A 144,179-nucleotide genomic window follows, 5' to 3' on the forward strand; every position below is an offset into this window, starting at 1 on the left:
AGTGGGATGTCACATTCAAAATGCTGAAAGAAAAAAAACTGCTAACCAAGAATCTTATATCTAGCAAAACTATCTTTCACAAATAATAGTGTAATAAAGACATTCCATATGATCAAAAACTAAGAGAATTTGTTGCTAGCAGACTTGCCTTACAAGAAACATTAAAGGTCTTCATCTTATCACCAAGCGACCCCAGACATTAATTTGAATCCACACCAAAAACAAAGAGCACTGGTAAATGTACTTATGTTATTATAAAAAGACAGGATAAATTCTTCTTTTAACTTATTTAAAAATCAATTGTATAAAACAATATTACATAATTGTACTGTTAGGCCTAGAACATAAGGAAATGTGACATATTTGACAACAGCAGCACAAAAGAGGTAGATGAGAATAAAGCAATACTAGAGTAAGAAAATGACACCAGATGGTAACTCAAATCCACAGGACCAAATGAAAATAACCAGAAATTATAAATAAGAAGGTGAATATAAAAAACTCTGTAAATAAATATTTATTCTCCTTTATTTACTCAGCTGCTTTAATATACATACAATTATATAAAATAACAATTATAACAATGTATTTTTGGGTTTATAGCATATATAGATGTAATATGTACAATAATAGCACAAAAAGGGAGAAGAGGGGACAGAGCTATTTAGAAGTAACTGAATAGCTCACTATAATCCAATTAGTATAAATCTGAAGTCAATTCTGGTAAGTTAACATGTAAGCCCTAAAGCAACCAGTAAGAAAATAAACTGAGTAAGTAAAAAAAAAAAAATACAAAATCCTTAAAACAACTGAAATATTATATTAGAAAATATTCACTAAATGCAAAAGAAAGCAATAGGGGAAGAAGAGAGAAAGAACAAAAAAACACAAGACATCTAGAAAATGAAAAATAAAATGGGCAGACATAAATCCAACTATGCCAACAATAATATTAAATGTGAATGACTTAAATAATCCAATCAATAGATTGACAGGCTCAATTTTTAAAAAAAAACAAGATATAACTACAAACTGTCTACAGCAGACACACTTTAGATTAAAAATTATAAATATGTTGAAAGTAAAAGGATGGAAAAAGATATATCCTGCAAACAGCAACCATAAGAAAGTGGGTGGCTATACTAATATCTGACAAAGTATATACTGAAGCCAAGATATTATTAAAGATAAAGAGGGATATCCCATAATGATAAAAGGATAATTCCATCAGAAAGATATAACAATTATAAACATATATACACCTAACTACAGAGCCCCAACACACATGAAGAAAAAAAAAAAGACAGAATTGAAGGGAGAAATAGATAATTCAAAAATAATAGTCAGAGACTTCAATGCCCTACTTTGGATAATAGAGAAAAAACAGAAGATCAACAAGGAAATAGAAGACTTGAGCAACACTATAAGCCAACTAAGCCTAACAGACATCTATCGAGCACATCACCCAACAGCAGCAGCACAATGTAAGTTCTTCTTAAGTGCTCATGGAACATTCTCCAGGAAAAACCATATTTTAGGCCATAAAATAGCCTCAATAAATTTAAAAGAATTCAAATCATATAAAGTATGTTCTCTGACCACAAACAAAGCAATAACAGAAATGTGGTAATTCATAAATATGTGGAAATTAAACAACACACTCCTAAATAACCATCAGGTCAAGAAGAAATCACAAGGCAAAGGAGAAAATACTTTGAGATGAATAAGAATGAAAAACAACATACCAAAATTTATGAGATGCAGCTACAACAGTGCTTAGAGGAAAATTTATAACCATAAATGCTTTTGTTAGAAAAGAAAATCTCAAATCAATAACCTAATCTTCCACCTTAAGATACTGGAAAAAGCAGGAGCTAAATGCAAAACAAGCAGAAGGAATGAAATAATAAAGATTAGAGCACAGATTAATGAAATAAGAGAATAGAAACACAGTAAAGAAAACCGATAAAAACAAACTTGGTTCTTTGAAATGGTCAGCAAAATTGACAAACCTTTAGCTAGACTGACCAACAAAAAAAAAAAAAGGAAGATTCAAATTTTCAAATTATCTTAATAGACAAAATTCTGAGAACAACATTACTTTACACATCATCAGGTGCATTAGCTACCACGAATTAGAGGCACTTATGTTTGTAAGCTATTATGAAAAACCCCCTTAATTTGTTGCCTTTTTTTTTTCATTTTTCATAAACAAAATCCTTCCTAAATTAAATTTCGAGATCTATTAAAGTTGTCAATTATCCTTAGATAACTCCCCCCACCTTTTGCTTTGGGAGGCTCCTTCCCCAATTTCAGGGTCCATCACACAGCTTTTATTTTTCTTTCTCATCCCATCATCAAAACAGGATAGATTTGAGATCAGTTATTTGTACTTTTGTTGACTGGCAAATTACCCTTTCAAATTCATTCCTACAAAAGCATCACAATAAACAGCATCCATATTCTGACTTTGGGATACCTAATTGTGGAGTGAAAGGGTTTTCCTGATTAAAGAATATTAAGCCTCCACACAGTCTCACCAACAGCCACCATGATCTGAACCAAGTATTTCATTTCAGTCTTTTGACTCAGAAAATATACAGCATTCAATATAAAAAAAAAATTCAATAAAAAAAATAGAAAACACAATTTTGATAGTGAAATATGGGAAACTAGATACAACCCTGAAAGCCACTTGAATTAGTGTTTGTTATGTTTGTTTATTTTGAATATTTCAGGGAGAGATGGTACCAGACTGCAAGAAGCATCAGAAGTTAAGTCCAGTACAACTGTGGCAGGGGTGGAGAGGCTGGGTACCTGTGCACTGTTTTGTTCCAGGGCCTGAACACAGGCACTACCAAAGGAGCACTGGGAATGCCATGTGACTGGTCTGTCACTCACGAAAGGCTTTAGATCTACTCTTTTGATGCTAACTACAAATGAAGCTATACCTGCAGCCAATGTTTGACGTGTATGTGTTAACAATACTAGTCCATAAGATGTACATGCTTGTCACAGTTTTTGTAACTGGGCTTTGCCATTTCCTTGTTGTTGAATACTAGAAACCACAAAAAGGAAGAATCCAGGGCCTCTCTCTGCCTTCAGAGGCTCTGCCTGATGCTGCCCTAACGTGGGCTGGGCCACTAGCTCTTTACAAGCCTCTGCTTTTCCTCACTCTGCTCCAGATCTAGTCCTTTCTCTCTCTACCCAAGACTCCATGATGAACCTTCTATGCTTCCATTTTCAGGAATATCTGGTGCGATTTTTATTTGTATTGAATACTTCCATTTTTACAGCCTCTGTTCAACCTATCTAAAACCTCTGAACACATATTTATTCTACCTGTATTATTCCTATTTCTTAATTTAGATATCTTCCACCACAAAATCCTTCCAAATTGGGACTATGTTATTGAAGCCATTAGTTTCACAACAATCATAACAACAACTAAAAACATTTATTAAGTACTTTGTGCCAGGCAGTCTACTGCTTTACATAAATTATCTCATTCTATCACATCTACCTGCAGCTAAGTATGTGCTTAAATTTGCTAGTAGCACTAAAACTTAGTTAAGGATATTGTTGGTCATCTTTGAAAGAAATATCTTAACACAATGAAGAAGTGAAATTCATACAATAAAATACTGTAAAGTCTTACAAAGTGTACAATGCTAAATTAATATAGGATTCTATTAAATGTACATTTCTATTTGTGGAAAATAATGCTATTCCTGGTTCATTGTACCCATCTTCTTTTTATCCTATTTATTTCTTAGACCTTTCTCAAATTCCTAAGAACCACAGCTTCAAATTTGTCAAATAAATACAATTAGATTCATATATTCAATTGAGTCCTTTAACTAAGAAAGTAATATATAATGTATTATGTGTTGAATTAACTCCCAAAATGTTTTCCATGACAAGCCAGCCTGACACTAACTGTAGTATGAGCATTGAAAAATAACATGAGACGTGATTTTTACTAATCTTTCACATTGCATTTTGAAGCTCTATGCTGTTGTTGATCAAAACTCTTGTTTTACTGTCAAGAATTACACTAGTCTCCGAACGAGCGAATTTTCGGTTGGAGACAGGAAATGAAGAACCACTAACACTGGGAATGTATTTTTCTTGTCTCAGTATTAATACATGATATATATTCATATTAATAAAAACTCTGAAAATTAGTTTCATTCCTTCTACACATAAGCAATAAACAGTATGTGCAAAAATATGAATACTAGCAGCAGTGATGTGGATATATAATTCGGGGTTTCTTTTGAATGCACAGCCATTTCTAATATTTCATTACAGCATGGGTACAGGGAACTGTCACAGATGTCCATCAGAGCTGGGTCAGATGAAGACAGACAACGCAGGCTTGAGGATAAACTGAAGCTACAGCTCAGAAGTCTCCATTTTTCATCCAAGGGCACTATAGGACCATTGTCTTCCTCCTTTAAGCAAAAAGAATAAATCAATCATGTTACTGACATTCCTACACAGAAGGCTGAAAAAGTCTTTTTACAGTCCAGCAAGACACAGTAAAAACAAAAAATTTTATGATAAGAAAATGTGGAAATTTCAAAAATATCTTCATGCTCAAGCTTTTTATCTCTGCAATTTCTCCACAAAGTCGACCATAATTTTATTTCTATGTCAGAATCTATTAATGTAAAATTTCACAGAAAGAAATGTGTTCAATCAAAATCAATAAATTAATGCTAGACAGTTCTATAAACAAAAAGTTTGTATATCATGTCTAATAAATAAAAATAAAGCTTTAAATTATTATTAATTTCAATAATCACAGAAGGATGGTACCTCAAGAACACAAAGACTACTTCTTCCTTGTCTCCAGACAACTTCACAATTCTATTAAGTAAATAAACACAGAAGAATACATGAGACAATACCACTTTCTGAGACAACGAATAACATGCTTCCCATTTAGGAAAATGACATCTGCTAAGATTTTAGTTGAACAACATCTACTTGCTTGCCAGCACTGGGAGTGGGGAAACTGACACATACAGCTGCCTAAGGTAAACTGGTCCAGTCTTTTAGTCAATAAATATCTATTAAAACTTAGAATGCATATATGTTTTGATCCAGAATTACACTTATGGGAACTTATGATACTTATATAATCATCCAATCATACAGATTTTATGTGTAAAGGCATTTGCTGCAACAAAAAATTGGAAACAAACTAAACGGCCCCCTTTCTTAATAAATTATATACAATGGAATACTTTAGAATTATCTGTATATGATGCACGTATAGGTATCTGTGGATGTATTTGTATACACATATATACATATGCATGTCCACTTATGTACACATACATATACACAAATATACATAACTTCTGAAACAATTTACTAGAAAATATTTATAATGCTAGGGTATTTCCAACTACATTTCAAATATGATAGTGAATCACAATCAATTCTTTTTACAATCTTATTTTTCTTAAGCTGACAGATAAAATTGTATATATTCATTGTGTGCGACATGATGTTTTGATATATTCATACATTGTGAAATGGCTAAATCAAGCTGATTAACATATGCATTACTCATGTAGTTGTCATTTTTGTGAGAACAGAATACTTAAAATCTACTCTCAGCAATTTTCAAGAACACAATATATAGTTTATTAACTATAGTCATGTCATACAACAGATTTCTTGAACTTATTCCTTCTAACTGAAATTTTTAGCTTTGGACCAATCTCTCCACAACTCCTCTCCCATCGGATCTTTAAGATTATGCCTCAAAGATATGATTTCAAATGTAAAATAGGACACTTTTTGACAATTATAAACTCTCAAATTACAGAGTGACATAAAACTGACAATCAAATTGCAAAAATCACATCATTTCATAAAATCAAATTGTAAAATCAGGTTACAATGTATGAATTTTCTACAAAAAGAAATAACCTGGAGTACAGTATTTCCCCAAATTGTTCCACATAACAGAAGTTGGCTGGAAAAAAATGAATCTATGTTCAACAGAATTGTGGAGACTCTGGTAAAATACAGTTCTTTAAATCAAAACCGTTTCAGAGTTTCTAATATGCTAATGAGCATTGTAAACCGTCAAAAGGAGGACATCACAGCCAGGAAATCTCCAAACGTATGTGGGCAGTTACCTCTTGATTTAACAAACCTCTTGGTGGATCAGTGCTCTGCAGAAATCATTTGGGAAAGGCTAGCCTAAAAGCACATATTCTAAGTTTATGAAATAAAATTTAATTTTTAGAATATTCCCAACCTTCTAAGAATTAAGCTACCATGGTGGAAAACATCAATTAAACAACAGATGGGTAGGTAAATATGCAGTCACTCTAATCACGTGAAGTCAGGTCTTAACCTAAGGCAGAATAATTCTAATCTTTAGCATGCCTCTACAGTGCAAGACACAAACATGCTCACTCGTGTCCCTTCACTTCTGATGCTCTAAGGGCGTGATTCAGGGGGTACTCAGTAAATGCCAGATGAATTCTAACTTAACTGGGTGTGGAATTCTCACTTAACTCAACTGCTAGTGAATTTGGGTACTCACTCTGCGAAGATCTCCCTCACACAGGAAATTAAAATAATAGCCTGTGCTTGTTGACTTCCCTCACCCCATCCCCCACTATATTTTTCAAAGAAAATGACACCTCCTGATAGAGTTTGGATGTGTTGTCCCCACCAAAACTCATGGAAATCTGATCTCCAATTTGGCAGTGTTGGAAGCTGAGTCATGGGGGTGGATCCCTCATGAATGGATTAATGAGCTCCTGGGGCGGGGGGGTCCTGAGTGAGATCTCGCAGTATTAGTTCCCATGAGCTGGTTGTTTAAAAGACCCTAGCACCTCCTCTCTCTCTCTCTCTCTCTCTCGCTCGCTCGCTCGCTTCTTTTCCACATGTGATCTGCTTGTACCCACCACTGGCTGCTATTTTCCGCCATGAGTAGAAGCAGCCTGAGGCCCACACCAGATGCAGCTGTCCCAGAATCGTAAGCCAAATAAACCTCTGTTCTTTATAAATTACCCAGGTATTCTGTTATTGCAACACAAAACGAACTAACATACCTCCCAATGCCAAGGCTCTCTGAGGATGATCATTATATTAGCTACCCCCTCCAAAAGTACACTTGATCTTGTTTACTGCAGATACCAGACCACCTGGAACAATGTTTCAATTGATCACAGTCTGGGATATGGATTTGAAATCGGGGAGACCAAAATTCAAGTCCCAGTTCTTTTACCAAATTGCTGTAAGACTTCAGGCAATTTATTTGCCCATTCTGAGCCTCGGATACCAACACCTACTTCATTTTTCAGAGTTTCAGAGAATGTTTTCATGGGACAGAATCACGCTTGGTGTCATCTGCACTGTTCCTAAGGTCCAAAGCAAACACTCAGAAAAATGTGTGTGTACATGCATAAAAAGTGTAACAAGATGACAGGAGCAGTTGCTCCTATTTTAGCTCTTATCAAAATCATACATGGACATAGAGAGTTAAATAGTTATAAAATATCTGTTATAAAAACTATCAGTCCCCTGTCCCAATTTCCTGCTCAACTCTTAGCTGATTATCTCACTAACACCATAGAGCTAAGTGGCATGACTGTATGCTACCTTTCAATTTTTGGTATTATATATCAACTTTCCCTACAGAGAACGATTTGATCTGCTTTCCTCCTGTCAGCATCACAAACACACACCCCACCCCACACACATAAACCCTTCCCATCACCCCACATCCTCAAATATAGTTACACAGTAATTTTGGTTGGATCAATACCGTTTCTATTATTGTAATAATGTAAATATCATTCAGAGCTGAACTACATATACTAATTTGATTTTCCTTTCCTGCCCAACATTTTGTTTTTTTCTGGAGTGAATAAGCATCTTTTGTTTTTTCCACATCAGTTTTCTATATACTCATAACTAATTCAATCCAAAACTACCTACCAACTGCCTAACTCTCCTGTCAAGAAGTCAGACATACCATGCGCTGTATCAATCTCATCTTCCGGGAGAAAGCTCTCCTGGAACCTTCTCACCGCTCACACCTGGACCGCCTGCCCACCCTGCCTGTGATCTCACCCCACAGCACTCCGAGCATTCCTTTGGCCTTTCTCCTTTGTTGGATCGCCTGTTTCCTGGGTCCCACATCTTTTTTCTTGGTTTACTTCTTCATTTTGGTAAGTCACATCTAGTGGCTTCCTGGGAAGTAAATTTTCCATGACATTAGTATCAGAAAATGACTATTCTACGCACACATTTGGCTGAAAGTTTGACTGGGTAAGAAATTCTAGGAGGGCTGTAACTTCCCCTCAGAAGTCTCAAGGAGATGCCCCTGACTTTTAGCATCCAGTGTTGCTCTTGAGAAGTCTAATATTCAAAGTCCACATTGTTTGATTTTGACCTGTTTGTCTTTTTGTTTGGTTGGTTTTTCCTCCCTCGGTGTCTAAAGTTTAACAATGATGATGCCTTGGTGTGGATGTATCTTGATTTATTATGCTGGGAACTAAGTGGGTCCTTTCAATCCATAAGCGTCGGCCCATGACCTCTGGGAAAATGTTTTGAATAATTTTGTTGCTGGGTTCCCCTCCTCCATTTTACCTGTTCTCTCCCCAGCTTTCCTGTTATTTGGATAATGGACCTCGTAGACCAGTCCTAATTTTCTGACCTCATTCTCTCCCATGTTTCAGCTTTTTGCTTTTTGCTCTATTTCTTAGACGTTTCTTCAATTCTGCCTTCTGGTTCTACTATAGAATTTTGCATTTTGCTATCATGTCCTCAATTTACAAAAACACTTTGTTTTCTGAATATTCCTTTTCTTACTAGCATCCTGTTCTTATTTCAGGGTTGCAACATCTTTCCTTCTCTCTCTGAAGATATGAATGATGACTTTCTTGAAGTTTTTCTCTTCACACTAAGTATTACTTTAAAATCACCTTCTTGTTTGTTTTGGGCTCTTTCATGATATGAGCTTTCTTCAAATATCCTTAACTGCTCATATCTAAAAGTGGGGAGCAACCACTACAGGGAAACCAGAGTGGAGGCCAAGGGCCTGGGGAGGCCTGTCTGTTGTGCCTTCACCACAGGATGGGCTGATTGCTCCATTTCCGTAGAGAAGTCCCTGGGCTGCTCACATCCTCCCTAGAAAATCTTCCCAGACCCATGTCTGAAGAGTGGGGGCTTTTCTGCCAATGTATTGCAGGCCAAGCAGGGAGAAGAGGGACATGAAGCATGAGGACATCATTTATTCACTCGGTGGCCCCTGTACTAGTCTGTTTCTGTTGCTTATAACAAAATACAGGGAACTGGGTGATTTAAAAAGAAAACAAAATTTATTGCTTACAGTTTAAGAGGCTGGGAAGTCCTCACACTTATGGTGAGGGCCTTCTTGGTGACCACAGTGACACAAGGTTCTCACATAGCCAAAAATGGTATAGCAAAGAGAGAGAACTTCTCACGTGCTCTTCTTTTAAAGCCCTCAGAACCACGCCCCTGACCACCATTATTAATCCATTCACTAGGCATGGTCCTACAATCTAATGTCTTCTTCAAGGCCTCCATTTTCAATGATCATAATAGGATTTCCCACACTCAACAGTTGCACTGGGGATTTAGCTTCAATGAGGCTGGGGGGAGGGTATCCAAGCTACAGAAGTCCCTTACCACAGAGACTCTCTCTTCTTTGGCTCCAGTGGTTAAGTACCTCTAAGCGTCCACCAGGGATTGGGAGGGGACTCAAAGACGTAATTCTTTCTCAAGCAACTTTCAATCAATACAAATGATTTCAACATCCTTTCACTCCAACTTCCAGAGACATCTGTTGCCACCAATTCCTGGGATTCTGTCACATAAACAGGCTTGTTCCTCACATCTACTAGATCTGTTACAACACAACCATCTGCTTTCCACTTCCACAATATTGTGGCTGTTGTCTCCTCTCTTGTTTTCTCTGTTATGTGGGTTTAAGCACTTAAAAGAAAATAACTTTCCTCTTATTTTAACGTAGTCTGTGGTAGAAACAAAATTCATCACCTGCATTCAATTGATGATCATTAATTGAAACAGAAGATTCTTTTTATGCATTTGTATATTTTCTAAAGTTTCTATATAACTGTATTACTTGGCATTCAGAATATAAATTTATTTAGTAAGACAATCTAAAGAAGTGACACTTTCAATACACAAAGGCAATCCGGCTGACTTTCTCCCCTTTGAAATTTCCTCCAAATTACCCATTTATCTATATCTGAAGCTTATTTTATAAAGGGAAATTCTCTATTACACAATGATCATTGTTCATAATGATGACCTTGAAGTATGGCCACATCCTTAGGAGTCTTCTATTTGCTATTTTAATATAACTATAACAGATGCTACTTTTCATGTGTCTATTTCTGGACCATAAATTACACGCTTTGAAGAGACCCTAGGGAATAAGTGCAAATCAAATCAGGATTGGCGAATTTCCTAGGAAGCTACCAAAAATGAGAAAGCATGTGTGCACACATCCTTTTCCTCAGAGGTCACTCAGGTCTTAGAGCAGACGTGAGTTCCAGTGAATTTGGCTCAGCCTATTGATAACCCACTAAAGCATCCCTCTGTAAGTACAATAATTTAGTGTAAAAGCTCCAAAATAAGAGCCCTTTAAGGAATATCAATATTTCTAAAAAGAAACATGGACGTTCCCTTTTTCTGCACAATGGTGAGGCACTTCCTCGGGCAGTCTGCACACACTGCTCTGACCTGGAGTTAGCTGTGCACCTGCTTTACCCCCAACACCGGGCTGTAAGCTCCTTCAGGGGAGAGTACTGTGTGGCTGTGTTTATATTTTCACACAGCCCCTAGAATACTGCCATACACAAAACAGAAGATTAAAAACAGGGCTGAACAATTAGCCCAGCTGGTTAGAATGCAGTGCTGGAGATGCCAAGGTTGAGGGTTCAATCCCTACACCAGCCAGCTGCCAGAAAACAAAATAAAATAAATGCCCTTCCATCACAAGCAAGGGCATATAGCCACCTCCTTTTTCAACATATCAAGTAATAATAACAGCAGCAGGTAACAAGGAAGGAAAAGAAAGAGAGAAAAGAGAAAGAGAAAGAGAAGAGGTCAAGAGCGTCAAATGCTTCTGAAGATTCAAAGGAAAGAGCATGGGAATCCTGCCACTGGATTTGTAAATAGAAATCCAAGCTTATCAGAAATAAGAAAAGGGCACCAGATATCACTGTTAATTATTTAACATTGTTCTAGAAGTACTGGATGGTGCAATGAAATAAGTATTAAAATTAAAAAGGAACTCATAAAATTGTCACTATTTACAAATGTTATCATGGTCTATCTAGAAAACTCAACATAATCAGATGAAATCTTATCAAAAACTATATGGAACATTAGTAAGAAAGCCAGAGACAAACCTAATCAATTATTCTTCTGTGAAAAAATATTAACTAACGTAAAACTATAGTGGAAAAAGACACTAGTCAAAATCAATGACGACAACAATAACAGTAATTGCTCACATTTAAAGAATGCTCACCATCTGCTAAGCACTGTGCTCTGCATTTTACCATTTAATCATCACAACACTCCCAGGAGGTTATGACTCTATCTCCACTTTATAGACAGGAAACTAAAACTGAAAGAATATCAATTTGCCAAGTTGTGGAGCAGCAAGTGGAGGTGTCCGTGTTACCTAGCAGGCCACGCCCCAGACTGACTCCAGAGCCCAAATGTGCACCTTGGAGTAAATTTAGTGAGAAGAGAGAATTATAAAATGTGTGAAGGTCATAAAAAAAACTTTTAAATAAACACTGATCTGTATTGTTCCTTGACAAAAACATTCAATATTATAAAGGTATCAATTCTCTTTTAATTACTCTATAAAGTCAATGCCTATAAAAAATTCTAGCAGGATTCTTCTTCCTTTTTGCTTTATTATTCTGTCATTGTCTCTTTCTCACCTGCTCTTTCTTCTGTTCTTTATTTCTACGCTTCTGATAAAATAATTCTATAGTTTATCTGTAATAATTGAATATGTGAGAACAGCCAGGAAAACTGTGCAGAAGAGGTTAGTAAAGGGTCTTGTCCTACCAAACACTAATGCCAATACATTAATGCCACACACATTGTGGTTAACACACATCAAAAGACGGATTAATGGAACGGAATAAGGAAATCAAGAATAGATCCAAGTATTCACAGGACTTAGTATAACATAAAGAAGCCATTCTTAAAAGACTGACAAGAATGAAAAAAAAGTCAAAATACTCAGTGTTGGTGAAGGTGGAAAGTGTAGTTTTGCACATGGTTAGTGGGAGCATAAACTGATACAACTCCTGGAGAGAGCAATTTATACATATATTACAATAAAACTCTGACCTGGTAATCTCATTACTAAGAATTTTTTAAGGAAATAGGTGGGTAAGTTAACCACAGATTTGATGATTATAGCAAAACACTGGAAATGACATATATGTACAATAATAGAGAAACAGCTCAATAAATTTTGGTACATACTTAAAAGAAACTTATGAACAATGATTTAAAAGTATGACATATATTGGTTCACTGATATGAAAAGATATATCATTAAGCTGATAAAAACAGCATGCACAGTATAATCTCATACGGAACATTATGTATCTATATATCCATATGAGATATAAATGTAAAGAGAGATCAAAAGGGCAAAAATAATGATAAAAGTAACATTTACTGAATACTCACACTGTAGAACAAAAACACGTTAAGCCCTGACAGGACGGTTTGAGAGATGTTTGCTGCTGCTTCATTTTGTTCCGTATTTGAATATTTTATCATGAACATGTATTATATTTGGAGACACAGGAACAAAATGCAAACATAGAAAGAAATCAAAGGTGACCTTTGCCACAACAATTTTAATAGGTAGATGGACATCAACATATTTCAATAAATTGGAAGTAAAAAAGAGATGACAAAGAGGTGGGAAGTATACTGAATGACTGACCCAAAAAAGGGCAAAAATACCTTCTATAAAATTTTCAATTAATGGTGCAAGCACAGATCAGCACGACCCTCCCAGAGGGTACTTAAGCAGTATGCTACCAAAAAATGAAAACACACATGTTCTTTTTTTCCCAGAAATCTCATTCCCAGGAACTTATCAAAAGAGATAAGAAGGCAAAGATACGCAAGGACGTAAATAATTTTCTGCCCTTTCTCATTGTAAAAAGAACTCAGTGTTTGGGGTTAGACCTACCTGGGCTGGAATCCATGCATTGCACTTTACTGGCTTTAACCTTGAGCGAGTTACTCAACCCCTCTCAGCCTCAATTTCCTATCTCTAAAATGAAAATAAAAGCACATGCCAACCAGGATTGTTGTGAAGATTAAATGAGATAAAAAACAGCATAGTGTCTGAAACATAAAAAGCCATTAGTTCTTTTCCTTCCCAGTTCTCACAAATGTGTATAACTTAGAAGGAATAAACTTTGATCAAAACTCTAGGATAAATCGTATATGTTGGTAATTTCTATATTATTCAGCATTAAAGTATTACGAAACACTAAACTTAGTTTTTAAAGCTATTCAACAGTAAACCTACGTTAGGATACTTTGACACTTTCTCAATCTCAATTAGCGCTGAACTAATTAACACAACTGCTTTATACACTACAGTGAGTCACATTTTTCTTCCTTCTTCCCTAATCCCTGGTGTGTTGTAAGGGTGATTGAGTATCTAATTACTTCTTAATTGAATGCACATATTATACATTTTTCACTAGTTCAAGCTTAATGCTTTTAGTACAGAAATCAAAGTCAATGGAATTAAGTTGAATTGGGATTTGGCGCAACTATTATAATGAGAGAAGGTTTGTATTGTGTCTAATTATAAGCAAATGTGAGTTTTAGCCTTATTTCCTCTGGAAATATTTCAGGTGCAGGAATGTACCATAGATGACTAATTTAGATGATTAATAACATTGTTATCCTTATTTACAATATTTTATTCCTCATTACAGTGATATTATTGCTGGGACCCACTAAAGATAATCATTCTCTAAAGAAAAGATACCGTTAGAGAACAGTTGATTATACGCATACTAAGATCAGAAGGAACATTCATATCTGCAAGAAATAACATGAGTTTCTATGCAGCATCAAGGTTGTAGGGATTTTCACACGCTGCTAACAGAAAAGAAACAAAAATCTTAGAAGACTTGGAATATAACCAATTATATTCACCAAAAATACTTATTTATAGAAAACCATAAAAATATCACCATCAAAAAAGGCATTCTTATTCAGTTAACACTCTGCAGATACAGTAGTCCATGAAAGGTTTTTGTTTTGTTTTGTTTCCTTTTTGCATTATGCAGGAGTAAAGAAATGCTGACGTAGGTATTCTCAGACAGGTTTATTTGCTGGAGATTTTTTAGGTATAGAGAGCAACAACTTGGAACAATTTATTTGAAGACCTCTTCAGGCAAAAGACTAGATTAAACAACTTCTCAAGATCCAATTCAACTCCAAGCTTCTAACATGTCTTTGAAAATATTTTCTGTAGACAAGCCCTAAAACCTTTATGAGTTTCTAATAAGACTCATAAAAGAATGAGCAATAAAAATTCAGATATTTTGAAGGGGTTTGTTTTAAAAAGCACTGTAACAGAAAACAGACCCATCCAAAACCAATGTGGTTTTATTGTTTTAACAATTAATTTATTTTGAGAAGGTGTTAACCCAGAGGCAAATTTCTTGAAAGGAGAAGCTTCCATATTATCTAACAAATATTTCAGATTCTGTCTAAAGTATTGGGTATTACTTAGATTATCTTAGCTTTTTACGTTATCAAAACACATTTTAACTGGAATGTTAAGGTAAAACTGAAGTAGCTAAAAGAATGAGGCAGACATGTACATACTAACATAAAAATATCTCAAAGATATAGTTAAATAAAAAAATGTTGTGTCTGGCATATTTTTGTTAAAATATTTTAAAATAGATTGCTTCTCACCTTTGTGAGGGTCATATCAGCATCTACCTTTCTCTTACCACGTTTCTTCTCTAACTTATTGCTATGGTCTGAATGTTTGTGTTCCCCCAAAATCATATGTTGAAATCATAGCCCCCAAGGTGACAGTGAGGCCTTTGGGATTAGTGCCCGTATAAAAAAAAAGAACCCAGAGAACTAGCTAGCCCCTTCTACCATGTGAGGACACAGCAAGAAAGTGCCATTCTACAAACCAAGAAGTGGGCCCTCACCAGACAAATCTGCTGGCACCTTGATCTTGGACTTCCCAGCCTCCAAAACTGTAAGAAATAAAATTTGGGTGTTTCGAAACTACCCACAAGGTATGGTATTTTGTTATAGTAGTCCAAATGGAAGACACTTAACCCTTCTTCAGGTGATAGTTTCCACCCCTAATAAAGGGGTCTAGGTAAATTCCTCCACACTGCCATGCCATAATCCTTTCCTCACTCTCATGCCATGTCATTTCCATTCTGAGATGTCAGACTCTCTAGGTTTTGCTATATGTAAGCAATTTCCTGTATATAAGCATCAGGACCATACCTATACATACATAAGATTAAAATATTAACAAGAAGGTAGATCAGGTGACTTCAGGCATTTTATCATGGTTCTGTATTTCCTTGATAATTGTTAACACCAAGCTATGTATCACTAGATCTAATGCAGATCAGTTTTCCAAAGCCCATTTTCAAAAGTCTACACACTTAATAACTAAGACATTTAAATCAGACATCAATAATCCTACCTACATGTGGACGGCAATAACAAGCCACAGTACCTCTCACCACCAATGGCAGATATTGCCCATCAGTCCTGTCACTCTTTCCCTTCCCACTGTGCTCAGCTGTGGATTCAGAATCCTTCTCAGTACTCTCCAGACACCTAGTCCCATCAGTCTGAGTTGGCATACAAGTTTGAGTGCAATATGTTATCCTTGTCTTCTATTTTTATAAATCTTTCTTTAACAGTACTATGTAGAAGAGCAGGGAGATGTTCTCGCAACAGCCTCGATGAGATGATGCTAATTTTATGGACTGTGATGATGGAGATGGAGATACAAACATGACTTTGGAAGCCATCAGAAGGAAAATCCACAGAAATGGATGATAAATTGGAAATGTGAGGTGAGGAAGAAAGGTGTCATGAATGATTTGGGTTTCTAAGAAAACTGGAAGAGAGCCAGGTCCGTGAAGAAAGATCATAAATTCAATCTTCTATATGTTGAATTTGAAATGCCTTTGACACTGTCAAAAGAAAAGTTATACAGACAGAGGACATTCAATTCTAGAACTTAATTGAGAGACCTAGTCTAGAATGTAAATGAATGAGTTACATGCATTTAGAGGCAACTGAGGCTATGAGTGTGGAGGAGTTCATCTGCAGAGACAGAAGGCCCCAAAGCCTGAGCCAGGAGGACTCCAATATTAAGTGGCCTCCTAAAGGGACATTCATGCATCTGCAGGGGATACAGAGGCAGTGCAGGCAGAAAGAAAGAAGGAAATTCTGTGTTACAGATATCAAAAAAAGAGTGCGGCAAGAAGGAAGTTGGTATCAGAAGCTGCTGAGAGATCCGGTAAGATGAGGTCTGAAAATGCCCCTTGAAATTTACTGCTCTTAAGAAACTTACCATCTATTGATGAGTAAAAAACACGGACACTCATTTTCCATGTCATTAAATAATAATAAAAATATCTAAAACATGTAAAAGGCAATATACAGTCACACATAAACTCTCAATTTCCAAATAATTCAAAGTTAAATATAAAGTTTACTGAAGAAAGTAAATACTTTTATTTAACTGACAAATATTTACTATTTGCAAGGTAACAGATTAGGTTCTAGACTGGTCAGCTAAATTTACTTCATTGTTTCCTGACCTAGAAATTTTTTAAATTTTATATTGCACTTTAATGAAACTATAATCACTTCTTTGAAAGGTGTTCAGACAGAATCAGAATTAATATAACAAAATAAATATGTGCATATATTTTTAAGGGCATTAGTTTTAAATGACTGTTTCCGTCATTTTCATTGGTTGTATAGTTTAATAGCTTTATCTATTTGGGGAACACAATTAAAGTTTCTGGTCCTCAGTTTATTGGTAAAATTTTAAAAAGCAATGCCCATCTTAAAAAGTTCTTTTCAGGTAAAATGAGACGTATGTGAACCACTTAGCATAGTGCCTGGCACATAACATCTATGATTTATTGAAAACAAACTATGGTTACTATTGGAAAGTTTTCATCAAAGGTTTGTTAGCTTTTACCTTGAGTGTAAAATAATCAAAAATCTTTCATTTGACTCTTACTTTGCACTGTGTCCAAGGTGGCTTAGCCAGGTCTTGGTACATATCCAGGCTCTGCAACTTCCACCCCTGAGAAGCACGTGGAGAAGATGCAGAGGTGTCTGTCCCTACACCTGCTGGACTCTGCCCTTACCTCTCCACATCACGTCCTCCAAGACAGTGCACACTCCGCCACACATCTGCCAGAACATTCTATGTACCTATGTTGCTCTCTGGTTAAATAAATTTGTGAAATGCTCTTTACTCTACAAATGTGTTTGAATTCATCAGGGGAGAAAAAACTAAATCATTCCAGAATTTTTATCAACAATAAATTATTAACATTTCTAAAATGTAAAAAGGAAAAGAGACACATTTCAAAGCAAGACTTATTTTCCTTGTTCAGTAATCTTGAAAAAAGCCTATACAGCTTGAATATTTTTCATTACTGGGTTAATAATAATTGTAAATCACATAATCAAAACATAATAGATAGTTTGAGTATCCTTGGTGCTTTGGCATCTTCCTGAAATCATTTTGAGACCCATTAGGAAATCCATTCCATTTTGAGGAAATTCTATGTGATACAGTAAATAGAAAACAGCTGTATCTATAAAGCTTTCAATTCTCCCCTAATGCCGTGCACCAGGTTAAATTATGACTGAGAAGCATCCAAATTCTACCAACTGGAAACTGGCTTTGAGCTGCCCCCATCCTGGAAGGAGAGCAGCTTCCGCCTACTCGGTCATTCCGAGTTGACTTTCTCACCTTCCTCACACAGCCCCTCCTTTTCTCCAATGCCTTATCCTTTTCTGACCTATACCTCTTTGAGGTTACTAGAAGAACAGATAGGAAGTTGATGCTAGCTATAGCTTTATTAAAGCTAAGAAGACAATATGATTAATTGCAAAAGTACAGGTAGGGAACAGTTCAGCACAGTCAAGGACAACTCTGAAGACCCGGAAAGAAAAATGAGGGCAAGTCTGACCAAGGGACTACCCAGAGATGCTTGCTCCATAACCCTCTTTTTCCTTCTTCCTTTTTTCTGTTCCTCTCCCCAATATATTTGGGGCATACATATTTTTCCTCCTATAAGGGGTCAAAAAAGGAAACTATTTAGAGCTTTGTGGGCATTGGTTTTTACCAAAAATAAACAATTATAATTCATTATAGTTATTGTAAACGTGTGCAGTTTAACAATATATGAGTCACGGGTGAGGTAGTCTTGAAACAGTCAGAATAGACTGTTAAAAATGGACCAATACTTAATGAAATAAACAGGCAAATTATCATTTTGTCAGAATATTAGTACCCATATTATGATACCAAGAGCAATAAGTAAACTGGACCTTAAGCTTAGTCTTATTCTTTTTTAAACTACAATTTGTTTCTCCTGCATCTCATAGAAAATTCAACGGGTAAAGAACCATTTTATATCAACTGGCTCCCAGAAATCTGAACTAGCACTGCTGAACTAAAGAACTTCCAGCACCTGGGTGAGTTACATGCTAATTCTTTAAACAAGTACAAAATCATAGTTCTTAAATGGTAATATGAAAAGTCGCAGATTATTCATGAGAATAATAAGTCTTGGTTATCAAAGCCCTCCAGCTGACAAGACATGTCATGCAAAAAAATGTCATTTTAAGTCCCAAAACTAAAGTTATTTCAGTAAAATGTAACTAAAATAAATCTGAATTATTTGGAACACTTTTTAGAGAACGACTACCTACAAGGGAAATTTTTTTTTTCCTTTTTAGTTCCAAGAGCTTAAATGAAACATTCATGCATTAAATTCAAAGTCTGACTGTCAAATCATTTCACTTTAATAAAAGTTTGAAATATCTGCCTTAGGGCATTATTAAATATCAAATAAAAAGCAGACATCCATAAGTCTGATTTTCCAATATAATTTTTATGTAGAACTATGACTAGATTTGTATTACACATTTCAAGATAAAAGGATCTAAAATGTACTCATAAAAGGATGAAATCAGAATTAGAGTCACCTTAGAGAGAATTCCTGCACCATTCTTAGGAATTTGGGGAAAGAATTATCCCCTTTAAGTAATATCAGCCACCAAGATAAGAACACAAATTCCATCCTCCTTTATAAAATACCTAAATGGTAATTAATTTAAAACTTTGAAAAATTGCACATTATTCTTCCCTCATATAATGAACATGAGGCATCTGAAATAGACACGGTCCATGACCAACGTTTCAGTCTGTGTGTCTGTGTGTGCGTGCACATGAAAGGAAGCAGCAAAACAGCGATGGTTATTCAGATATTTAGAGAAAAGGCAACTCTGATCTACGACCAGATACAGATCAAACATTCAAGGCAATCATCTTATTTCATTAAAAGTGTCATTTATAGTTACTGATATTCACAGAGAGTATACTAAAACCAGACTAGAGAAAGTCATAAATTCGCATCCACCAACCCTCGTTGCACCTCATGCCGCCCCTCTTCTCCGGCTCTCCTGCGAGCCCACCCTTCCCTCCCTCTCCCCTCCTCCTGCTGCTCTCACCCCTCCTAGCTCCCACCCCATCCTGCATTAAATAATAACAGCAAATCATGGAGACACCACATCTATAAACCACCACCTCCTTCTTCCTTCCTATTTAGCACAGAATGTGTCTGTACCCTTAACAAGAGTCAGACGCCACGTGTGCTCTGGATTTCATCCCTTTCTACTTTCCAGAGACTTCCCTGCTAGGATTAGCCCCTCCAAGAAGCAGCAGCTTCACCTTCAACCTCCCCATCCACATGCTATTCCCCAGCATACAGACAAGTTCTAGTATTCCTTTTGTTAAAAAATATTTTTTTTAAAAAAAAAAGGTCTCCCTCAATGGCCTTCCCTCTCTACTGCTGCAGCCTTCTGCCCCCCGCCACCCCCCCCCCAAGCTTATCAAGAGTGGCCGTGACCCAGCACCTCCAGCTCCTTCCCTTGTAGCCACCCCTGGTCTGCTGCAAGGTGCATCACTACTGTGCCACCATGACTGCCAGTGTGGGACCCTCTTTGACCTCTGCCCATATATGGTTAAGAAAAAGGGCTCTGCCAGTCAAGCTGCCTGGATCTGATTTCCAGCTCCACTGTTCAGTAACTGCATTACTTTGGGGAATGTCCCAACTTCTCTGTCTTGGTTAACTCATCTGTAAAGCTTCACATAAGATTTTACGGACACTTAATGAGGTAAATCCCATTAGATCCATTAGAACATTATATACACATATACATATATAATCTCTATGCCAAATACTCACATATTTCAGCCCAGACCTCTTTTCTGATCTGCACCATTGAAATTCCAATGACTTTCACGAGTCTACTATTGTGATTGACGGGCATCTCTCACTCAATGAGCTCCAGCTCAACTCTGTATCTTTCCATCCCAAACAAGGCCTTCCCCCAGCTTTCCCACTGGCACTGAATGGCAGTCTATCCACAGTTTCTAAAGCCCCAAACTAGGATCTTTTACATTTCCATCCCCCTCTACCCTCACCCAATTCGTCACTAGATATCACCTGTATCTAATGAGTCTGTTTCATACACACTAACTTCTCTCCATCTCCACTGCTCCTATTCTAGTGTCTGAGCCTCAGTGCCTATCACCCGGGCTACCCAGCAGACTCTTAAATATCTTTCGACTACAGCCCTGACCCACTATAATCCAATGCATTCATTCTCCAGCCAGAGCCAGCTATTAAAGACACATGTGGGATCAGGTCCCTCCCAAGTAAAAGTCCATATAGGTTCACAATGCATCGACTACAAAATAAAGATGCCTCTAAGACCTGGGCCTTTCCGTTGCTCTTCTCCAGATGCACAGGCCTGCATTCAGGTGCCTCACAGCATCAAACTCTCACCTCCTCCACAGGCAGCACCTCCTCAGGGCCTTTGCCAAAGATAATCCCTCTATCTGAAACCTCCTCCCCAACAGATCTCTGTTCTTCTCATTCATAGAATGCATTATAATTTGTAATTGTATATTTTTGAGTGTTTATTTTTCCATTGTCAGACTCCCCACCTTAGACCCTAAGCTCTATGAGGGCAGAAACCACGCCTGTTCTTCTCACCTCTGTATATCCAGAACCAATCACATGGTAGATGCTCAATAATGATTTCTGATTAAGTATCATTTCAGTTCTTTAATTCTTTAGTTTAATTCTTTAATTCACCCATTATAAGGTTTAGCTTAAAGCACTCTTGGATTTTCTTCCTTGTTACCACATGAATTACTGAAAGTTTCTCCTCGTTCCTACAAAAGGTGAGTTGGCCTGACCCTCATCTCCAAAATTAGAAGGGAGCTGGGAGATGAACTGTGCTGGCTAACTTAGAAACTGAGAATGGATGACTGCCTGGAATGAAGCTGGCTGACATATGAGGCTACTTCAAAAAGTTTGTGGAAAAATAGAATTGAAAGATGGTACAAATCTTTCCATTAATTTTTTGAAGTACCTTCAAACAACAGGTACAGTTATAAGGAACCTCTCATTTGCCTGAAGTCATTCAAGACACAAAGTGTTATGTGTTATGATAGATTCAAAGTAAAATAAACACACTTCAACCTTTAAGAAGCTTGAAATATGATAGAAAAGTAAGAACTACAAAAATAGCTAGATGGAAGAAAGGATATGAAACAAGAGGTACAATTTAAGGGAGAAGCGGTACTTGAGCGGGGCCCTTAGAGTTGCTGCGATTTGCACAAGCAGAAAGGACAGGAAGTACTGGGTGAGCAGAGCACATTAGCAAAGAAAACAGCAGCCTGGCTGGAATACTCGGCCCATAACGTACAGTAACAGTACAGACTCATTTTCTAGCCTCAGTACAGAGGCTAGAAAAATGGATTCAGAAACATGTGGACAAAATAACCACCCTTTAAAATTCTTCTATGTCGATTGTGTAGCTCATGAGACTATGACCTCCTGAAGGCCAGAGATTTCTATTCATCTGGGATTCCCAATCTACAGTGCCACTCACAGGATATGTGTGTACATACTCACAGCAATCCATCAAACAAACAGCCAAAGCCTTGTCCTGCTTGCCTAGCAAACATTCCAACAGAAGCTTCCCCCTCATGGGAAGCAGTGGTTTGCCAACGATGGACACCGACCTATGCACTTTGAGGCAATTTACAAGGTAAAGAAATAATCCAGTATATAGTCATTTTTATATATTTTATCTTCTCCTTGTTTGTGATGTCTTATTTTGTTAGCTACTTAAGGGTAAGGAATACATATAGATTGAACTCAATATATTAAAATATAGAGACTGTGTTTCAATTAATAAAGTAATGTGCTATATTCAGGTAATTTAATAAGTGCTTCTTGATGTATCAAATAAAAAGCACTTCCATAGGACAAGTATTTCAATTCATGTCAAGTGTGCCCTCACCTGCTCTGATGAGCAAGATCAACTCTGCTAGACAAGCAGCATCCACAAGGAGGCTCACACGCTCCTCAGCCCCTTCCTCTGTGCTCCTAGGTTACTAACGAGACCCACTGCTTCTCAGCCACAGGGTATCTTTCTTATGAAAGCCAGTATTAAAGCATAACTTGGAATTAAGTGTTGCTCTAGTGGGAAAATATCAGAATCATAGATTCTTGTCAACATTGCATGAAATTTAAATAGCCACCTGACCTGTAATTAATGGAGCTTGAAAAACGTGACATAAATTTTATCAAAATGAAGTGTATTTGCTTTATTTCTAACGTATCGGGATAAGAGTAACTTTGGTACACCAGGTTCACGTAGCTGCGTGCCTGCTCTTCCTAACTCGATCTGCACGTACCCTGATGAAGACGGACTTGTTCCTGTTCTCTTTGGCTACTGAAATGCAGCTCTAATGACTCTGTCACTAAGTGGCTGAGTGGGTCGAAAATTGTCTCCCAAAATCCCATCACAGCCTTCCACAAGTTCTGCCCCCTTAACATGTGTCCTCAGTCTTCGAAATTCTTCTATCTAAAAATAAAAACAGAACACAATAGATTAATAATTTATCACACATTAAGAAGACTGGAGTTTCATACATGACTGAAAATATGTGTAGATTACAACAATTAGAAAAGAGAAAACTAGAATTAAACTTGAAAAAGAGAAAAACAGACAATAGACATATTCTTCCGTACCTAAGACTTTAGACAAGAGCCTTTCCAAAGATGAAAGTAGAAGTAAAGAGATCAAAGTCTCCAGACAATGCAAATAGCCATAGAAACCTTCTGGATTAGTTAATGATACACACCTCTTGCAGCAAGCTCTTATGCCTGTCTATAACATAATGAGAAAGACTGAACAAATGAGGAAGTGTTCTTAAATGCTTCCCAGGTTTATTTTTAATTAATGGACACGGATGTTACCATATGTTAACACTGACTAGGTATTAGATTTATTAGATGGATTAGAGGTTTCCTTCATCAAGACTTTCTTTGCTGCTTGTCTAGCGCTTTGGAGAGGACAGGTCCAAAAAATATCTCTGATTTCCCAAGTTTAAGCCCAACTTTCTCTCTTAGCAATATTGATTTCCAAGTTCATCTCCCTTTCTCAGGTGGCCTCTCCAGATCCCGTGGCGTCCCCATCACAGGTGAGAGGTTCAAAGTCCTGAGTGATCCTTCCCTTCTGCTACACTGCAGCTCCTCTGACTTGCCAGGTCTGAGCCTCCTTGGAACTTGCAGCCTGTTGGACATGACTCTGAGGAGTATTTAAGCAACAAACTAACCTGTGATGCACATTCCTCAGGTTCATTACCATCTATTAGTTGATTTACCTACAGCACTCATCATCCATTATTTCATTAAAGTGCCATATTCACATGACACATACATTCTTCACTCCCTACACAGAAGGGGAAACTGAGGCTAGAGAGGTTAAGAAAGTTTCCAAATTAGCTAGTAGCAGACGTCTGACAGTTCCAAGTCCACCTGCTCTTTTCCCAGCTCCAGAGCCACCTCTTTAAAAATTCTAGTCAATTCAGTATAATCTATATCCTGCACATATACCAGGCTATTCAGTACATGTGGTTTAGACAGACAGCACCAATCCACCGAAAAGTTCATCATCTGTGTATCAAAATATCACATCTACAAAGGTCCTTAATACGAGACAGTCATAGAATTCTGTCATTCATAAAGAGAAATTAAATGCAAAAGACCAACTAATTCAGGGATTCTAATAAAAGTCTAGAAACACCTAGAGACTTTAGGGGGTCCGTGAAGCCCCTGAACGATATGCAAAATTTTGCATGTGCATTTTCCTAAGAAGAGGTTTCCTGACTCCAAAAGAGTTAAATCCACAAGATTCTAATTGAATCCCCTCATACACAAAGTTGGAGAAAAATTAAATGGCTTGTTAGATTAGAACCCAGGGTAAAAAGCTGACTTCTAAGGCTTTATTTTCCACGTCTCCAAATACCAAGTGACTTCCTTACATGGCATGTCTGACCCAACTGGGATTGTCCTGTTTTGTTTTGTTTTTTATAATATGTACATACTATATTTATACAGAGGCACCAATCAGATAAGCAAGGAGCTGTTGCATCTACATAATGGTTTTTTGCTAGAACTTCTTAGGGTCTTCGAGTGGGAATGTAAGTAGCACCTACTGCTTGCTGCATCTGGAAAATGTATAAAGTTGTGGTTACATGAGAATCTTCTACAATTATTTGCTTTCACCTTTAAGTTCTACCTAAGTATTGAATAAAAAGGAACCCGGTGAGTCAGAATCCTGCACTTTTTCAAAAGAAGACCATGATGGTCAAGGCAGTGGGCCGTGTGTCAAAAGGCTGGTTCTTGTCCTGGCTCTGTGACATAAGACCCAAACCACCAAACAGCTTCACCTCTTTAATCCTCCCTTTCCACATGTGCACAACAAAGGCAATAACAGCAGCATCCACAAGGATGGTGTAAGAACGTGATGATCACTGAGCACAGTTCCAAGCACACAGGAAGTGACTGACAGACACTAGCACTCCTATTGCACAACTTATTTTGAAGTCAAACCTTTAGCATTTTAGGTAAATATTTAGCTACAATTTTACATGCAGAAAGTAGATAATACACCAATTCACTGAAAAAATTTAAAGTCATCTCTCATAGCATTTACTTTACATATAACCATATGCAATACCTGCCACCAGAATACAGGAACCATGGACAGGGTCACTGATGAGTAATGTGGAATAGAAACTTTGCTGTCTAAACATATTTTCAAAAATACTCCCTTTTTATTGACTTTGAAGCTTATTTTAAAACTAGGTTAATTTTACATTTACGTACTCTGAACTGAAGAAAAATCTTCCAAGCCCCAGGTCTCAGCCTGACGCACATTCTGTGAAAACTTCTAGAAGAGATGATCTGATTCAGCAGCCTGCCGGTCTCAAATCACTGTGCTCTTGGAGAAAACTATTTCACAAGAAATTTTTTTCTCTGATCACAGCAACACATTGAAAACTTCAAACATCAACAGAGATTGAGGAAAAAATGCATCTTTCTGAAATGCCAATTTTTCTGAAGTAACCACCCCACAAACCACTTCAGTCACTTCAAATGGTGGCAAGTGCATACTGAATCAGCCCACACTGAAATGAGAGACTGTGATAAACACAATAATATTTCAGGATAAAAGTCTCCAACAAAATTCAAATTTCATGGCATTATGGAGACCATCATTAGCATATATACCTGAATGTATGATCCATTGATTTTTAATTCTACTTTACTAAAACATGGCATTTGTTTTCAATCAATTTAAGAGATTTGGGGGGTGGGGGTGTACAGAGATCCAACACTTCAGGGAGATGATCTCATCTTCTGAAGGTATTAGATTGAACAGCCACCCTTCTCTGAACCAGAGATGCACTCCAGTTGGTCTAAGACATTTATTTCAACATTCACTGACTCACAAACTAGATTCACTAAAAGTTCAATGAAGTTCATAAGTTGAAAACTGCTTTCTTTATGAGTTCATTCAAAGGGCTAATTTACAGGGCTTGCAGTTTAGTGCTAATCGACTTTTAGGAGTTCGCAAGTTCCCATGCCATTCTCTGTTAGACTTATTTTGACTTACATTTGTGTCATGTTAAAAGAGAAGTATAATACACACAAGTCAGTGTTCTCTATCCATTCATCCTCTGATGGACATTTAGGTGGTTTCCATGTCTTGGCTGCAATGAACATGGGAGTGCAGATATCTCTTCAAGATACTGACTTCAACTCCTTTGGATATATACCCAGAAGTGGGAACAAGCTAGATACAGATAAATACTTTATGATCTCACTTATATGTGGAATCTAAAATAGTCAAACTCACAGAAGCAGACAGTAGAATAGTGGTTGCTAGGAGGGTGGAGGCAGGGCAGAAATGGGGAGGTGACGGTTAAAGAGTACAGAGTTTCAGCTATGCAACATAAGAAAGTTCTGGACAACTGCTGCACAGCACAGTGCCTGTAGCTGACAATACTGTACTGGATGCTTAAAATTGCTAAGGGGGTAGATCTTATGTTAAGTGTTCTCACCAAAGTATTAATAATATTAATAAATGGTGTGGGAACTGACAGATATGTTTACGGCCTTCATGATGGTGATGGTTTCATGGGCGTATGCTTATCACCAAACTCACCAAAAGGTACACGTTAAATATGCACAATTTTTTAAATGTCAATCATACCTCAATAAAATGACAGTGGTGTCTTTTTAAAGTCAGTGGTCTCATCTTATTTTCTTTTATTACCAATAACAACACATGAGTTAGAGTAATATAATACCTTTGGTACTAATGAAATAGAAGCATCAAAGGCTTAAACCATCTACATATGCATGTACATGGTGAGATGACAGACAGATAGAATGCCCCACCTTTCATGGGCTACAGGCATTTGTTCATTTCGTTTTCTTCTACCCCACTGTCCAACTTTGTGTCTAAAATCATTGCTCCCTCTTTCTTACTGACATCTCATCCATAAATCAACACTCACTCAGTCACAGACTTCTTAGTCTGATCTTTTTAATTTTTTTCAGGAAAAGGCTAGAGGAGAGAACATCAAGTCTCCAGTAACACTGATGCCAACTTTCCTGATTCCAGTCCCTAGCCTCAAGCAGCCCTGGCCACTGCTTCTGTCTCCCCTCATCACTCCAGGGAGCTACTGATGAGCCGCACAGATCGAAACTCACACAAGCCTTACAGATTCCAGAGCTCATGACCACAGGAGAAGTGCTCCATATCATGGAAGACACTGAGAAAACACATGCATATTTTCCCACAAGCACCTAAAAATAATACATTTTAAGAAAGTGAAGAAGTCTCCCAGGAGAGAAAATCCTCGAGTTTCACTGTCTATTATGGTAGTCGTCAGCCCCATGTGGCCACTGAGCATTTGAAACGTGGCTAGTCCCACGTTTCTGTGTGTGTGTGTGCTGGAATACACACTGAAAGCCAAGGACTTGGTATGGAAACAAGAATGTAAGAAATCTCGTCAATGGTTTTTTATATTGATTACATGTCAAAATGTTAGTACTTTGGATATATTGGGTTAAACATACTATTTGGATTAATTTCACCTGTTTCTTTTGAATGTTTTACTATGGCTGCTAGAAAGTTTAATCTTATGTGCGTGGCTCACATTGTGTTTCCATTGGACAGGGCTGGTCAAGAGTTGCTCTTCACACTCACCTCCAGAACCTCAGCATTATGGTGTTAGGGCGCTGGACTAAATTATACGTGGAGATGAATGCAGGTAGATATGTGTGGGGATGCTGGCGAGACTAACTCCATCTTTGAGGCCTTCAAAGCTCTGGTTTGTCCTCGCAACAATCTTTTCCTGCACAGGTTACTTAGCAACCACAGGCAGACAAGGAACGGAATGCTATGTTTGTGCAAGATAAGAAACCAATAACTTCAAGTGACACAAGCCACCCCTCGGATCAACAACAGGTGGTTTCAAGGCATCTGGAAATCATCTGCTTCAACAGATTTCTCTTTGGCACAGCTCCACTTTTATCTCTAAGCCCCTTATAAGCCTCAATTCCCCTTCCTCCAGGCATTTCAGGGAGCAGCTGCACCATCGTCAGCCCGATCCTTCCCATATGTAAGTTACCAGTCAATAAACTCTCAGTAATACTTTATGGAGTTGCTTGCTTTGTTTTTTGGACTCAAAGTTCCTTTGCAGTTCAGAGCTATTTTACCTTAGCTCTATCCTTGCACAGTATGAAACAGTGGTTCTCAAAATGTGCTCCTTGTAATAAAAATGCAAGTTGTCAGCCCCTACCCCAGGCCTACTGCGTCAGCAGCTCTGGGGTGGGGCCCAGCAATGTGTTTTAACAAGCCCTCCAGGGGACTCTGAGACTCAACTTTGAGAACTATGGATGTCATAGTCTGTTTTGTGCTGCTATATCAGAATACCCGAGACTGGATAATTTACAAAGAACAGAAATGTATTTTCCCACATTCTGGAGGCTGGGAAGTCCAAGATCACTGCACTAATATTTGGTGTCTGGTGAGGGCCTTCTTTCTGCTTCCTCACACAACAGAAGGCAGAAGGCTAAGCAAGCTGAACACAGTGTGAAGCCTCTTTCATAAGGGCTTTACTCCCATTAAAAAGGAAGGAGCCCTCGTGGCCTAATCATCTCTTAAAGGCCCCACCTCTTAATACTATCACATTGGCAACACCTGGATTTTGGAGGGGACACATCCAAACCATAGCAGTGAACAAAGAAGAAAATTTACAAGAGCAAATGTTCCAAATCACTTGAAATCACTTTCAAACATGACCATACTGTGGCCTTGCAGCAATCTGGTCTTTAGGGTAACAGCCCCTCCAATCCCATATGGAGCAAAAAGACCCTTGTCAAGGCCTGGTGCAGTCCTGGACATGATCGGCCTTCCTCAGCTGTCCAGGGTCAGACATTCTTCTAGATCCCCCAGGCATGGTACACACCACAGCCTTACTCAGGCTGTTGGGACTATGAAGAGATCCACTTTTCAACCCACAGAAAATATGGAATGGGGAAGGGAAACAGAGGAGGCAAGACTAAGAAGAGGAAAAAAAATTAATGGTTTTCAAAGTTCAAGGAGACATATATCCACAGAGTGAAAAACAATAAACACATTCATATTCCTTCATTTCACTGGTGTTGCTCTAAGTTAAAAGAGAAAGGAAAAAACAAAGACAGGTATTTAATATATGAGAATGTAGATAAGTGAAGAAATAGAAATATGTAATTAGGGAGAAATGCAGAGAAAGAAGGGAGAAAAGGGTGGGTAAAGGAGAGTAAAATTTAATGATCAACCCATTTCTCTGTGTGTGTGTGTGTGTGTACACAATTTTGCGCAGATGTCTTTATACCATAATACCGTGTTTTATCAATCCTAAGATGAATATTTGTTCACATTTTAATGTCTCTGGAAATTCAGGATGTTTCTTACAATTTCTGTTGTCAGATTTGATGAAGTTTGGTATTTTTTATTCTGTTCTTGGAATCTCATTTCCAAACACAACAATCCAGCTGGAAAAAAATATCTTTCACTTTGGCTTCCTTATAATAAGACCACTGTTTATCTTAAAGTTATTTAATGGTTATAGATCATTAAAAAAGAAAATTACACTCATACAAATCCATCCAATCATGGCTTTTTTCCCTGTAGCATATGGTATGATAACTGGGAATAATATGAAAAATTCAACTAAGCAGGGGCTTCCAGTCCCATATTCTAGAATTCTTAATACTAAGGACAATGTAAATGTTCCATGATGGGCTTAATTGTCAACACTGCTCTGCAACAGAAGTGTACTCCTCCTTGAATCAAAGCTGCTGAGAATTTAATTGTGAAGCATTATGATTTAGAACTTTTTCTTCAATGTTGCTAATGCGGGCACTATTATCCTGTGGCAGATAATGCATTTCAAGATACCACTTGTTTCCATAATAATATTCAGCAGCTTGATTACTTATATTACCCTATGAAATAGGAGGAAACCATTTTTCTTTACTTCACTGAAAAGTTTTACATGTATCAGTATAATCAGCTATGTAGAGACTCCACCTGCCATTCACTATTCCTTTTGTTATTTTATATATCAATCATTTCTCTCTCTCTCTCTCTCTCTGCTCCTCTTTAAGTTCAATAATACCATGCTTCTCAATTTCTCTTGGTCTAGATCCTAGAATCACATCCTTCCCTTTGGTTCCACTGCCCTCTCTGGACATTTTCTTTTTATGCTCTGCTTTCTCTGAAATTATATGAGCAGCACTAAGTCAAGGACAGCCTGATTTATATTCTCCAAAGATTATAATTCTTTGCTAAATCATTCTAAATAGCATTTTAATATCTAAAAATGTGTGTGTGTATGTGTGTGTGTGTGTGCATGTGTCTACATTATGACACTGCTGCCCTCTTAACAGATGCTGCAATGGAGCCATGTACTAATAGCACCTACATCTTTTTTCTTGAAAAATAAGAGCTAATTGGAAAGTCTTCTATTTTCAAGGGCAGTTGAGATTATTCCTTCTAGTACACATTATCTTGGCTTTGGCTCCTTGTATTAGTCCGTTTCTGTTGCTTATAATGGAAATACCTGAAACTGGATATTCTCTGAAGAAACAATATTCATTGCTTACACTTTTGGAGTCCAAAGCCCAGGGAACACATCTGGTGAGGGCCTTGTTCTGCCTACAGTGAGGCAGGGATCACATGGTGAAATGGCAGGAACAGAGAGAGAGAGACTAACCTCCTCATGTGCTCTCCTTTTAAAGCCATCAGAACCACACCCATGACCACCATTAAACCATCTATGGATTAATCCATTCACTAGGGTATGGTCCTCACAATCTAATCACTTCAAGGCTCCCTCTTTCAATTATCACAACAGGATTTCCCATCCTTCTAACACTGTCACAGTGGGGGTTAAGTTTCTAATACATGGAACTTTGGAGGACAAAATTCAATCCATAGCACTCCCCTTTAGGAAGGTATGGTCTATCTTCCATAAATCAAGGAGCATGACTTAGTGAGTTAGGATTGAGCTTTGTCACTGGCCTTACTTACAAAGCTAGGTTCCCTTTGAAGCCAGAGAGACCCAAAGGCACAAAGGTTTATCTCTGGATGTAATAAACATGGTAATAAATTATCTCATGTCTACAAGACATCAATGTACATTATCAATATAGTTCCACATTAACATTCCCAATGCCGTGCTGGCAAAGGAATCCTTAATGAAACTCTATGTGGAACTGAGAATTTTTGTGGCTCAACAAGGTTTAAAGTGACTGACTTTCAATAAATCAAAATTTGTTGTGGTTATAAAGAAAAATTTTACTTTTCACTAAAAGATTTGATCTATTTTCAGGAAAATGTCTTTCAACAAAGTAGTGCTGAACAATTGTGCCTGCAGACTCTCAGTTCTTCTACCCCATTTTCAAATCTAAGACCTTTCCTTGTGGCTAAATCCAATTAATATTTTTCTGTCCTTCACTCAATGTGTGTGCAGAATCTGACACTCACGATTTCTCTGCTCTCCACTTCTGGAAACTCGCCTCTCCTTTGGCTTCTAGACATCACACTAGCCTCCTGACTGCTTCCACTTCCCAAGCCATTCCCAGGGGACATCTCTTGCAGCCACTGCCCAGTCCTCTGGGTCACTTCTGTCCTCCCCCGAAGGATCTCCTCTTCTACACTTATGGCCTCACCCACGGCCTATATAAACACTCCTTTCTTGGAATCCTTAGAGGCATCTCAAACTCTCAGTACTCACAACTATAAACTGGTAATCTTCTCCATGAAGTCTGCTTTTCCTCCTTGATCCCCCATGATGGTGAGGAGCAACACCTTACATTCACCAGTCACCCAAGCCAAATCCAGCAAGTAATGTGGGGGTTTTTCCTGCCCCAAATCCCTCCTATGTCATCAGCCATCAAGTTCTGATTCTACTTCCTTATTAAAAGTCATTCCCTTCCCTTCATCAGACTGCCACAGCTTAACTCAGACCCACACCTTCACGATGCAGCTACGGAGATGTTTCTTGAAGTCAAACTTGGTCAGTCTCTCTCCTTGCAACACTCCAATGATTCTTTGCCACCTGCAGGAGAAATCCCACCTTCGGTAGCACAGCACCAAGGCTCACTGATGAAGGTCAAGCCTTTGCTCCCCTCTCCACCCTTGTCTCATGCCACAGTCCTTGACACCGACCGTGTGCACTCCCCAAACACACTCCACCTTCTCTTGCCTCTGTGCCTTTGCAGACACTTTCTGCCTGCTGGCAATGACCACTGATACCCTTGCGACACCCTTTACCTAGTCGGGAAGGTCTTCCAGATAACTAAATCTCCTCCAGGTGACTTTCCTATGTGCTGCCACAAGACCATGTTCATTCCACACCTTGGCACTGGACACATAAAATTAATGTTTTTATTACTTGTCAGCCTTTCCCCTAAATGGTAAATTCCTTGAGAATAAGACCATGTCTTATTGGTCTTCTATTGTCAGGGCCTATTACAGTGCCTGGCACATAGCAAATGTCAGATAATTGTCAAATGAATGAATGAATGCATGAATTAATGAATAGATTATCCACACTGCACATGCTAACATCCACTTCACAAGGATAAAGAGAAGGAAGATAGGACCATGACCTATATTACCTTATCATAGCAGTAAACTGCCTGTATTTATAGGATCAATGCATCTAAAGGCAAATAAATGCATCCAGTATGGCAAAACATTCTGTATGTGATGGAGTTTGGATGTGTTGTCCCCTCCAAAACTCATGTGGAAATTTGACCCCCAATGTGGCAGTGTTGGAAACTGATTGAGTCATGGGGACGGATCCCTCATGAATGGATTAATGCTCTCCCTAGGGGAGGGGGGATTAATGAGTGAGTTCTCGCTCTATCAGTTCCCGTGAGAGCTTGTTGTTTATAGCACCCTGGCACCTCCTCTCTGTCTCTCTTGCTTCCTCTTGCCATGTGATCTGCTCATACCCACTGGCTGCCTGCCACTTTCCACCATGAGTAGAAGCAGCCTGAGGCCCGTGCCAGATGCTGCTGTCCCAGAATTGTAAGCCAAATAAACCTCTCTTCTTTATAAATTACCAAGTCTCAGGATTCTTTTATAGCAGCACAAAATGGACTAAAACAGTATGTTAAACCTCAGGGCTTTGAAACTTAAGCAACTAAGATTTCGTGCTGTCTGCAACAACACCAAGGAAATGTGCATCATTGTCCTAGAGTCAAATTGTTGGAAAAGTAAAAGCACAGGGCTGACATACGTCATCCAAAGGACAATAGGAATAGCAACCGTATCGCCCACATCGCAGCCCACGACAGCTCCGGCTGCAGTCTCTCGCACTCTGACCTGGGTGGGGCAGCTGGCAGCAAGCACAGCCTTCACGTGCCCACCTGCTAATCCCAGAACTCCCTCCCTGCTTCCCAAATGCAGCGTCAGCTGAAGAAGTGAACTGGAGTAACTAGATGGCAAATGGAGAGGAGTGAGTTTCACGGGGCCCTACCAGTTTAGACGAGTCATCTTCTAAAAGGAAGGTCACCCTCAGGAAAGTGTCCCAGGAGACTGACTCATCCCATCCTCTTTACTCTACTGTTCCCTGTCCTTACTCTTTTCTTGGGCATCTCATTTGTTTTGTCATTCTGCTCTTTCTTTGATGATAATGATCCCTAAATCTGTACATCAGGCCTTTGCCTCTGAAGCTCTTGTTATAAGTTTCCAGTGGTCAGAAAGACACAAAACTCCTCCAGCTAGGCACACAAAACATACACATGAAAATGCAGAAACCTGCTACAATACTGCTGAGGTCTTCCTGACAAGGTCTCATATTGAAAGAGGGTCTCAAAGGATTTGCAGTGTTGTGAAGGGAAAGAGTTGAAAGGGAGTAGGAGTTAAGCACCCAGCACTGAGCTAGATCCCAAATCTACCCTTACTACCTGTTGACCCAGGTAAAGGTTGCTTACTCTCCCTAAGCCTCAGTCTCCTCATGTAAGAACTGGAAATGCTAACAGCCATTGCTACACCATGGGATTAAGTGTTCTATTCACTGACTCCTTCCAATATGCATATAAAGCTTCCAGTGTCTCCTAAATCTTAATTTTAAAAAAAAAACACTTTACTATTCTCTATCTATTGTCCCTAAATCCTCCCTGCTGTTCTCACACAGACTAGAAAGACAGTCTATGGTCTGTACATGCTTGGTCCCCTTTTCCTTTCAGCTCAACATTATATGGAAATTTATTCCTTAGGTTAACAATGCCCTAACTACAATTATAGCTGTCCTTCATGCATCTTGTTTGCAATGGTGAGGTAAATCTGAAAAGAAATGAAGGGTGTCTCTATGGTAGGAGCCTCAAGCGAAACTGGCTGGATGGACTGGGGTTCCTCTTCCTACAGGAACCAGAAATAGCAATGGAAGAAATGGAGGAGGAATGGTGTTGGAGAAGGGAAGCCAAAGGTCAGCAGCAGAAGACAAGTACTAACACCAGGATCAAGCAGTGAAGGCACCTGGCCAAGGAAAATCTCAGGTACCAAAGGATGGAGAACAAGCAAAGGTCCAGAATTTAAGCCCGGGGAAAGCCAGTAGCTCAGAGTGAAGGAACTCTGGCCACTGGGGCCCATTTTTATGAGGTATAGTTATTTGATGCTTGGGTGGGCAGCACTCGTCCTACTTAAATTCTCTGTAGCATTTGTCGCTATCAACCCCCTCCTCCTCCACATCTTGAAAACACTCTCTCATGTCCTATATCCCAGGACGTCACTCCCTCCAGTCCTCCTCAAGCCCCGCTGGTCCATCTTAGTTCCCCGAGTGGGTGCTGTCTCCCTCCCCTGCCCTGCGGTGCTGCACTCAGCTGGGACTGTCTTGCCTTCCACTCCATGTGAGCTACGGTGGCAGAGACTGTAGCTGATCTGATCACAGAATCCATATTTTCTTCTCTTGGGCATGAAGGCATAATGCACTTCCCAGCCTCCCTTGCGATTAGGTATGGTCTTGTGACCAATTCCAGCCAACAGGAAGTAAGTGAGTGGACTTCACTATTTCTAGGACTGGCCCTTGAAAAAAACCCTTGAGATTCTTCACCCTTCTTCCCTTCCTTCTGGCTCCATGCCCCCACCTAGGGTAACCTTGGAAGGAAGGCACTGACAACGGAAGAATTTCTCTCAACCTGGTTCCCTGGATGACTGCACAGAGAAAAGACTTCACTTTAAATCAGAAACACATACACTGGATTCCACGGGTGTACGAAATAAATTTCTACCATGTTAAGTCATTGAAATCCTGGGGTGTATCTGTTACAGCAGCTTCCATTTTTGCTGTTAAACCCCAATTCTGTATATCATTAGTCCTGACCTCTACTTTTAACATTAGATTCAAATTTCTAACTTCTTCTCTCTCCTTCACCAGACTAACTTCTAATATTTTTCAGGAATTATTCCCTAAACCTCTTGGTCTGGGTTGGGTTTCTTCGTATGTGTTTCTGGAGCACCTTACTTATCATAATTATAACTGCTCGTATAATCATCTGCTTCCCCAACTCTATGGCACACTTTGAGGATAAAGACTGTGTTTTAATCTCTGTAGCCTCCATGTCCAGTTGGCACTCAGGAATAACTTTCTTGTAAGAATAAATTGATGAATGAGTAAATAAAGGAATTAGGATTTGTTGTATGAAAAATATGAAGGCCCACAGGGGTTGTGATCAACATTTATAAAATAACGAAAGGTATCAAGAAGAGAGGCTGAATGGGAAACTTTTCAAATTAATCCCTAGATAAACAGAAACAAAGAGAAACTTAAATGTTGAAAGAAGAATTTTTAAAGATTTAAGGATAAGTAAAAAGAAGGCTTTACTGAGAAATCAGTAAGCTAGAGTTTCTTCAAAAAATGATGGGGGATATTTTTTAAAAAATTGTAAAATGTTACTAGGGAAAACTTGATTTGTTGAGAGTATTACCCAAGTTTTTTGAGGTCGATCATGAGGGACAATACAGCTTTCTAGAACATGTCCCTAAGACAGATTCCTGAAGGACAGGAGACATTTAAAGCACTTCTTTTGTAACAATATCAAAATCACTGTTTAAATACATTATAGTGATGTTGCCTCAGGTTCCAGCTAACATCCCAGTGACCATTCACCTGGGTGCTAACAACCCACTGTGCATTAGCATTTATAGCACCTATGCAGAACCCTAGGCAGGAGGTGGGTGACCAAAGTCGAGCTAGAGAACAATCCAGAACTTTCCAGGGCATTCTTTCTAGGTCCCCTGCCCCTCTGCATACAGTTTTCCTGCGCACTCCAAAAAAGAACTATTACAAAGCCTATGAGTGACTTACAGAAATAATCAGCATTATCCCTTTTCTTCCAGACCCGTCTTCTCTCCACATCTGGGAAATCCCCACATAAAGGAATAACTAGACTAATCAAAAGTTTGTCTCTTTCAGTGCTTCTATTTACTCTCTAAAACTTTTAAAAAAGATCACAAATGAATGTTGGTTTTCATCGTTGACCTTTCATTTGCTTTCTCTGGTTCGAGACATTTAACTTTCATCTGAAAAGGTATCGCTGATTTAAAGGGAGCTAAAACACAAAACAGACATTTTCCTTTTACAGAAAGAAACAATATTTAACCTTTAACTCAGAAGTTCACTCTGAAAGATTCAAAGTAGCACACTCACCTGTAGCTGGGATATAGTTAAAGGGTATCTGAATAATATCCAGGTAACACCTTCACTGCAAGGTGGGATAGTAAGAGAGCCTTCATACACCCAGTAATCCCGCAACAGTGGATCTGTGCAGCCACATGGACATGTCATGAAAAGGCAAGTTATTTAATAATCACCCTGAAGATTCCAGCAACAATTTTCAAAATTACAAACCGTCCATGACACTTCTCAGATGGATATCATTTTTAAACTACACTCTTATCACATCTGTGTTCTTAAACTAATTAATCATGGAGAAAATAATCAATGAAAACCATGATGAATCCTCTTTCTACCATTTATAGATTTCTATCAATAGATTGCTATATATATCTGTCAAGTGTAATCCTTTAGAAGTGTGTCCATACTTTTGGATTTCTTTAACTTTATTAGAGGATTTACTTGACTGATTCACATACCTAGTGTTTATTAAACGCTTACTAGATGCCAGGCACTGTTCTAAGCATTTTACATTAATTCATTTAATCTTCAAAACAAACCAGTGGGATAGGCACTATTATTAGCCCTGTTTTTCAGATGGGGAAACTGAATCACAGAAGGTCAGTAATCTGCCCAAGGCCACTCAGCTAATAACTAGCAGAGCCAGGATTCAAACCCATGCAGTCTGGCTTCAAAGCCTGTATTTTTAAGCATTCTGGTCTGGCTACCTCTACGTGTAATATTTTCCTTCTCTAACAGCAAAATATTAAAATTATATTCTGATAGGATAAAATAAATCACTCATTAAATCATTTAGTTCTGCATTAAAGGAATTTATGGTTAATATGATAGGTAAATATTTAACATATGACAGAATTTGGTTTTTTATAGAGCAACTAAATGTAGAATGTAGAAGATACAATGCATCAACTTATTTGGTTTTGTTTGAAACACAAGAAATAGCATATAATTTAGGCAGAAAAATGTGAAAACCAAAATTTTATATAAAACAGCTTGTAATTTCAAATTATATTCTAAGCATTTATGCATAATTATTACCTGTGCACAAACACAATTATAATAATATCTAAATAACAGTATTACTGCAAAGAAGTAACCTTATAAAATTAAATATGAAGTTTACTTCACTTTAGAGATTAATAAAAATGTCACTGATCAATCTTAGAAGTATGTCAAGGTTATTTTATTGTGTGGTGCTTTATATAGAAGTAGAAATTTTTACAAATGACAATCCTAAGAAAGTTCTTCATGGATTAATGCGACTAGTGGCAAAGTGTCTCTATTATTTCCAAAGGTTTACTTCCAGTATTTAGAGTAATTCGGAACTGGTAACCGCTACAAAGAATATAAATTGCAAAGAAACTTTATTAACTGATAATATATAGTTATGTATATTCTGAAAAAACAATGTGTTTATATCCACAGCTAAAACTCATCTTATGCAATCAGATAAATGCTTACCTGGTAATAAAGTGTTAGGATTAAAGCATGGTATTGTTTTGGACTTCCCCTAAGAAAGAAAAAATATTTACCCTCGTTAATGTAAAATTTCTAAATTTTAGAATAAATAATTTATTAGGACTAAAAACCTAGAATGAAGTCTTTTAAAATGGCATCATCTGGTCTCCTAGACTTGTAGCATCTCTTTCTGTCTTTTCATTGGAGGAACATTGGCTGGCTGCAATAAGATACTCCTGCTCTGATTGGATGGCTATTTTCTTTGCTACCACAGTTCAATTTTCCCTGTAAGTCCTGGTGTGGAACTTACAACTAGTGTAAACCTGTCCCACATCAGCTACTTTTTCCGCTTCTAACACTTTCATTCCAGAGACGTGAGCAAAATGTCTTAGTGTAAAATACCTGCACCCTGGCTGGGGAATACTTTCAAAATGACTTTCCTCCTGTTTGCTTTGATCTCAGCTGCTAACTTTCTTGGCATTACAACCTGACCCCCAACTTCTCGTTTTGTCCCATTTGGATTTGGTAATTCAGCTCTAGGATCTATTCTAGATGCTCTCCTCTCCAGAAAGGGAGATCTGAAAGTCAGATCAAAATAATCAATTCCAATCAACTTTTATCAAAGCTAGGTTTAAATTTCAAGGGAAATATTTGTGCCCTTATTGAATAATTTGCATTTAATATCATTATTTTAAATTGGGTCATTCAAACTGCTTAGGCCTTAGAGGCAGACATACCTGTCATGTGAATTGAATTTCCCTAAGACAAGATTCTGTCCACACAGATGTAACAGGGAAAGTTACTGTATAACCTCTACATCTCTTCCTCACTTCCTGGGTCTACTTTATGCATTTAAGAATCCAGTTTACTTGCCTCCCCCTATCCTCTTATATTCCATAACGATTGATGTCCTCTTAGCTGAAGAAATAAAGCCTATTTTCTTGGCCCATTTATATTGGACAAATGTTAGTCAAAATGTGCCCTCACCCCTTTTACCAGCTTCTTTTGACCAGTCTGGGCTTCTCTTGGTAGCTGGGTTTATTCAGAGCCTGCTCAGGAGATCTTGTGTGGAGATTCTGCCTGGTTCAAGATGCCCTAGGCTTGTGCTAGTGTAGAGCTAATCAATCAGACCTAATTCCCAGACTGATCTTAGAATTGGCTTTGGATCCCCTTCAGTCGAGCAAGTTCAACTTCTGCTCTGTATCTCCAGCAGCCATACAGGACTAAACTACTCCCCTCCCCAAGGCCACTAGGATTCAACTGACTCAGTGTGAGCACAGAAGGTACTGTTTATAACAGAACCTGGCTTCCTAGCAATGCTGGGCCATATCATTGAAGGGTCATATTGATTTAAATCAACTTCTCTAGGATATTATCTTCTGGCATATGTGTACTTTTTAAAAAGATTTATTTAATGTAAGCCCTTTGAAGTGTGGTTCCCCAAATTTTTATTTGTTTTATCTACATAACTTTCCTGTAACAGGAAAGGGTTGACTCAGTAGGCCTGTGTTGTTCAAACCCTGCACATCCCAAATAAATGCCTGTCTTCAAAATTAATCCTTGGCTGGCTCCTGAGCTATAATCTCTGAGCCTCTGGAATAATTTACCCAATAAGAGTGCTGTGTTTTTGTATGCCTAAGGCCTTGGGCCACGCTGTATTTATGTGAACTCCTAGTGTTGTATACCTGAGGCCTTGGGGCATACCGTACCAGTTTGACCAGATAAGTTTATCCTGACAATGTGATTTATGGTGAAGGCCTGATTTTGCTGGAGGGAAGAGGAATTACTTCTAGAGTTTGAGCAGCTGGTGTTAGTTACAAAGCAGGTACCTTGTGCTTGCATGACTCTCCTAATAAAATCCCTGGACACCACGGCTCGGTGAGCTTCCCTGGTTGGCAACACTTCACACATGTGATATGTCATTGCTGGGAGATTTAGGGGGATTCCCATGTGACTCCACTGGGAAGGGACAACTGGAACCTTGTGCCTGGTTTCTCCTGGACTTTGCTCCACGCACATTTTCCCTCTGCTGATTTTTGACCTGTTTCTTTCCACTGTAATAAACCATTATCATTAAGTATAGCAGCTTTTCTGAGTTCTGTGAGCCCTTCTAGCAAATCATCAAACCCACAGGTGGTCATGGGGACCTCTTACACAACCAGCAGTTTTATTTGTTTTAAGTAATGACTTACCTTATATTGAATATCCTGGAGGATTTCAGTCACAGCCTTCAGGCCAACATGTTCTTTTCCTATCTGAAATATATAAAGCGTAAACCACAATCACAACATTTAAAAATGCTTAGTTTTACTCAAAATAACTAACAGAACCAAGGTTCCAGTCTACCTGAATGTCCTTTTTGGGGAATAATTAAATGACATTTTTATTAATAACCAGGTCTACTAAAGGTAATTAAAGTTGTAACAGAAGTACAATAAAATATTAGGTATATAATATCCAAAAATCCACTCTAATGTCTTCTTGCTATGTATAGATATCATTCCCTGTGCTATATAGAATATACAATATATCAAATCATAAAATATTGCTACACAAAAATGTTAAGGATATTTTTGAATCAAAACTACTCAGTACATCTTCAAATCCTTCAGTTTTTACCTTTAACATTTATAGATCATTACAAAGGTTTTATCAATGTTGAAAAATTTTATTAACTCAGAAAAGTGGGCATGTGATTTTTTACATTAAAGTCACCAAAATCAGGACATTTTCTGATTACCATTGGACATAATTCTATAACCCTCTTTTTATTCTTAAATAAATAAGAATATGCTTTCAGGAGCCCTCTATTTTAAAACGTTGCCTATCATTATATATATTTTTACTATATAAAATGCTCCAAGGAAATTTGAGACTTAAAACAATTCAAATATTTAGTATTCTTGACTTTAACTTTAAAAATTATAAGTGCAATCTGATCGACTGTCAATGGTCCGTGGTAGTGGAGCAGAGATAATTTATAACCTCAGATAAGCAATCATTGTTATAGTCAGCTTTTCCCCTTCCATATAACTATTTGGAGATGACCTATAAGAAGCTAGAGTAGCTGTCAGCATGTTTCCATTCTCTTTCTCTCAGTGTTAACCACCTGTAAAACATGCTGGATGAAAGGGCACCAAAAAGAAAAGGAGACAAGAAACACTCAGCCTAAGGCCAATCAGCTCAGAATAATCAAGACTTTAACTGTTTTCCAAGTGTAATTCCTGAGACGGCTCTAAAAACAGAAAATGAATTCTTTAGAGTTAAAAAAAAAAAAAAAGAAAGAAAGAAACCTAATGCAAATGTGCCTGTGAGTGCAGGAGCCTGGATTGCCAGGGAAATGGACCTCACTTTGTTTTGTTAGTTTAACTATGAATAACATCTGGATGTCTACGCCTACAGCTGTGTTGTTTTCATTCCATGCACCTCCTGTCAGATTACCAACTCTTCAAGAGTCCACGTCTGAAACCATAAGGCCACACAGTGTAGTGGCGCAGGAAGGAGCAAGCTCACTCTCGTTGCACTGCCTGGGCTCTGATTATGACTCTGCCACGTGTCAGCTGTGTGACCGTGAGCAAGTTTATCCAACCTCTGTGTCCTTCAGCTCCTTCATCTATTCAGCGGGGAGGATAAAAATGATAGGGTTGAAGATGAGGCTAAATCAAACAAAGAATTTAGAACAGGGCTTGGGTCATTGTAAGTCAATTAATATTATACATTATTATTCTTAAACTGAATACCGTACAGCATCAGACACAGTTTTTACACATAGTAGTGCTTAATAACCATAACTGCTCCTTCTATCTATAAAGATTCTTTACTTTATGGGCAAAATATTATAACCTGTGACAAACTCCAGCAATTCCTCCACCTCTTACCTTTCCTTCCTTGACAAATTTCTGTATGAAGATGTTATAACTACCAAAAAGTAAATACAGGTGACAATCTACACACCCCAATTGCTAAAATCCTGCAACAGTTTCAGGTAACACAACCTGGTGCCGAGTCCACCAGGAACTGTGAGGTCAATTAATTTCTTACTTTTGCCACCTTTTCCCACCGTGGAAAACTTAAAAAACCCCGGCTGGTTCTCCTCTCCTGGAATCTCAGCCCTGTCCCACCTGTGTTTTCCACTTCCAACTCCATCTCCTCTGTTTTCCACTGAGCTCTGTGGAACATGGTGGCCCCGTCTCTGACAAGCTCTCTCACCACCTCCTGGTCTAGTGAAGCCCCTCAGGTGTGCCCAGGGCCACAGCTTTCTCTCAGGCCTTTTGAGGGGACACTGTGCAGCCTCCCAGGGAGACGGGACTGCAGGCTGTGGCCAGGGCTCTACTGTCACCTTTGGTTCAGCGCTCTGTGACCCACACGCACAAGGCTGTCCTCTTCTGATGCTATCATGCCCTCCTCGTCACTTACCGACCGACTGGTCACTCCCTCCCAGGCATCACTTCCTGCTGTCACCCAAGGTCTTCAGCATCCACGCGGGTGACCCATCCCCTCACTGGCCTGAGTCTCCTCCCGCTCAGTGCACGGCCTTCAGCCCCATTCCTCCTCAGCAAACCAACGCTGAGAACACGCCTTGCATTTGCTTTCATTCTGCAAACTTCAATCCAAAGACCATTCTCTCCGGCCAGAACTCCTCACCATTCAGCCCTCTCCGGCTTTTTTCTCTCTTCCCTTTCCCTGATCTTCAGGAGCCACGGCTTTCAGGCCCCTCTTCGCTTCAGCTCCTTGCCCTCCCAGCTAGACTGAATGACATCTCTTCAACCACTCTCCAGTCTTTAATCCCTTTGTCCTCCTAAGTCATCTGCTCTACGATGGACCAATGCGACAACCTGCTAGAAAGCTCCCCTCCCCTGCCTGGAGAGAGCACATTCACCATACCTTGTCCTGTATAATCTGTGATGTCCAGCCTCACACACGTCTCCCTCGCTGACTGTCAAGTCCGTTATCATCCCCTCCTGGACTGTTTCAAGTCCCAGCCCCACACCCATGTTTCCCTTGTTGTGCAAGTAACTTTGCTTGAATGTCTCGGTGATAACAAAGGTCATCAGGCATGAACTCCCTAATGACTGCCTTTCCCCACCTACAAATTGGCCCCATTTGTGCCCACCTCCCCTCACCCCCATCCTCCTGGCCCTCTATTTGGAGAAAGGGTGGGTCACCTCCTATCTGAGGCTAGTGCATCCACAGAAGCTCTCTATCCCGTGCCCTCCTGTCTCCTCCAGGACTCTCTTATATCATCTGCTTTTATACTCTCTCTTCCCAGTATGTTTTAGCTCTGTGTCTGCACTAGCTCTTTTTGCTCAGAATAAAACCACAGGCAGATCTCAGGTCTCCAAATGATTCACTGTACATCCCCACCAGTTACTGCCCCTCTGTCCTCCTCCCTTCTGTCAAGCTTCCCGAAAGGGACATCTGCCTCTGACTTCCTCCCCGCTCTGTCCACCGCTCTGGCCTGAGTGCCAGCCCTGGACGGAGTTCAGCCCTTCTCCTCCCTGCCTCATCTGACCCTCATGACCAGTCCTTCTTTTCTTGGTGAAATTTTGCTCTCATAGTGTCTGTAGTTTTACTCTCTCCAGAGAATGGCATTTTCACATAGATAACCTAAGGAACCTACGGGAAGTTAGAACAAGTGCACATGCTCTCAAGGCTCTCTCTTGCCTACAGGGACGCCACTTTTTTCTGAAAGTACTGACGCTGGTTCCAAGGCCAGAGCTCCACTAGCCCGTGTCACCTCTTAATATTCTAGGAATCAGTGAATGAAAATATTAAGTTATCATAACTCACTCCATCCACAAATTTACTGAGTGCCAACTCCAAAGATGAAACGAACATGTTCTCTTCCCTTCTATCTATGAATATTCGGTTATTTATACTGTTAATTTTATTTTTTATTTTTATTTTTCATAATGAGATTTTTGCCTTCTATTGCCTCAACTTCTCAGATTTGGATGCTTTATTGACTTTTTTCCAAGTATAAGAGTAGTCTTTAATAATTATTACTTCAATATACTAAAGATTATCAAAATGTGTACCTGTATAATTAAAACATTTTTCATCAATATTGTGTGATTCCATTTTATTTATATAATGCAGTTTTAAAATAGGAATATAGTACCCTGCCTGTGAAAAAACCATACAATACAGAAAAGAGGATTCATCTGAAAATATAAGTATTTGCTTTTAAATTCTATGGCATGTGTCATACTTTCAAGACACTGATTTTAAAATACTAAGAAGCTAAAACCAAATGGGTACTTTCAAACATCAATAAAGAAATATCTTAGATATACATATAATAGAAAATTGTTGCAATTAATGACATTCTTGATATATATGCCACAAAAAGCAAATTTAAAATGGCTATTACCCAACTCTCTTTGGAAAATTAAGTTATTAAAGACCACTGTGCTATCATTACTGCTCCAATCCCAGGTTATCAAAGAGTAGCCTGGAACCACACAAGAGCTGAAACTGGTTTTTGGTCCTGATTGGTCGCACTAAATTTGCTGTGTGACTGTAAACATTTCTTGACCTCTCTGGGCCTTGATTTCTCTTCTATTACATGGCAGGAGAGGGGGACAGTAAAATTTTCAGGGTCTCTTTCACCTCTAAATCTTTTACCATGTTAAGGCCATGATACAACAAAGTTAAAAAGATTCACCTTAGGAACTGGATTAACTTTTTACCTTTGAAAGCATGTGACCCACTTTTGTACGTTTGACTAAATTTATGTAACATCCTTTGTCCAACACAGAGCTCAAATCACTTTGTATTATCTTGGAGTGAAAATTATTAATAACAAAGACTGAAAGTAATTTACTAAGATTATATTATTGGTTTTTCTTAGGTTTTGCAGTAAATCAGGGTCTAAAAACATCTTCTGAAATTCTTTTTCATAAATAAAATGAACTTTGCCTTCATAGACATTTCTAAATCATTTCATCAAAGACTCTGAATGTCACCCTACGGAAAATTTCTAATAAATAAATGAACTATTTTCTTCCAGTGAATATGGCTGAACTCTCATGAATTACAAAGAATGAGTTTTCTGTTTTTAAATTATCAGTGTTCTCTGTAGACGTATTTAATTTCAGCTCTAAGTAATAAAATTAAGAGAGAATAAAAAATATTTTACAACATGTATTAGAAATAAGCATCTCTAAACAAGATAACAATCACAGCAGACCACTTACCTGAACAAACAAAGCAATGATGGCGATTCCCAGCGGTTTCCCCACAGCCTCGTCAATGCTGCCAAACAGGGTGGAGTTCCAGTGGATCAAATGGAGCTGATGGTGACAACAGACAGATCACACCATTTAATGCACTTGTATTCAGGAAAACAAAGCAACTTCTCCCCTATATCTATATGGTATCGTGTGCAACAAGGGCACCACACATAGGCACTGCTGTAGACTGGATGCCCCCAAGCTCACTGAGGCTTAATCCTCACTATACTGTTGAGAACAGGTGGGAAATCCTATTATAGTAATTGAAAGGTGGGGCCTCGAAGAGATGACCAGACTGTAGGACCACATCTTAGTGAATGGATTAATAATAGCGGTCGGGGGTGTGTTTCTGAAGGCTTTAAAAGGAGAGCCTGTGAGAGTCTCTCTCTCTCTGCTCCTGCCGTATTCGCAATGTGATACCCTGCGTTGCTGAAGTCACCACCAAAGAAGACTCACCAGATGTGTTCCCTGGACTTTGGACTTCCTAGCCTCTGAAACTGTAAGCAATAAGTTTCATTTTCTTTATAAATCACACAGTTCCAGTATTTTGTTATAAGCACCAGAAGCAGACTAATACAGACACAAATATAATACTGCTTCAATACCAGTTCTCTGTAGGAATTCCTTCCTTCTCATTTCTGAACAGAAGAAATGCTTAGTGGATCGTTGCCTCTCAAATTCAATTTTAGTACTGATCAGCAGAAACACAACTAGGGGGACTCTCAGATTTCATATTGATTTAGTTGTCTTTCCTTAAACATCATCCCCTCTGGATCTCAATGAAACAAAACTCCAGGTCTTGGCACAAATGCTAAAGCTCATTCAAAGGATTAGTGTCTGCATAACCAAATACTGCATCACCCAGTATTTCCATCAGGAAATTTACAAAGCCAGTCTCAAGTTCTGGTATATTGTTTCACCTCCCTAAGAATATCCAGAGATAGCATCCTATTAAAAATGCCACATTTTTAAAAGCCATGGAAAAATAATAAATGCTGATGTAAATCTCTAAAAGAAAGCTATTTCCTGCACTGGAGATAAAACTTTATCTGTGAAGAAATGATAAACAATGCTCAGAGAACTCCCTCACTCTTAGCCTCATAAAGCTTTGTAGCTTTCAAGTTTATCTAGAATAAGCACTTGCTCCTACAGCACTGATAAAGCACTTGAAGAAGCCAAATTCAATTCCCTGGTTAAAAATCAAATGGCCATTGAGGTTCTTAACAAAATAGCAGCTAGGTAAATAAATCTTCTGTCTATAATACTACCTCCATCATGATAGCTTTTAATCAAGGTATAATTACCACCTTAAAACATTGCCCCATTTAAAAATTAGTTCTAATTCAACAAGACATAATTAAAATTCAATCGCTATTTATTTTAGCATCTATACTAAAATATTAAGGAAAATTATCACAAGGATTGCCACAAATTTGATTTTTCCACTGCTCAATTTGTCCAAGTAGAATTTGAGATTATTAAACTGACCACTAGAGGGAGGTAACAAATTCATCTGCCAATAATAGAAACGGTATCTAGGAAAAGACCGTAAACAAGGCCGGGCTAGGTCAGGCTGTGAAAAACTCAAGTGGACTGTAACTGCCCAGTAACTGTAACTGGAAAGGCACTGTCTTTAAGAAAACAATGTTCTATAACCTCCCAATTAATAATAGAAGACAGACTAATTCTAATCTTTCCTTGTCTGACTGCAACAATAGCATAGGAGTCCTAGTGGTACAGATAAGAACTAACGGCCTTAATTAAATCAACACAGGAAGTCTAGGACCAAGGTTGAAATATACTTTTATTCGACCAATTACAAAGTTCAAACTGACATTTTTTCTTATTTCTCATGGCAACATTATGAGGCCTTTTTTCTTTTCTTTTCTTTTCTTTTTTTTTTTTTTTTTCCAGAAACAAAGTATTAATAAGCCAAAAAAAAGCATGGTGGTGTTTTTTTTGCCACTCCTCATAATTCAGCAGCATCACTCATACCTGCTATTCAAAAACTGCTTCACATTACTTTGTGTTTAAAAAAACTGAGAGTCCCCACTCCTTAAGTGTGCACTGTCCATGGTGACTTTTTTAAAAAGAGTACAGTATGGGAAGGGAGTAAAACTAGTGACTTTACAGTGCAGAAACCCAGCAAGCACTACCTGACCAGGGTCTACATCAACGGTGATCAGTCACGCTGAGAGTACGCATCCCTGCTGTGTGATGACAATGCCACCTCACCTCTGTGCTCTTCTCCCAACAGCCCATAACCACAATGTAATCCTGAGACACACATCAGACAAATTTCAGTGAGGGATATTCTACAAAATACCTGACCAGGACTCCTCAAAACTGTCAAGGTCATCAAAAACAAGGAAAGCCTGAGAAAATGTCACAGCCAAGAGGTGCCTAAGGAGACATGAGTCTAACTAAGATTTCAGTATAGGAAGAGAAGATGAACATTAGGTAAAAACTAAGAAATCTGAATAAAATACGGACTTAAGAGTGTATCAGCATTGATCCATTAATTGTAACAAATGTACCATGCTAATGTAAGATGTTAATAATAAGGGAAATTGAGCATGGGGTATGTGGGATTTTCTGTACTGTCTTCACAATTTTTCTGTATATCTAAAACTACTCTAAAAAAAAATAGTGTATTTTTTAAAAAAAGAAAAAAATTAGGAAAATACTGGTACCTCAGTCAACCCAAGCTAAAAAGGTTAACAGAAGATCACTGTGACCCCTGTGTGTCTAGTACAACAATGCAGAATGAAAGCAGCAAGAGAACCTCTACCACCTGTCCTTCCTTCTACCGTCTGCATCTTCAACAGTCACCTGAGACCTTGCAGTTCAGGGGCAGGAGAGACTCTTCCGTCACAGTCAACAAGCAACTCAAGGTTTAAAAAACAAAGTTCTGTCCTGGTACTGAGAAACCCTTTTCTCTTGAAGGTGCTTTCTCTCATTTTAAGGCCAAAGAAAACATCACCCCTTTCCACATCCCAGAGGATGGTACATTCAAGTACCAGGCAAATTTCCAGCACACTCGGGCCACGGCCCAGCCTGTGAGCTGCAACCTAGTAGCAAAACGTAGCTACAGGGCCCACAGGAACAACACACTGCAGTTTGTGCTTCTCAGTTCAGCTCACTCTGCTCCCGAGCACTGTCCACTCTGCCTGTATTAGCCTGCTCGGGGCTCCACTCTGCCTGTGTTAGCCTGCTCGGGGCTCCACTCTGCCTGTGTTAGCCTGCTCGGGGCTCCACTCTGCCTGTGTTAGCCTGCTCGGGGCTCCACTCTGCCTGTGTTAGCCTGCTCGGGGCTCCACTCTGCCTGTGTTAGCCTGCTCGGGGCTCCACTCTGCCTGTGTTAGCCTGCTCGGGGCTCCACTCTGCCTGTGTTAGCCTGCTCGGGGCTCCACTCTGCCTGTGTTAGCCTGCTCGGGGCTCCACTCTGCCTGTGTTAGCCTGCTCGGGGCTCCACTCTGCCTGTGTTAGCCTGCTCGGGGCTCCACTCTGCCTGTGTTAGCCTGCTCGGGGCTCCACTCTGCCTGTGTTAGCCTGCTCGGGGCTCCACTCTGCCTGTGTTAGCCTGCTGGGGCTCCACTCTGCCTGTGTTAGCCTGCTGGGGCTCCACTCTGCCTGTGTTAGCCTGCTGGGGCTCCACTCTGCCTGTGTTAGCCTGCTGGGGCTCCACTCTGCCTGTATTAGCCTGCTGGGGCTCCACTCTGCCTGTATTAGCCTGCTGGTGCTGCCATAACAAAGTGCTGCAGACTAAGTGGCTTAAACTACCAAAGTTTATTTCTCACAGTTCTGGAGGCTGGAAGTCAGATCAAAGTGTCGGCAGGGCTGGTTCCTTCTGAGGCCACTCTCCTTGGCCTCTAGATGGCCGTCTTCCCCCGTGCTTTGCATTGTCATCCTTCTGTGCCCATCTGTGTTCAAACTTCCTCTTCTTATAAGGACACCAGTCATATTGGAATAGGGCCTACCCTAATGACTTCATTTTAACCTAATTAGCTCTATAAAGATCCTGTTTCCAAATACAGTCACATCCTGGGTACGGGGGTTAGAACTTCAACATACAAATTGGAGAGTAGGGGGCAGACACAGTTCAGCCCTTAACACAGCCTATCTCACCCTTTCCTTTCTCCCCACCATGACCAAGTTCTTTTGGATCTCAAAAGCTTGAATTATTCACACTGACATCTGTTCTTCCACAGCTCTTTCTTTATTCCTATAATCTTACCATATTTTGCCTCATATTAGTGTTGGTTCTGTTCCATAAAGCAAAGTCACTGATGTATGAAAATTATCAGTGCACTTAAAGAACTAAGAGTACCTTTGTGGACAGCCAAAGGCTATGTAAGTCTGGCGATGACAAGAAATGAGTCTGGAAAGGCAGAGGGGTTGGCTACACAGAGCTTTAAATTTTATCATAACTGCATTATATTACTGCAATGAATATTATTATTACTTACTCTGCCTAGAGTCAAACTCTCCCATAACAAACCCTTTCCTTCGAAGGTCCCTTGGCAGTGTGGGGGTTGAACTGGAAGTAGTAGACACTGGAGGCTGGAATATAAATTAGGAGGTCACCACAGAAGTTCCAGCTGAAAAATTATGATAGGGATTTGGGATGGTTAATTATATGTGTCAACGTGGCTAAGCCATGGTGCCCAATTGTTTGGGAAAATGCCAGTCTAGATGTTGTTGTGTTTTTTTACATGTGATTAATATTTGAATCAATAGACTTAGAATAAAGCTGATTATCCTCCCTCACATGGGTGGGCCTCATCTAATCAGTTGAAGGCCTTAAGGGCAAAGACTGAGATCTCCCAAAAGAGAAGAAATTCTGCCTCCAGAGTGCAAAATAAAAATTCTACCTGAACTTCCAGGCTTCATACTTGAGCTGCAATATCAACCCTTGCATGATGAACTTCAGCATTCAGCTTGCCCTGCAGACTTCACACTTGCCAGCCTCTACAATTGCATAAACCAATTCCTTAAATTAAAACCCAGTCTCTCCTCTCCTCTTCTCTCTCCCTTTTCCCTGCCCTCATTTCTCTGGAGAACCCTAATACAGGTTGTGCAAACAAAAAAGTGTGGAGACCAATGGAGGTTTAAATATAAAGACTAGTAGCAATAGAAATAAAGAGAAAGGACCCTAACAATTAAAGTGACACTTGAGATTTATTCTTCTAAGACTAAACATGGTCCATTTGGAGAGGACAGATGGCGGGAAAAAAAGAATCCCATGATGGTCAGGAACATATTAGAACCTCTACTTTTATTTTTATTTAACATCTTTTTGTTTCAATTTTTCTTTTTTTTTTGTGACCGGTAAGGGTATTGCAACCTTCGGTGTGGTGTCACCCACACCGCGCTCAGCCAGTGAGCACACCAGCCATCCCTATATAGGATCTGAACCCGCGGCCTCAGCGCTCCCAACGTCGCTGCGCTCCCAGCGCGGCACTCTCCCAAGTGAGCCACAGGGTCGGCCCTTGTTTCAATTTTTCTATGCTTCACAAAATACATAATACATATGCACATATTATATATGTGCATAAATATAATTTATTAACCAATATACACATATTAAGGATATGTGGTTAACAAAGACATTTGGAGACAAATGGGTTTGAATGGAAAAGCACATCACACTAAGGACATGCCTTAGCAAATGATGAAGCAGCCCACTGAGTTCACGGGAGGAGAAGCAGTCTTTCCCAATCATTGCATGAACTGTCTTATTAGAGGTCCAGCAGATGGCTATTAGTAGCTGAGGGGACTCAGAAGACAAACTTAAAAGCCAACAAGTACAGAAACACTCCGGGACATGCCGTCCTGCAGAGAGTGCAGAACAGCCAGGCAGCCACACACCCGCTGCTGCAATCATTGGTGACATCTTAAAGACAGCGTGCTCTCAGAAGAGGCCTCTGGGCGAGCAATCACCTCTCTGTGACATTAGGAGAGTTGCATCTTAAAAGCTTGAAATGTCATGCCTTTCTTTGTCTTCCCACAGTTCTCTCTTTATTCGTATATTCTTATCACCTTTGGCTGTCATTAGCATTAGTTATATACAGCCAGCAAAGGCATGGATGCAGGGTGATGAATTTTGAGAATGGAGAGGCGCTTACCAGTTTACAGTGAAGAACAAGTATTTAAATACCGCTTGCTATTTCTAAGGCCTGTGGGGTTGGATGGTGTCAACGCATCTGCTGCCTGGACTCAGACAGCCACTGTGCACGGTCATCTAACTCCTCCAGGATCATGGACTAAAGACGACCACAGGCAGGACCAGCCTCACCATGGCTTTCAGCAGCCTACACCCTCTTTGCCTTGTAAACACACTGTACAGCGTGGTTGAGGGGCTGCCTCTGCGGTTTGAAAACCCTGACTCCTACTCTGGCTACCAACACTAGTAGTAGAAAAAGAGAAGGACAAGCATTCATCCTCAGCTGCAGCGATCGGCAGTGCCCAGGCTCCCTTCAGTGGCTCTCCCTCCAAAGGTTTTAGTCTGCTCTCAACTTGGGCATGTCAGAGGACAAGAAAGGGTTTTCTACAACAATTACAGCTGAGACTTTCCTCACTGCCTACCACTCTTCTCCCCAGCCCCACCATTCCCCACCACTGACCCTCAATGTGAGGCATGCATTACAAAGAAATAAAAAAGCAAATACGCATTACTACTCTAGCAGCATGATGGCCATCATGCCCTCCAAGTAAAACATCAACCACAGGATAACAACCGCACAGCGTCCTTTTACAGTTTTAGAGAAAATCTTTGACTGAACTTCTGCAATACGGCTCACAAATTCAGATTTCCTGCAATTGATGACGCTGCTTTACCATTAGTATCTGTGAAATGTTCATCTTAATGTACTTAACTCGTAGCAATAGATAAATTTGTCCAAAGTTATGAAACTGTGACAAGCCACAGCCTTATAATCATTTATATGTCTCTGAGAAAAATAAGTTTGAAGATTTCGTGGCAGCTTGACAGAAAACTATCTTCAAGATAAATGAGGTTTATTATTAACATAAATAACATGACAGCATTAAAGTACAAAAGAATGAATCATACGAAGTGAAAAAAGTAGTAAAAACTGAAAAGGCAATTACGACTCACAGATTTCTTTCCCCAGCCCCGTGCGTTCAACAAGTGCTGTGAAGTCTCCTATCTGCAAATGCTTCATGGACATTTCCTTCAGGTGTCTTTTTGTCACCTCAAGCTGAAGATATTTCTAGAACTGACATCAGCTCCCTTCAAAGGCACACTCTCATGGACTCTTAGTAGAAGCCCCAACCTCCCAGGCTTCAGACCTGCCCCCGCCACCCCCCCAACTCACCAGGACCGGTCCCCTGCCCCAAGTCATTTACATCACAGAGCCCAACTGATCTCTCTTTACACAGCTTTCACCACATTTCCTCTGTTCAAAATCTCTAATTTCCTTTATTTCCTACCCACATCAGGCTGAAGTTTCTCCAACTTCATCCTTCCCTATCCTAATTATCCCGCAAATGCTCAAACCAAGTGTGACCCTGACTCCTCACAACAACCTCTCTGTTCTGTTTATGTTCCACTCACTTGGAACGCTTTTCCTCACCCTGTCCTGACACCTGTCCAAATCCTATTATCCTCCTAGGCCTTGATGGGCATTAGGTGGAAAGATAGAAAGACTAGAGATTGGAGATGACAGAGATAAGAGGTGGAGGATGGGCACGGGGGATGGAGGATGGGGGGATGGGGATGGAGATACAGAATTTGAACCAATAGATATGGAGGAAAAGGAAGAGGGAAAAAGGGAGGGATGACTGGCGTTTCCACCAAAATCACTTATCAAATTTAAGATGAGTTCAGTTTTAGACAGGACTTTAAACCTGCACTAGAACAGTCCAACTTGTGTCCCATTTGAGAGAGATGCCTTGAGGAGGAAGAGCTAAAGGTACAGGTTGCAGATACCCCTACAGAGACATGGCCTTATAGAGTCTGTTCACCCCTGGATGGGGCCATGAGAGAAAGTGACAGAGGGCCAAGGACTGAGCTTTCAAAAATGGTGAGATACGGAAAAGGGGAGTATCAAATATGCAGGAAGAAACCCAGAAAATTCCAGAGTGCTATTAGGACAAAAGAGAAAAAACTTTAGAAGAAATGTGTCATCAAGTGTCAAGGCTACATAGCAACAAAGCTACAATAGCTGCAAAGAAACAAAGGAAAATGAGGACGGAAAGAGACTTCGGATGTATTATTTTTAAGATCACTGAGCAGGCAGTTTTCAGTTGGATGAACGGCACTGGGGTGGAACGCAAAGGCCTTAGGATAAAACGGGCATGGCAAGGCCACCCATCCTAGGAAGTGTGCAAGGATATCAGAAAACAGAAACTAAAAGGCAGCTGTAGTGAGTGGTAAGTGATTCTTATTTTTAAACAAGAAAAATCAGTATGCTTAAGTTTAAGCCAAGTTCGCCTTTGGCTTTTAATATTCATCTATTCTTTTAATGGTTTAAAACATAACCTGAATGAATCACAGTTTGCTGTAAATTTTGACAGATCATTAAGTATTCAATGCAGTCTGTGAACTCAGATGTAATGAAACCTGAAAACCATTGTTCTACCAATCCACAGTCATTAAGAACTTTCATCTGAGCTAGGATACCATTTTGTATAAATCCACAGAGGAAAAGTAGGCATCAAGAGCAGGCCCTGGTTTCTGTGTCCTGGTTTTGACTAATTGCTTTCCACTGTCCCAGAGAAATCCATCAGAGAGCTGCAGCAGGTCTCCAACAGACAAGGAGTTGGAACAACCAAGTATTTCACTCTCCCATGCTCCAGCACACCCAAAACATCCATTCTCAGAGTGCTTGTAAAGAGCCATGGAATTAGAAAAAGAAAAAGAGCTTTGTCTCAACTATTCTTATGATACTGGGGACTGAAAGAAAGAAGACAGCAGGCACTGAAAGGAAAAAGAAGAAACTAAAAGTGAAATGTTTCTGTAAAACAAATGGGGCATTACATAACTGAAAAATAGTTAACAGAGAAAGCACCACCTCTCTCTCCAGATCCACTCTTAATTACATGAAGCAGCCCATTCATCTGCAGATAAATCGAGATTTAGTGTTTATTATTTTCAGGTACTGCTGCACTTTAAGATGTCACTGTCAATATATTATGCAGCTATTATTCAGAGAAGGACATTCAAGGTGTAGACAGATATAATAGTGACAAAGTGCTGCAAAGCATGGAATAGAAAATAAATTATTTGAAATTCTATCTCTAGCTGTCACCTACTTGCTATGTTTGCCTAAACTTAATTATGTATCATCTAACACAGGTAAAAGAGAAATAGGAGAATATGGTAGTGTTTCAGAACAACTTCACCTATTAATTCCAAAAGCTCTTTATACTGTTCTTAGGATTCAGCATCTTCAATTAAAAAGGCACTAGAGTTCTATGTAATTTATAAAAAGAAGATTTTTTTTCAAAGCAGAATGATTTCCTTTTTAAATGATGATTAACTTCCTGTCATTTACTTTAATATCACCCTTCTTAGGAACAGAACATCCGAACACTGTTGGGCTCTCCTCCCAAAAGTGAAGCTTCCTTTAGGAAGTTCACTATGAAAGGCTGGGAAAGGCTTATTGGAGCAGTCATGTGAGTCAAAGAAAAAAATACTCCATCATTTTCAAATATTTTATATTTAATTAAGATCAGAAGCAATTAAAACTGGTTCTTCAACTCTGCTTTCTCAGTTTTCCAAGAAATATTTTATCTATTTTCAAAAAAAAAAAGTCAGAATTGTGGGTTATGGGTGTAATTAAATTGCTATAACTTAAATTCTCTGTACTTCATTTACTATTCTGTACAATAAAGAAGGCAAAGCAAAGAGACTGTTAGGGGGTCTTGGTATTACAGAATATATGTCATTTGTCATTTATAGACTGACCTGCTCACTCTGTATCAGCGAATCACCATGAGAGCCACATTTGATGAGAGTTCTGAAATAACGGCAGCATTCATCTAGACATTTACTGAGCACCAAAGTATCTAGGGTTTTAGTGTTCACCGTTTTTCACACTGAAAATACAAAGACCTCAAATCCCTTTATAAAAGAATCCAGGGCGTGAATAAATAAAAATATGAAACTTATAGACCAAGAGAAGAAAAAGATGAGTGAAAAGGACTAGCGTGCAATAAAAATGATAGAGAATGCTGTGGGTCTTGTTGCTGATTTCATAAGCACCCATGTTACCTTCTCTGCCAGGTTTTGTTCTTTACAAACATGACTTCACTCAATCCTCATTAATATCTTTATACTTGTAGATTTTATGACTATCATCAACACCCCGTCTTAACAAGAAGGGAATGAGCCACAGAAGGTGAAGTAACCTGCCCAGGGTCACACAGCTAACAAGTGGCCGAGCCAGGATGTGCACCCAGGCGTGTGGCTCCACTCCTCTCTGCCACTTCTATTCCATAGGGGGTGGCCGAAGAAGACTGAGTAGGACAGAACTCACGGCTTGAGTGTTCACACAAAATATGAGGAATGACCAACAGAGTTCTCTGTAGAGACAAGAAAAACCAGGAGAAGGAATGAAGAGTGTGCAACTCAAGAAACACCTGGTGATCCAGTAAGGCGGTGCCAACACTAATGGTCACCTGCGTGAGCAACCACTCTTGCCACCAGCTCCTGGGAAAACCACCTGGGTTCAGCTGTAAGAACAAGGTCAGACTATCTTTCATGTAAGGCCATTACAAGGGCGAGCAACAGTCTCTGGAAAGCTCCTGGAAAATGCAGAGGAAGCGCATGCTGGCTGGGGCGGAATTCGAGTGGGGAGAAGCGGGAGGTGACAACACAAAGGAGGCAGGGTTGTCTCCCCCAGAGCCCCATCTCTGGAAACAAAGGTGTGCTCATTTATCTTCAGCTGGGTTATTTTCTCAGTGTGCTGTCAGAATGCATCTATTTATTTTCTTAAAATTTAGAGATAACTAATAATGCTTTCCAGGATAGAAAGCCAGATCACCTCCATCAGAGTCACCACTTCAACTGTCTCCAGGAAGCGGGGAAGGAGAGAGCTGTAAAAGCTGGAAGATAGGGGCCAAGCCTGTGGTGCACTCAGGAGAGTGTGGCGCTGGGAGCGCGGCGACACTCCCGCCGCGGGTTTGGATCCTATATAGAAATGGTGCCAGTGCACTCACTGGCTGAGTGCCGGTCACGAAAAAGACCAAAAAAAAAGCTGGAAGATCGGCATCCTTCCCCCAGGTGTCTGAATTCAAAACTTTGAAAACCACAGTGCCAGCCAGAGCCAGTTAACTACCCCTAATGCACACTGCTCATGCTCTACACCATCTACACCAAGGTCACCTGCCCCCCAGCAGAAACAGCACCATAGAAGGAAGGGTCTCTGCTTGCAGCCAGGACCTCCTGATGTCCTTGCCCCTGCTTCTCCTGACAATGCTCCAGTTGTCCCTGCACTGCCCCCATCCTGCCGCTGCCCACTCAAGGGTCTTTGCTGCACCAGCTCTTTTCTCTTAGGATCCTTTGACCCAATGTCTCTCTCTCTTTTAGCTCCTTCTCCCCACTATTTAAATATGCATAGATTTTTCTTATCATAAAAAAAATACAAACATCGTTGACCTCACATGCCCTCCTACTACTTTTTTCACAGCAAACTTTTCTACAAACTTATCTACCCTCCCATCTCCACCTCCTCCCTGCCCATTTCCTCCACAATCCACTGAAATCGCTCTCTCCCACCACTGCAGTGAAACCGCTCTCACTATGTTCACAGGCGCCTTCCTCCTGCCACATCACACGTTTCTGACCATGGCTTAATTGCCGGCTCTGCAGCAGCTGATAACCCTGCCAGTCCTTCTCCCAGCACCCGGGTCCACAGCATCACATTCTCCTGGTTTCCTCCTCCTGCGACAGCCATTCCATCTCGGGCTCCTTTACTGAGTCCCTTCCCCTGACGCCCTCCAAGTGTGGCTCTGTTGAGGTTCCACCCTCCCCTCACGCCTCTTCCCCCTAAGCACATTCCTGTTGGGTGATCTTATATACTCTCATGTCTTCAATTGTCACCGAGATGCCCAGGACTCCAAAATCAACACCTTTAGCCAAATATCTGTCCTGAGGCTAGATCCCTTTATTAAAATAATAAAACAGCTCCAGTGGGATATTTCAGAGTTAGCATTTCACAGATTTCCACCCTCCCTTAGACTGTCTCCCTCTTCGCTTCTCAACTCTGTTGATGGAACCCAAGCCAGAAATCTCTTCCATTATCCTCTTCCCTTACAAACAACCAAGAGCTATGTCCTGCCGTTTCTACCTCCATAAAATCTCCCAAATCCAGCCACTTGTCGTATTCCCATCACAGTTCTTTAGTTTAGATATCCATAATCTATCACTAGACTTACTGCTCAAGTCTCTTAACTAGTCTCCGTGCCTCTAAAGTTGGCTCCTCAAATTCATTCTCCACCTTCCAGGTATACAGTACAAATCTGCTCATCGGAGACTCCTTACTGCCCACCAGGTACACTAAAAGCATAAGTCTTTCTACCATCTTTGTACATGTAGCAAATTTGGTTTTTTAATGTATTAACTGTTTCAGGTGCTTTGGCAATAACAATTACAGCAATAAGCTCTTTTTAGTACTAAGAATGCACATAAAGCAATTTTAATTTAATTTAAAACTTAGCACTTTCTCATTTTTCTGTAAAATACCACAGTCAGTTTTCACACTCCAACTTTATATACCAAATACATTGCCTAATAACCTAATTTTCAAAAACAATATTTTAAATCCAATTACAATATTCAAAATATATTACGATTTCCAAAAAAAAAAAAAATGCTTTTATCGGAAAATTCTAAAAAAAAAAAACCAAAAAACTCCATTTTAATTCTCACTACACCTGAAAAGTAACACTGCATATTCAGAGGCTTTCACTTTTTGAATTGCAATTTTCTAAAGCAAAAATCAGAAGCATTTTATTAGAAATATGAGAAGGTACAGAGTGTAGAGGAAAGAGATCTTGTACTTGGTATAAGTTTCAGCCATTACCTAAGTAGGTTGTCTTGAACAACTTATTTAGTGCCTCATGACCTAATTATTCAGCTGAAAAACAGATGTAACAAAATATCTACCTCTAAGGGATATTTTAATGATTAAATAAGACATAGCATATGCCTGCACACAGATGGTCTTCATAAGCATTAACACTGGTCCCACCTTTCCCTAGGGATTGCAGTAAAATGCATTTTGCATTAACTCCATGGCCATGAGATTATAAAAGGGACATAAAACTTTCCAACAATATAACAACCTGTGTCTTCAAAATACTGAGAGACGAGTGAACTTTGACAAGCTAAACAAATAAATATATGCAAAGAGACACATGTAACAGAATTTTACCAAAAACATCCCCTGGAATGGAGAGATTTTTCTCCTTCTACAACTAAATGAAACTGAGAGGGCTGCCCTAATCTGAAAAACAAAAAGCTCTGTAAAAATCTACACCTATGCTTCTCCCACAAAGCACTTCCTTGTTTACCTAAGTTTTGTAATTTACTTTAAAATCATAACAAAGTAATCCAGCTCACATGTTGCTCAAGAGGGTTGCACAAAGAACCATTCTTTAGCAAACTCATCATAAACCACATTATTTCACAGGCTAACAATTAGAAGGGACCATGCTTCCCTGAGATTTGTGTAAGACCCTCTCACTAATACAATAGCAGTGCCATAGGCAACCAAATACCAACCAAATTATTTTAAAGAACATTCTAGAAAACTGGATTTTAACACACTAGTGACCTAAGATACAGATTCTACATTCCTTTTCAATGCTGTGACAAGGTAACATATCACTTTCCTTGACTGAGGAGGAGCTTGTACCAAAACAGCTCAAGGTAAAAAAAAAAAAAAAAAAAAAGGTCAACTAGGAACAGGAAAGGCGTTAATGGGTGGGATCCAGAAAAGTCACAACAATTCAGACAGGAAATTTTACCTACGCTTACACAGCAATACACTTCTATTTTGTACAGCTCATACTGACATAGGGTGGAAACATTTCTAAAACAAGAAGACTGCATTTTATACAAAATCCATAACGAATAATCACCCATGACAAACTTGCTTGAAATGTTTGGAGGGCAGATATGGAGCACTGGTTAGGAAATGAGGACTTCACTCACACCCGGTCTTGCCCAACCCTGGGTCTGCTTGACCAGGACTGACTGGAGTCTCCACTTCCATCTCTCACTGCCCTGGCCTGCCCAGTGACCAGTGCCTAACCAGGACACACACTGCACCACGCAACGCCTCGGTCGTCCCAGCCATCTGAAGCACTCTCGATAAACCTATGTAAATTCAAGTCACAGAAAGGAAATATTACTATTTTCAAAAAGTTTTTAGATGCAACTGTTTGATTATACATATTCGTTGTGGACAGAAGACATACATCAATGAACAGGACTGTATTTTTACATGGATGCTCTCACTGAGACGGGCCCCTTGGAAAAGCAAGGACCTTCCTTGCTCTACAGTAATGTAACTCAGAAGATCACTTCGCTAACTAAAATTATTATGGAGGTACAGTTATTTTATTATCTTTGCTTTTATAGAACACAGTGTTAGATATTTTTAATTAACTTGCTGTTAAGCCTTTAACAGGAATGAAAGCTTAATAAAAATATTGTTTCTGTGGGAAAAATAGTAACCACTTTACAGTGACCACCCACAGCCCATGTTCAATAAGGCGTGGTGCAGAACATGAGAGCGAGGACCAGCTGTGCTGTACAAAGGCAGACATTCAATTCCAAAAGGCAGGCCTAAGGGAAATACAGAAAAATGCAAATTAAAATGAGAAAAATAATAAATGCTACAGGAAATACTGATTGAGCACTTACCATATTTAACAACCCTAAAACTAAAAGGCCAATTCTCAAAATAATACCAGAAGAGATAACTCATGTAATAAAAAGTCACTTTTTCAGATAGGCATCTAATTGGTTTAACTGGATGTCCCTTCTTTTGGCACATACAGTTGACTTCCACTCACCGTCCATTCCCCTCCCATTTCCTCCACACTAACAGAAAGAATCCCAATTGTATTCATACATCACAAGGCCAAGTGTTTATGGGGAATGCTAGACTCCTCGCCCCAACAGAGTTAGGCAAAGACAGTTACAGCCTTGTCGTTTCCCTTGAAATGACTGTTCTAGGAAACTACGAGTACAAAAATTCTGGCCAATGATACATGAGGGGAATTCTTCTAGAAGGTGAGGGTAAGGAGGACTTCTGGGAATATGTTTCCTAATTCTTAAAAACAAATTCATAAAACTAGTAGCAACATGGATTGGTGCAACCACTTTGGTTGACTATTTGGTGGTAACCAGTAGACCTAAACTATGCCTATTCTATAACCTAGGCTCCAATTCTAGGTATATGTTCACCAAAAGGCCAACATATTCAGAGAAGCTCTATTCTAACAGACTGAACTTGAATGAAATCTCAATGTCAATGTCATTATCAGAATGCATATATAGTGGAAAGTAATGGAATACTATACACAAAAATTAGCAAATGAAAACTACACACCACAACATAGATGAATCTGTAAACACGATGCTGAATGAAGAAAAGCCAATGCAAAATAACGTATACTATATGACTGAATTTATATGAAATCCCAAAACAGGTAAAACTTATCTGCAGTGCTCAAAGTCAAGACTGTGGTTAACCTTGACGGAGCCAAGAATGGAGCTTCTGGGAAATTGGTTATGTTCTGTTTATTAACCCAAATGCTGGTTTCATAGGTATGTTTGCTTTAAGAAAATGCAACCAACTGTACACATATGATTTGGGCACTTTTCTGTATGTATGTTATTTTTCCATAAAAATTTTACTTTAAAAGATAAACATGGTACCAAAAGCACAACCAATAAGACAAAAAAATTGATAAACTGGATTTCATCAACATCAAAAACTTTCACATTTCAAATAACACCATCAAGAAAGTAAAAAGATAACTCACAGAATAAGAAAAAAATTTTGCAAATCATATTTCTGATAAAGTACTTGTATCCAGAATAAAAATTCGTACTACTCAATAAGACAAAGAACATAATTTTTAAAATGGGCGAAAAATTTGAATAGAAAGATATATGAATGGCCAAAACACACATGAAAAGACACTCAGCCTGATTAATCATTAAGGAAATGCAAATCAAATCCATAATGAGATGTCACTTTGCACCTACTAGAATGGCTATAATCAAAAAGACAGACAATAACAAGCATTGGCTAGGATGTGAAGAAATTAGAAGCCTCATACACTGCTGGTGGGATTATAAAATGGCACAGTCACTGTGGAAAACAGATTAGGAATTTCTAAAATGTTCAGCATAGGGTTACCAAATGACCCAGTAATTCCACTCCTAGGAGTATACCCAAAAGAAATGAAAACATATGTCCACACAGAAACTTCTATACAAACGTTTAGCCACATTATCATAATAGCCAAAAAGTGGAAACAAACCAAATATCCAAGAACTGATGAATGAATAAACAAAACATGGCATATCCATACAATAGAATACTCTCAGGCAATGAAAGGGAATTAAGTATTGATACATGTTACAACGTGGATGAACGAACTTTGAAAACTTCATGCTAAGTGAAAGAATACAGTCAGAAAAGACCACATATTGCTTGATTCCATTTATATAAAATGTCTGCAACAGGGGAACCTATAGAGACACAAAGCAGAACAGTGGCTGCCCATGGCTGGAGGCAGCAGGAACAGGGAGTGATTGTTTCTTTTTGGGGTGCTTGTTTCTTTTTGGGGTGATGAAAGGGTTCTAAAATTAGATTATGGTGAAGGTAGCACAGTGCTATAAATATATTAAAACCATTGACTTGTATACTCCACACAGGTGAATTTTATAATATGTAAAATATCTCAACAAAGCTATTTTTTTAATGTAAGAGAATAAAGTCCCTCTTACAACCTTGAACTGTTAATTTATGAGGATTTGATGCTTCCAGGTGGTGCAGCCATCCTGAACCACAAGTGAACAAATCAAAGGGGAAAAGCCAAAATGCTTCAACGTCTCAGCAGAAAAACAAAACAAAACAACACAAAACAAAACAAAAAACTGGCCCTTGGAAATATGGCTGAGCAGCTGAATTAACCAACATTGGAACTGCCCCTTGGAAGTTCTTATAAAGCAGGAGGAAATATTATTTCTACGTATCTTCCACTACTTACCTGAAGGCCATGCACTCCTACAGTAGAAATACAGGATGCTGAGCAAAAGCACTTCATTAATTACTTATGTCAAATCTTTTGGATGGATGATGCATAGCATAAATAACTTAGTAAATAAAAGAAGTTTTTCATTACAATACAAATGTGGGCTTCTGGTAGACAAAATGTAATATTTCTTGAAAATAAAGTTGTGTCTAAGAGCAGACAAGTGGATTGAGCCTTTTGCTCTCACTTAGAGCTTCTCACAAAAATATTCTAAAAGACATTTTCTATATCATCATTTTATAATATTCAAAAAAATAAAAACATGAAATATGTAAACCAATTACCAATGACCTCAAAATGTATCAGTGAAAGTAATTTTAAGAATATAAATCAAATCCCAAATCTTTTATACTAACATCAATATTTCCTAGTAATCAAGCATAGCAGTAGTTTATTACTGTAAATAGCTAAGTTTCCAGAATGGATTGATTATTGATGTGATAAGAACAACTTATTAGAGCTACAATCATAGTGTGTAATAAACTAAGGGCATAAAACAACCATTACCTAGAATCAGGAATATAATTTTCCTTTGGTAAAGTACTACGTGATTAGTCTTCTCAGGAACATATTCCTGTGACACCAATAAGCAGCACTGGTGACAGGATACCAAATTAAAATTGCAACTGTCACCCCATGAAGAAAAGATATGTGTGTTACCATATTAACTCATTTACTTAGAGCCAGATTTTAAAAGACACAATCAGTAAATATCAGCTGCTGCAACAAATTCCTGTCTCTGACCCCTCTTCTGAGTTACAGATCTACATTTCTAGACCCTTCCTGGGCATTTCCACAGGATGAATGGCAACTGTCAAATTCAAGACATATTAGAGTGTCCACCACAATTTTCCACCAAAATAGTCCCCCCTTCTCATGTTCCTTAAGAGCTCCACCACTCTTCTAGTCACCAAGGCTCAAATCTTAGAGGAATCAAAGGCTTCTCTTTCCCTGAATCTCCAAACACGTCTCTAAAGCCCTTGGTAAGTTCTGAACGTTCTTCTCTCCCCAGCTGCATCTAACACTCCCCTCTTTTTCTTCATCAAGGCCATCATCCCATGTCAGGCCATCCGAACATCACACCTGCTTTATACAATGATTTCCTAAAGGGAATCACCTCTTCTGAGCAAGGAAGTTGATTACACTGCACTAGAAGTTTTATAAGATAAGTGATTTTTTGCATGTTTTTTCACTGATGTGTTCCCAGTACCTAAAAGTGCCCACAACATATACATAGTAGGTGCTCAAAAAATATTTAGTGAATGAATGAAAAATTCATAACTGAAATGTTGAACAGGATGCCCCACTGCTCTTGGTCAAATACCACATATACACCACACCTCTGACCAAATCAAAGCTTCTCAATGGACACCTGACATTCAAGAGTTTCCATTCTTTGTCTCCAGCTTGCCATCCTAAATTTACCTCCAGCACTTAATTTCCAGATCCCCTAAACTCCAGCTAGAGTAGACTACTATAAGATAGTTATATTTATGTTTATGCATATATAACATAAAATTACTATATTTTTATATATATATTTTTATACCATTAAAGTACTATAAAATGCTACGGAGAAAAACAAATTAGAGAATGGGGACACAGACACCAAGCAGGTTAAGGAAAGTTAAGGTTAGCTTCACTGATTATGTGACATTTGAACAGAGACTCAAAGAAGCTAAAGGAACAAGCCATGTGGCTCTATGGGGGCAGAGGAGATAGCAAGGGCAAAGTCCCCCAGGTGGGAGAAGGGCATCTCTGTTCTCTTCGCAATCCTCAGCACCTGGCACTAAGCCAAGAATGGTCCCACCTATTCTTTCACTCACTTGTTTATATTAATTTAAAGCCCACCATATGCCTGGAACTCAAACTCTATTAGAAGTCAAACCAAACTTCCAAATATAAAAATTCTCAGAATTTACCTTTGAGTTTCATTACATAAAAACCTCAACCAATCTCACATTCAGCAATACTATGTTTGACCTTGACAACTTTCCTCCAATCCCCTTTGTCTCCTGGAATCTGCCTGTCATTTAACAATGCATAGTATTCCCAAGCCACATGCTCAAAATCTCAAGTCATGTATAACACTGGGTAGGTACATGCTTACTGAATATTATTCTGCAAAAAATTATAGTATTTTTTCAGCCCAATTTTACACCTACTATCTTATCCCAGCTCCCAAAAAAGGGTTAGGAGAGAAGGGCAAAATCATCTGCCATTCTCTGAAATCTCTGCCCCCCACAGGACTCAATATTTATTCAATCAGAGACACAATCTAAATGCTTCTGAAATTAAACTCAAACAACCAAGTGTAATTCTTTCTATAAGGAGGGCTCAAATTTAAATGGAATCAAGAAGCAAAAGTCTAGTTCTTCAAAGGCTTTTGGCTCACCCCAAATCAGTAACGCCAGTACAACAAATTCTCATAATGTAGAATAAAATTCTGTATTGCATGCACAAAGCTGTTTCTCACACCAAAGTCGAAATTCTCTATTAAAATTTAAAAATACATAAATATAAAATATCCATGTAATTTAATGTATCTTCATTGGTTGCTTTCACAAACAATGTTCTTTATTTTCTGCCTTTTTTTTTTTTTTTAATTTATACAAATACAGAAAGTTATGAGAGCCCCCTAGTGCGCTGACAGGATATGGACATCTATGCTGAAAAATAACACAGGCAATGGAAGGGTATGACAGAGAAAGACAGAGATTGTAGCAACAGCAACTGCCAAGAGCAAGCTGTAGCAATTCCAAGGAGCTTAGATATCAAGACAAAGCCCTTTAAAAAACCACCGCCAGAAAGGAGTGGGTCTGCAGGGTGTTGCCTAGGAAACCCAGGCAGAAACATGTTGCCCTGTGAAGATCAATGAATGAAGACCATCAACCTAAAGAAAGAGGATGGAAATTCCAAAGCTGAATTTCCCCCCCTGAAAGTACAAATCAACTCCAATTAACAACACATAAAATCTAGTAATCCTTCGTTTAATTCAGTCTCTTGTTATGTGGACAAAGATCAGCACCATTCTAATTAAGACTCAAATTATATAAGGCGTAGTGGCTTCAAACATAGTTTTCTCTGTCCACTCTACCTACAGCTAAGGGCACCTTTATAACTTTCCAAGGAACTGTGACACAGCTCCCGCTGTTCTGCACCTGATCCGAAAGTGGCAGGGATTAAAAGCGATATGGACAGCAACGAGATAAAGTGACACTACTGTTAAAACAGTACTGACCCAAATTCATCAGCTTCCCCCACCACAGTACCACATGTTCTGATTCCCTTTTTTTCCTATAATTGTAGCATCGTTATTGGATTAGTTCCATTCCAGTAATATTCCATTACTCACGTTCCATTTCTCAGCATCCTATCGGCCTTTGCTAATCACCTACCAAGCCCTATCCTTTTGTCCTCTACCACATTTTGCACATCCACCTCTTCTTTTTCCATCTGTGTCTTTTTTCCTCACTCCCATTCCACCACCCTAGTCTAGCCCTTGACACTCTCCACCTGTTTAAAAGTGTTGGTGGCTCCCTGTTGCCTCAAGAAGTTAGAGTCTAATTCTCGGGCAGGAGTTAGACCCTCCCCACCTGACTCCAGAACTCTTCAAGGTCACCTCCAGTGCCCTTTCCCACACACCGTGAGGAGCTGGGAATTTCCGGCCCGGCTCACGCTACTGTCCCATCCAGGGATGGCCTCTCCCTACCTCATTTATATGCGAACTCCTGCTCAGTTGTCAAGGCCCTGCTCCAATATGCATTCCTGTCTACAGTTTTCTCTAAGCTTGGCAGAAATGCCCTGTTCTATGATCTGTGTTCCTCTATCTCCCATCCCCTTAAAGCTCTTCTCAGATATAATAGCCATTTTTTAAAATAGGTCTGCCACCCTGTGGGGAACGTGAACCTCTTCTAGGCCTGGGTTATTCCTCATTCATCGTCAAACCCACAGCACCAACCACAGTAGTTGCTTCCTACGTGTGTTCTGAACTGTCACTCAACCCTTCAATTTTTATCATTTCACATGCTTCTGTCTTAAAGTTTCGACCTCTCCCGACCAGAATCATTCAAAACAAATGCCATTTTCTTACCTGTTATATTTCTCACAGGTTTTGGCTTTAAACACACTCAACAAACATTTGTTTGTACCACTCCACCACGTCGCCTCCCTAACAGACTCAAAATGCAGCAGTCTCTCTCTCCTCCCTTGCTCGTGGGAAACAGCCTCTGGAAGAGGAAGAGCTTCAGCTGAGCAGAAGGGAACAGACCTGGCTCATGGTACAACTTCATTCCACTATGAGCCATGCCACCACCCGTACATGAGGCCTTCAGTACAGTCAAGTGAGATTAGAAAACAGCAAGATTGGGAACACAGTTAAAGCACATCGGGGCTGATAAGTTAATTAGGAACAATACCCACTGATAAGAATCTGTAATATTTGTTCTCCATAACAAAGTGGATAAGTGATACTCGTTTTGAAAAATTATCACAAAATACTTCCAGTGCCATAAACCCAAATTCAAAAGATTAGTGATTTAAGCCCTGGACCAGGGTTATAGTTTTTGAAAAGTGAATCAAGTTATATCCATAGTTCCGTGATTAGCGCACATCGAGATGGTGAGTTGGGCAAAAACCCACCCAAGTAACTTAGAAAGAAAAGAAAAAAACCACAAAGACCCTGGGAGACTCGGAACCCCTGCTCACCCCACCCCACTTCCAAATCCTTTTAGGAAGTGGCAAACTGTGTGACTATGTTAGAGCAAGCAAAAGGAATGAAGGTGGCCCCCGACAAGCCAATGAACAGCCTGCAGTAGAAGGAAACAGGATCTCCTTTACTGGTCCCCAGATCTGGCTGTCTTCTTGCTGGTGTCTAGTGCCACGGAGTTTTAAAGGGTAAATGGGAGAATTTTGAAGAGTTAGTTTTATTAACAGGAAATGCCTCTTCCTTGTTGCTAGTTTCAAGAGGAATTTTCCCTAAACAAAGCTGGTCTTCCTCACCACTCCTTCAATTAACTCCTTTTTTTTTTTCTTTTTAAACTCTTATGAAATCTGAGCTACTCTTAGGATGCAAACTAATAAATCCTCCCTGGAACATCACCCCTTCCACTCCCCCCTCAATCCCCCCACCGTGACCTACAACTATGTGGGCACATCTGCCTAATTCTGGGCAGACACTTCCTCTCTCACATTAAGCTTTGTCTCCAAGGTACTTCTGTCCATAATAGAGGGGATATTTTGTTCTCCATCTGATGACTCCAATAATTCCTTATTTCCTAATTTGTTCAGAACTCAGGCTGGGGGGAAGGGATCTCTTTATTGGGTCTCCACACAGAACTTACCAATTTTTAGCTGCCAAAGAATATGAATGGAAAATACATTAACTCTGGAGCCAAATAAACTGGTTCCACTGAAAAACCTCTCTCATCCAGAGTCTACGTGATTTGTTAAGCTGGGTTTAGAGAATGTACTTGCTTGTGAAGACATTAATTGATGAAATAAGGTCCACCTTTCATTCATCAGGTCTTAGAATAAATAGCTTCCTTCTATACTTAATGTTTATACTCAGCAATTTTAAAATCCCAATTTCTTTTTTTTATTCTTTTCAAGGCTTCTAAAGAAAAAAAACCAACTGTACTGCCCTAAGGTACAACACTGATATCCAACACATCTAATTATGCCCTTAAAATGTTTTCAGAAGCACCTCAAGTGAGTACCAGAGTTTGCTTAATAACAATGTTTTCCACCACGGTATGAGAAATTCAGTGTATGGTGTGTCCAACATTACGTTATTACTTCTTACAGCCTCTCCCTAAGTTTCATAAAGGGAGGCACAATTTTATTATCCTTATGTACCAATGAAGTAATTGAGGTTAAACAACACAGAAGTCAGACAGCAGACACCACGGTGAGCTGGAGTTAGAACACAGCTCCCCCTGACTAATAATGTACATCACCAGAGCAGGCGGCCTCCTGGGGAACCTTGTCACAGAAAGGTCCAGCTCTCATGTGACTCATGGCATTTTGTTCTGGGATTCCACAATGAACGTATTTGTTCGCTTTTGTGTTGCTGTAACAGAATATCTGGTACTGGGTAATTTATAAAGAAAAGAAGCTTATTTGGCTCATGATTCAAGGAGAGGGCCTTGGCCTCAGCCTGCTTCCATTCATGGTGGAAAGCAGAAGGACAGGCAGCCCATGTGCAAGAAGATCACACAGTGAGAGAGGAAGAGGGGGAGGGGGTTAGAGAAACAGAGACAGAGACAGAGAGAGAGAGAGAAAGAGAGAGAGAAGGAAGTGCCAAGCTCCTTTTAACAACCAGCTCTTGCAAGAATTAAGAGCAAGGACTCACTCATCCCCTTCCCCATGGGAGGGCATTAAACTACTCATGAGGGATCTGCCCCATGACCCAAACACCTCCCACTAGGTCCTAACACCTACCACTGCTACACTGGGGACCAAATTTCAACATGAGTTCTGAAGGGCCAGTCATATCCAAACTATAGCAATCAATTTTTGTTGTGTGGAGCTCTAGGAAGCTAAAAGAGAAAATGTATTCATCAAGTACAGCAAAACAGTACCAAGGACACAATTATCTTGCTAACATCCCCATGCCATTTTAAGCTGTCATTCTTAAATACCAAAAAAAAAAAAAAAAAAAAACCCTCTTATGTTTTTTATACTGTTTAAGATCTTACAGAGTTAAAAATGTCTTCCAACTCTTGGCTATTGTACATAGAGCTGTGATAAACATGGGGGTGCAGGTATCTCTTCAACATGATGATTTCCATTCCTTTGGGTATATACCCAGCAGTGGGATTGCTGGATCATATGGAAGATCTATCCGTAGTTGTCTGAGGAACCTCCATACCATTTTCCATAATGGCTGCACCAATTTACAGTCCCACCAACAGTGTAGGATGATTCCCCTTTCTCTGCACCCTCGCCAGCATTTGTTTTTGATAACAGCCGGTCTAACTGGAGTGAGATGGTATCTCAATGTGGTTTTGATTTCCATTTCCCTGATAACTTAGTGATGTTGAGCATTTTTTCATGTGTCTGTTGGCCCAAGAGTTGGAACCAACCTAAACGTCCAACATCAGATGACTGGATAAGGAAAATGTAATACATTTATGGAATACTACTCTGCCATAAAAAAGAATGAAATACTGCCATTTGCAGCAATGTGGATGACCTTAGAGAAAATTATGTGAAGTGAAATAAGCCAGGCACAGAAAGAGAAATACCGCATGTCCTCACTTATATGTGGGAGCTAAAAGTAAATAAGTAAACAAACAAAGATATAACAATCATAATAAATGCTGAACTTTCCAGAGAACAGAACAAAACTGAGCTTACCAGAGGTGGGAAAGGGAGAGGGGCAGGAAGAAAGTAAGGGCTACGAAAATCGATTACACTGTATAATGAAGAATATACTAATTATCCTGATTTGAACATCACATATTGCACACAGGTACTGATATTCAATGCTGTACCCCAAAGATGTGTACAATCAACTATGTTCCAATAAAAAATAATTTTTTAAAAAGACATCAAAAAATGGATTTCAGAGACAAAAAAAAAACTCTTAAAAATCTCTTAATATCCTCTGATTCAATTACAAGTTTCATCATACTATTACCCAATTATCTTTCTCGAGGCAATATTTACTTCACTTTCACTACAAAATATGTTGATAATAGAAATCCTACTGTATATGTATGCATAATAATAAAAATATGTGTCAAGAAAAATAACCAGGAAATGTCATAGTGAATTAGACTTACAAAAAATATATTCAACTAAAGGGAGGAGGAGAAGTTCTAAAGAAAAAAAAGACTGAACTTTTTTCTTCATTCACTCTCTGCATTTCTTATTCACAGCAACAAAAGCTTTTTGTATCCCCCTCAGGATATTTTCACTAAGTTTTTACCCTCACAATCATTCCATTGACTCCCCCCATCTCTTACTAATGATAGAAATACAGAAGAGTTTACTCTGCCAATTTCTGAGCTACTTTCCAAGCCTTTTTTATAGACAGAAACATTGAGGTTGGAATAGGTTTACCAGCTTGCCAAACTTGCTGCGGAGCTTGTATTTAACTCCAAGTTCTTCTGACTTCAGAGCCCGAACTCTTACCAGATGCACCCTTCTGACTCCGCCCACGCCACCCTCCCCTCCACAGGGCCACGCAGTTCTCACCCAGGCAGCCGCACTGGTCACATCTTCTCTAGCCGCTTTCCAGAACCAACGCCTTTCCTAACTCTTCCCCCTCATGAAAATGTCCCTATCCTGTGTCTCACTGAGTCTAATTTTATTAGGTTACCGATCTAGCGTACAACGACCTATGATGGGTAGGCCAAGCACAGCACCTTTCACATACTAGTTGATAAATATTTTATATGGTGACAATGGTTTACATCACAAATGACATATCTGCATTCTAATAAATGTCTTCAAAATCTTCCCCTTATTAGTTACTAATGGCCAGATTGCATATTGCACAGACAGATTAGAGGGGGTGAGGTCCTTTCAATGCCACAGAAACACTCAATTATATCTTCTAAAGACTCATCAATTTAGGAGAAAAGGGGAGGAGACAAATAGACACTGCATTTGTACTCCCTGATGTATGAAATACTCCTGAGTTGTCTATTTCCTTGCTGTTTCCTTTGCACTTAGTGCAGGGCCTGCCAGCAGGTTCTCGTTAAGTACTTTCTATCGGATGCATGGACAGATGCATGGATGGGTGGATGAGTGGATGGGTGGATGGGTGGACGGACAGATGGACAAACACAGGATGAACAATATATATGATTTATTTAGAGATGGCCACCTCGTTACAGACTATACAATCATGCGCTGCATAATGACGTTTCAGTTGACAACAGAGCGCAAATACATCAGTGGCTGGAGTAATGGGCTACACCCTATAGCCTAAGTGTGTGGTAGGTTTGTTTAAGTACACACTATGATGTTCACACAATGACGAAATCACCCAAGGACACACTTCTCAGAACATATCCCTGTCACTAAATGGCAAATGATTGTACATTCAAATCAGAGTCTATATAATCTGAAGGCACATTGAGAAGAGGTGTATTTTACTGTAGAATTTAGACAAGTTAGAACCCAATTTAAAATATTTTCTACCTGCAGCAAGACTATAACCACCCATACATTAATTACATATCACACTCATTTATAGGAACTAATTTTTAATTTTTCTATGAATTTGCCTTATATCATAAATCAGCCATAATATAAATGCTACTTTCAAATACAGTTCACCAAAACAACCTTCTGTGTATCTTCAAACAACGACAAAGAATGATCTTCTGATATGAATAGGTTCAAAGTGACTATTCAAAGGTCGAGCTGGCCTTATGCACTTCTATTTCTGAGTGGGAACAGCAGAGTTCCCCATCATGTGCTGCAGCTAAAAGAACATTTCTGTTTGTTCAACATTAGAATTTATTTTCTATTTAGTAAGCAGTGAGGTTTCCACACTAAATACACTTTAATAAATGAAAAAATAAACATTCTGAGCGAAAGCATGAAGCATGATTTTTATGCAGTAAAAACGCAAGTGTTCATTAGAATTCAGGAAACAAAATTTGTTTTTATTTTATTTTATTGCTACGACGTGAAAGAATGTTTCCACAGTTATGATCACTGGAGAGGCTACAGCACAAGGTTCTAAATTCTTCATCTGTTTATCCAGAGGCTCAATCTCCCAGCCCTGTGGGAGATTCCAGTGTTCCAAATAACAACAATTATTACCTTTAGAGACAAGATGTTCCTTTTTCTGGTCAAAATAATATAACTTCCTAGAGAAGCTGAGCATTCAAATTTCAAATTATTTCTCTCAGCATCAGTCTTAACTCCTCTTAATGCCAATCTTTCTTTTTTTCCACCCAAAGCCACCTGAGTCCAAAGTATTAACAACAATTGCAAATAAAATCTGAAGCTAGAGTTGACTTTCCTAGTAAGAACTGGCTTTAGAGAGTGAAGAAAAGCACACCGTGGAGCAGAAGTCAGAGCACAGGCCATTCCTGTTGCTGAGGTATGTGACCCTCAGCTGGTCACCTTCCTCTGTACCTTGGTGAGCGCCTCAGTAAGATGGGCGGGACTAGACCATCCATTAAATCCCCCCATTTCTCAGGGAGCAGCAAGGGCTCCACCTTCATGACACCTCACTCCTTGGCCTTCACAAAGCCACTCTGAGTTTTGACTTCGCAGCCTGTAAGGCAAGGGCCTGGTACACAGCCTCTCTACTGTCCTCCTGTGCAAGGCTAACACATGACCCTCTGAATCTGGGGTGCTTACAGACACAAAAGCCCCTCACAGGGGCAGGGAGGGTGAGGATGAAGCCCACGGCATTGTTTCTTTCCACTTAAACCATTAGCGAAAACAGCATTAGTAGAGGATAATTCTTCCTTAAATGGAATATTTCACTAACCCAACTACACTCTTCTTTATCCAGGCCATATATTACAGTTTCCTGTAAGTTGCCTTGTGACCCTTAACCTTTTAAACCCTCAGATTTCTCCTATGTTATATACGAGTTTGGACTAGGAAATCTCGACAGTTCCTTTTAAATCTAAGATACTTTAATTATAAATCTTACATGTTTAATCCTTACCATGCTCTGTCTCACTAAAGTCATCCTTATTACATTTTCTTGAAAAGTCAACGAAAATCCCTATTTTTAGAAGAGAGTCACAAACACGAAGCTCTACTTGAGACGTTTCTGGAAGTAAAATAACTTGAAAAGAACATCATTTCATTACTAACCAGGCAAATTCTTCCTGGAATCTTCTCAGAGTAGTCAAATAAGTAAATAAAAATAAATATGCTTCTGCCAGGAAAGTATGAAAATAATGTGGGAGGCAGCAACCCTAAAGACCAGGTCATTTTTACTACAAAAACCACTTAAGTGATAGACACTACCATCTGCCTGAGAAAAGAAGAAACGCAGGATGTCTAGAAACCTGGTACACTCCAGGTTTTTTTGGAGGGGATGGTGCAGGGAGCAAATGTAATATTCAGGTTAGCACTATATTACGAAATATAGTTTTCATAATATTTTTGTTGACCTATTTTGCAACCAAGGCCTGGACCCTTCTCAATTAAAGAATCCTGCTCTGCACAATAAACATTTTTTCTACCTAATGCACTCTACTCTCCACAAATAGCTGCTATGTGGCTCAATTATCACTGAGCCCTCTCAGGGTACACAGAGCAACGCTGCTCTTTAAATACAGTATAAATAAAAATAAGGTTCTGACCTACAATATTCGAGTGCTGTACCTCTTTCTTGGCCATTCAGTCTTAAATCATCGACTTTTAGACCCAGAGGGCAAGAAACTTAGAATCACCACCCATGATCTCCTGCTACTCTGTGGGCAGGTTCAGTGTCCATCCCTGGCAAAACTACCATTCATCTGCACTGAAACAAGAAAAACGGAAATAATGTCGTGAGTTTTTAAAAAGCTAAATCCATTCAATTTATGGGTCCATGCTTTATTCTGAAATCACATCCTTCCTACATTTGGGTATTAAAGATCCTCTCTTTATAAAATGATGGCAACAGTCCAGAGTTAGTGACGTTCTCATTTGGGAAAATTAAAATTTAGCCATTCTGTTGGTCTCCGATCCCTTTTTTTTTCTGAATTTTATTAATCCAGCATAAATCTAAATGCCTGGTAAACACTCCCCCATAGAATTACAAGAGTAACTATGTGTGATGATTAATCATGATTACCAAGAATTATACAGACCACAGAGTTAGGCTACTTACAAGCAGCAAAAAGACAGCATTGTCCACAGACACATCACAAAAACACAACATACAGCCTGAAAGTCAAATGTGAACTGCAAACCTAAACACCCAGCATCTGTTCCAGATTTAAAACAAAAATGAATGCGAATGAAATAAATAATTCCAGTGGAATGGTGTATGCACAGAGCACACCAGTGTTAGCAAAATGGCAAAATTCATATAGCACTGAAGATGAACCTCACAAGCTAAGATGTCTAACGATGTCCAAAGAAAATAAGAAGTTTCCCACCCACCAGAGTAACAAACACACAAGAATCAATTTTAGTGGATTTCAAACTTGTCTTAAATTAACAATGTTCTACTCGTGTTAATGTCTTGATTAAATATCACAATGAAAAATATCCACACATTAAATAAAAGAATTCTAGATGGAAAACATGACCCAGACATGTGTAAGAACATATTTAATATATGTATAGCCATCATGTTTTCAGGTAATGAGAGGAAAAATGCAACACAATGATTTTTTTCTCTTGCTAAGGCACTGCCATTTAGAATAAACCTACGCATAGTGGATGCATGTTTACAAGATGAAAGCACGGGGAGAACTGTCACATGGCTGGGGAGGCATGTGTGCTTCTGAAAACTAAAAATCCCAAGAATGAAAAACACTAATGGCATGCCTTATCCATCTTGCTTAGTGAAAAAGTGCAGTTTAAATTTTTTAAAGTCACGAATTGTGTTAAGTTTTGAAGCAGTGTGGGCGCTGACTACTAGTACTATCAAAAATATACCCAGGGTTGTTGCTATACTTGTATTTAGAATTTTAAAAATTGAAGGGGAGAGTTTTGGTGAATTTTTGTTAAAAGCCATTCCTGGGTGTTAATGTAACAGACGTGGTAAATATTTATTTATAGTATTTGTTTAACAAACTATCCATTTAATTTTAAGTGAAATCAACAAAAAGAATCTAGAGGCATGGACACAAAGGTACTTCAAAAAGTTCATGGAAAAATGGAAAAATAATATGAATCTTTCCACGAACTTTTTGAAGACCACTCATATGTGACTTTGAGATAAATGTTTTGAGATTAAAGCTTTAAAATGTAAATAAATTCGGAAAGGGGTCCTCAACACAACAAAATGGAAAAAATAAATAAATCACGTACCCAAGAGGGTGCCTGGTCCCCTCACTCTCCACTGTCCTGTTGGCCATGCCCTTGTGTTTGAGGTGGCCCCTGGTGGTAGTTCAGAACCAGGGGCCCAGTAATAAGTGATCTACCTAACTCTGCATTCCCACTCATTCCCACTCCTGGAATGTTCTTCCACATGGAGATCCCCTCACCACATCAACAGCCTGCTCCTCCTAGCTCAGTATTCACAGCACTTGCAAGAGACCTGCACACCCACAGCATTTACACACTCAATAGGATAGAGCCCTAAACAAATGTTGGATGACTGATGCAAGTATTTCCTCTGGGACTGGATCAGGGATAATCTGGGATAATAAAGAATATAAATATTATTTGTCACCTATTTTAGAAAAATTAGTCAGTAATTCCATTATCTTAAATATAAATATTTCTGCAGAAATAAAGCCCTACTACCAGAATTTAATCTTCACTCAAAACAAACTATTACCTGTGACTAGCAGAATGCAGCAGTTAAAATGCCACCAAATACCTGGACCAGTCTGAACATTTGGTCTGGAAGTTCTATCTGACTGTGAGCAAAGAGCACAGATCAATGACTGCCCTAATCTAACCAAACTTTCCCAAAGCTGTAAATTCTGTGTGTCACAACCAAAGCCACAGAACTCCTATCCAGAAGTTCTTGCCTACCCAATTATGCCCATGTCTCCCTGAAACTTTTGATTGCTCAAGTCCATCTTTGAGGACTGGTTGAGACAAAATGATGAGGTGGACTTTCAAACCCAAGGAAGAGAGCAGGGCTGAGGCCCAGGTGGTCCAGGGCTGGTCCCGCCCTCACCCTGCCCTCCACCACCAGCGGCTCTACTTGTTTGGGACTATTTTGTGTCCTCTCTCCTCTTTGATGAATTCTGGTGTTAACTCTTCCTTCTCCGGTTGGCTGAGGATAGGGCAGTACCCAGAGGTGACAGAGAATTGTCTCAAGGCAGTAGAAATAAGAGGATGTCTGTAGGTATTGAGAAAACGGCTCCTAGAAAGGTGACACAGAAGACCTTCCCCATCCAGGCCGTTAAGAAGTTGTCTTCTCCCACTGTCCTCACTATCACATACCTTGTCCACTCTTCAGCTTACCACAATTTGGGGTTTTTTTCCTTCCAACCTTAAAACATTTGACATTTCACTTTCAAGGCTTGGGTCTTTTTTAATGAAAGGGATATTCTGAGCTTCCAAAGGGATTTTTTTTATATATAATTATAATTAAAGTAATGCTGAAAAGCACTTCAACTTAACCCTCTAAAGTATACATATCATTTACATAAGCATATACACTAGTGATTTCCAGTCCCTGAGGCGGTACTGGATGTGGTATGTAGCCATGAGCAATCCATATTTAATAGTAAGCATATACACAGTTAGGAATGACAGAGAAAGAAGACTGGCATCCCAGCAGCCCCAAAATATACTCTTAAATGCATGCCACCAAATGGCTTTTTCCTGGGGACAACTGAGGTTCCTTATAAAAAGAAATATAAACAAGGCCTGAACCAACAGGGACATCCCTCAATTACACCAGCATGGATTGTTGCCTGCCAAGTGCCTGGCTAAGTGATGGCAGTAAAAAGGGGGATGAGAGGGAGACCCTGTCTTCATCAGCCACAGTCAATAAGAAAGACGCAGTGGACATGAAGCTCCAATCCACAGAACCAGTGCCACGGCAGCTACCTAGCAAGTATGCAGGAGCACAGAGATGGGGAACTGAATCCAGCCTAGGGAAGGGACTCAGAAAAAGTCCCACAGAAGACATGACACTTCAAATGAATACTGAAGACAGAGCAGGAGTTAACTAAGAAGATAAGTTGGGAAGGGAATTCTTCAGACAAAAGAATCACTCTCTAAAAATCTCTCTTTCTCCTCCCTGCAATGGCTTGGGGTGAATAAAACCAACCTATCAGTTTTAAATGATCCAAACTAGACTTTTAATTACTGTTGAGGTTTCTCCCACAGTTACTTATTTTCAGCTGATCACCTGTTCATAGCACCTACAAAAGTGACCTATTGAACTTGCAGAGGCAGCAGAATTTTTACAACAGCAACAGTACTAGGATGGAACTTAAGGTAGGTGGCCTTTATGGCCAATTGCTCATGTGTTACTCCAAGCCTGCTGAAGTAGATGAGAAGTTGCATTTGTTGCCCCAAATGCATTTGCTTGCATTTCATTAAGTATTTTTTCATTTTAGTATAGATTGATAAAATTCAAGAGCTATGCATCTACTTTTAAACTAGACCATTTTCAGTAAATCACTGAACAGTTTTCTCGAACTACAAAATGATTCGGTATTCTTACCTCCATGGGAAAAGCTTTGAAATTAACCGTGTGCTCAGAACCACGCTGGTTTTCTCTTCCCCAATGAAATCTAACTTCATACAGTTCAAATTCATGTCCTTGAGGCAATGGTCCTCCCGATAGAACTGAAAAAGAAAATAAATTTTACTGAATTACATTACACAAATTTATTAGTACAGCGTTACAAACATTAGAGACTTTTTTTCATTTTTTTTTTTTTTTTTTTTGCCAGAAAGCCCTCATGAGCTCTTTTAGATTAAATTCACAGGCCAAAACGACTGTGAGGTGAATTTAAACTATCTAGGTTTGGCTGAAATTCTTATTCTGGCCATTCAGATATAGCAGAAGTTCAAAAACTCTGAAAAACTTGGTAATGATATGTATATGTTAACTTCTTGGGTGTTTTTGGTCTAGGACTAGAAAAGGAAAACAAACTCTTCCCTGAGATTTAAGCTTAGCACTGATCAGGAGGTAAGAATATGGCCTGAGTCTCAGACTGACCAATCATTTGCTGTAGACCCTATCAATAAATTAAACCATGGTTGCAGATCATCTATTCGTACTAGTAAGTTTCAATTTAGAGAACAGGTGTGTAGACCAACAAAATTTTTCATAAATAGGATTAGTATTAAGTCAATTGACAATGAAATCACACTTAAAGAGCAGATAACCCTTCAGCATCACATACAATGCAAACAAAATAAAGCTGTGATAAAATATTAACAATACTCAAAATATTAACATCAGTCCCACATGGCCCTGTCTCTATTTCTTATTTCTGGATATGATCCAGAACTCTGTCCCAAATGAGGACACAGTAAAGGATGATGAAAAATACATCTGTATAAGCACCTTTCTTGAAACAGTAAAGTACTTTCTTTAGTTAAACACTCCCCGATAGCACATGTAAAAACTTGAAATAAAGTTTATTTTTTTAAAAAAATGGCCAATTTCAACACAAATAAAGATTGTTTAATTCAGAGCATTTTTTTCCTAGCAACTCCTAATTCTAAACAGTATCAGCTAAGAATTCTAGGTTATTTTTAGTCATGAAGATAACAAAATTGGTCACCACACCCAGAACAGAAGCGGGTTCTTCAAAACAGAGTATCGTTCACACTGGGACTGCCTCTGAGGAGGGAGTGGCGGAGCCCACACCTGTCTCTGAATGGTTTCGTTGTCTAAACTCAGAGGAGAAAGTGAATCTGTGCAGCAATGTTTATTAGGCTGGTTGGTTCTTCACCTAACAACGTGTTCCAAAAGGGATCTAAAGCTGCTTATATCAAGACACATATAATACTCGTACAGCCAGATAGCGTGAATCAGAAAGAATAAAGGGAAACAAAGAAAGAGGCAGAAAACAGAGAAATGAGGCTATCACACAAAATGAAAGTCTAAGGTGCTCTAAATTTGGTTGTAAACTTTATACCAGTTTAAACAAAGAAGACAAAGAGCAACCATAGCAAAAAGTAATTTTAATTTTTCCAGTGGATAGATCACACATCAAGGGGAAAGGGAGGTGAGATGCACACACGACCTTTAGGACGAGAGAATCTCACACGATTTTAGTGTTCTTCCTCCTGCTTGGTCTGATTCAGGTCCCACGACAAATCCGCCAGGTCAGTGTTATTGTCCCCATGGACAGGGGAGAAGAGTGAGATGAGGGGGCCCAGTGTGGCCCGCTGCCATCGCCCAGCTAGCAGGCGCCAGGACGGAGCCTGGAACTCGAACTTCTGACCCACGTCCCAGGGTGAGACAGGAACAGGGAAACCCAAATTTCAGTATCTTTGAGCATAAACTAAAAAAACAGTGAGTTCTCCAAGCCTAGATTTCTAAACTGAAGTTCCTCTTTTGAGAAGTACCTTTCATTCTATTTCTCAAGAAAATCCAAACAAACAAATAAAAATTACATGCATGGATCAAAAAAAAAAAGGTTTACAGAGAATCAGAACTAAGGTGTGAGGTGCAAGCTCACTTCATCTTCCTCTTCAACAAACATCCATCTGTGGATTTTAAAATGTGTGAAATGTTTTTATTTCAACCAGAGTGCCACAGTTTCTGTAAACCCTCACAGCTCACCCCTTTCCCTTGGCTGTCCAAACTTGGCTTTAAGAAAAACCGGGAAGGAGCCAGTGAGTCTATTCCCTGTGTATGCCACCTTCCAAGCCAAAAAGAAAAACGAGGGAAAAGATTCTGCTAGTCTCACCCCGCACCCAGCCTACATCATCAGAACTAGAAAATACACACTCCACCATGCACAGCAGCAACCTCACCCAAGGTGTCAAAGGTGAGTTCTACAACACTCTGCTTTAAAAAGAGGGTGATAAATAAAATTGTCTTAAAGGAAGCTCAGCTCTACATTGCTAAGGGAGAAGAAAGAGGAAAATCGTGAAATGAAGCATATGTGAAATGGGAAAGAGGATTACAAAAATCTTTTCCCAAAACCCTTGCATCACATACACTCAAACACACGCAGTTTCTGAACCGGTAACACAGCAGTCTACCAGTACTTTCTTATGCACAGTACTTTCTGTTATCACATAGCTGATCTTGACAGTGATTTCAGGGGACCAAAAAGAGATCCATGTTCAAAAACTCTTCCATGAGACATATGTCCAAGATTTCTTTAACAGCAATGAAGCCCTAGTTTAAAACCTGGGGATAGAGCCTATATGTTAAACACCCTGGAAAGTCAAGTGCACAGATCTATGTTTTGATAGAAAGAAAGAAGTTCAAGGCCCACATGGGCCCATTTACTCATCCTTTCAACAGATGTTTTTTGAACATCTACTACAGTGTACCAGGCACTGTATTAAGTGCTTAGGATACACTGATTTTGACAAAATAGACAAAATTACCTGGCCTTGTGGAACTTACATTCTATTAGGTTGAAATGTAAACTCATACATTTATGAAGATCAAATCTTGCTGAGTGATATCTGGTCACTACATCAAAAGTTTATTAGTGATGCCATTATGTTCAATAAAATTACAGTGAAGCAACAAGAGCCTCATGGATCTGACATTCATGAGGCTGAAAGGAACGCAGAGAAGTGAAGTGTTTTGCCCAGGTCTGGTCCTCCAGACAGAGGTGACAAAGAGGCGGCTTCCAGCAGGAATCAGACCCTGGGCACCTTTTACTTTTGCTGCAGATGAATAATCCAAAGTTAAATCACACTAAAATCATTTTTTATGGCTGTACAAAGCCATAAAAAATGGCAAATCCTGAATTCAGAGTTTTATGAGGTGCCAGGAAAAGGCATTACCTGTTCATTCCCCAAGAATAATTGCATTTATAGACTAAAACTAAACAGTATCTCTGTTTTATACACTTGGCAACATCCTCTTAAGGCATGATTCTCCCTTTATAAGGCTTATATATTTTTTAATAAGGAAACTAGTCATATCAAAAGGGATATACTTTTCCTCCACTTATGAATATTAAATTTTGCTGAGTGATATTTGGTTACTACATGGCAGGTTTATTAGTTGTGATGTCATTAGGTTCAACAAAATTACAATGAAACAACATGAAACTCGTACTAATGGGATACTGAATTTCCTCAGAATAACAAACTTGAGAAAAGAATATAAGATAAATTACACCACTGCTACTGCCTCCACTTTCTTTAATGCTCTTTAATAGGCACGGCCATTACACTTATGAGACATAAAAAGAGCTCCCTGAGGAAGCTCTTACAAAATTGGAGAACCTCTTCAAGACTTGATGTACCTAAATCTATCTAAGCTTCTAGAATTCTTTGCTGAAAATAAATTTACCAGATAATTCAAAGACTGTCACTCAAGCTTATTCTTTCTCATTTCATTTGAGTTCAACACACATCCTGAGATCAACTCCATGCCTGGCTCTGCGCTGACCACCGAGTATATAAAGAAGGAAGGATTCAGGCTCAGTGCTGAACAGGCATTCTCAGCGCTTAAGGAGCTAAACATTAACAGTCTACATAGAATGCATCAGGAGCATAAAGAAAAGTGCACAGGTAGTAGGATGGCACCCAGTAAGGGACAAGCCAGAAAAAAGTCACAAAGTCAGGGAAGACTTTCCAGAGAAGATGATAGCTAAGCTGAGTCTCAAAGACTAAGCTAAGAGAAGAAGTAGAAAAATGCATTCGGAGGAGAGAGAAGAGCCTGAGGAAGACTCAGAGATATGAAACAGCTTACGTGTGTTCCAAGAGAATGAAATTAGAAGTCACCCGTGGTCAAAGACAGCTCATGATGTGGGTCTTAGAAAGAGACCTGCAGACCGTGCTCAGGAGCTACAGTTTATCCTGCAGGGAACCATCAACAGCTTTGAAGCAGGAGAGTAACATAATCATATTTGCATTTTAACATATTACTCCAGCATCTGCACAGACAGCAGAACAACAAAGGGCAAGTCTGACCAGTTACAAAACTGTCATCACAGCCCAGGCAAAGATAGTGAGGCCAGGAGACACAGCCTGCCAGGGCCATGCCCTCTACACAGAGGGAGACCAAGAAGGACCCCGTCGCCCAAGTCGTTCATTCTTAATAGATTTTGTGATTTTATAACCTTACAAAAAATGATCACATTGTGTAATGTTGGATATACTAATTATCTCAATTTGAGCATCACATATTGCACACAGATAATGATATTCAACATGGAATCCCACAGATATGTACAATCAATTAGGTTTCAAAAGACAAATAAGAAGATTTTATAGCCTCAGATTAACTTTTAAGGATTCTCAAATGTGTTTGTAAAACATTCCAAACATAGTATTAATTGAAAATAGTATTAACTGAAGCCTTAAAAGCAAAATTTTTTCAATAGTTTTTACTGTCTTTGGCTTTTTACCCACACCTTTATTTCATAGGAAGAAATACCTCCAGATTTTAAGGGTAGAGCAGATCATAGCAACAGCATGAAAAGAAGGCCAGTTAAAGTGGACAAAGTGTAATAAACAAAGCAGATTAAAGCACCAGTCCAGGTAATTCAAATCCCCCAAAGTTAGCTAATAATATATAACATTATAAAGAAATCCAACCCTGACATTTCATATACATAAAAAATGCACAGCCTCTTCTTCAGTGAAAAGAACTTTAAGATATTTTTGACAACTTTCATCTTTAAATCAGCAAGGTTGCTAAGAAACACTATAAAAAGTTGTCATGTTTTTAGGGGGAAAAAGTATCATTAATAACAATCATCATCATCTAGCCTAATTGAGAATTGTAAGAGACCCAGAAGTGGAATTTTCTAATTAGTTTCTATAATAAGTTACAGTGAAGGGCACAAATGACCTATCCTGATTAGCAATTTCTACCACGGTGTTGGTCTATTAAAAATGTCATTGCCCTTAACACATTTTTTGCAGTCAGGTGGAATGACATTCTATCACACAAGCTTGGGCAGTCTCAGACTTTCTCACTACTGAGGTATCAAATCACTCAGGCTAGATATCTATAATTATATTTTTATATTTACGCTGCTCTTTATACCCATGTAAATATGCTCAATTTTAATTTGTATGTGTACTTTAAACGTTAAGATTCCTGTGCTACAGTGATTAAGTTGTCCTGCTGAGAAATTAAGTGATATATGTGGCAGCCTTAATAAAATACTCAAGGAGATTATAGGACCAATGCAATGGTCTGGTCAGATCACACCTAGAAAGTGATGCTTGGTTCAGCTCCATGTTAGGAGGGACTGTGCCACCTTGAAACACACCCAGAGCAGAGGTAGAAGAATGGAGACAGGACCCCAGACATGGCCCAGGCGTGGGGGCTCCACCCCAGCTCTCCTCTCCTCTGCGCCATGTAACTCATCACTGACGCTCTGTGGCTTGCATCTCAGAAATCTCTCGTGTGCCATCTCTCTTTCCCACTGAGCCTGCAATGGCTGCAGTCTTGGTTCATCCAGTTTCTTATACTAACCTCCAAACTGACTCCCAATCCCTCCCAAATCCCATCTCATACAGTGCTGCCAGGTTCATTTTCCTGACACAATACACTAATTATGACTTTATCCTACAGAAAAAAAAAAAAGGTATACGCTTCAGACACTGTTCAGGGCTCCTCATGAATTTGCTCCAACTCACCTCTCTATTATGTTTCCCATTAACCTCCTTTATCATGAATAACTCTCCTCTTCCAGACATACAAAAGGATCTACCTTTCCTTGCATAATCTCTAGACCCTCCCATATCCATGTCTTCTTTCCATGCTGTCCTCTTGTCCAGACCATCCCAGACTCCCTATATGCAAATGCTATTCACCCTCCAAGGATCCCTTCAAGTACAACTTTCTCCACAAATCCTCCCCTAACAACTTCCACCAAAAATAATCTTTCACTCTATACCTATCTCTCATGACCTACCATTGTAACTTCCTTGAGGAGAGGCTTTGGGTCTGATTTACATTTCAGAGCATGTAGCACCTTGCATAAAGTAAAACAAAGATTGTCAACTGCACTTTGCAGGACAGATGAAACCAGTGAACAAGTATTTTTGGTTCACAGGTGCAAATCTCCAGCTTCTCTTGACACATTGAAGATCTGGCAAATTAGGCATGCTCTCTGCAGTGTAACAGTTTCCCACAGTCCCCAGCAGACTCTACTGCCCCCCAACACTGCAGATGAAGCAGAGGGTCAGTAGCTATTTAAATCTTTTGCTCTCCTGGCTGCTCTCATTTATAGTATCTGCCTGACTCTCAGAGACAAGTAAGTTTATGACTCCTGCAATAAATGATCAAGAAATACATATTAAGGGATGAAGGATTATCAGATGAGCAACACTTGAAGGAAATAAATATGTCTGAAAGGAAAAATGGAAACCACATGATACAATGGCTGTAGTCAGTATTTCAAAGGATATCATATGGAATATATATAAATAGAACAAAATTGTATTTGTTCTGTGTAGGTCCAGAGTCCTAAAAGAGAAATAATGAGGGAGATCACAGAACTTTTTCACTTTAGAATTGCTCGAAAGCAAAACAGACTTCCTCAGTGAGGAATGAATGTCCTTCCCAGAGCTGTTCAAGCCAAGGCTGCCCAACACATGCCAGAGGGTCTGAGACGGGAGGCTGCACTGGACACCCTGCAAGGCCCATTCCATGCAGAGAACCCTGACTGCAGCCCCTTTCCTAAATTCATTTGCTGTCTTATTAGAAAATGGAACACTGAACGAAGTAACATACGGTCTGTACCGGTGCACTGCTTATGGGGTACACACAGCATAAGAAGAGAAGAGGGTCAAGGAGGAAACCTGAAGAAACTCTGTCATTTAGGGACAAGGGAGCATGAAGACCTGACAGAGAAAGGGCAGGCAGAAGGAAAAAGAAACATAAAGATGTTGTGTGTCACAGACACCAACAGGAGAGAAAGTTTCCAAAAATTCCATTTCAAATGCAGCAGAGTTAAATATTGTAAGAATTTTTAAATGCCCATTGGATTGACCTGAAAAATTCTGCAGAGTCGCAGGGCTAGCAGGGTGGGGCAGCGGCTCATGTTCATAAAATGCCTCCAAGTCAAATAAAGGCAGTGTCTCCAGATGAGATTATACATATGCAGAAACTATATCATTAGGATTATGTTAAAAGCTTTAGTTTGATAAGCATAGCATTTAAATTATACTACAATTGTTGAACCCCTTTTTGGCAATTCTTTATGATTTTTATCTTTACGATTTATTTTTATCTTTATGATTTATCATTTTTTAATATAAACAGAAAAAGAAAACTAAGTAGCCCAGGCTATTGACAGCCTTAGGGAGGTCTGAGGTTTCAGCAAAGTGGTGGGTATGAAGTCAGCAAATTTAACTCCTAAAAAAAAACTGTGACTATATGAATTTTTTTATTTAAAAAGACAGCACACTGTATTTGAAGGGGGCACCTCCAGTTAGACAACGAAGATTGCACTCGAACATTTCTCTGTCCTCCCTCCTTAATCCTCACTAAATAAAAAGAGCACAAAGTTCACAAGGGCACTATGAACAAGAGTGGAGACAACAGCAGAAGAGAAATGCCAAAAAAACTGGAGGAAATAGAAAGAGGACTGAAAGGTAGTTAGTGATTTAGCAAAACAGAGAAAGCTGAAAGCTAAGTAATGCTAGGAAGAGGAAGGCCACAGAGGGAGGCAGTTCCTACCACAGAACCCAGGAGCTATGGTTTAAATGTCTGTGTCCCTCCAAAGTCCATGTTAAAATTTAACCCCCAATGCAACAGTATAAGAGCTGGGGGCTTTAGGAAGTGATTAGGTCATGAGGGCTCCACCCTCATGGATGGGATTGGTGCCCATATAAAAGGGCTGGAGGGAGCCTGTTTGGCCCTCTTGCCCTTGTGCCACGTGAGGACACAGCAGCACAGTACCATCTGTGCAGCAGACAGCAGCCCTCGCCAAACACAGAATCCACCAGCACTTTGATCTTGGACTTCCCAGCCTCCAGAACTGTGAGCAACAAATTTATATTATTTATAAATCACCCAGTCTAAGGTATTTTGTTATAGTAGCACCACTAAGACAACAGGAAAGTCTCAGGAGGTGGAAGCGTTAGATACTTCTGAATGTGGAGGTACAGAGTAAGAAACTGAGAACAGAAAAAGGAATTTAAATTCTTTAAAAGCAGTTAAACATCCCAATCCCAACCCCCATGGTAAGGCAGCTACCTATACCCTTCCTGGCAGAGGATGAAGGGAATGTACATTGACACACCAAATGGTGACACTCTCCTGTCTATGGCCACCAACCAGAATGCTGGCAGCTAGGTGTTAGCCATGCCTCCCCCAAATCCAAAACAAAAACAGGAGATGGACAAATTCCAGAGAAATTACTATAACCTACAAAGACTCCTCCAACAACATGGCCAGGCCCTTGCCTGATCACGTTACAGTGAAGTCTAACAGACCTCAAGCCCTGCCCATGTGCACAGAACTTCTGATTTGCTTCTTAAACCCATTCTTAAATGCAAACAAAGAACCAAAGATTACTAGACATCATTTGAGAGGAACCTCCAAAATAAAAGAGAGAGACCAAAACAAACAGAAGAAAAAACCCAGAATAAACAGAGACTTGCAGGGAATAGAAAAGAAGTAATACAGAAAGGAATGAAGAAAGATCCCACATTCATGAAATAATACTGATGCTATACTTTTTAAAAATTTTTTAATTCATAGAATAAGCACAATTTTTTAGAAATTAAAAATATGAGAGAAGAAATTAAAAGTTCAATAGAAAGAATGAAAAATATAAATTGAGCAAATCTACAACAAAGTAGAAGAAAAAGACAAAGAGAAAGGAGGAATTACTGAAAGACAGGGAGAAAAAAAACCAGAAAACATCAATGAAATAATACAAGAAATATAAGAAAATTTCTGAAATAAAAGACAATTATCCTGATTGAAAAGACCCACCAAATGCCCAGCACAGAAAGTGAAAAAAGAACCACATCAAAGCATGCGGTTGTAAAATTCCAAAGCAACAGCAGTAAAGGCAAAACCTGTAAAAGCTTCCAGAGAGAGAAAAAGAAAAAAGGACACACAGAGGGGATTGAAAAGCAGAATGGCACTAGACCTTTCAACCATAACCCTGGAAGCTAGAAGGCAATGTAGCAAAGACATCAGTCATCAAATGAAGCCAAAAATACTTCCGACCTGCACTGCTACCCCAGGCAGACTCCAATCAAGCGTGAGGTGTGATGAAGACACTTGCAGACACACAAGACAGCCAAAAGTTTACCCCTCGCATGCCCCTTTTCTCAAAAAGTTTTCAGAAGATGAACTGTAGAAGGGAGTAAACCAAGAAATTCCCTGAAATGAGGGAGCAGCCCCAAAAGAGGATAACAGGGCATCTAGGAAACACGGGATCCAACAGACAAGGGACTTGCCAGGAGGAAGGCCCCAGGAGTAGCCGTAAAGGAGGCCTGGAAAGCAAGCAGTCCTGATCGGAAGGTTGGTTACATTTTTTTAAGTTTGCAGAAATATTGAAATAGAAGAAACAATGAGGAAGAAATTACAGTGAGAGAAAGGAGATAGGGCATCCGGAGGAGGAAGGAATCCAGGCAGGCAGAGAGCAAAGGCTCTGGATCGTGCATATCCACATCAGGCCTGGACAGAACCACACAGCTCTTCCTCAGTGCGGGGAGGACGGAGGAAGATAAAAGGGCCGAAAAAGGTAGGTGAGGACGAAACACACCTCGCGGTTACAGGATCGATACGTTGCTTGACAGTCTTTATTTTAGGGTGAGGTAGGGGTCCAAGGAAAATTGTGAATGTTTCTGAAGGTACCAGAAGAAAATGGTAAATTCATTTGATGAGGTAACTTTGATCTTAGAGCAGGGCTGTACACACACTGTCTTAATGGAGCATTTGTGCCAGGCACTTCTCTATGCTCCCGCAATGCTTTACAACTCTTACCACATCATATTTACACTAGCACATTAAAGAACTGTGTTTTCACTAGACTATGAATACTCAAGAACCATCTTACCCATGTTTATACAACCCACACTCCCCAAGGTGCCTGCCATGAAATGCACTTTTGTTGTATGGATATATAAATGTTTATTTCCAGAAATACAAAGGTATGTCAACACATCAATACACATGTACTACCTTAAAATGTTTTTTATATGCCACGACAGTCAGCATTCAATAATTTTATAATATACTTAAAAAACAATATATAATATCCCATCACAGATAAATCCCCCAAAATCTGATTTAAGTTCAAATTTACACCTGAAACTGTACCTTTGCTTAGGTACACGTAAAATCCAGAATCTCTTTTGGGAGATGCCCATACATTGACTAAACTCAGAAGAGCAGGGAAGACTACATGAATCTATGACTACTTTATGGACTCTAAATTAAAGTTCAGAAACATTCACAATGAATAAAAAAATCCATGGCTGGAAATCAATACCTGCCTTGCCTAATAATAAACCTAAAGATTTTATGGTTTGAAATATCAAACTTATCTATTCAGAATTAATTTAAGCACAATTGGTCTCTGTTTATCAAACAAGTCTTAATATTTCAGCATATTCTAATTTCACATTTTTTCCAAGAGGAAAGATAGTTATTATTTACTATGAAAAGCACGATATTAATGCTTAAAACTTTGCTTTCCTCTTCCCTACATTTAAGCCCAAAACCAATTTTCTTACAACATCTTATTGTGAATTACCCAACAGCTTTTCCACAAAACATTTCAGATCCATCTCAAATAAAAGCGAGAGTTCTGTTTGGCATTTAAATCTTTGGCTGAATTTAGAGGATGTTTTTGAATGCTATTAGTCAAATTCTTCTTGTCATATTAATATAGTAGAGAAAATTAACTTGAAAAGTTTGTCTTGAATGCCAGATTATGTCAATCAATCCTAATCTTTAGTTTCATAAAGCAGTAAAACAGAATTATAATTATCTAAATGACATAAGTTAATCAACAATTAGGACAAAATGCAGACTGGTACAACTGCATAAACCTTTCTTCATATTCCACAAAGTATAAGTTGACTAAATAAGGTTGTTCCAACATCATATGAAGAAAGGTAATCTGAAAATACAGCTGTGTTACTTGTGCCTTTAAGATCATACAAGTTAAATCAGAGCTCAACAGCTCCATGATGACTTCTAGTTTACAAGAGCACACAAACATATCTTCCGAAATACCTGATTTTGATTTCAGGATAACCTGAATGGTATGTCCGTCGTTGGTGACTTCACAGTCTCGGCAGACCACATAATTTGGAGAGAGGCGGACATCCAGCAGTGAGGGGTCATATCTAGCTTCTCTTGAGTTTAGGTTAATAGGAGACTGGTATTCCCCATTAGCATCAGGAAACACCAAGCCCCACTCAACACCTAAGGACAGAATGAAATAGATTAAGAACAGGTTAAAAAAAATAAGTTGGTAAAATTTAACATGCAAAAACTAGCTTAAACACTTTTATGATCTAACATTATGAAAAGAATTATGATTACCATCTTTATACAGGTGAAATATACTAAATGTGTGTGAATTTTTGCGTTCATTATTTGAATGATCTAATATTATCAAAATATTACTACATACAAAATCCCGAACTAACAAAACATTCCATTTGTATATGTCCACATAGATGTAATAATTTACAACTCTAGGAAATTTAGGTCATCTTTAAATGAACAGGAAAAATCATAATACACAAAAATTTCCTCCGCTCACTAATTCCGTCATGTTCAGTACTTGGGAAACAGCTGTAACTTTCCACATGCTTGGTGAGAGGCAAAAACCATAACTTTGATGCTAGTGAATAAACGCCTCTTAGAAATGCAAATACAGTATTTTCAAGTGTGCATATGTGTATATATACATACATATATTCATACATATATAATATGTACTCCACAAATTTTTTATAATTAAAATAATATATTCTGTATTTGTGTCAATGCACGTAGTAAACACCAGCACTAATGGTTATCTCTGTTAAGAGCCCTAGGTCTTCAGGGATAACTTCAGGAAACTAAGTCAACCCCTTCCCGCCAAGCCCACCGATTCAGCTTGAAAATTAGGGCATGTCTGAGAAGGAATTGAGCCTTGCTAGTGTCCTTCCCAAAACAAACACTTTCTCCCACAGAGCTGGTTTCACTAACGCTGTCTTCTCACGGCGTTGAGTAAAGTGAACCGCTACTCAGAAGACAGAAAAGGCACAACCAGGGCTTGAAGCCTCGCCCTCGGGACGCCTGCAGGTGCGAACCGCCGCCCCAGCCCCGCCGCGGGCTCCCGGGCGCGAACGCAGGCGGCGGGCGAAGGCAGGCGGCGGGCGCGCCTCCCGCCCCGAAACGTGCCAGGCGACTGGGAACGCGATGGAGACCCCGGTGGGAAAGAGGGGACGCGGGGGTGCTCGGGGCGAGCCACAGCAGCAGAGCCCCGTGCCCGAGGAGCGAGCGGGGGGACGCGGCCGATTACCTTCCTCGTAGCCCCACTCCACACCCTCGTCGTCCTCCTCCTCATCCTCCTCCTTCTCGGGAAAGGCGACGGAATCTTCGATGAAGCTCAGGTCAGCCATGGGAAGGCCGCGGGACCCCCGGGCGCCCTGGCCGGCGGTGCCTGCGCCCCGCGGGCGAGCGCGCGCGCGCGTGTGGCCCCGGGTGGTCCGGCCGCCCGCGCGGGGAGCGCGTCTCGGGGTTCCCGGCGGAGCGAGGGAGCCGCGGCAGCTCCGGCAGCGAGCGCCGGGCGCATTATAAACCGGCCGGGGCGTGTCTGCCACGCGAGGGCCCGCCCCCTTCGCTCGGTGGCCCTGGGAGCCGGGGGCACAGCAGGAAAGGGGCCTCGCGGCTACCCGGGCGAAGCCCCCATAACGCGCCGGCGGCCCCTCCGCCGCGCCCTCCCCGCGGGGTCGCCCCCACCACGCCTGGCGCCCTCCGGCAGCGGCTGCTCCTGCTCCGCCTCCCGCGCTTTCCTTCCAGAACACCCAAGGTCATCCCTGAGCACCCCCATGTGCCCGGCATAACCCATGGCCTTTGTCCTCTTATTTATTTTCATCTTTATCGTCCGCCTCCCCCGGGAAATACCAAAAAGAAAGGGGCTCGGAGAGAAGAGAGGTGGCGTGCCATTGATAGGAGAAAAGAGAGGCTGGGAGACCCCACGGCAAGGTAGAAAGGGTCTCCCCAGCCTCAACTTTGTGTTAGTGAGTATTTACGATACTTTTTAAATTCGTCCTCAGAGTACAGTGGAAACGGGCATGGAAAATTTTTCACGAACTTTGTAGCTCCTACATACATTTAAGAAAAAAAATTGTTTTAAATCTAGAGAAATAGATATAATTTAGGAGAATTGCTCCATGAAAAAGTATTCCAAAGGCAGGGAGAGAAAGGTGGGTAAAAACAGGGTGTTTGTTTTTAATTTCAGAGTTTGGAGCTCTGCCACGGGCTCACCTTGCTGTGTACACAGCTCCCGATCACCTAGTGAAGTCGTGTAAATAATGAAAGGGTACACATTGCATAACAAATGGCAGCTTTCCTGTTCCGAAGAGGTCGCATGGTTACCTCTTAAACATGCTTCCCTGTCCAGTGGTAATAATTTCAGCCCCTGTTCCACCTTTTAAAAGCCCTACTTAATAACCCCTAAACGGGTTAGCTCCACTTGTTTCGAAGTATTCTGTGCATAATAAGCTCAGATTTGGGCCTTAAGTACGATTAATTATATGCTCTGTGCACACATCAGAATGTCTGTTAGCAGTTTGAATAGCCTGTTCCTAAATCATACCATCCTTATGCATGCTTAATTATTCACGTAAGGATGGAGAGAATCAGTTTGGGAATTTTTAGGTTCTGTGCTTCACTGCCTGCTCAGCACCTCCACTTTTTTAAAAAGCCACTTCACAGGCTGTTACCAACTTCTCCAGAGAGTGGATTGGGACTGAAAGGGGGTGAAGGTTGGTACTCAAGTCAGTCAGTTCTGCTACTTTCTGGAAGGTTTAGCAAAATAGGTGAAAACTATTGGCCAACTTTAGTTTTGAGGCTATCCTGTGGATTTCAAGCATTCATGTAGTTTCTTTTTATCTTAACTCAGAGACCAGAAAGCCAGCCACACCATTCACTGAGACTAAACTCATTCTTCATTCACTGCCTTCTGAGTGTTCTTTAAGAGACACTCTGCTCTGCACTTTAGTAAGCCTGGGATTGGCAGAAGCAGAAGTCTATTTTCAAGCCATACCTATTAAAAATAATAAGCACTGCTGAAAATATTGATCACTTTCCTCTGAAATTGTTCAAAAAGGAACATTTCATTTATTTTCCCTTTCTTGCAAACTTCTTCACAGTTTTAAATTAGTTTAAATTTCTTTTTAGAAGTATGCTAATGAAGCCCAAACAAAGGCTAAGGAGGGCCTCAATAATACAATCACTTTGCCACTCTAAGCTCATCAGCAATGTCCATTTGCCTCTCCCCCCAAATACGTATAGATATGACATTGTAGCCATTGTGTGACCACCAACTGCTTTTAAAGTATCGCACTAATCATAGAGATGTTTCACAAACTAGAGGACAGCAAAATCACTATGTCAAAATCTGAGTTTTCTGTGAATAAATAGTGTGCTATGTTTACAAAAGATAGGTTGAACGATTGAACTGTTAATATTGAGTGTTGCAGCTGATTGACAGTTTTGCATATGGCCAAAAATGCATCACCATTTGAAAATGCAATTGGCTACTAGACAAACATATGTTGGCCCATATTTGTTCTTTCTGAATTTTTCAGCATCATTTGTATAATATAGCTACTGTATGCAAGCCTAAGGTACCCTGTCCAGTAACATATGAGCCATTTCGCTATGCATCCAAATATTCAATTAACAGCCTTAATTGCTTTGAGACTCTGTGCTTCAGATTTCTGCTAATTAACAGCACCTTAAGACCTTCTCTTCTCAGGTCCCTGTACTATATTATCACCAAAGATGGAATTTCTATTTCTAGTTATTATAAGGTGTCTGTCACCATAAAACCTAAACACACAGATCAAAGATACAGGCCAATTATTTGATTTACAAAATAGAACAAGCTCATTTAAATCCAATATCAGAGAATCTAAAAATAGTCATGCTCTATATTGTGAACGTAAATACTCCACAAATCCCTCTATATGATTTTTAATCCCTTTCACCTAATACTGTATTCAATACCTTAAATTAATTTCATATTGCTCACTTTTAGGGTTTGCATAACTGAGGTCACACATATCGGTGGAACAATTTATTAAAACTAAGATCTAGGGCCGAGCCCGTGGCGCACTCGGGAGAGTGCAGCGCTGGGAGCGCGGCGACGCTCCCGCCGCGGGTTCGGATCCTATATAGGGCTGGCCGGTGCACTCACTGGCTGTGTGCCGGTCACGAAAAAGACAAAAAAAAAAAAAAAAAAAAAAACTAAGATCTATATAACTAATTACTGTTTGATACTAAGAGAATATAAACAGAAATACCTAAAAGTAACAAACTCTTCTGGGTGTCAAAGGAACAGGGGAACTAAGAATGCTTCACAGCACCCCATACCCACACAGCCCTCTCCTCCCAGTCTTTTCTCACCGTTTGCCTGCCTTACAATGACTTCCTTATTGCATTGGTAAGTTTGGACCCTAGAGAAATCATAAACAATCATCACCTTCTTCTTGTGTGCACCTTATGCTCTGGAATACCTCAAGGGTACAGCTAATACATGCATGTCAAGTGGCTTCTGTCCAGATTGTAATTCGTAGACGTCAGTAATGGTAGATTGTGTTCCTTCATGTGCATTGCTGTGCAGCAGATTCCTGGGAGACCCAAAAAGGAATAAAACACTGTTTTTGCCCTCGAGGAAGTCACAGTTCTCAGGGAGTGGGAGGAGTAAATAATTAAGTATAATACAAAGCAACATGAAATATGTTAATTAGAAATGCAAGTACCACTACATCTAAGGAAGGTGTGATTCATACTGAAGGGAACGATCCAGGAAGCTTTCCTGGAAAAGATGGAATTTGAGGCAAACTTAAAAAGCTGAGTGGGATTTGGGTGGACAGCATGTGAGCAAATAGCCCTGTAGGCATGAGCATTGATGCTGAATCATGGAAGTGCTTCTTGTGCAGCCATCCTCTCCTTCAAATACCTTCTGTGACCTGCCAAAATCAATCCAGATACACTAAAAATGTGTGCTTCAGTAAGCTTATGTCTGAAGTAAGACACTTCTGGTTATTTAGTGTTGCACTCTCTTTGTCCTCACACGGATTTTCCACCTCTCTCCCCTGGGTGATGGACACACAAAGGATTACTCAAAGCCCATTTCCTCTGAGCAGTTGAGACACCCCAGAGGGGTTAACTTCCTGGAACCCCCAAAAGAGAGGCATTCCTCCTTTGGGAAATTAACCCTGAACTGGGGTTCTGTCTCATTTATTTTTCAGGCCAGAAAGTTACAGAAAAAGAACATAGGTGGAGTTATGTTTAAGTATAGTTTAACAATAGAAGCTGGTGACATCAGTGAAATAACAAAGTGACATTCCATAATGCAATTTGCAAAAGATTAAGTCGATCCACCAACAAAAGCTTGTTCTTAGCAACTACTGTGTTTTCCTGCAGCAGTTTCCTCAGTATTTTTACATAACAATCAATAGGTTAACCTGCTCTCAAGGGCATCTGTCCTCAAGAGCCAGCAACTTTGCTGTGTTACAATTCTATATCCACAACAGAGACTTTAGCCTGAGGAAAGTTTCCTGTCTTTTGCAAGGTTAACATTCCTAGATGTAATTTTTAAAAGTTAGGTTAAACCTGAAACTACAGGGCTTTGGAAACTAGGCCCTGTGAAATACACTTGCTTTATAAATGTTAGTGTACTCCACAATTTAGTTCGTTGGTCTGATTTTTGTTTTGCCAGGAAGGACATCAAAAATTTTATCACATATGTTTCGATTTCTGAAGGTTTCAAGCTTTGTTTATAAGAAAAGAAGTTTTGATTCTTCCTTTTAAATTTCTTTTTTCATGAGCAGGCCCCATGGCTCACTCGGGGGAGTGCGGCGCTCATAGCGCCGAGGCCACGGGTTCGGATCCTATATAGGGATGGCCAGTGTGCTCACTGGCTGAGCGTGGTGCAGACAACACCATCACCAAGGGTTGCGATCCCCTTACCCATCAAAAAAATAAATAAATAATGGATAAATAAATAAATAAATTTCTTCATTATAACACTAAAGTCAAGTTCAGATTCCCATAGTGGCTAGCCACCAGAAAAAAAACCAAAATTTCTTTCTTCAACATATTAATCTTATATTTCACCTACATAAAGTTACATTTATAAGACGTTTGTTTGACATCTTGGATTTTTGTCTTCAGAACCATCAGCTGCTGGTTTTAGGGTCCACTGTATCCAGGGAAGATTGTATGATTGCTTCTATTGTTTGTCACCTCTTCACTGTGTCACTACATGACTCACTTTTACCAGTTAAATATGAGAAGTGGCATGTGCCCCTTCCTGAAAGAAAGCTTTTGGAGTTACCTTGTGGTTCCACAATCATTTTTATTTCTCTGTCCCACAACTAGCCAGTTCAAGAAATGCACTGCTGCCTCAGTCTGGACCCTGTAATAAAGAAGACCCATAGATCAGAGCCATAGCCAACCAGAAGTTGACATGTAATGCTGTGAGATATAAACCTTTGTTTTATGAGCCACTGAGATTTGGGGCCACTTCTTACAGCAGCATATAACCTAGTGAAAACTGACTGTTAACAGTAGTCCATCAGGTAAAGGTGAGTTTAGGGTAATTTTTATTTGCTCAAAATTTTTGCATCTGTCTTTTTCTTCAAGGTAAAAAAGTACTTCTCTAGCCCGCAAGGAAATTAAACAGTGCCCTTATCTCACCTTGCAAATTTCTTGGAAGTTTTGGTACTGAATAGGGTCCACACAACTTACGACACAGTGAGAAAGCCCTTATCTGTAGAATATTTCTCTCCTCTAAGGGGACAAGGGCAACAGTTCTCTTCACTTCTCTGAGACCACACCAGTTATGCCTGGAGCCTACACCCACATCAGCACCAAATTAACTTGTGCTGAAGTTGGGATGTTTGAGATCTTTATAGTGGTGACTCCTACATCTACCATTATAACAAGCAAAACCTTCTCTAGGGAGCCTTCTGCCAAACAAAGCCCTTCACGCCAGTGGTTATGCACTTTTTCCTGGAGCTTCCATATACCTTTTGCCTTGAAATTAAGATTATATTTCAAATACATATTATATGACCTTCTCCTCCAGTAGACAGTGAGCTCGCCAAGAGCAGGGGGTTCATCCTACTCCTCTCTGCATCCCCCCATGTAGCACATGGTGCACATGACAAGCACTTTGGAAGTCATTCTCCTGTGTCACCAGCTGTTCAGTGAGCTGACTAGATTTTATAAACATGTTAGTGCAATAAAAGTTATGGTTACTAAGGTGGAAGCTTTTAGAGTGTGGTGGGGTCCCAAAAAAGGAGTGATTGAGTTTACCTGATGGCAGGTGTGTCGGTAGGGGCTTCATCAAGGAAGTGACGTGTAAGCTGGTTCTTGAAAGATAAACAAGTGCTCCTTTGCCCACAGAAGAAGGAGGGAAGAGAAGAAAGAAGGACATTCCACAGCAAAAGCTCGAATGTGGAAGTCAGTGTGTGTTCACTTTTTTGATCAAGTTTATTTTCTTTTTCTATGGTGTTCATAAAAGGATGGAATGACATATTTAAATATTATGCCTATGTTTGTTTTAGTAACATAAAAAAAGTCTCAATCTCATAGCATGAGATAAAATACAAAGCAGATGGTATGCTTAAGTGAGTGCACATTGTTGACAGAGCAGCACCACTGAAAATGCATTGAGCCCTTGTCAACTTTAACAGAAGAAGCAATGGCCAAGTTAGAATGGCCCCTTGGCCACACCCAAACTTCAGTTCCCACAGCAACTGGGACACCTCACTCTGATCTACAGCATGCTGTGCCTGTTACACATGATGGCAAACCAGATCACAGGAAAGTGATCATTTGAGCACTGTGGTCAACTCCAAAGATGGCTGCCTTAATTCTTGTCCTCAGTTGGCACATGCTATTCTTCCAATAAAGAGGGGACACTATTTCTCCCCTTCCCCCTTGAATCAGGGCAGGTTTTGTAACTGGCTTTGCCCAATAGACTGTGCTAGAGTGACCCTATGCCAGTTTCAGGATAAGCCTTTAATAGGGTCGGCCAATCCTTCTATGCTTTCAAAAACTAGTCATCATATAAGTAATCCTCCTACCCAGAGACCCCATGCTGTGAGGAAGCTCAAGCTAGCCCCGTGAAAAGAGAAGACGCATGAAAAGAGCGTGAAGGCACAGACATGTGAGTAAAGCCGTCTTGGACCTTCCATCTCACCTCAGCCACCAGCTGAATGCAGCCAAATGAGTGACCCCAGATGACACTACGTGGAGCAGAAAAAATGCCTGTCTGAGTCCGGCCTGAATGCCCAGCCCACAGAATCATGAGAAATAATAAATCAGTTTTAAGCCACTAAGCTTTGGAGTGATTTACTATGCAGCATGGATAATGGAAGCAATCACTTCCTGTACCAGAAACCATGCCAATCACTTCCCAAAGGTTATTTGAATTCTCACAAGCGGCTCAGTAATATCAGCCCATGTTCAGATGAGAAAATGAAGTCTTAGACTTGTCCCCTACGACAGAGGTAGTGGGTGACCTGAGGTCTGTCTCACTCGAGAACCTGTGCTCTGAGCCACCAAACCTCCTGCCTTAGGAGTGGGTGAACTCTCCACCTGAAGAACGCAGGTTACAGGAACACTGCTGGGAACTAAACGTCAACTTAAATGCACACTCCAGCCCTATCACACCCTCTCCCTGGGCAAACCAGGGGACATGTTGTACCAGTTTGGGCACTTGGGGTCAGAAAGCCCAAAACGGAAGAGTAAGAGAAGCTAATTTGGAAAATGTACAATGGAAATTTTTTTTTAATGAGTAGACTTTCTATTTTCTAACTTGTTCCAGAAAAACTGAGCAAAAAGTACAGCGAGTTCCCATACACCCTCTTGCCTGGCCCCGGTCTCCCCTATTGCTAACATTAGTGTCGTACATTTATTACAAATTGAAGTAACAAATATTGATACGTTATTATTAACTAAAGTCCACCACTTACATTAGGGTTCATTGTTTGCATTGTACATTCTATGTATAATTTTAAGACTCTGCTTAGGTACAGAAAAGGGGATCGGTGGCTGGAATGTCATGTTGAAGAAGTTTGCTCCTAAACCACCCCTCCTCGGCAAGCATGCCTCGGTCCATCTCTGCTTGCTCCGGGTCTGACCTCTCCCCTCTGTCCTCGTGGCCCCTGTTTGTCTTAGCCCACTCTCTAGCTTTGATGCCTGGCATCACGCGGCTTCTGTCCAAATTTATTTTCAACCTCAGGCTTGTCCTGCTCAGACCAGCATCCCAGGATTTGATGTCTCTTGATGAACTGTAGCCCCCTCTCTGACTGGCTGGTGATTTACTAATTGCCTGTTATGTATTATGTGTGTAACATGATTTAGCTCATGAATTCATAATAATATGAAAAAAAGGTATTTTTTTATAGATGAAGAAACTGAAACTCAGAGAATTAAGTGCTTTGTCCATGATCACACAGTTAGCAGATGGAGGAGTTAACATTTGAACCCAGTTCTAAAGCCAGAGCTCATTTCATAACCCCTTCCCACTTCTCACCTCAGAGTTAGTCACCATTGTATGAAAAAGCCCATTCAAGATGTCATTAGTTATTCATTCATTCACATTTACAAACAGCTCTCAATGGGATATGAATTGTTAAGTGCGTACTTAGCTAAAATGCCACTCCTGAAAAACAGAAAAGCATTCAAGATGTTTTATGCTAAATATTTCCATTCCGTAAAGAGTTTGTGTAATGAGGAGGAACCAGGGACACTAATGAAATAGACAAAGCAATAAACATTCCTAATGCTAATGGAGCACAGCATGTTTACATTATGATTGGAACCCCATTGATTAGACTTCACTGAATATTCCTTTTAGCACAATTATCAATGATGGAAGAGAAGATCGAGCTTGGTGCTGAGTACATGCTAAACACCGTACTAGACTGACTACACTAGTTTCAACTGAGTCTCTTTATTTAAGGGGCAGTAGCATACAACATGATAGCTTGATATTCCCCAACTTGACAGAGGAGATAACAACAGAAAAATAGTCTAAAACTATGTAAGTAAGATACGATAATTATCAGATCTTAAGAAGTATTTAAAGTGGACCTCTCCAAAATAAATCCAACTTCAAAAGTCTGGTGGAAACACCTGATTAAATGTATTATTATTATTATTATTAGCATATTATAATATGTTGAAAGGCAGTATAGTATAATGGCTTTGTTGCATAATAATTTTTCATTTCGATCAAGTTATTTAACCTCTCTTTGTCTCAATTTCCTCATCAATGGAATGAGGGCAATAATAGTATCAAACCGAAGGGCTATTGGGAGGATTAAATATGTTAATGCAGATAAAGCACTTGAAATAGAACAGTCAGTTCATCTAGAAAGCTTGTTTGAAAATGTACATTTGTTCTGATGAAGTTGATATACTCATAGGGAGCAATTTGAGCACAGTGAGACTTGCATGTTTGTGTATGCCACCTTTGTCTGTGGGAAGCACGAGGGAAACACAGAAAACTGCACCCAGTTGAACTGAGTCGTGTAGGGAATGCACAAAATGCTCACATGCACACACCTCACCATCTGCCGACGACCTTGGCTCAGCTTGTGCTATGAGCTACTCCCGTGCTCATCAGGTGCTACAACCTTGTGTCAGATTTCAGGTAGCCCTCTTTCCACTCCTTCACAATAACTCACAAGCTGCAACCTCTCTGACACCCACTTCCACAAGCAATCATCAGCTCTTTTCCAAGTTAAAATGCCATACTTATTATTTTAGCATTTAACCATTTCTTAACAGGTCTAAAAACTGCTGCCATTTTATTGGGCTCCTTTTTTTTAACGTGTCACTGATGAGGGTTTTGAGTGTCGTGGCCTTAAACCCATTTTCCCCAAAGGACTGTGATTGTTACTGCTGATTTTGCATAGCACAGTGGTTTTTAGGAATTCCTGTGTTACATTGTAGCAAAATGGACCATATCTGGCATGTAATAAACACTCAAATAATGTAACAATTATTGTAATTATTATAAGAAATTGATAGCTGTATATGACTTGTATATTTTCTTAGATCATTTTGTGTTTGAGTTAATTTGATTATTATCATCATTAGTTTGAATACTGTCCATGTTAGTAGTATTATTGTTTTCATATTCAGGAATGTCTTTATGATTTATACATTTGTGATATTGCTCAAAGTGTATAAAACAATACAAGAATCATTGTCATTTAAGGATTTCAAACGTATTAAGTGTCCTACTAATTTGACCATATTCCTTTGAGACCACAGATAAAAATAAGACCTGCTGGTAATCAGCAGGTAACTCTAGGTATTAAACATCAAGATAGTCTGGTTTTAAACAACCACATGTATTCTGGACTAGTTATCCATAAGCCTTTTTAACCCATGATCACATAAATAGGAAGAGGATATGTATATTTCAGGTATGAGGGAAGTAACCAGCAGATCCATCAAGGAGATGAGGTCAGAAAAGAAGGCAAGAAGATCTTTTGAGATGTGAGTTTTCTGCACATTCAAAAGCACAATGAGAATACAAATACCAAGTCTTAGGATTCTTCCAGGTAGACATCAGTGTTACCAAACAAGGGCTCACCGTCCGATGTGCACAAAAGCCTACAGCATGGCACCACTTTTTGAGAAAAGAAGTCTTTATTTCATGAGGTTGACAGGTGTGGAGACAGGAGGCAAGGGTCTCAAATCTGTCTCCCCTATCAAGGGGCTAGGCATGCTTTTAAGGCATATTCAGTGTCCCCAATTGGCTAACTCCAAATCTGGCTATATGATGGGGCAATAGTGGATTGGACAATTCCAGTCAGGCCACATATGTTAATGAGGCAAGACTGATGGGCTGGGACAGGCAAGGGCTGATTGGCTGACAAGTCAATAGCTGATTGACTGATTCTGAATCCAGTCCCTTGGTGGAGGATTTTCAGGTTCCTGCAGTGGCAAGGTCATCTGGAGGGCAAAGTCTTCTCTCTGTGTGTGCTCAGTTTACACCCTGCAAGGTAACATTGAAATAAATTGAGATAGGGAAATAAAACCAGTTTCAGCTCATTTTAGACAGTTTTGTCAGTACTGCAACTATACTACTATAAGCTTTGCTGGCCTGAAAGTGCTCATTCATTCATCCATCCATTCCTTCAGACAATATTTATTGATTAGCATACCATGATGAACTGGATTGGTCTTTGTCCTCAAGGAGCTTACAACCTTGAAAATAGCATACCCCACTGAGAATACCAGTGATAACCATGAGAAACAGGCTTTAGGAATCATGGTATGACCATTGGAAGAAGTCCCAGACCTGGAGAGTTTTGGGGTTTCACACAGAGCTGTTAACAAGGAAAGACAATGCACAGAAACTCTGAATGTAAAACAAAAGACTTTGTGTGCCTTCACCCTGAAATGAAGCGAATGTGCTTCATTCTCATTTGTGCACTTTGACATTAACAAGGGTAGCAATCTCCATGAGAAAGGCAGAAATATGATACTGTAAAAATATCAACTCAATTGTGAAACAAATAAACTTTAATACATACAAAGTTTCCTGAATTTTGTAAATAATTATGCAAATATAAATTAGCTTCATAATCATTATTGTTAAATTGCTTCTCAAATCACACATCTAAAACTAAACTCATTGACAACTCCCCCCACCTTCCCTCACTACCTCACTTTTCTTATGTTCCTATCCCAACTGGGGAAGCTACGACTCATCCAATACAGAAAGCCTGGAACCAGCCTGTGTACCGCTTTCTCTCTCATGACTCCAGTATCCTCTCTAATGCAACCCTGTTAATTCCATTCCAGAACATGACTCTCAACCCCTCACAGCTACTGCCACAGTTAAAAATCTGCCAGCTCTCACCCAGGTGAGTCTGCCCCCATCTCTCTCCTCTATTGCTCATCTACCATATCAGTGGTAGAGGTAACCTCATGTCACTTTCCTGCTTAAAAATCCCTACTGACTTCCTACTGCATACAGCATATAAGATCCACTTCCCTTGGTATTTAATACAAGTGCCTTGAAAAGCTGGCCAAATCTTACCACTGAACCACATTTAATTGACTCTCTACAATTAAACCAAAACTCTAACCACTCAAAACCTACCATTAACTACAAAATATCCAACGTGTCTTTCATGCTTTTGGCACATCATGCTTTTGGCCTAGTGTTCCTTCTTTAACTCATGTCCTGTTCCTGGATGGGTCTGAGGAAGGGGGGATGGCAGGGCACAGGTGAAGGCAGACTCAATATCACTGAGTATATTGTCTCTTCTAGGCTGGGAACTGATTGAAAACCAGATCATCTATCTTTGCATTTTCAAGACCTAGAAGGCTCCCAGACTCTAGTAGCCACTCAATCAATGTATAAACTAATGACTTTAAGGCACCCTTTCTATCCATCTCTACAGAGTTGCAAAATAGAACAGTCAAAGACAATCAAAGGCTCACAGCCCCAAAGAATTAGACTATCCTGGGAGGGTCCCTTGGACAAAGCCCAGCTTTCCACTGAAAGGACACCCAAGAGTCCCTTTCGTCTATTTAAAATATCTTTCACAGCTTTTCCTGACAGAAGACATTTTGAAGATCCCTTAATTTTAAAGGCAGTGCTCGGAGAGGTCATATGATTCCCCACAGGTTTACACCCCTGATTGATGGAAAGCCACAGCCAGAGCCAAATTTCAGGTCTCTTTTTGTGTTTGACATTCTTCCCACTCTCCATAGAGTCTTTCAACATTTCTCTTCAGCTACACAAATTCCCAGCCTAGAATTTTGGCAAAGTTCTCTTTTCTCTTCTAATTGATGCTGTCTGGGTCTCTAAGTTTCATTCTGACAGTACACTCTCTTCAACACTCTCAGTAAAGGCTCCGTGAGAGTTCCCTTGTAAAATGGTGGAATTCCCTAGATATTCATAACACAATGAGAAATCCAAACACCTCTGGTAATGACCTAGAAGTTTCACCATCTGTTTTTCTAACAGCCTCATGTTTTACTAACATGTTTTACTAACATCTGCAGAGCTATATCTTGTCCTGCAATTAAGAAGTGTCTTCCAATATAGACTAATTCTGAAGGTCCTCACAAGTGAGCAAAATTAAATAATCTTAGTATGTTATTTCTGTCATAAAAAAAATCCTAGCTCATTTTGTGACCCAGAAATGAAATCTCTCACAATGAAATCAACTTAGGCAAAAAAGGTATTGGGGGAACAATCTTGTGACAACTTACATGCTATTCTAAATTATCAACAAGATTCTGCAAATTCAACATGGACTGTGAAGAGGCATCCCTGTGGACCTCATTTAGATTATCAGAGAGCAGTGACTGTAGTGTGTGTGAAAAACTAGAACAACAGCCCCAAATCAGTTTGATCTTCAGAATTCCTTTAAATGACTTAGCACTGATTCTAGGCCATGGGAGACAGTGAGAGCCAAGAATCATAACTTTAAAGAGCTCTTCCAAGTGATGTCAATTTAAAATAGAGCTAAAAGTCCCCAGGCTAGAAATCACTGAGCTAGAGCAAACCTCAACTTAACCATCCCACAAAAGTCTCCGTTTTCTCCACAGATACCACAAAACTTTAAAGGTTACTTAAATAAATTCAGGCCTGTAAACAGACATGGAAAAACCACACTTCACACCAAGGCAGGGGAAGGGATTTGGGCAGGAGCAGTAACAAAGCACATTTTGACACCAAGTTTGAATCAAGTAATGTTGAGCTTATTTACTTGTTTAATCCTCATAATGACTCTGTAATGTTTTGTTATTTCCATTTTAGAGATGAAGAAAGGGAGGCTCAGAGAGTTTATGTGACTTACCCAACATGAAGGAAACAATAACAGTGAAATTAGAATATACCCAAGACCTGACAGTTTCAAAGATGGTATGACTTCTCTTACTCCAGTAATGGAGTGTTGTGACTCCAGAAACATGATGGACAGTCAACAATAGCTGCTGATTGATTGTTGACAAGCTGATATCTGTTTTTCAAAAGTAAATTTGACATTTGAAAAGTATTAGATCCCTATTGGTATATGAACGGAGTAGAACATCAGGATGCTAGCTCATTAGACCTCACCATTTCTTACACTATTAACTGGTCTTCCTTGGTCTAGATTCTCTCCATCTTGAAAGTCTCGTGCTCTCCACACAGGATCTATCTCAACTGAATTGAACCTACCTCTTGTAAAACTCCAACGCCGGATACTTGCTGGTCCCCAGATATGCCATGCACAAGTGTATTGCACATGGTGTTCCCTCAGTCCAAATGCAGAGCACCTTTCACTCCTCTTCCTGTTCCTCCCCTCCTCAGCCCACCTTAGCCCCTCACTGCATACAAAACTCTGCTCAAATTATTTCCATCATGAAGCCTTCCCCACCTCCCACAGTTTGCAAGGCATTTGCTGTTCTTGAAGTATTTGCATTGTAATCATTGCTTACATGTCTTTCTCTAGCTCCCAAAAGACAGCGACTACATTTTGTCCATCCTTAAATCCTCAAGATCTAGTAAGAGTCAGGTTCATAACAGGTTTTCAATAAATGCTTATTGATTAATTCAGTAACCCGATCTTAATCTTTAAAGAAAAAAAAAAAACCTACAACAAATGTTTTGAAAACTTCCTAAGCTTGACTCTCTCAAATGAAAATTCTGGGTCTCCTAAAAACTATTAGAAAGCTTTCAAGCAAAAATAACTGAAATATATTATTTCACATGCTGCATATTTTGAAGTCCAAAGTCTTATTCTTACATGGCATCTCTGATCTACAATAGATATGAATTCATTCTTTTTTATGGAAAGCATCATCATAAAATTCTAATTTACATTTTGAAACTGTCTATATTTTATATTTTTAAATCATTGATTTTTGTCTTCATTGGGAATTGCTCCAGCTTAAATAACCTTCCCCTCTGTAACAGAAGCCTGATGAGGACCTTGTGTTCCGGACTCACATGCACGTCCAAGCCCATCTGTATTTGGAGTTGATGGAAACCTTGTGGCTTTGTGATGACTGTGAGAAAATGGCCCCTGCTGTGTTCCAAAATCCTATGAAGAGGAAACATCTGTTTCTTGGTTATGTGAAAATAAAGATGTCTTTCTTTGCATCTACTGAAAAGAAACTTTTGTCTTCTTGGCTACCAAGAATATCCAGGGTTCTCTCCTTTCCCAATAGACTGAAATGCAGTTCCACCTACTCCCACCCTTTTTTTTTCTTTTCTAACTGGTTTGATACTAACAGATGATTTTTTTTTTCTGCTTTAATTTATTAAAGCTTTAATTTATTTAATTTATATATATATTTTTTACATTCTAAGATATTGTTGTGGAGCAGTTGGGGAGAAGAGGAGAAGGGAAGGGAAAAGAAATAGGGTGGAAGAAATAAGAAGGAGAGAGGCTTGGTCAAGGTTCGTGGCACCCCCCTCATTCTGGCAGGGGAGACTAGGGGGCTTCCAGTAGTGGCTCAGTCATTGCTGAGCTGGAGGCCGCTGTCAGAGGTATGTGGCCGAAGCCCTTGGTCCCCCACTGCCCCAGCTCAGGAGCCCGGGGTGTTTCTGGTGGTGGCTTGGTGGTCATCACTGGGCTTGGTGCAGACATTGGGAAGACATGGCTGAGGCACTCAGCCCCCCACCTCCCTGGCTTGGAAGCCTAGGGTGCTTCCAGCAGTGGCTCACTGGTCATTACTGGGCTGGTTGCAGACATTGGGATGTGGGGCATGGCTGAGGCCCTCAGCCCCCCACCACTCTGCTCAGGATCCCAGGGCACCTCCTGGGGGACTAACAAATGATTTTTAAGGGACCAAATCAAAATAATTTCTGCAAGAAATATGGGTTTCAATAGCATAAACTGAAAAAGGAATTCCTTATGGATATAGGTAGATATATATCCAATGGATAAGCACCAACAGGTAAGACTAGTTCCTAATTAGAGTTCCCAAGGAGATATCGAGACACATCCTAGCTGAGAAATGGTGTGGTATAAATACATTGTGTATAGAGGTGTTTACCAAATCCTAGAATAATAAAATTAAGAAAGCTCCTCATGGAGATTAAATAATGTAATGTTAGGAAAAATAAAAAGAAGAACTGCTTTATGCAATTTGTAAGCTTCAAAAATTTATGATATACCTCGAAAAATTTACAGTTTCAAAAAAGATTTAGATAATGTCATGAGTTCTGTAGCTGGTGGATATATTACAAAAGAAAAAATGGGGATATTTAGGCCTCTGGGATCTAACACATTGGGAAATTACGTCCTATCACCCAATGCCCTTTACAAGAGTCTTAGATGCCACCTTTGAGTTATTCTTACATTAACGTTTGTGTGTGCTCAGTGAAATTTTTAAGAGTCCCTCTGTTGAAAGTCAAATGTAAATAAAACATTAGGAGCTCAAGAATGAGATGATAATGTGGAGGAAACATTCAATAAAGACTGAGAAAGACAGGATCATTTGGAGCCAACCCAGAAAGTCTCAGTTTCACTGCACAAGGACCATCGTCTCACAAAACTGAGTTACAAGTGTCTAAAATGTATCATTGTAAAGAAAAGCACTTTTTCACACCTTATGTGTAAAGACCTTAGGTTTGTCTAAACCTATGATTTTTGAGTTACGGTCCCTGGACCAGCAGTATAGGCATCACTCGAGAATTAGTTAGAAATGCAGATTCTAAGCTCCACTCCAGACTCACCCCAGACTCAGAGGCTTTGGATGTGGAGCCCAGCTAATGTGTTTTAACAAGCCCTCCAGGATCAAGTTTGAGGACCAGTCATCTGTGCTATACAATCAGATAGTCACAAGTAGCCACAGATCATTATGGGCATTTGAAATGTGGCTAGTCCAAATTGAGACATGATGATAAATGTGAGATACAGAGTGGATTTCAGAAACATAGTACAAAAAAAGAATGTAAAAGATTTCTTTCATGTTTTTGTATTGATTACATGTTGAAATAATCATGATTTGGGTATATTGGGTTAAACAAGGAATAATATTAAAATCAGAGCTGGCCGGTTACTCAGCTGGTTAGAGCACGATGTTATAACATCGAGGTCAAGAGTTGGGATCCCCCGACCAGCCAGCCAACAGGTCTTTCTTACACTAATATCTGCTTTGCTGTAACTTCCTTCTTTTCTCTCTCTCTCTCTCTCTCTCTCTCTCTCTCTCTCTCTCTCTCTCTCTCTCTCTCTCTCTCTCTCTCTCTCGGTTCTGACTTCTGGAACTATACAGAATAAGGAAAATCCTTTGTTTCATGAAAATTCTTCAATATTTTATAACTTGGATCACTGTCAACAATGTGTCTTGTCTTTGCCAGGCTGAAAATGCCTCCAGTCCTATCATTTATCCATATCATGCGTGATTTCAAGAGCTTCTGCTTTCCTGGCTACCCTCTGCTAAACATTCTCCTCTTCAGTAATATCTCTCAGGTAGGAAAAATGGTTCAAGACTTGGAAATGGGCCAACGTGATTCCTGATGTCTTTTCAGTGGAGCGCAGAACATTATTAGCAGACCCCTGGGGATTATCTAATTCTAGAGGGTGTGCACTTTCCTTTGCCTCTGATTGACTAGGCTATTTTACAACTCTACAGGAACAGAGTTTAAGTTACACAAAATGGGTAGCAATGCAAATGTGTTCTGCCCATAGCAATGCAAATGACTCCCGTTCATGACAATGCAAATGAATTTTGTCTGGCAGCGAATATAAATCTCTGTAAGTCAAAATCTCATTTTAAGTAGATTTTAATTAATGAGTTAAATAAAATATTTGACACGTGTTCATTTTATCTTTGTGGTTTTACCTTTTTGAAAATTATGCTTTAACCATCATGAAACAGGATTCCCCGAACACAGTGACACACTGAAGGTGAGACCCTCCATGCTTGCCTGGTGACTCCGCATGTCCCGTCTATAGAGCTTTTTAGTTACCTCTTTAGCACTACTGACACTGAGTTTATGATGACACAAAACACTTAGTTTTTTCTTCGCAGATGGCACTCTAGCCAAGCTTCCCCTATCCTGTACCTTTTATTTTATGACAAATGCTAAGGTTGTATTTTTATTTTTACAATTTTTGTGTTTCCTAAATTTAATGTTGAGAATTTGAACTCATTATTCTGGCCTGAGGAAATCAATGTCATGTCCTTTATGTCTTTATCAAAGTTCAAACCATCGAAGTGCCAAAACCACTCAGAACTCCAGGAGGCGTTTGGTAAGCAACGTTGGGATGGGAGAGACAGGAAGGAGCGAAGGGCTTTCTCTCTAAAGGCAAGGTCGGGCAGAGGCTAATGCTGGGGTTGTGGAGCCTGAAACATGCAATTTGAGGGCAGGGGATCCTCTCCAGGAAGAATAATGAAAAATTGTCCACTTTTCTTTATGTAATGTTACACTTCAATAAAATTCCTCTCCTCCAAAGAATATAAAGTTAAGAATATGAGAAATCTAGAGCCCTTCCAAGGACCTTACAAGAGACCCTGGGAAAGTGAGGGACCCCGAGCTTCTTCAGCTTCCCCTTAAGTCTGCTCTGAACGTCAGCCAACGTTGTGCCGGCACAGAGAGCGTCCTCAGGACCTGGTAATGCTGATGCCACACACGTCACACAATCCTATGTCATTCATTTCTGTGACTCCCTACCTCTTTACAAAAGATATGTACAAGACTTCACACATTTTTTTGTGAACATCTATTATCATTACCATTATTATTATTCAGTCCTATGAAATATCATTCTTTAGATTATTCAGGAAAATGATCTTAGATTCTAACAAAGAAGATGAAGTTTTCAAAGCTGTTGACCTTTATATAAATCTTCCCTCCATGCACCTATTTTCATACAATCATTTGTAAAATCCAGTTGCAGCAAGAACCCTGCTACATCAGTTAACCCCCTACTCTTGATATCTCATCACCCTCGATCTCAGATTGGGTTTTTCATTCTCCACAAATCCCCAGGTGATGTCTGGTCACCCTGGCCTGTCTTTAGCAAGAATCCTGTTAGGACACTTGAGCCAGAATCCTTCTTACTGCTGATGTGATTTTCCATCCCACCCTTCTCATAGGACACAAATTCCCCCTTGCCCATGCTGTATTCAGACTTTGGCCTGATCTCTGCCTCCCCCCCGACCACCCTGCAAAATCCCATTGCAGTGGCCCCTATACCTATCATGATGTTCCCGAATAAAGTCTGCCTTACCAGGCCTTAACAAGTGTCATTAAATAATTTTTCTTTAGCCATACCTATTTTAGGTGCCAGAGTTTACTGGGTTTTTTTTTCCAGAGTGAAACCCTGGGGAAATTGCTCTGAAATCAACAGGTAAATGAAACCGAGGATCAAATTTGTAAAAACAAGGTATCTTCCTTTTGTTATTAAAAAATACTAACAGAAATTTTCCAAAGAAGGTGATTCAGGATGCTGGGGACAAGTAGTAATGTCCTAGCTACCTTGGAAGTCACATTTGCACGAACATCCCTGTGTGGTGATGAGCCCAGCAAACTCAGGTTTCTCTCACCCTGTCCTGTTCGTTTTCACCCTCTAATTTGTCATTTTTAAACAGAGTAAAGGAAAGTGAAGACAGGTCACAAAAAGGGAGGCCAGAGGGAGTGCGTAAAGATGAAGGGTGAGTCACTCTTAGCCTTGAAGGAAGAAGAGAGGATCATAAGTCGTCGTGGGTGTCAGTGTTCAGTGAGTCTCCTGTCTTTTAAGCCCCAAATGGGAAAATCTCTTCCCACAGCCCCTTTCCACCTGCTGTAGCCCACCTGTTCTTCACAAAATCTTACTCTCCATGGGGCAGGTAGCTTTGCAAGAGCTAGAATGAGATGCTATGAATTCCTCTCCTTGTGTTGTTTTCCCAGGAGTTGAAGGAGTGATCTTAACTGTTATGCATATGTGTATTGTTGACATTCAGGCAGAATATTGTTATCATTGCTACAGCGTGAATGAAAGGGTGTGTGATCTTGTGCCTGAATCTGTTTTTCAGCTCACTTGACTTTTGGAACATTTTATGAGTCAGGTAAGCCTCTTCTTCCAAGTCCAGTCCCCCACTTCACACCAAGGGAAGCAGCCCTGTCGAAGTCCACAGAGTTACAATGGCATATATAGTTAATAACAGTAGCATTTGGAAGGTCCTTCCACCTTGCTCCCCCTGTACCTTGTAGCCCCATAGTATTTAGTACCAAATTGGAGCTCCACCACTTGCTAGCTATGTAAACTTGGCAGACTCTTTAAGCTTTCTAAGCCTCAGTTTCTCCATCTCTGAAATGTGGTAATAACAGTATTTATCTTATATGTAACTATGGAGATAAAATACTTAAAAAGCTTAGTGCACTGCCCAGTTCACCTTCAGTGCCTAGAAAAAAAGTGAGCTGCATTACTACAATTGATCCTCTGTATCTGTGGGTTCTGCAACCATGGATTCCACCAATTGAGCATTGAAAATATTCGGGAAAAAAATTGCATCTGTACTGAGCATGTACAGACTTTTTTCCTGTCATTATTCCCTAAACAATGCAGTATAACAACAATATACATAGCATTTACATTGTATTAGGTATTATAAGTAATCTAGAGATGATTTAAAGTGTACAGGAGGATGTGAGTAGGTTATATGCAATACTACATCATTTTATACCAAGGACTTGAGCATCCGTAGATTTTGGTATCTGTGGGAAGTCCTGAAACCAATCCCCCACAGATAACATGGGATGACTGTACATTTGTCATTTTTGTATTGTAATGACATTTTAACAGTTATAATGAAATAAAATTTACATAACATAAAGTTTATCTGTTTAAAGTTTACGATTCAATGGGTTTTAGTATAGTTGTGCAACCATCACTATAATTTTAGAACATTTTTATCATCTTTGAAGGAAATCTTGTACCCATTAGCAGTCACTCCCATTTCCTTGCCCTGGGGAACCTCCGGTACAATATTTGAGTGGAAGTTGTTAGAGTAGACATCCTTGTATCATTCGTTATCTTAAGGAGAAAGCATTCATTCTTTGACCGTTTAATATGATCCTAGCTATTTAAGGAAGTTCCCTTCTATTTCTAGTTTGTTCAGTGCTTTTTATCATGAAAGGGTGGTGTATTTTGTCAAATATTTTCTGTATCAGATGATCATGTAGTTTTTGTCTTTTATCCTATTAATATGGTATATTACATTAACTGATTTTTCTGATATTAACCAACCTTGCATTCCTGGAATAAATCCTGCTTTTTCATGGTATACATCATTTTTATATGTCGCTGGGTTTGGTTTGCTAGTATTTTGTTGAGGATTCAAAGATAGGATTGTATGCTTTAATGAGGTCTAAATAGGTGTAACATGTGTCCAGAGGAGCAGAAACTTGGGAAAGTCACATCCTGCTCTTAGGAAAGAATGCAGGGGCAAACTGAGAGCAGAAATTACTCCCTGGAATAATTAGCTTGTAGAAGTCTGGTTTTGCATTATCAGGATTACCAGGTATCACTTTCAAACATGATATAAACACTGTAAAGATTTACTTAGTAAATCAAGAAATATATGCAGCAACATACATGGTTATCTAAGCCAAGAAATATATGCAACAACATATATTGTTATTGAAACTCAACCACATTGTATACTGATAAATTAAAATTTAAAAGAAAAAAGAAAATTTATGGTTATCCATAAATATTGATTGATGGTGATAAAATGATAGGGGAAGAAAGATTTTATTGTCCTAGATTCTATAGCTGGGTCTATGAGATAAACTGACAACAGACAGATTAACGTGAGAAAAGATATTTCCATTTATTAATTTTTAATATTACATGCATAAGGTCATCACAGAGGAAAAAAGTGAATACCCAAAAAAGCGGTGAGATTTGAGAGTTTATACAAGGATACTTCAGAAAGTTCACGGGAAGATTTGCATTATCTTTTAATTCTCTTTTTCCATGAGCTTTTTGAAGTACCCTCATATGCCATATGAATAGGGGAAGTAGAGGGGCATGTAGGCCACTCAGGAGAAAGTACATAATTTTTGGAAAAATAAATGAGAAGAATAAATGGGAGATACGATATTTTGTGATGAAGTTTGTCTGGGTGTGGTGTTGACTTCTAGTGTCCTCTCCTGTCATAAGAGTTGATGAAACTCCTGGGAGGGCATTGATGACAATGGAGTTCTTTCTGGAGGATCTGTCTTTAAGCAGATATGGGGGGTTCAGAGAAAGCCTCTCCCTGCATTTGCTGTTTGTCACGTGACTTCAGCTCAAAATTGTCAACATATCAAAGTGGCATATTGGGGGCAGCACGTCCAGAACTCCTTCGCTGTCCTAATTTGAGTGGCATATTCTGATCTTCAACAAGACGAAGAGAAAAATACATGAGAAAATGCATGAGAAAAACAGAGATGTCTGGGTCTTGAGAAAGATTAGGAACTAGTGATAAATCAAACATCTCTTCATTCACTTTGCGAGAATTTGTTCACCAGCTGCTTGTGCCAGACGCTGGAGGGATACCAAGAAGACTGACCGATGGTCCCTGTTCCCAAGGGCTCACAGTCTAGGGTGGACGGCAGGGCCATGAACAAATGATTACATTGCAGGGCAATAAGCACAGTCGAGATAAGTGCAGGGCTCAGGGCAGCCTAGAAGTGGGAGTGAGGATGTGTTGGGTGAGAATGTGGTGAAATTGGTGAAGTGAGCCTTGGACATTGTTAAATAGACAGGTTTAAATTTTAACTGAGTTTATTTGAGCAAAAAAAAAGCAAAATAAAGCAAAGCAAAACAAAACAAAGCAAATACAACAAAAAAATGATTTGTGACTCAGGCAACCCTTCAAACCAAGGAACCAGAGTAGGTTCAGAGATCTCTAAGCAATAACATAATCTGACAGCATTTATAGGAAATGAAGTGCAGTGTAGAAACAAGTTAATTGGTTACAGCTTAATTGATTCATCAGTTACAGAGCCTCCTGAAATCAACTAAAGCTCAGCTAATGTAGTTAAACTCCATATTGGTCTGTTAGGCTTAGTGCAAAAGCCTAGTCCAAATCAATGGACTTTCACAAATTTTATTTAATAGAATTCTTTCCATCAATTTATTTTTTAAAGAAGTTCTAGAACTTTTTGATTATGCTACACTGAGCTTTAAAAAAGTGGGTTTAACCAATGCTTATATGACACTTAATTGCTGTTAGCTGGTTGCTATTCTAAAGCATTCTACAATTCTTAATTCACTCAGCAGTCCAGTGAGGTAGTACTGTTATCATTCTCATTATATAATTGAGAAAATTGAGTCTCTGAGAGGTTAAAAAAGTATAATTCAGATGGTAGGTGGTGGAGACAGGATTTAAACCCAGGCATTCTAGCTTCAGATTCATGCTTTTCTTGCTATGACGTACTGCTATAAGAGCTTGAGTTTTAACCTAATATGTTTCCAGGGAAGTATTTCCAGAACTTTCATGTGCATACAAATCCCTGAGAATCTTGTTAAAAAGCAGATTCAGTTGTAGTGGTATGGTTCGGGGTCTGATGTTCTGTGTTTCTAACAAGTTCCAAGGTGACGCCAATGCCAGTGGTCCATGGATCACCCTTTGAGTTTCAAGGGTCTAGGATCAGCTGTAGTTTTTTGCTTGTTTATTTGTTTTTAATACAACAGACTCATTCAGAGATTTTCAGTCCATGTCTACTTCTATGGTTGTGGGACAATTATATGCAGACTTCACATCCCCATTGTCACCATGAGTGATTGTGGCTCCAACCAGCACGCTTTAACACCTGCACATCTCTGTATTAAGTACATGAATGGAGCTAGGAAGGCTGGTTAGGGTCAGGGAAATAGAATGGCTGGTTAAGGTAAAGCAGCAAGCAGAAAGTCAAGAGAGTGGGACAGAGTCAGGGAAGCAGAAAGAAAGAAAGAAGTTTGGAAGCAGATACACCCAAGCCTCTTGTAAAAGGTGTGTGTGGGGTGTGTGTGTGTGTGTGTGTGTGTGTGTGTGTGTGTGTGTGTGTGTGTGTGTGTGTGTGTGTGTGTGTGTGTGTGTGTGTGTGTGTGTGTGTGTATGCATTCCCTTCTGGGTTTTTATTCCAAAATAGATAAGCCCTTAATAAGCAAAGCATGGAATACGTACGTGTTCCTTAGTCCACTGAAAACAATGCTATTAATAACACGTACAAGGTCATTGTGAATATCTATGCACCATCACTGGGTATGTATCCATCTCCTCTATATGGGATACTGAAGCTTAAATTGCATTCTCCTTTAGCTAACAGAGCTGACTTTTCCACAATGCCTCATGTATTTTACAAACTACAGTTCTTTGAAAGTTCAATAAGTGATTCCATAGTGTCCTCATCTCACCTTATCCCCACTCTTTGGATATAAATGACTTCTAAAGGCTTTGCAGAGAGAGATCTTATTTCTGTTGAGGAATTTGAATCATGGATCACTCTTCTCTAAGAATCTGGTATATGCTGGAGGGTTATTTCACAATTCATGGCAAATTCCAAAAATTTAAATTAGAGGACATAATCCCAGCTCAAGAAAGCATTTTGATCTAAAAAGCGATTGCTTTATATTTGTGCCACATGATATTGTGACAATAGTAGCTGAGTGCACAGAGTGCTCGCTTGGAGCCAGGCATTGCTCTATGCACTTTGTGTGTATCATCTTCCTTGCAGCCGAGCACCTGTGGGACTGTCACCCATGTATCTCTGATTGTTTGGCAATCTAAAACAGTTAAGCATTTCCAGTGCTTCTATATTTAGGAGGGCTACGTGCTCCTTGCTTCACAATTACAATTATTATTATACAATTCTGGAATGTGCAAATGGAGGCCCAGAAAGGTGGAGCAAATTGCCCAAGGTCACACAGCTGGTAAACTTGAAAGCCAGAACCTGAGACCAGGAAGCCAGGATCCAGAGCCAAGCTCTTAACCACCATGTTTTGTTGCCTCTCAAGTGTGCACTATGTCACAAAACTAGAAAATCCTTATCAAAAAGAGAAATGGGGGCCTTATTAATTGGTAAGCTGTGCTTTAAAACTAACAAAAGTAAAATTTTGAACAAGTCAGCCAAAAGTTTTACTATTCAGCTGCAGGAAATGGAGCCATTGTTTTTTTAAAGCACAGTAAAACCAAGAGCTCCAATTCCTGGCCTTGGCCTCTGCCCTGGATGAAGGGAACTAGGAGGAGAGCTGAGGTCTCCAGTGGAAAACTGGATGAGACGTCCCATCGCTGAAGAGCAGCTTTATAAGGGGAAGAGGTGCCTTGGAGAGGTCTGGATGGAGTCCATAGACAGACAATAAGAAAGAGTTGGACATTTTAGACAGTGAATAAAGCAAGGTCTGTCCTGGGTAAATTTGCCAGAATGAAGCCTCCCCTGCATGTAAATCCTGTCTCTAACTGTGGCCATTTTCCCTCATAAACTCTTTTGAATTCCTGCCCTCCTACCATGCTACTCAGCAGTAGGCATTCAACTAATGTGGTTCAGAGACAGCTAGTGGTAGGATTTTGCTTTAGTCAGGTTCGGTCAGTGAGAAGTAGACACCAATCCATGAACAACACAAGGGGACAAAAATGGTGCTTGTCAGCTATCTGTTGCCATGTAATAAATTACTCCAGAATATAGGGGCTTAGTACATTTCTCATCACACGGTGTCTGTGGGTCAGGAACCTGGGCATGGCTTGTCTGTGCACCTCTGGTTCGGGGTGTCTCACAAGGCTGCAGTCAAGACGTGAGCTGGGGCTGTGTCATCTCCAGGCTTGTAGTGGATTGAGTTATGTCCCCCAAAACTCATTGAAACTTGAATTGTGTCCTCCAAATTTTATGTATTAGAAACTTAGCCCCCACTGTGACTGTTAAGAGGATGGGAGATCCTATTATGATAATTGAAAGGTGGAGCCTTGAAGAGGTGATTGGATTGTAGGACCATGCAGTAGTGAATGGATTAAAAATGGTGGTCAGGGACGTGGTTCTGAGGGCTTTAAGAGAAGAGAGTCTGTCTCTCTCCTCTCTCTCTTTCTCTCCCTCTGTCTCTCTTCTCTCTGTGCTTCCACCATCTTGCAATGTGAGACCCTGGCTCACTGCCGCCACCGCCAGATGGACTTTGGATTTCCCAGACTCAGAAACTGTAAGCAATAAATTTTGTTTTCTTTATAAATCATCCAGTTCCAGGTATTCTGTTATAGCAACACAAATGGACTAATACAAGGCCCCACTGGGAGAGGATCCGTTTCCACATTCACTCGTGCTGTTGGTGGCTGCAGCCCTTGGTGACTGTTGGTCAGAGACATCAGTTCTTTTCCATATGTGCCTCTCCATAGGGCAGCTTCAACATGGTGTCAGTTTGCATCAGAGGTGAGGGAGTGGGGGCTGGCGAGCATGAAGCAGAATCTCAAGTCTTTTGATGACTTAATTAGTCTTAGAAGAGGCATCCCATCACCTCTGCCCATTCTGTTGACCAGAAGTGAGTCACAAAAGCCAGCCTACACTCAAGAGGAGTTGATAACACAAGGGCACAGATATCATTGGGGTGTCTTAAAGGAAGACAGATGCAGTGGCAGAGATTTAATGAGGGAGAAGTCTTATCCACCCTTAAGATTAGGATCTTGATACAAAATCCCTTCTCTACATATCTAAGCTGTGAAGAGTCTCTCAAATTACAAAAATATACAAGAAAGGTGCAGCAATATTCTCTTCCTACAGGAACCACCTTTTGTCTGAATTACCTGCAAATCCTCAGCAATTTTCCTTCCTTGCTGTACCATGTGACCTGTCAGAGTCCCAGGACCTCTGTCCTATGGTTAGATACACTACCTACATTTGGAGCATGTGTGTATACAGGGGGACAATTTATCATCCATCTTGGTACGGTATTAGAATGAAGGGACACTATTTCTAATTCTCCTAGGGCAACAGGCAAACCATGATGTATAGTCACCCTCCTCTTAGGCCAAGTCAATCTTAGGCCAAGTCCCTGCCTGCCTCCCTCCCTCATTCCATCTCTCTCCCTCCCTTTATTTCACTCCTGTCCTTTTCTTCCCTCATTCACTCTCCACCCTCCACCTTTTCAAAAAGCGAGCAGGAGACAGAGGCAGCACCACGAGCACGTGCTGACGATGCTCCTCTGGTCTGTACCCCATGCTGCTCTCCCCCTCTTCTGGGAGCCTTTTTCTGTGGCTCCTTCGAAGTTAAGAGAGCAGCACACACTCTGCTCCCTGCTGGGACTTGGCTTCCAAGCCCCACTCAGTCCTTTCCCTGCTACTGCTTGCCTGATACTTCTGCCACTGCAGGGGTGTCCTGTTCCCACGTCAGCCATTCAAGGGACTGTGTGTGTCTGTGTGTGGTTCATGCGTATGTGTGCATGTGTGTGTGCTGTTCGGTGTGTGCATGTGTGTGTCTTTTTGTGTTTGTGTGACTTTGTACGAGTGTGTGCATAAATGTGTGCACCCATGTGCGTCTGTGTAGTCTCTTTGTGTGTGTGTGTTTACATGTGTGTGGTGTGTGCATGTGTGTGCACACATATCAGAGTGCATGTGTGTCTGTGTGTACATGTGTGTATGTGTGTGTCTCTGCATGTGTGTGCATGTGTGTGTCTATATCTATGTATCTCTGTATGTCTTTGTGTCTGTGTGTGTATGGAATGTTCCTGGTCCAGGGTATGAAAAATTGGAAAAAATTGAGAGTAGTGCTGTCAGTATTGATGTATTGATTTTTGGTTTTGAAAAGCATTTCTTAAACATCTCTTTATGCCGAATATGTTTTGGTTAATAACCATAATCTTGTGGTATATTTTTTAATTACACACTTAGAGGTTAACATATTATTAAAAATATTATATACTCTGATGTTTGCCCCTAACTCAGGAGCAGGCACTGTTTCTAACATCGAATATAAAGATGAGGAACCATTGACATCACTCACCCAATATATCTAAATCTTTCCCTCTCTAAAGAAACAAAGTTTTAAAATATCTATCAACTACCATAGATAGACATTAGCCAGATTGTTGTTAGGTTAAATTAAGGGAATTACCTCCTCGAACTGAGTTATTCATTAAAATAACGATGCTTCCCATTTATTGTTATTCTCCATCTTTCTTAGTAAACATCTTTTAACTCATTCTAAGAAAGCCTATATATAAACAAAAGAATATTTTCTTAAAACAAAAAAGAAATTTCTTATGATCTTAACAGCACTCCTAACACAGGAGCAATCCCCATGGAAAGTGACAGTGACAATCTCTAATGATCAGAAGAAACGATGTGTCTTTAGTCGTTCAAAACAGATGAACACAAAAGTGAATTTTCTCCTTTTTCTCGACTATTCCAAATTGAATTGGCAACAAATATGAAATCCAGAGTGCATGTACAGTATTATCAAATACAGTCTAGACTGCTATTAGTTTTCCAGCAAAGAAATGTTTCTATCATATGGCCCTTATCAAGAAAATTAAATAGAAGGATTGATAACTGGTGGTTAGTGTTCTCTCGTGAGCCAGCTTATAAATGGGTCACATTGTTCTCCATTTCATTAGAAACTGAAAATAGATGCTATATCAGCAATGTTTGTGAAAAATAGCACATTATCTGGAAGTGACTGGACAGGCAGGCAGTATGTTTCTTTATAAATTAAGCACCTAACAGAACCATAAAGTTTTCAAATCTGACAGGGGCTGTATAGGTCATCTATTTCAAGCCTCTCATTTTTGATCTGAGGAAACAGTCTTCCAAAAATATTAAATGACCAAAGTAAAGCAATTATTTAGTATCAGAGATATGAGTTCAGCAGTTAAAATCCCTGTTTCAACTTAAGTACATTTCATGTCATTTTTTTCCTTAATAAAAACAGGCCGCAGAAGAAAGAATATTTACCCTTAAATTTTTTCTATAATAGATATTCTTTATGATTTTTAAATTTTACCCCATTCTTAACTATAATAAAAGTCAATGAGTTGAAACAGAGAAAAACAAGTCAGAGAAACGATTTTCCCTCCAAATAAAATGGAAGTCACCTTTTCCTCCCGACTCTCCATTAAGAGGCAGAGAAAGGAATCAGGGGTGGTTTTTCTCTGTTTGCTCCGAAGGGACCAATATTAATCTCACTGTCACTACTGTCCCAGAACTGAGGTGACAATCACGCACACCCAGTGGAAAGGCAGCCTTCAAGAGTGACTTCTGAATAAGAGCAGATTTTCCTCTAGTGCCAGATTGTCTCTGACCTGGAGACCACTCACCATTTACTAAATACATTACAGGTTGTGTTTCATGTACTTCGGGCTCGAAGAGAGCTGAAAGTGAAAGTTTTGTGTCCAGAACAAATTAAATCAAGCTCCAATTTAGAGCAACATTTTTCCTGTCTCCAGCTTGCTGCTAACAGTCATTTTGAAAAACAAGAAAATGAACAGCTGGAAGGCCAAGCAATTAGTGTTTTTTTTCCTTCGTTCTCAATCTCCTACATCTCAGCTCAAGGACATACAGGGAGACTCTGGGCTCTGCTAAATTCGTAGCTAGTGAAAATCCCTTGATAAATTAAAAAGAAATGAGTTAATATTGGGGCTCTGTGAGGTGAGGCCTGAAGCACCTCTCTGGCAGAGATAACTGTGGATGACCCAGTTATGATTATAATGAAAGGCGGAATAGGATGATATTTTCCCAAAAGAATTTTTTAAAAAAATCCTCATGTGGATTTCTGTCTTCTCACTAGAGTGAGCAAGTCTGGATCTTTGGTTTCTACGACAGTTCTGAGGACATGACATAACCGGGACAATGGTGACCAAATATTAGTACTAATACCAGCCTTAAATTACAATGAACCAAATCATAACTTAGATTTTTAAAAATCATCTATTTTATTTATGTGAAAGGGTCTAACAGACTTTTCCTTCAGTTTGTGTCATTCGCTTTGTTTCATCTTGGGTTTGCACATCTGAGCCGTTCTAAGACTTAGTGTCACTTCATGTCAACAGTTTCTACACTCAGGTAACAGGGTTTCACTGCGGCGAGAAGATGGAACTCCCCACACACATGCCATTCATAGCATTTGTACATTCGTTAGAAGTGTTCTCAAGTTCTGTTTTCCTCTGCAGAGCAGCTGTGGGGTTTATGCAGCAGTGTTTGGACTAAAACATTTCGTCAAACTTGTACCGAGTACTGACAGTTTTATTACAAATTACAAAATTAGAAAACCACAGGTATAGACTTTACGCATTTCTAACTTATTTATTTGAAAAATGAGAAGATTGGGTAGTAATGGTAACCCACGTGTAAACAATAGTTCACATTTATTGAGCACTAGCTGTCTGGCAGACACTGTCCTAAGCTATCTAGAAACACTATCTCATTTGGCCTCATGACAACCTAAGAGATAGGTTCAATGATTATCTCCATGTTCAAGAAGAGGCCACAGAAGATTGGAGGGGAGATGTGACTTGCCCGGTCACACAGCTGGTGAACTGTGGAATCAGGTTTTGAATCTATTGCAGTCTGGCTGCAGAACCCACAGTCCGTAACTATGACAAGAAAGGTAACTGTGAAGTGATGGAAATGTTTATTAGTTTGATTGTGGTAATCATTTCACAATGTATATCAAAACATTGTATACCTTAAATACATACAATGTTTATTTCTCAAAAAAAGTAATAAAAAGCTAGTTTGTGAGGAAGAGAGAAAAGCATTATCCAGGAAGCACAGGCCTACACAGCAGAGGGAAAGGAAATATGCATATGGGGACCCAGGAGGGGTTGCTGGGGCAACCCCTGCCCTAGCTGGTGGTCTAGAGAAGGGACATGCATGAGTTTAGCAAAAAGAGACTGTTCACAGTTGTGGGGATCAGAGAAGGTTTCTTTGAGGAAGTGGTAGTGGAACTAGACCTTAAAGAATGGGTGGGATCTTAGAAGGCAGGGACATAAGAGGGGATTTCCAGTACAGCAAAGACTTGAGAGCAGTAAGAAACAGGAAGTATTTAGCCACAGCGGGTAGCATGGTTAGAGAGCGGGCATGCTGAGAACCAGGGCTGGCAAGGCAGGAGCACACGATTTTCAGTTGAGTATCAGACCGCAGGACATGTGAAGCTAAATTTTCCCTAATGCAAAGATAGAAGTTGCTAATACTACTTAACTCAGTTTGAAACCGTGAAGTCAATATGAGAAAAATGGATTATTTTGCTTCCAAAAATCTCTAAAATCGGAGGTCTCTCAAAGGCACAATTAGTATTTGGAAAATGCCAGAAGCAATTCCTGTTCTCTTTAATGTCCTGCTGCCATTGGATGACTTATTAGAGTTCAGTTGATCTATTCTAGCTGCCTGGAGTAAAAGAATATAGACACCTCTTCTGCCACTTGCTGACAATGTGACAAGATGGTCATTTTCTACCTTAGAAAATGGAGAATTCTTTGTCACAAGTTGTAACTACACAACATCCAAGAGGTTGATAGAAGCTACTGTCTCTCTAGGGCGATCATATAACAATATTTTTTGGCTGTGGGCCACTTTAATAAAGTTCAAAATACACAGCAGGAGGAAGTTTTACAAATCTTGAAACCCCGAAGCATGTTTATTTCAAATAAGCAAGCTTTATCTAGATGCTGGAACTCCAGATAATCCCGTCACTGGTTCAAAGATTGCTTTTCCCTGTTGAAATTACTCTACTGTCAAGAATAGATTTCTCAAAAGCTAGACTTTTTTATATATTCATCATCTTGACAGGATGCAGACATTACAGATGTACGTTCTTATGCTTTCCCAGCTATGGTATTGGTCTTTTATATGACCAGCAGCTTCTATGTATGATCACTTAATTTTTCTCTCTCTAACACATTGCTCTCTTTAAAATACATCCTATTAGACTTCAACCCATTTTTCAACACAACACCATGTGCTATAGTTTGAATGTGCTCCTGAAATTCGTATTGAAGCTTGATCACCATTGTAACAGTGTTAAGAGGGCAGGAAATCTGACTATGGTATTTGAAAGTTGGAGGCCTTTGGGAGATGATTGGATTGGATCTGGAGAGCTATATGCTCATTTGTGGATTCATGGGTTAATGGATAGATGGGAGTGGTGCTGGTGGCTTCATAAGGAGAGGAAGTGAGCTCAGCCCTCTTGCCATGTGATTCTCTGTGCCACCTCAGGACTCTTCAGAGAGTCCCCACCAGGAAACAGGCCCTCAACCAGATGCACTCCTCAACCTTAGACTTCCCAACCTCCAAAACCGTAATAAATACATTTTGTTTCTTTATAAATTACCCAATTTCAGGTATTTTAAGTGACAGAAAATGGACTGATACACAGTGAATTGTTGAAAGGTCACATGAATCCTTCTGAGTTTTTCTACAATAGTTGAGATACGTTCACCTGAAAAGACGGGAGACGTGGAGTTGAACTGCTCACAGAGAGCCCTTTGCATGAGCCCCCCATCCTCTGCCTTTCTAATAGGAGATTTCCATGATTTTTTTTAATGCTATTAAAACTGACCTCTTTCATAAATGTCAACTTATTAACTGTCTAAAGACATCTAAAAGAATTTCAAGTCAAATCATATTTCTTCTAAAACTGAATTTGTGCAGCTTGACAAGTATAAAGTTTTCTTTAAGAATTCTAAGTATTGTAGTAACATTTGCAAGGTGAATAATCTCTCAGGTTTTTCAGGAAGCTATTCTAAGACTGAATCTGAGACCTGTGGTGTAAATGGGCGAGTAAGTCCCACTTGTGGGGTCTTTAGGACCTCTCTAACACAGCCTCAGAAACTACACTCAGAGAACATATGAAAGTAAAGGTTTTATTATACTCATAGGCCTCAGAGAAGGTCACAGGCCACACCACACCACACAGGGGCCATATGGGAGGAGTGCCAAGCCAGCGGGCTCCAGCCAGCACACGGGGAGCCTAGAGAGAGTAAAGACCCACAGGCAAGTGCCTTTATTGGGGGTCTGGGTGAACTACACAAGCAAAACTTGGGTGGGGATTTTATTGGTGCATTTGAATGTGACTAGGTCACAGTCAGGAGGGCAAGAAGAGAACCTGTGGCAGGGACCAGTCTTATCACACTGATGCACGTGGTTACCCAAACAGGGTGCTCACAGCCCATGTGTGGAGATGTTGAGGCATAAGGAAAATACGAAGTTTTTGAAATTTACAATCAGGCCTCTTTGGTACTGAAGCCAGCAGCAGGGTGGGATGGGTGGGATGCGTGAGACGGTGGAAAAGAAGTGCACCAGGGCAGGGAGACGCATCCTGGAGGAAGCCCTTATAACATTCTCCTCTGAAGCTGGCAGTGTAGACAGAGGAAGTAGCTGGATGGGCTTTGCTACTGGGCCCATGCATATTCACAGATTCATCAAGTCAGCCCAAGGGTGATTGACGGTAGAAGCTGGCTGATGCCAACTGGCTGGATCATCTCCGCCTGCTCAGTTGTGTAACCTCTTCTGTGAATACTCCCTCAGTTGTTAACATGTAGTTCAAAGATCTTCACATTCAGATCAACTCCATATGACCATCCACACACATCAATGATCTTCCAGTCTCTTTCCTTCTAGCCCACCAACCAACTAGCCAGGCCATTCACCACTTCCCATGATTCTCACTATTTTCTAACCATGGGCCACATCTCTTTCATTATAAGGTGGGTGATCAGGAGTGATGCCCAAATCTCTATCCATTAGGAGGATTTTCTCACCACCCTCTATCAAGGCTGCCTTTGGGTGATGCTGCAGCACTCGTTCATTTTCTTTGTACCCACACAGCAAACTCACCCTCTCTAAAGCAAGCTTGGGCTTCTTCTTGCTCCTGTTGGGTCCCCTCTATCACTGTTCTCATAAGCAGAAGGAGGACTGTCCAGCAGCTGTGGATGCCTTGGGGTGTGGATGGACTGCCCGCTCATGCCACTTGCGGTGCCCCCTAGTGCTGCTTATATTCAGTCCTGGATGTGCCCCTTTCCTCTTATGCTGGATCACTGTAAGGCCAGCTAGATCTCATGACTTACTGGGTCTGCCCAGCTCAGGACAGACAGATCCAGCTGAGGGTTCACTTGGTTCCCACATTCAGTCATTCTGTCTCTGCCAGGGCCCAGAAGCATGTCAAGAGATGTTTCTCAAAAGGCATATCACTCTACACTGCTGATGATAGAGTTTGGATGTTATTGTCCCCCCAAAACTCATGTGAAAATCTGATCCCCAATGTGGCAGTGTTGGGAGCTGTTTAAGTCATGGGGGCGGATCCCTCATGAATGGATTAATGCTTTTCCTGGGGGGGGGCGGGTCATGAGTTCTTGCCCTGTTAATTCCCGCAAGAGCTGGTTGTTTAAAAGACCCTGGCACCTCCTCTCTCTCTCTCTTGCTTTCTCTCACCATGTGATTTGCTTGTACCCGCCAGCTGCCTGCCACTTTCTACCATGAGTAGAAGCAGCCTGAGGCCCATGCCAGATGCAGCCGTCCCTGAATCATAAGTCAATTAAACCTCTGTTCTTTATAAATTACCCAGTCTCAAGTATTTTGTTATAGCAATACAAAAATGGACTAATACAGCTGTTACAATGGCATTGCTCTAGAACTCCAGGGGCCTGCTTTGTAATTCTCCCACTGGGAGTTATGCAAATTCACACAGCATCTTTTCTCACCATTGATGGTCCCAACACCTGCTGTGGAGACTTTTCCTACTCTGGCCACCTTCAAAGATGGTAGGTAGCTTTTTGCACCACTCAGTATTAGAGCTGAAGCAATATTCCCAGCTGTGGAATACGCTGCTTCCAGAACCCAAAGAGACTCAACAAAACTTGTGATTCCTTCTTTGTGGTAGAAAGGGCAAGATATAGTACTTTGAAGGGGATGTCCCAGCACATCCATGACCACTAAACCCCTAAAAAGTTTACAAATATGGCAACCACTTAGTCTGCCATATCACTGAAGTTCCTACAGAATCTCTACAGTCCGTTGTAGGACTGGCTTTTTTTCCAGGGGAAATCCAGAAATTCTTATATTTCCTCCATATCAATGGTTCTCAAACTGTAGGGTGCATAAAGAATACATTTGAATGCTTGCAGGAATGTAAACTCTCAGGCCCCGCCCATAGAGATTCTGATTTCCATTATCCGCAATGGGCCCAGGAATCTTAATTTTGAGAAAGCACCTCCTGGTACTTCTGATGGACTTTGAGAAGTTCTGCTTTATGCCTTTGAACATGCTGCTGACTGTGCCTGGATGCCTTCCCCTCTTCCCACCTGGCCAACTCCTGCTCCCACTTTAAGAGTCAGCTCCAACAAATGTTGCCTTTCACATGAAGCTTTTCCACCTCTCCCTAGGTTAGTCCATTGTGATACCACAGCAATTTTATGTCTCTTTAATTTCCATAGTTACTTAAGTGAAGACTTGTCTTTCCACAGGGCTGTGAGCTCCTTCAGCAGAGATTTTCATTCATTTTTTATCCCCAGTGGTTACCCTAATACCAAGCTCTGTGTAGGCACTCCCTGTACACTCCCCATACACCTGTTGGATTGATGAATGCACAAATCCTGGGGATATAAGCCTGAAAATTGTGACTGTGAATTGGTTTGGGTCCACATTATAAAAAGTTTGCATATCAACATTTATTCCTTTCATTTTCTCACTAAATGAACAGTATATGCTTTCACCAGAAATCTCATCATCTACTTTGCTTAATCCCTTTATGGAGCTCCAAGATAAGTCCTAATCCCTCAGGGATTGGTATTTGATCAGCACTTAAAGTTTTTTTCTAAACATAGCAAAGCTTTTTATCCAGACAGTTCTAAGAACAATTTCCTATGAGTTTCCCATCCATTTTAATGGCCAAATTCTTTTGCTAATTAGTTATTAATCTGTTTGATCTGCCCATTTTTGAAGTGCTACAAGTTCAGTCATCTGTAGATCCACATCTTTAATAAACCACAACATAATTGGGAGGTACATCTTTACTCCACCTGTGCTCTGCGAAATTCCACAAAGACAAAGTTACTTCATCTCAAGCAAAGATCAAGTTGTCATTGTTAGTGGTGGTGGTGGTGGTGGTGGTGTTAATGCCTTTTCTAAATGCTATGATTCATTTTAGAAAACAGCAGTGCTAACATGTTAATGGAACTCCATTAGGTGAGTACTACTGGTATTTGGAGAGAATGAATTAAAGAAATTAAAACATCAGAGCAACGTTTGATAAAACTTGAGAAATTAAATGAATTTTTCAGAAACAGCCTAAGAAACTAAGAACCTGTGACCTGAGTTGTGGTCTTGTTTTGTGATATTTATTACTTTATCTAAATTTTAGCTACTGAATTGAGCAAGGTAAACTCAACAAAAGCTACAAGGCATATTCTCTTTCGTGGCACTAAACTATGTATTTCCTTAAGTGAAGAAGAACCAGAGTAGCTTGATCTGCCCAAAGAGAAAGAAGTTCCTAGAATATTGACACACAATAAAGTCATTAAAAGTGGGTAACAAATAAAATGAAAGCATACAGCGAGTCTTTTCTCTATAACATGTACAAGCAACTATCCTAAAAAAACCACAAAGAAATTATTTTTAATTATTTTTAGGGAATTTACTCCTGTAAACAAAACTAAAATCAAAAACACATGAAATGCTTCCTGGTAGACTCCAGTGTATGCTGCTTATTTTTCAAAGGATAAAGCAACATTATCTTCTTAATAAACACATGTAAAATAACTTAAAACATATGTACCATGAAATCACACTAGAAAAGCTCCTGTTTATTTGCATACAGTCTATTAAATCTTCCCTTGCCTTTGACGAGTAGATATTTGTACCTAAAAAGAAATCTGAATTCTAAAACAATAGTAGTGCTGGAGTGTACATGGAGGATCAGATACATTTATCTTGTTTATCACTTCTAAAATCCTACATGCTTCACAACTGACTAGGAATTGTAGGAAATTAAATTTAAGCACACATATTTTTTCCTAGTTCAAAAAGAAAACAATGAGGTATGGAAACATTTCCGGTATAATCAAGCATAAATTTGCTGAAATGAACCATGAAGAATTTTTTTAACAATGCAAGAACATAATTGGTTATTTTAATAATAATCAAATCTTTATAGCTTTTAAATTCTGCTCCTATAATAGTAGGAAAATGGATGGACAAAACAAGAAATAAATCTATTAAAAACTGTAAATAAAAAAGAAATGAATCTTTCACCAACCACCTGACTGTTACATTGACAATTTGTCCAATTATCCAGCAATCGCTTTGGCCAAATGAAACAACTGAATTACAGGGACATATTCTCCTAGTCTTGAGTCTAAAATTCTCACATGGCTCCTACCACCAAAATAAATATGTGTCTCTATAAACATACATATACATATCACAATGGCAAAGAAGTCCACATTAGAAATTACTTTTTTGTTAAGGGTGTCCTCTTTCTTGTGGTCCTACTTTAAAATTAAAGTATTTCTAGGAGGGGCAACATACATTATTATCATATTGCTAGAAATCTGTTCATCAGATTCTGCTTCTTTGTGCCCCAGGTTGCAAGAGAGGAAGTGGGTACAACAGAAAGTGAAGAAAGTGTCTGAGAACGGGAGGTGCATCCAGAAGACAAACAGCCTACTGCTTCTGCCAGCCCTGACAAGCAGCATCAGAATTGCTGGCGAGTGCATAAGCGAGTTTCAGCACAAGCACAGTTCCCAGAGTAAATACCACTGGTTGCCACCACCAGCTACTTACTCACATGACAAAGGAAGGGCCAAAATCTTGTTTTTGTGCATGCATATTTGGACATGCATAAACTAAAAACATGTGCAGTAAGTTTCCTTGGTGAAAAGGAGAAATGCTGTTGCTCTCTGCCACCTGATTTATTGAGACTCCAGAAGGAAATTTTGGTTTGACATACCAGCCATGTATGAGTATCAAGCTCTCTTGGATCTAATCCATTTCACACTCACCCCTTGGCAGGGGTGGTGGAGTGGGCCTGGCTGCTGCTTTATTGCTAGGTGTAAGCAGCATACATTCCATCCTAAGAATTGATCATTAATTACTCTCTAAGCAGGATGACTGACATGGTGGTGGTGGTGATTTTTCTCCAGTCATAATGGTCACAAGTTAATCAATGATATAGGTCACTGATGACACAATGGTTATGTTTCCAAGAGATGAAAATAGCTACATGCTGCTGCAGATACAGACTTGCTGTACTAAGTGATTCTACTTCATCACTAAAGAGAATTTACCCAGTGGAGCTCTACTCTGCAGCAACCACACCTGCAGAAGTTACTTTCTTTGTGTAAATGTTCTAAGCTCCATATTGAGTACTATTTGGTAATTTGTCCAGTTAAAGAAGAGGTGGCAGGTTCTGATTAAAAAGTCAGTGTGAGGTGTTTAAAAGTCACTATCCCATTACAGCAGCTATTCCAGGCAAGTTCAAGTGTACATCCTATGTCAGGATGGTCTGCAACTTGCTGTGGGGGAAAATGGGTCCCTTATACAGCTGACCAAACAGAGCTCTCCTCCCCAAAATCTGGCTCTACTTCCACTTATCTTTCTGTCACCAACACATAAGAGATTCAGAGGGTACTGATTTCTCCTCTAAAACACTGTCCTTAAGTATATTTCTCTAGGCCTCACTCTGCCTGTTCATCATACCACTAATATATTTGCTGGTGTGCAGGAAATTTAGTTAAAAATTAAAAGATGTTTGGACACTAACACATATTTACACTACAACTGGGTGTAAGTCTTTTGAAGTCCTCAAAAAAGTGCATATTGTTGATCTACCAATTTCATTTCTAATAATTTTCCCAAAAAACCCCCAGAGATTTGTCCAAGGATTTTGCTAAAAGGATTCTTAGTGGAGAGATGTTGTATATCAAAAACAAGCAAACAGCCTAAATATACAGCTATATAAAATTCTTAAATAATTTGTGATGAAACCCTGAACTAGAATATTTTGCTGTCATTTAAACAGTATTAACTATATCTCACAAAATAAGAAAATATTTATAGGTATAACATAACCTAAAAAATCTTAGGGGAGAAAAATACGGAAAGGACACACCCACATGCTAAGAGCAATTACATGGGAGTGATAGCCCTGACCAACACCTCTTATAGTCTCTTCTTTGTTTTTCTGTATTTTCCAAATAGTCTACAAGGAATATGTATTAATTTTGTATTTTTTTAAAAAGTAATTTTTAAAACATGAAGTAAATTTGGGAATGCAGATTTGCTTGCCGGAAGCTTGGAGCTCAGGGAAAGCAAAGGCTTGCAAGTTGACACGTGCTCCCCATGCTACGCAATAAGTGGGAATGCCGGCTGTTGCGAACACGTTGTGCTGTTACATTGTAACGCTTCAATTCCCTTAAGCAACTGAAAACAGATAAGGTTTTTAAGAAGCTGTGGACGAGTATTTAATGTTGCTGGTAGGTTGAAGCGAAGAGTCAAGGAATTAAACGGCCCAGGGATAGTATAGACAGGTACACTAGTTGTCATGAAGGTGCTATGCCCAGAATTCTTGGAAAAACGAACAATGGGTGATTCTTCCTCTGACCCATGCAAAGGCTGACTTCCCTCTATCCCACCATCATTCTGACTGCACTTTCAGGTGCTCTGGGCACTCCTGCCCCATCGACTGGCATGAGTAGGTGACACGCCGGCCAAGAAGTCTGCTCTAGCCTGTTAGCAAGGACCAACCACAACTCCTTTGTGCCAATTCCTGTGTGACAGCAGGAAACATTTCCAAGTCTAAGTGGAAGAAGTGTTCCTCAGATTTCAAATGGCTGAAGTGGAAAATATAAACAACAGGACACTACGAGAAGGGGAAAAAGGACAATTTTAGACTAGGTTTTTGGAGGGAGCAGAGCACGGAGGTCATTAAGTAAATCCCACTTAGATACAGAAAGAAAGCCTCTGGGCACATGACTCGGCTCTCCCCTTCCACATCCACAAGATGCAGATAGCAGTTGACTCTCATGTATTCATGGTCATTGTGTTCTAAAGTTGTCACAGATGCCTATTAGTGAATATCGAAACATTGCTTCTATGGGACATACAGGGTCAGGATCCTGCGAGCCTTTGGGCATAACATTTTCGTCCTCAATCAATACATAACCTTGTTTTATGTGTGTTTCTGTTTAAAGACACCATATTTAGTATATGTGTTGTTGATTCATTAACATTAAACTCACAGCCACCAGCACCATAACTCCTGTCTGAACAAAGCTTGTCAAAGGTACACATTTTCTTCATAGGGCACTAGACAGCACTTCAGCACTATGCTTAGGGGCCATTCTGAACAATGAAATCACAACATAAAGCACAAAATTGTGAAAACACAGCACTGAATAGACTGCAAAAAGGACACTTGTTTACAGTATGAGCTGAAACAAGAAGGCAAAGTGTCACCTTGTTCCACCTCAGCTGGGAACATCTGGCAACTCAAATTTTTGCTGCTCTATGCATGTGAAGGAAAGACTGGGAAAAATGCAGCTGGTATTGATTTGGGGGTTACAAACAAATTTTATCAAATAGGTGAATTTGCAAATACAGAAGCCATGAATAACGAGGATCGAATAATAATAGTACCTACCTCAGCAAGTGTCATTATGGAAATAAATGAAATAATTCATGTTAAGCATTTAATACAGCATTTGGTACATATGTACCAAATATGTGCTAAACAAATAACTGTTTTTGCAAAATATTTGAAGCCCTGGTTAAGGTGCGATGTATATAACTATGCATATTTTCATATACTGTAAATGGATCATCTAGAAAGAGGATGTGATATTGTGAAATATATATTTAGTCTCTACTCATCTCCTGGCATACAACTCCTAAAACACTTAGAATCTCCAAAGTCATGAGTGCAGTCTTTTTGTATGCTAATGAGTTGACTAATGGTTAGCACCCCTGGCTGGCTTGAGAATGGGGTATGGTCAATGGAAAGATGAAAGTGGAACTTTCAGTCCCATCCTCCAACCTCTGCGGAGCAGTGAGGGGCTGAAGGTTAAATAGATCACCAATGGCCAATGGTGATCTTTTTTTATTGGTTATGAATATTCATGGAGTACAAAGCAAATTATCACCACTCATGCCTAATATGTAATGGCCAGATCCATACTAGCAGCATGCCCATTACCACAAATTGTGATTATACCCCATGTCCCCCACCCAATTATCCCCCCAATTACCCCTGGCCTCCCTCCCCTTCCCCCTTTCCCCACTCTACTTTGTATCCCTAGGTATATTCTCTCCCTCTGCAAGTCTAACACAACACTGTGGTCTTTCTTTCCTTCCTTCTTTCTCTCTTAGCTCCCTCTTATGAATGAGTACCTGCAGTATTTATCCCTCTGTGCTTTGCTTATTTCACTCAACATAAGTTTCTCCAAGCTCATTCATGTTGTTGCAAATGGGAGAATTTTATTCTTTTTTATGGAAGAATAGCATTCTATGTTGTATATATACCACATTTTCCTTATCCAGTCATCCATGGAGTGACATTTAGGTTGGCTATTGTGAACAGAGCTGCAATGAACATGGGAGTGCAGGTATCCATTCAACATGATGATTTCCATTCTTTGGGTATATACCCAGAAATGGGATTGCTGGATCAGATGGAAGATCTATCTATAGTTGTCTGAGAAACCTCCATACTGTTTTCTATAGTGGATGTACTAATTTACAGTCCAACCAACAGTGCAAAAGCACTCCCTTCTCTCCACATCCTCACCAGCATTTACTATTTTCTGTCTTTTTGATAATGTCCAGTCTAACTGGGGTGAGATGAAATCTCAACATAGTTTTAAGTTGCATTTCCCTGATGACTAGTGATGTTGAGCATTTTTTCATGTACCTGTTGAATGGCCAACGATTTAATCAATCGTGCCTATGTAATGGAGCCGCCATAAAAACCCAAGAGCACAGGGTTCAGAGAACTTCTAGATAGCTGAACACGTGGAACTTCATGAAGGGTGGCACACTGGGGGAGGCATGGAAGCTCCATACCCCTCCCCCCCCATACCTCTCCTTGTGCATCTCTTCATCTGTGTCCTTTGTAATACCCTTTATAATAAACCGGTAAACATAAATACGTATTTCCCTGAGTTCTATGAGCTGCTCAGCAAACCAATAGAGCCCAAGGAAGAGATTGTGGGAACCCTGATTTATAGCTGGTTGGTCAGAAGTTCCAGAGGCCTGGACTTGTGACTGGCATCTGAAGGGGGGTAGGGAGAGTCTTGGGGACTGAGCCCTCAACCTGTGGGATCTGACACAGTCTCCTGGTATATACTGTTGGAATTGAATTGGAGGGTACGCAGCTGGTGTCTGCTCTGGAATTGGTTACTCACTTTCTGGTGGGGAGAAATCCCCAGACATACGGTCATAGAAGTCTGTCTTCTGTATTGATTGTTGCTGAGTAAGAAGTAGGAAAACACCTCAGAGTGTGCTTTCCCACTCTCAGAGGAATACAAACACAGCCTAATATTAAAGTTACCTGGTAAACAGGTACAATATTTTTCTACTACTTTATGCAAATGAACTTTTAAAAACACTTAAAATGAAGCTATGTTTTCCATAGCAGGTTAGTTGAGTTAAAATTAAGACCTCTGGGAGACCTGGCAATAGGATGGGGGGAGCAAATCAACTGTTTTGCAATAAAAATTGCCCCCTCCTCCAATCCCTAACGGAGACAATTAACCATTACTCTGAAGCAAATAGTGCCATTTCCTCGATAAAATAATAATAGGACTCAGTAAAGGGTGCTTCAGTGGAATTTTTTTTGCCTTTAAGAACCACATTGTTTGGCGTTTATTTTTACTTTGTTTTAATAGTAAACATAAGTGATCCCTTTTATTTGGCATAGAATGTCCTTGCCAGAAAGTAAATATTTGATGATTATGTAAGGAGCTATAAACACAATTTCCTGAGAGATTATTCTAGGAAGAAGTTTACCTGCTTGAGCCAAATGGATTGAGATGATTTAAAAATTAAATTTCCTTCCAAATGTGGCAAGGTGGGCATTTTCTTCTAATTCATCCTTCACAACTCTCTGCAGCATTTGAAACATCTCGTCTTTAGGATTTGGAGTTCGAAACTTCCCTGAAATTTTTTTTCTTTTTTTTTAGTTATCCACAATACTTGTATTGCTCTACCTGTACCATCCGTAACGTCTCTCTTAATTGTCTCAACTCCCAAACCCGCTCTTCCTGCATTCATGGTTTCCACTGTGGGATCACTGTCCTTGCAGTTACTCAGGATTATATTCTCGGGTCCGCCTTTTTCTTCTTCCTCTTCATTGCCACATGCCAAACTCATCCAATTACTTCATCCTAGTGAGACTATATTTACAGTGATCGTTATATCCATCTCCGTTTCTCCATTCCCATTGCCCTTATCCTAGCTGAGGCCCTCAATTCTTAGTGCCTGAGCCAAGGCAATAGATTTGTAGCCATCTCTTCATCTACCCATGGCTACTGAATCATTTCTACAAAGGACCTGTTTTAGTCCGTTTTGTGTTGCTATAACAGAATTACCTGAGACTGGGTAACTTATAAGGAAAAGAGGTTTATTTGGCTTATGATTCTGAGACAGCTGCATCTGGCATGGGCCTCAGGCTGCTTCTACTCATGGTGGAAAGTGGCAGGGAGCCAGCGGGTACAAGCAGATCACATGGTGAGAGGAAGCAAGAGAGAGAGAGAAGGTGCCAGGGTCTTTTTAAGCAACGAGCTCTCGCGGGAACTAACAGAGCAAGAACTCACTCACTAATCCCCCCTACCCCAAGGAGAGAATTAATCCATTCATGAGGGTTCCACCCCAATGACTCAATCAGTTTCCAACACTGCCACATTGGAGATCAAATTTCCATGTGAGTTTTGAAGGGGACAACACATCCAAACTCCATCAGGACCATTATATTATCACACCCTGCTCAGAAATCTTCAGTGGCTCCCTAGTGCCCATAGAATAAAGTGCTTCCTCTCCTCTGCTTGGCAGTGAGACTCTTCCCAGGCCTGTCCACAATCCTCCTTTATAGCCACACCTCTCACAATTGCCTTGCATGAAGCCTGGGCTGGGCCAAAACAACCACTTGCAGCTCTCGACCCTGGCATCCTGCTACATTCCTTCTGCTTACGTTTTCCTTTGCCTCACTCTTGAGGGCTCCACTGCTAAGGTCCATTTCAGGCCCAACCCAAATGCCACCTCCCCCGACAGCTTTCCTAATGCAGCTCCCGCAGTCCACCTTCCTCTTGAGACCACAGCACACCCTGAGCCAGGCTCGTAACCTTGCTTCACTGTGATGTAGATATTTTCATACAAGATTCTTCAGCGGGTGAATGGAGATTTTTGTCTACATCGTGGAAGGAAAGTGGGAACCGACACATTCAATAGAAACAAGATTTGAGGTAGAGAGATACCAAATAGGTCCCAAGATTGTCCTGGCGGGGGGAGAACAGAGGGCCTTTTATTGAGTAAATACTTTCCAATCTTTTTTTTCTTCGGGCAGTCATTTTTTATAAGGAAATTGAAGAACAACACCCCCACACCCACATACACTCCGCATATTTCTTAAAGACATTTCTTCTACCCATAAGAGGAGTATGTTTTAGATGAAATGGCAGACTATGTTTTAGCTCCCAAAACATCAGGGTTACATGCAGCATTTCCGATGAAAAGGTTCATGGGTGAGAACATGATGTGGTAAAGAGGTGACCTCAGTCCCAGGAGGGAAGCACTCTACAGGGCTGCAACGTGACGGTCTGCAGTGCCTGAGGCAGGCCGTGCACGCTGAAGAGCCAAGCTCCAGCCAAGGCCTCGTGGGCGACACGCTGTCTGGAAGGACAAGGAGGGGAAGACTTCACAGGGAGCCACCTGGGTGAGAGGCATTTTTCCATTTCTGGCTAATGGCTTCAGGAAAGAATCATGTTAATAAGTAGAACAAATTATAAAAGGAAAACTTAAATGTATCACTTATTAGGCCTTAGAAATTAATTCCTAATGCCATTTAAAAATATCTCAGAGAGAGAGAGAGAGAGAGAGAGAGACAACAGTCATTATTTTGGGATGATGGGATCACTGTTTGTCTGTTTGTTTTTATCAGGCTGTAGTTTTTCATTTTTTAAATAATAATTTTAGCTTCTAAGACAGTGGCTCTCAGTCCTGGCTGGATCCTATAATCACCTTGGAAGCTTTCTTAAAAATACTTAGGCACCCCTACCAGGGACTCTGGTTAGTCTGTGGCAGGACCGAGGTGACCATATTTCTTAGGCTCCTCTAATGGCCAGGCTGGGCTGAGAACCGTTCCCTAGGAGTCCTTTTCCTCCCTATCCTGCCCTTTTTATTCTATCCTAAGAAGGAGGATTGCTCAGATTCTAGAGATGAAGACAAATGAGTTTAAAAGAATCATCAGTAAGGAGCAAATATGCTCCCTACTCTTTCCCTCTGGCTGGCACAGTGGGTTTTTGTCCCTTTGAAGTGCAAATTCCCAGACTTGTATGTGTGCAATGGTGCAAGTCACACAGGGCCAGCCTTTGGTTTGCCTTGGTTTTAGGCCAGTCAGAGGACCCAGGCTGTGGGAGGCCAGCCCAGGTTCCTGCCGGCTGCATTAGTGTTTGGAGTGACTGGATATGCCCTTTATTCCCTAGGATTAAAACTCTCCCAGTAATCTCAGGAGGAAATGAGGTATATCGGTCAAAGCAAAGGATTCAGGAGTTTGTATCCCTTAATCAAATACCATCTGTTATCAACTCAGTTAAACCTGGACTTTTCACAAATATGTGTTGCTTATGTAATAAAAAATAATTTTAAGATAAAAGAAAATTACTGCTAATTTGGGAAATGATTAATACTGCTCATTTCAGTTACCCAGTAAATTATCCAGGGGAAATCTGCCTTCCGCTGACAACTGCTGTTCCCACTCACTTGGCAGTTTTTCTATTAGATGGATTTAATAAAGATGGTTTTTAAAAGAAAATGACAGAAAAAATAAAAAGAAGTTTCTGTGTTGTTGGTAGAATCTGCACTAATGAGCCAAGAGCATAAAGGAGGGTAAGAAAATGTACTTTAGTCAGGAGGTGATTAAAACACAGAGGAGAGAGCCCTCCTTAGAGTAAATATAACAGAGAAGAAAAATGCAGGCTCTGTGCTGGCAAATAATTTTTCCCGAAGGAGTGACTCTATAGTAAAATGCTTAAACACTAAGCCAAAAATTACCTGTTCCTCTTTTGATGCTAAAGGCCCAAGTAGACTTCCAATCAAGATGGCAGAATAGACAGTCCCCAGCATCACCTTCTCCCACAGTCGACCAATATACAACTTTTAAAAAGTAATAACAGCAGAGCTGGGGCCGCTAGAGCTCAGGGGAAGAGGAGGAGAGACCTACAGAGTGCATGAAGGTGGGAGAAGCCATGATGAGAGAAAGAAAGGACCATTCAGACCCTTTCGAGTTCCAGCCACTTCAAGGCTGGCCGTGGTGAGCACATAGAGCAAGAGCTGACAAAAGCCGCAGCTGTGCCCTTTGTATGAAGTTGCTTGGAGGTGGCAGGGGAGAAGAGGGCTTTGGTGGCTCTCAGGCCAGCAAGACCACTAACAGTGTTCCCATGGACCCACACAGGAGCGAGGGACCACAGACAATCAAAAAAAGGAGCCACTCAGAGGCCAGTGAGTCATTGCAAGGTACCAGTGCATGGCCTATCCCATGGGAAGTGTTTGGAGTGTGGGTGGTAGGGGACATGGACCCACTGGCGGAACATTGGGGCACAACATGGACAGCTGATCTGCCCTCCATCAGTGCAGGACCACTCAGTGGAGACTAGTCAGGAATATAGAACTGCAGGGGGTACAGTTTGCTGAAAAGACTCAGGCCCAGACCAGAGTTTCCACACAACCCAGGTGTACTGGACCTCACAAGACCCAGAAGTGCTTACCAGGTCAACAATTAACACCTGAGCTGCACAGAAAAACTTCCCCAGGGAATCAGCAGTAAATCAGCAATTTAGCTCAACTACAGGGTCAAGGGCTGGTCCCCACAGGAAGTTTCCCCATTTTAGAGGTAAGCAAAGGACAACAAATTAGTTCCAGTGCAGAGTTTAAGTGGTAATAATCCAACACAGAACTATAAGAAAACACAGAAACCCACAGATCAGAGACAAAGTTCTGATATTAAACAGTAAAATTCTAACACCACCAAAGAACACCTATAAAACCTAGAAGGACCAGAAGCCCCCTGAAATCCTGAGCTGGAGAGGGGGCCGAGGGCCTCACCCACACACCCCCAACATCCACATCCAGCCCAGCACTTACCGAGCTGCTGCTAGAAGCCCCCCAGGCTCCCAAACCGGAAACAGGGGGACTGTGGGCCTCAGCAATGCTCCCCTACCCTCCCCCCTACCCTCTGCAACCAGGCCAGTGAAGGAGCCACCGTGGGCCAGCCCCTCCCCCACTGCCTCCCCTCCCCCTCCCCTCCTGCCTCCCCCTCCCCTTATCTTCCATCCCCTCCCCCTAACTGCTCTGCAACAATCTTAGAATGTAAAAATAATAATTAATTAATTAAAAATTAAAAATAAATTATTTAATTAAACAAAATCTTAAAAAAAGAAGATATCCAAGCAGTCAATAAACATATGAAAATGTAAAAATAAATAAAGACTCAAATACTATAATAAAATCTATAGAGTTATCTGAGGGTTTTGTTTACCTAGAATTTTGAGTCACCAGAAATTGCTTAAAATAAGTGGACCGTTAGCCTGGAGTTGGAAATGTTTCATGTTTTCCAAATGTCCACTGAATATTTCTGACTTGTACATATGACGCTTCTGCGACTTTTTCTATCATTTCCAGTCTTCATTCTGACACACTTTCCTCCAAATAATTTCTCAGAAATCCTTTAGATTTTTTTTAATGTTCAGTAGTAATAATGGATATTATATTATCATTTATTAGATTTTAGTATGCATCGGACAAGCCTTAAAGACTTTCCAGATATTATTTCATGTACTCCTGCAACATTTTTGTGAAGTAGGTGTAGTCACCTCCATTTTGAAGGGGAAACACAGGCTAAATAACTTGCCTACAGTTGAAAGTAACATAACCAGACCTATGTACTTCTAGTAAACAAATGTTAATCTTACTTATTAATTGCAGTAGCTGAAGCATTTTCTTTGGATTTAATTAATGAATAGAATCTTCTCCCTCATATTGGAATCATAATCTACATAAAAACTGGAAAGTAACTCAAAGATTTTTCAACAAATCAAAAGTTTATAGAATATTAGCAAAATCATTTTGACATTTTTTTAAAAAGTAAATTGAGAATCAAAGAGAAAAAATAATTTTCCCCAATGTCACACAGATTATGTATGTCAGATAATATGCAAAGTCTAATTTTTTCCCAACAACCCTATGAAATAAATATTAATATCCCCACTTTAGAGATCACAGAAAGTTGAATAAATTTGCCCAAGGTCACAGAGCTATCAAGTGCAGGAGTCTGAATTCAAATCTATGATTATCTGAGTCTAATATTTGAATTATTAACTGTTGTACTATTACATCTTCCAAATAGTTATTGACAGAACAGGTAATAGAATTAGGGAAAAGATAATTTTAATACAAAATCAGGATTTTGTATATGTAAAACATGGAGCATTTAGGGGACCACATTTCTCTTGTCTACATGGGGTAGCCCTGTGGGTTCATGCTGAGGTCCCTGAGATGAGATGAATTAGATAGATGAAGAAGAACCTCATTGCTCAGTAGATTTCATCATTTGCTTCCTAAAGCTAAGATCCAATGTTTAAAGCAGTAAACACATTAAAAACGAGCAGGCAAAAACTTCACCTTCAAGAAACTACAACATCTCACTCTCCACCTACATCCAGAAGTAAAGGAGTCAGGGAGGAATAAAGGGCTGTTGTTTCTGCTGTTGTTTGAGAATATTATCATTGTTTCATTGTTTTTCTTATTATTTGTAAAACCCTATATGTGATGAGAAAAGTGCTGATTAACAGTAGAGAAAATATAAAACATTATCTTCTCCAATTTCTACTTTAGAAATGTAGGTCCCATCCCAAATGAGGTTTTGCTACAATTCTTTGAAAATTAAAATGAATGCACTTAAGAAACATACATCAAAGGAAGAAGACTTTGCTGTCAACCCATGAGTGTCTGCATTCCAGTGATGAAAAAAGGTGGATGTGAATTCAAAGGAAGTTTATAATGTTGTGAGAAAATAGCTTGCAATTATGCAGGGGAGCCCTAAAAACTTGCTTCTGAGAGTTCATCTGCCTTTTGACAGAAGGTTAAATAAGGAATTGATGAAATCTATAACAGAGATCACTGAAAAAAAGAAATGCAGACTCAATAGCTCTTCCTGTTCCCTTCTAAACTAAATTATCTGCTCATTTGTGTGCAATAACTTTTTCAATCCTAGATTTTTTAAAACTATAATTTTGTGTAATTAACACAAAGGTTTTAGGTAGATCTCTGTTTTCCATGGTCGGTTGCTGATCTTCTATGTCTGTTTATTCTGAATTTAGGTGTTACATTCAACCTCAGAAGCATATTGCAAATTCTCCAAGATGCAAGAGTAGAAAAATAGTAAATTTGGTCCCTGATTGAAAGTCCTCTTTGAAAAGTCATATTAAGAATACTGAATTATTTGGTAACTATAAATGAAATACAAGAATTTTCATTACCTGCAAGATATGATGTACCTCCTAAAAATAAAAGTATGACTAACTTGGCTTGAGTTACCTTAAAAATATTTCAACCTGTTTCAATTCTCCACTAACTAATCTCACAGCTGAATCAATATATCTTTACTGAATACTAAGTTTTAAAAAAATAGAGCTATTTATTAGGGTGTCTGAACAAAGAGACAGAAAAGAAATTGTCCCTCCCCTCATTTCCTAATACTGGTCCTCAAATTAAAGAGTTTCATGGCCTGAGACTTCCTCCTCAATGTATATAAGGCTGAAAACACGTGGAAGTTACTGTCCTCTCTCAAGTTTGTGGCTAGCGGCGGGGCTGGTTGCTGGGCTGCTTCGGGGAAGTTTTAGCATCTAATTGGATCTCAAACAGAATCTGAGCAAGTCAGATGTGCCAGAAAGAAGCCCCACCTGCTGGCCTCCACTGTGAAGGTCACAGTGCTTCCTCCCGCCCCATCTCCCCTGCCAGCTCCCCGTCCATCTGTCCATCACGGCGAGGCCAGCTTTCAGTTGGTCTTTGTCCCCTAAGGCAGAAAGCCTTCCTGTATATTGGGAAGAAAAGATTTGGCAATAGTGCAAATCAAAATAATTCTCTAGCCAGTGAAGAATTTTCTGCAATCCAGTGTACCTTTGAAGACAAAGGACACTTGCTTAATAAGCCCAGTGTTTCTCTTTTTTATTGTGAGGGAGAAAATATAACATACTCTATACTAAAAAAGTTCCATACGTAGCCTGACATTTGCTGCATCTTTTTCTTCTCAGCTCCCAAACTTAGATAAATATTCACAGAACTTCTACATCTACTTATCTATAGTACTGGTAAGATATGTAATGAATCCTTTAATTATTTTATTAATTTTTTTTAATTAAGTTATTTACTCTTGAGGAATGAGTTTTGAGCTTGATTTCAGTCTCCCATAACAAAGTCTGTGAAAGAAAATGAATGATAGTTATATATTTAACAAGTTACACCATGTATAAAGATTATTATACCCTAAAAGAATTATGTAAAGTTAATGTTTGATTGAAATATTTACATCAGTGGTGTTTTGTAGACTGCTTAATGTTTTTTTTTTATTCTTTAAAAAGATCAACAAAATTAGATCTAGATTAACCAAGAAAAAAGCGAGAAGACAGAAATTACTAAAATCAGAAATACAGCAGGGGCATGGTAGAGCAGTTCTTCTTCTATTACACTGGAGTGGGATTTGAGGAGAGAAATGACGTCCTCTTCTCTTTCTGGTCTCTGTTGGTGACTCTCCTTGTGTCACTGCAGTCAGGTGTCTGGCAGGCCACCTGCATGGTAGCTGTGGCTACCACTGTAGTATCGAGCTGCTTTTGCAGTAACCATGGCTGTGGCCGTGGCTGTGGTGGGCCACCCATGAGGAAGTGGTGTTTTCAGCATGCTCCTTGCCTGTTTCCTGGCAGAGGGGGCTGCCCTCGGCTCCTGCCTTAGGAGCCCAGGGTGTGTTTCATTTCTTTCCTCTTATTAATCAATGTATAATTCAATGCATCCAATGTATTTTGTATTTATCACACTATGCAAAGTTTCTACTACGTTCTGTTTGTCTTCAGGACCAGGTATTGGCAGCCACTATACTTATTTCTTATTGATATGACCACACTAACAAAAGCAATGAGATATAGTGACCAGAATGCCTTCTATTATCCCCAAATGGAGAGAAAAAGGTGAAGGTTTTCAGTACCATAATAAGAAAGCTAAACTAGCAAAAACCTATGTAAGGGATGTGCCTTTAATTCACCTCTGAGTTTTGTGGCAAAGGTAAACAAACCATACCAAGGTGAGACTACTGCTGTCCACAATAACTGATCATTAAAAGTAAGGGAGAGTTGAGGAGAGAGATGAATTTCAGAATAAAACGTGTTAAGGAAATGTAGGAATGGGTCGGGAATATGTTAGAGATGTCATTTGTCACTAATGTGTTGTCACAGAGAGGAAAAAATTTAGAATATGATAATTTCCAAATCACACTAGGATGCTAGAGATTTCCCAGTTTTACTGAGGATGAGCCTGCCTTTTTGTACTCTTGATTTCTGAACTGAAGCTGAACGCCGCATTCTTCTTGCTGTTGCTTCTTGGGAAAATTATCGCTAACTACTTTTTCCATTCACAGACTTGATGTGTTAAAACAATACATGTTGAAAGAACTGCAGGAAACCACGGCCAGCACTGTTCCCGGCCCACTCTTCATCTCCTTTCTCTCTTGTCTCTTGCATGACTCGCTTACTGCTCTTTTCCTTTCAATGGCCATGTTCTAGCCAGTCATGAAGAAACAACACACGTTGTGCTTTAATTCATTTCCATGCACTAAACCTTATTTCTGAAAATTAAATAACTCAGTGAAAGAAAAAAAATCACAACCCAAACAAGACAAATACCCAAACAAGTAAAATAAGTAACTAAAACCGTAGAATTGCTCTTCAGAATTTTCTTTTGCTACCTAATTCCAAGAGGAAATTTAATTTACCCTTTGTGAGTCTCATTTGTCCATTTGAAAAGTAACTTGTAGTATTTGTGTGAGTTTCTGTTTTTTAAAACTCTAACAGAATCGTGTGCCTAGTACTTGCCATTTACAGTGCAAATAAGTGTGCTTGAATCTCAGTGACATCAGTGGGGCAGACGTTCCCATTCTCCCATTGAAGAGATGAGCAGGCTGAGGGTGTAGAGATGTGATTCTGCTGAGACACGTGGTGAGGAGAGGCTGGCCCGCGCCGGGGCTCACTTCTTCTGATTACATATTCTGGGTTCTCTTTACCACACTGCTTCTAAGGAGTGGCTATTAATTACCAAGTTTCCCCGTGTTACTGAGGGATTAATACCTACTTTCCAACCCACTCAGCAATGGAAAAATGCATGGAATATTTGCCTTGGCAGCTAAAGAATAAAAGGAGGTAGGTGACTTAGCTCAGGCTTCCATAACAAAATACCATAGACCGAATGGCTAAAACAACAGACATTTATTTTCTCCCAGGTCTGCAGGCTGGAATGCATAAGGTCGAGTCTGGCAGGGTTCCATTTCTGGTGGGGACCCTGGCTTGCAGATGGCCACCTCTTGCTGTATCCTCACAGAGTGGAGAGAAAGAGCTCTGATCTCTCTCTTCTCATAAGGACAGTTAATTGTGTCATGTGGGCCCACTCTCATGACCTCATCTAAACCTAATTCACAAAGGCCCCACCTCCTGATATCATCACATTCCATGGTAAGGCTTCAACATAGGAATTTAGGGGGAACCAAAACATTCAGTCCATAGCAGTAGGTTTAACGTAAATGTACCTGCGTGGCACATCATAAAGCAAAATAGTTACTAGAATTACAGAATTTTAAGGTGAACTCAAAAGTTATGTAGTACAATTTCTCTCTTTAAGAAAGACAAATGAAAAAAAAACTTAATCAATCTGCCCAACCATGGTCAATTTATCATTTATTTGTATTTGGTTCTCTCCCATTATCCTGCTACAACTCAGAGCTAAACTTTCTTCTGCATATAACTTTCTTCTCTCCCTGTTAAATCCCTCAGTTTTCAGCAACCTAATTTACACCTTCACCACTCTTCTAAATTATCCTCTACTTAGCCAAACCTTTTCTCTA

At 39.8% G+C, this 144,179-nt stretch overlaps 1 protein-coding gene across 1 annotated transcript; it reads right to left on the reverse strand.

Annotated features, from left to right (window-relative positions):
* Positions 1-4,277: 4,277 nt before the first annotated feature.
* CA8 (carbonic anhydrase 8) lies at positions 4,278-91,299 on the reverse strand. Its single transcript, XM_063080004.1, has 10 exons — positions 91,200-91,299; positions 89,918-90,109; positions 78,266-78,390; positions 45,646-45,741; positions 40,639-40,701; positions 38,450-38,498; positions 37,001-37,113; positions 36,659-36,709; positions 23,129-23,298; positions 4,278-4,457 (listed from the first exon to the last, which is right to left on the reverse strand). Exons 1-9 carry the CDS (start codon positions 91,297-91,299, stop codon positions 23,164-23,166), a joined length of 924 nt encoding a protein of 307 aa, XP_062936074.1. The 3' UTR covers positions 4,278-4,457; positions 23,129-23,163.
* Between the last annotated feature and the right edge of the window lie 52,880 nt (positions 91,300-144,179).

The sequence above is a fragment of the Cynocephalus volans genome, chromosome 15, assembly GCF_027409185.1.
Source record: "Cynocephalus volans isolate mCynVol1 chromosome 15, mCynVol1.pri, whole genome shotgun sequence".
In the NCBI taxonomy this organism is placed as follows: Eukaryota; Metazoa; Chordata; class Mammalia; order Dermoptera; family Cynocephalidae; genus Cynocephalus; species Cynocephalus volans.

What these genes read in the sequence shown, in the direction of transcription:
- CA8 (XM_063080004.1), bottom strand. Translation starts at nt 91,299, where the DNA reads ATGGCTGACCTGAGCTTCATCGAAGATTCCGTCGCCTTTCCCGAGAAG. An exon ending in TCCTAACACTTTATTACCAG is followed by an intron (nt 37,114 to 38,449) that starts GTAAGCATTTAT and finishes GTGGCTGCACAG; the next exon opens with ATCCACTGTTGCGGGATTAC. An exon ending in TAACTATATCCCAGCTACAG is followed by an intron (nt 36,710 to 37,000) that starts GTGAGTGTGCTA and finishes GGGATTTCCCAG; the next exon opens with ATGTGGAGAGAAGACGGGTC.